Source organism: Salvelinus namaycush, chromosome 9 (genome assembly GCF_016432855.1).
Source record: "Salvelinus namaycush isolate Seneca chromosome 9, SaNama_1.0, whole genome shotgun sequence".
Classification (NCBI taxonomy): Eukaryota; Metazoa; Chordata; class Actinopteri; order Salmoniformes; family Salmonidae; genus Salvelinus; species Salvelinus namaycush.
In genome coordinates this window covers 15,309,009-15,419,249 of record NC_052315.1, presented here as the reverse complement: position 1 = coordinate 15,419,249, position 110,241 = coordinate 15,309,009, and the positions used below count along the sequence as shown (strand labels likewise).

The following is a 110,241-nucleotide window of genomic DNA, read 5'->3' as shown; positions in this document are numbered from 1 at the left end:
CCCTGCTTGTGCCATCAAACCCCTGCAACTTATCCAGAATGCTGCAGCCTGCCTGGTGTTCAACCTTTGCCAGTTCTCCCATGTCACTCCGCTCCTCAGCACACTCCATTGGCTTCCAGTCGCAACTCACTACAAGATAATGGTATTTGCCTACAGAGCAGCAACAGGAACTACCCCTCTCTACCTTCAGGCTACGTTCAAACCATACACCCCAACCTGAGCACGCCATTCTGCCACCTTTGGTCTCTTGGCCCTCCCACCCCTACGGAAGGGCAGCTCCCGCTCAGCCCAGTCCAAGCTCTTCTCTGTCCTGGCACCCCAATGTTGGAACAAGCTTCTCTCTGAAGCTAGGACAGCAGAGTCCCTGCCCATCTTCTGAAAACATCTGAAACACTTTACTTTTTTCCCCCTTGCTAGCTCTGACTTTGCTGATAGCTACTTTATTTAGGAAAAATGTACTTACTGTGATATGTGGTTATCCCACCTAGCTATCTTAAGATGAATGCACCTTAGCAGTTAAAATGCAAATATCTCTGAGAGCTGCAAATCAATGGATATCTGATAAAAATATATATTTTTTTTAAATGAGAAGATGCTCGGATGGGGATGCTTGCCTTGGGGACAAAGTGGTAAAAAGATCAAATTGAAGAGCAGTGCTGACCCAAAGTCAGGAATTGATTGGGTGTTTCCACCCATCCTTTAAACCATAACACAGCTCTATGTTATCCTTAGCCATTTATTGGAATAATAATTGGCTATGACTTTTATCATTCTCTGAGAGAGCTTTTCCCCCCAGGGTCTAGCTGGCGAGGACAGACTCCTTCATACGTTTCAGTGAAAATTGTTTAATAGAACAACCATTGTTGTGTTGCTACAGGAGCATGATTACTATGCAACTGTGTTATATACAAAAACTGTACTTCTGATAACTGAAATTAAGTAAAGCAGATGAAACAGATATCTGTCAATCCCACAGTATTCTCTGTAACATCTTCTATTGTCATTAAACTGGCCTCCTCTGACTCCTCAACAGATTGAAGATAATGGTATAGCTGTGAATATAAGAAGCACTTGGATATAAGCAGCACTATATAATGCAAGCATGTAGCTAAATTCATTAATGCTTTGTCGTTATGAAGATTTCACATATCAAGGTGTAGGCACTCTTGAGACATTATGATGACAAGCTTCTAAATAGAGTCACTTCCAGCACCAAACCTCAGTGTTAATGCGCACAATGGCAGAGCTAAGAATTCCTGCACATATCAATCCCCTACTCTGTGTCGTCTCAGAGTGATCAACCTTTAAACTAAAAGCTTTAAGTAGAGTGAAGATGATCCCACTTCTTATAAAAGTACAGAGTACCCTGGGTAATTGATGAGACAATCTAGAAGAAAAAGAAACGCACACCTATTAAGGCGAGGTGCTGGCTAGAGGAGTAGAAAACTTGAAAATAAAGGAGCCGCACACTCTAGGAGCTCAGATGCAAAAATGTAATTACCAACGTTTCGACAGCCAAGCTGTCTTCATCAGGGTATAATACAGTCAAGCTTTCGAAACGTTGGTAATTACATAATTGATGAGACAACCTGATAGAAAACGAAATTCTACATGAAAATCAAAAAAAATATGGTTGAAATGTGTCATGAGAGAAACAAACACTCAAACCAGGAAATACATTTGTATAATATGTGGCTATGACAGAAACATATAGCAGTTAAATACAATGTTATTGTTTCACAGCAATCTGGCGGACACCTGAGAAAAACCTGCACATATTCTAAAGCCCAATGAGCATTAAGAATTCCTGTTGACTTCTACTAGAAAAAAATGCAAGACAAAACCTGTGTCTGAGCAATTAATAGAAAATTTCAGCAAAGATTGATTTGTTTCCGACTGCATCATGCAAACGTAAAAGAGGAATTCTATAACATGAGGTCACAATGGTACTTTGTTATACCCTGAAGAAATAACATACTTTAAAGCTTTTCTACTTAAAATACAAGAAATGTAAAATGTTCTGCTTTATAGAATCCTAAATATATATTTTTTGCAATGAGTATATTGTTAGTGATGATGATGATAATAATAATAACAATGAGGAGAATGATAATGTTACAAACAACTTATTTTTCCTCTTGAGAAGAAGCTTCATTGTCAGTCAGTAGCTGTGTTAAATGTTTAAACAGTGCATTACCCTTCCAATGTATTCTTTTTCTTTTGTTCTCAGATAATCTGTACATTTATGTAGAAATAAATTATTCATAGGCTGTGCAAATATCTATCATATACTGGCTCCTTGTTGGGTTATTCAAACTTATTTAGGCTAAAGAACAAAAGAGGGAAGAATATATGAGAGGACCTGAGAGTGTACTTCAAGTGGTCTGAGTTTCAGTTTGTCTTGCCATATATATGTATTTTTTTGGCATAGGCTAAGTAGAAAACGAGGTTTATTTTTGGCTTTAGTTAGCATCAAAGATAGGTGGATGAGGTAGGTGTGTAGGGGAGCCACTAGGATCCACCGTGCCCACCAGGGGCTTTGCTGTTACTTGATGATCCAGAGGGGCCTGACGAGGCTGACCCTGCTGCCTGAGCAAAAAGCACACCTGCAAGGGAACAGAAAACAGAAACACCAGTGTAAGACTTCTGTCATTGCAAAAATAAAAGATAGCAAGTTGGTCCGAGTAACCTGACCTACATAAGTCAAATGTTGACAAACAATGTTGTGAATTCATGAATGATAGTTGTAGTAACACATACAGTACCAGTCAAAAGTTTGGACACACCTACTCATTCAAGGGGTTTTTGTTATTTTTACTATTTTCTACATTGTAGAATAATAGTGAAGACTTCAAAACTATGAAATAACTCATATGGAATCATGTAGTAACCAAAAAAGTGTTAAACAAATCAAAATATAAGTAGCCACCCTTGATGACAGCTTTGCACACTCTTGGCATTCTCAAAACCAAGGAGTTCCCACATCTGCTGAGTATTTGTTGGCTGTTTTCCTTCACTCTGCGGTCCAACTCATCCCAAACCATCTCATTTGGGTTGAGGTCGGGTGATTGTGGAGGCCAGGTCATCTGATGCAGCACCATTTACATTTACATTTAAGTCATTTAGCAGACGCTCTTATCCAGAGCGACTTACAAATTGGAAAGTTCATACATATTCATCCTGGTCCCCCCGTGGGAATTGAACCCTGGTCCCCCCGTGGGAATTGAACCCACAACCCTGGCGTTGCAAGCGCCATGCTCTACCAACTGAGCCACACGGGACCACACCATCACTCTCCTTGGTCAAATAGCCCTTACACAGCCTGGAGGTGTGTTTTCGGTCATTGTCCTGTTGAAAAACAAATGATAGTCCCACTAAGTGCAGACCAGATGGGACGGTGTATTGTTGCAGAATGCTTTGTTAGCCATGCTGGTTAAGTGTGCCTTGAATTCTAAATAAATCACAGACATTGTCACCAGCAAAGCACCCCCACACCATCACACCTCCTCCTTCATGCTTCACGGTGGGTACCACACATGCAGAGATCATCCGTTCACCTACTCTGCATCTCACAAAGACACAGTGGTTGGAACCAAAAATCTCAAATATGGACTCATCAGACCATATGACAGATTTCCACCGGTCTAATGTCCATTGCTTGTGTTTTTTGGCCCAAGAAAGTCTCTTCTTCTTATTGGTGTCCTTTAGTAGTAGTTTCTTTGCAATTCGACCATGAAGGCCTGATTCACGCAGTCTCCTCTGAACAGTTGATGTTGAGATGTGTCTGTTACTTGAACTCTGTGAAGCATTTATTTGGGCTGCAATCTGAGGTGCAGTCAACTCTAATGAACTTATCCTCTGCTGCAGAGGTAACTCTGGGTCTTCCTTTCCTGTGGCGGTCCTCATGAGAGCCAGTTTCATCATAGCTCTTGATGGTTTTTGCGACTGCATTTGAAGAAATGTTCAAAGTTCTTGAAGTTTTCCATATTGACTGACCTTCATGTCTTAAAGTAATGATGGGCTGTCAATTCTCTTTGCTTATTTGAGCTGTTCTAGCCATAATATGGACTTGGTCTTTTACCAAATAAGGATATCTTCTGTATACCACCCCTACCTTGTCACAACACAACTGATTGGCTCAAACGCATTATAATAGGGAAAGAAATTCCACAAATGTACTTTTAACAAGGCAATCTTTTAATTGAAATGCATTCCAGGTGACTACCGGGTTGAGAGAATGCCAAGAGTGTGCAAAGCTGTCATCAAGGCAAAGGGTGGCTACTTTGAAGAATCTCAAATATAAAATATATTTTCATTTGTTTAACACTTTTATGGTCACTACATGATTCCATATGCGTTATTTCATCATTTTGATGTCTTCACTATTATTCTACAATGTAGAAAATGTAGAAAAGAAAAACCCTTGAATGAGTAGGTGTGTCCAAACTTTTGACAGGTACTGTATGGTAACACAAGACCGTGTTGTTGATTCTGTGACTGGTGACTCACCGGTGTACATGACTCCATTGAGTTCCACTGACATACTGATGCTGCTCATGCCATTAGTTGTGAGATTGAGAGCTGAGTCCTGTCGGCCATCTGAGAAAACACACACAGCATGTAATGTACACAACACTCATAGGTGATGTTTAACAGCAGATATAAGCATCAACATCTCAGGAAAATGTGTAAATATGAACAACCTCACTACACAAACATATGGGGCGGCAGGTAGCCTAGAGTTTCGAGAAGCGAGCCAGCAACTGGAGGGTTGCCAGTTCAAATCCTGGGTCTAAGCAAGTCACTTAACACCCCCCACAATAACTGCACCAGTGTGGCAGCCCCCTGCTCTAACCTCTCCAACCTGTATATGTATGTTTGTCTTTCAGAGGAGTTGGTCACATTTCGGTCGGACCTTGTGTACAATTGATGAATAAAAGGATCTTAAACTAACTGCACAAACAAACGTATAAATAAATTAATTGAACAATCTAATAACCTGTAATAAGGAATATCTGAATAAACGAACTAACTTCTGGAATAACCTAACAAACAAATGGAACCCACCCCGCTCACTTGGATACATTATATCAATTCATGAGATAGTTTACCAACGTATCCAAGTGAGTGGACACCTAAGGCAATTGGTTCATGAATGGTTCCCACCTGATGTCCTCAGTTGCCCTTTGTGCCCGCTCCCATACCCTATCATTCTGTATTTCTTTATGACTGTAACTTGTATACAGGTAGACCAGAGAAGCCATATCCCTGACTGGCAGATGAGTGACAACTAACTTAAACATTGTGAAAATTCTGTGCAACTTCCAGCACGCGTTTACTGTGAACACTGAGGCTGTAACCGCTTTCAGTTAGTTTTAACAGGGGCCAAGTAGGCTACTGTGGCTATTTGATCATAATGTAGGCCTACCAGTGGCCTACCATGAGAGAAAATGCATCCCATAACATTTTAACATGGAAATAGCTGTTCTATCATTCAGCCTACAGTAGCAGCCAATGTGTGGTGTACAATGTAGGCCTACATTCCATGAGACTTTTGGGAAAAAACATGCATGGCTTGACATGAACCTGTTTATCCACTTGTCCTTCAGACAAGGACGTGACTGAACATGTTGTGTTGTTTGATGCAAGAAACCACTTGACAAAATAAAATGCATTATTATTCCCATACCATTATTACAGAGAATCAGACAAATTATGCTAGCTACCCTCTGCCTATTGGCTATTTAGTTTATTCAAGCCTGTCTCAAAATACAACACTGCCCCTTTAAGACAATAAAAAAGCTCTGTACCTGACTCGCTTTCAAAAATGTTTAGAAATGAACACGTTTTGTGCTCTTGTAGTAAGCAATCACACCCCTATTGGTGACTACAAATGATCTATAACTGGGCTAATAACTCACTAACTAGCAAAGGATAGGAACAAAATGTGCACATGTGACTACATGCACCTCTTGCTTTGATCTCAAAACAAGCGCATCTACTCACTACCACAGCTGTAAACACAGTAGAGTTAAAATTAAATGACACAGATCCATATATGGCAATGGTCTATTTGCATATAGGCCTTCTGCAGCTCTGATTGGTTATGCACCGGTCTGTGTAGAGTATGTAGAGTCAGTGCGCAAAATAATCATACTCTGATGCTTTGTGCCTACAACAAAATCTCTTGCATAATTCGTTTTGTTTTTCGGTATGTTGCATTGAATGTGGCTAATATTGCGTTGATTCGATCACAATGAAGTTCAATATTGTGCTTCTCTCAGTGGGCTGATATTTCTTCTGTGCTCGGGGCTACTGCGCACCCACGCATGCGTGCAGTTTAGAGGGAACATTGGTGGCAAACCTGATTAACAGCACCTTCTGCTCATCGGTTGCTCACCTGTGTTCCCTACAAATGCTGTTTTGAATGAAAAAGCTTTGTACCTACACACTGAAGAAGGCTGAAAAGCTGAAACGTCTGTGTATGCTAATCCCTGATGAAGTGAAAATAATAAAATAAAATAGAAAAATGAATTAAGCTGTATGCAACATCTTTTTGAGTGCGAACCCATCACACCTTTTTATTTATTAACTATACTAAGAAATCATTTATTTTACTGCAGGGAAGCAATGGTGGACCAATCTTGGTACTTTCAAATCAAATTTAACATTATTTAAAGTGCATTTAAAAATGGCAACAGGCTCTACCTTGGTTGTTGATGCGGATGTTCATGGGCATCTGGGCAGTCCTGGCCAGCAGATTGTGCTGCAGCGCTCTCTGCAGCAGCCGCTGGTGCTTCTCAGCAGGTAGGGCAATCTTCTTCTCCGGGGGCTCGCCTGCCTCCAGTCTGTCCCTCAGCTGCTCTAGAGCCGCTAACTGGGCCGCTGCTGCCTGCACCGCCGCCGCCGAATTGCCAACCAGAGGGTGCCTGGACATGAAGCCCAAGCCGGACACAGGCTGGCCACCCTCCTCTTCTACAGGGGAGAGGGGAGACGGAGAAGTTTAGAGCAGGGTAGTTTTGGTCCAGGATGTGGTAGCTTTTCAAATTAAGTATCTGTTGTCTGATGTTATGTGTTACTGTTCACTTCAACCGTTCTGTGATAAGTATGAACCCTCCCAACCCTCGTGTTCACATTCACTTCAATCGTTGGCTTTATTCATGTCTGTGATATGAATGAACCACCTTTTTTTTATTTATTAAAAAATACAAATACATTTCCTCATCTCAATGCAGAATAATTGTCCTTTAAAGATATCTGAGTATAGCAAAACACCTTTCTATCCATCAACACTATGATGTTCATCATTGGCTAGACGAATGCATACAAAGTTCAAAACCCCAACCCTTCCTTTTATGTACCTTTCTTGATTTTTTGGATGGGAGTGAGAGAGTGGCCTCCGTTGGTGGCCACGTTCATCCCCATGTTCTGCATGGAAATCTTGGGGGAGGACAGCATGGTGGGGGTCCCATTGGGGGAGTAGGTGAAGAGTGAGCTGCCGAAGCTCTGCCGGCGGCCCTCCCGTCGGTTACAGTCGATAGCTGCCTGGAGCTCGTTGGGGTTGCTGAGGCTCCTCTTGTCACATTCGTATGGATACAGGTACTTCATGTACCTGTGAAAAAGACATTTCAGTTGGAATTGGGATAATTTTATGAAATATGAAACTATTTGAAAAACACAGTATTACAATGGATAAGTATACCTTGAAACAAGTTTACAAATGATATGGGGGAATGTGTGTGTGTGTGTTCGGTGTGCATAAGTGTGTGCTCGCGCATGTGTGTGTGTGTGTGTGTGTGTACTCACTGTGTCCTGAGAGTAAAGGCTGCACTGGTAATTGAGGTAGGCAGGTTGAGTCCTTTAGTGATCTCTCTCCACAGCTTCTTGTTGATGACCTCCACCAGGCCTCCCTTCTCTGTCACCAGCTGGTACAGCATGTACAGGTCTAGGACCTGCTTGGCCATGATGGGGATCCTGTTCACAGGGGTTCCTGGAGACGAGGAAAAGACAACTCACTGCCTGTCGCTAACACCATACTCTTTTGCTAGGTTTCCCTTTTGATAAGTTGCCATGGAACTGACTGTGAACTGAGAAAACTTTCTAGTGGTCTGAAACATTTTAATGCTTCAGGAGTACAAAAATATATTCAGAAATGTCATGTTCTATATTCTGGGTTGGACAGTAACTGATTAAATGTAATCAGTTACATGTAATCGGATTACCAAAAAACAAACTGTAATCAGCTACATTACAAGCAATAAAAAAAAATCATATTAAAAATACTTTTGAAAAACCAGATGCTTACTTCTTGGATTACTTTTAAATTCAGAAAGGATGTTTGATAAAAAAAAAATACATGACACCTTGTTTTCTCATTGACATTCAATTCAGCACTGACAAAAAGGCGCAAGTTTATGCTTGTTACACCTGAGCGATCACTATGATGACACACCAAATGCATTTGATGGATCCTTTTTGTCTTCTTCTAATGCCTCTTATTTTTTTATTTTATTTTATTTCACCTTTATTTAACTAGGCAAGCCAGTTAAGAACAAATTCTTATTTACAATTACAGCCTACCCCCGGCCAAACCCTAACCCGGACCATGCTGGTCCAATCACGACTGGTTGTGATACAGCCTGGAATCAAACCAGGGTCTGTAGTGACGCCTCTAGCACTGAGATTCAGTGCCTTAGACCACTGTGCCACTCGGGAGTAATAATAAAGTAAGGGGAAAGTAATCATAAAGTAACTGAAAGTAATCAAATTATGTTACTGAGTTTGTGTAATCCAAAAGTTACATTACTGATTACAATTTGACAGGTAAGTAGTAACTGTAACATATTACATTTAGAAAGTAACCTACCCAACCCTGGTTCTAGGTATTGTTTTCCTACGGAGAGTATCACACCTTTTCTTAGCACACAATACTTCAATACATAATCAATTGTCAATGCCATGTCTGTTTTGTTCTTGTTATGGTATTGGGTCTTATTGTGCTTTAAAAAACAAGATTTTTTTTATAATTCTGAAAGAAAGCTATGGGGGAAAAAAACTGGAAAATGTTCTCCTCTCAGTCTCTTTTCAGTTCCCTATATTGTACCTAGAGGGCAGTGTCTAATTCTTTGAGCAACTAGGCACGCAGACCAGCCCATACATTTGTTTGAGGGCACAGTGTATAGTGTAAACATACCCTAAACACCCAATACTGGATTTTCCCACTGACTATCTTAACATAATAATATTTATTGCTATTACCTTCAACATGTTGGTCTTATATTTCCAAAGTAGAACTAGTTTGTGAATCAAAATTATACAATGTGCTGTGCTGTTTGCCTGAGGGCACACACTTAACGTGTTGTGAAATATGTTGTGAAATGTAATGTAATGTTTTTAATTGTATATATCTGCCTTAATTTTGCATGACCCCAGGAAGAGTAGCTCTAATGGGCAACCAGAATAAATACAAATAGAGTCTGACGAAGTGACGATCATTAATAAAAGATGCAAATGCTGAACCAAACAAACACCATAACTTAACGGAGCTACATAAAACCTCCGGCGCCTAAACATATACCTAAATACATTCCTAAGTTGATACATGCAGTCTCATGTACGCTTTAGTTTTAGACGAGCTGGGAACAGTGAAGGCTTGGCCGACCATAAAGCAATCATCTGCAAATGAATAAAGATCCACCCACGGAGGTGAAAGCTGAGAGTGGTGTTTCCTATGTCAGTGAAGGGGGAGGGGCGGGGGCAGGTGGCTAGAGAACACAACAGGGCCTCTCTACTAACCCACCAAGGCAAACAGTGAAATCGCTATCGAGTCATGTATTTTATTTGTATTAATGTGTCTCTGCTGCATGAGATACTGGGACAGAAAGGTACAGTACTGTCTTGCATATACGCCACTCCTTTTACAATACTCGCTCACCTCTCTTTTGCATGAAGCTGAATAGGTCATCCAGAAACTCTTTTCTCTTTGGGTCTCCATCTAGTTCGTAGAGCTGGAGAGGAGAGGAGAAGAGGGGGAGAGATAAAAACAGGTTACAGCTGGGAGTAGATTACCAAGGGGGGTTGAGAACTATTATTGCCCCAAAATGGAGGATGGAGCCTCAGCTTTAGAATGCCATTAAGTCGAGAGAGGACGTCTAGTATGATGAAAACCTGATGTGGCCCAGCTGCTATGGCCGAGAGCTCCGGAAAGTTCAGTGAAAATGAACAGTAACAATGAAGCACATGGCTCATGGGAATACAGTGGGCTATTGTGGTAACTTAAATTGCGGTATGAAGATTGTTCACAACAAAGATTGATTCACACTCGCTGGTGTGGAGAGTATCTTTTGACTGACTAACGTGTCAAACAAAAGTGTAGTTTACAAATCAAAACAATAATGTATAGCTGAGGCGGAATAATACATTTTGTTTCATCATTGGGTTTTAATTCTCTCTGAAAGGACACATACCAAACTAAAATATAAATGCAACATGTAAAGTGTTGGTCCCATGTTTCATGAGCTGAAATAAAAGATCCCAGAAATACACACAAAATGCTTTAATTCTCTCAAATTTTGTGCACAAATTTTTGTTAGTGAGCATTTTTCCTTTGCCAGGATAATCCATCCACCTGACAGGTGTGGCATATCAAGAGGCTCCTGCGTGGGCTCCCGAGTGGCGCAGCGGTTTAAGGCACTGCATCTCAGTGCTAGAGGCATCACTACAGACACCCTGGTTCAAATCCAGGCTGTATCATAACTGGCTGTGATTGGGAGTTCCGGTAGGCTGTCATTGTAAATAAGAATTTGTTCTTAACTGATTTGCCTAGTTATATAAAGCTCAAATTATTATATATATATAATTTTTTTATTTGAATAAATCTGATTAAACAGCATGATCATTACACAGGTGCACCTTGTGCTGGGGACAATAAAATGTGCAGTTGTCGTCACACAACACAATGCCACAGATGTCTCAAGTTTTGAGGGAGTGTGCAACTGGCATGCTGACTGTAGGAATGTCCACCAGCGCTGTTGCCAGAGAATTGAATCTTAATTTCTCTACCATAAGCCGCCTCCAACTCTGTTTTAGAGAATTTGGCAGTACGTCCAACCGGCCTCACAACCACAGACCATGTGTAACCTACTCCAGCCCAGGACCTCCACATCCGGCTTCTTCACCTGCGGGATCGTCTGAGACGAGCCACCCGGACAGCTGATGAAACTGTGGGTTTGCGCAACCGAATAATTTCTGCACAAACTGTCAGAAACCGTCTCAGGGAAGCTCATCTGCATGCTTGTCGTCCTCTCCAGGGTCTTGACCTGACTGCAGTTCGGCGTCGTAACAGACTTCAGTGGGCAAATGCTCAGCATTCGATGGCCACTGGCATGATGGAGAAGTGTGCTCTTCACGGATGAATCCCGGTTTCAACTTTCCCGGGTAGATGGCAGACAGCGTAGCGTGTATGGCATTGTGTGGCCGAGCGGTTTGCTGATGTCAACGTTGTGAACAGAGTGCCCCATGGTGGCAGTGGGGTTATGGTATAGGCAGGCATAAGCTACGGACAACGAACACAATTGCATTTTATCGATGGCAATTTGAATGCACAGAGATACCGTGACGAGATCCTGAGGCCCATTGTCGTGCCATTCATCACCTCATGTTTCAGCATGATAATGCATGATATTGCAAGGATCTGTACACAATTCCTGGAAGCTGAAAATGTCCCAGTTTTTCCATGGCCTGCATACTCACCAGACATGTCACACATTGAGCACGTTTGGGATGCTCTGGATCAACGTGTACAACAGCATGTTCCAGTTCCCGACAATATCCAGCAACTTTGCACAGCCATTGAATAGGAGTGGGACAACATTCCACAGGCAACAATCAACTGCCTGATCAACTCTATGTCTCTATGTGAAGGAGATTTGTTGCGCTGCATGAGGCAAATGGTGGTCACACCAGATACTCACTGGTTTTCTGATCAACGCCCCTACTTCTTTTTGTAAGGTACAGTATCTGTGACCAACAGATGCATATCTGTATTCCCAGTCATGTGAAATCCATAGATTAGGGCATAATTTATTTATTTCAATTGACTGATTTCCTTACATGAATTGTAACTCAGTAAAGACTTTGAAATTGTTGCATTATGCGTATATATTTTTGTTAAGTGCACAAGATGCTTCATCAATGCAACAGTTCGGCCAGAGCACACAATGCAGAACTCTAGTCTTGTTCTGGACTTGGGAGTACTTTTTGCAGGCTCTTGTTGTGTAATCACAAACAGGCCATTCTCTTTGTGGCGTTTAGTTAGATCTTATTATCAGAAGGATGGGGGGCTGGATGACGAGGCGGGGGAGGGGCGGTAATAAATGTAGGGCTGGAGGCAAGGCCAGTCTTAATTACAGGATGCATGCATTTCTAGGAGTGCCGAGCCATAAATCGTCAAAATGCTCTCTCTCACTCATAAAAGTTCTAAAAGAATAAAGACATTTCAAATGTCATATTATGTCTATATACAGTGTTGTAACGATGTGCAAATACTTAAAATACTAAATGGAAAACATCTTACTGCTGTGATGGCACACTGTGGTATTTCACCGAATAGATTTTTTCAATATTTTATTTAACTAGGCAAGTCAGTTAAGAAAAAAATTATTTGTGGGTCTGTGTAATCTGAGGTAAATATGTGTCTCTAATATGGTCATACATTTGGCAAGTTAGTAAGCACAGCTCAGTTTCCACCTCATTATGTGAGGCCTCTCTCAATAGCAAGGCTATAGTCTCTCTCTCTCTCTCTCTCTCTCTCTCTCTCTCTCTCTCTCTCTCTCTCTCTCTCTCTCTCTCTCTCTCTCTCTCTCTCTCTCTCTCTCTCTCTCTCTCTCTCTCTCTCTCTCTCTCTCTCTCTCTCTCTCTCTCTCTCTCTCTCTCTCTCTCTCTCTCTCTCTCTGTAACTCTCTCTCTGTAACTCTGTAACTCTGTAACTCTGTGTTGTCGTACTGCTTTGCTTTATCTTGGCCAGGTCGCGTGCTAGAGAACTTGTTCTCAACTGGCCTACCTGGTTAAATAAAAAAATAATATCAGTATTTTAATTTGGTAACATTGCACAGTGTGACATGTAATATTCGTAAAATACTGAATCCGACATATAGTTTGGGAAGACCTTCAACCAGGGGTCAACAAGATTAGTGATACCCTCCCTGACAAGCAGTATCAATCTACTTAGGTAAAGCCAGAGAGCTATAAATGGTTGACGTTCCTGACACAAGGTAGGAGAGGAACCCACCAATCAGGTTCCCTTCCCCACCTCGCTCTCCTATCAACCACCAGTTCCTTTAGTTGGCCCCTTCTCTCTTGTAGTACTGGATACAGCTGCATCCTTTTCACGTGAACCTCTTAGAGACCCCCGCCACACACCCCTCTAACCCCCTCATTCTAACTCCTACCTGCACACCCCACCCCCCCCCCCCCCCCCCCCCCCCCCCCCCCCCCCCCCCCCCCGACATCACTATGGCAGAACACATCTGTTTATCTGGGACGGGTGGGGTTTGGGGCTACAGGTTTTCACATCAACTTAAATCTATAGTACACACACTGATAGGGCGTCGACCGTCTCCTTGTGTGCGACTGTCTCACAAAGAGCTGTGTCAATGAACAAAACGTTGGCAGTGAGCATAAACCTCGTTACATACATGCCACTACTGAGGAGTTTTACGTGTTCTGAGTGATAGAAAAGCAGGCAGGCGTTTTAGAGTGAACTTTAAGAAGCAGGGAGTTTCAGTGTGAGCAGGTTTCCTGCCAGCACAGATTTCATTAGATCCACCCAGAATGTTACAATGTGAAAAGGCCAACAGATAGTCAAAGAGACTACTTCAATGCATTGCCTGTGTGAGCTGCATAAAACGTTTGAGCAAGCTTTGTTCAGGCTGCTGTTTATGACTTCATGTTTTTTTGTTCGTGTCTCGTGGATCATTGATACAAGATCAGCAACGTATTCATTTCTGAATGCTTTAACTATGCAGGTCAAGCTTGTTGTTTTCCTGTTGGGTGAAACACACACAAAAATCTGTTTTATGTCAAACATCATGAATAATTCCAGCACAAGTAGTCACGGTTACTCAGAGGTTGCGAAAAACAACAGCTATCAGAGTCCCATGCGAGTCATCCAGGCACCTCGCAACAAGTGTCACGTAGCACATAATTGGGCCTAGCTATTGAGCCCTGTCCCCACATGGACATTGAGAGGGGATCGCATGGAGCTAGTGTGTCACACGAGCTGTTGCCTATGAAACACACCCATCCTTTCACACCTGCCAGGGCTGACACACACACACACACACACACACACACACACACACACACACACACACACACACACACACACACACACACACACACACACACACACACACACACACACACACACACACACACACACACACACACACACACACACACAGGAGGGCAGTGGGGGAGGGGAGAGAGAGGCCAGGAGGGGGATGGGAGGAAGCGAGCATGCAGCTTGACTTCACCGGTGTGAGGGGGTGCTGTATATGGATTGTGAACCTGGGCACATGATCTCTCTTATTGAAATAGTGTATAGTTCCTAGCTGTGTCTCTCCCATGCTAGTTTGCTGCGTTTTCACACGCTTATCAAGTGAACAAGGACAATTCAACAACAAAATGTGGCGCAGACTGCTCCCTTTGACTCATTATCACACTCATACTTTGATTTCCAACTCAAAGAGATATAAAACCACAGCTCCACCTAAGAAACCACAGTAATGGCAAAGCATCGCAGTGAGGAGAGGTATCTAGCTCCTGCTATGCTGGCTGACTTTGCTAGCTTACTAAATATGTATTGAATTAAAGGAGCAACTGTTCAGAATTGTTCATTTGTGATTAGTGTGTAGAAACAGATAAGCCATGATTTGTGTCGAGCATTATACCACGCGGTTACCATATATGTTTCACAACCAACAGCCTACATTTCTTTATTAGAAGAAATTGCTCATAATGCTAATTAGGTCCACATTATCGGAATTGGCTAGATTTATCGCAGCAAGCAATTTCACTGCTTGCCTTCTTGAGAAGATTTCCACTCAAGAGGAAAATAATGTTAAACTTTCAATAAGCTGTAGGAACAGGAACTGGAGACTACATAATACACTGAACAAGCTCAAGAAGAGGGAACCAGCAAAGTACACTGTAGTTTTTTAAAAGTAAAGTTTAAAGTATGTAGTATGTAAATAAAATAAACCCCAACCTCTACTTTTTTTTGTAAATGGTTGTTTCCCTTTTGTAGTGTGAAGACATTAGCACAGTAAGAAAGAACACGGTTCACACCTGTGGATGGTCAATGAATGAATAGCAAGAGCAGTTCCACTCTCTGTTTGAATGAGCCTGAAACTAGTCTGACAAAAAAATGTTATATTTTTGTCTTCCCTGTCTGTCTCTACCCTCTTTCTTCACCCCATACATCATACTGTTGTAACACATTACCAACCTTCACACCACAACCAGTTAGCTATTCGACATTTAAAATAACGAAGAAAATGTTCTGAATTTTTATTTGAGATTTATCTGTTTCTACACACCAATCACTTAAATCCACAACACGCCTCATTTTAATGAGAATACATAAACCTCCTCACAGACATTTTGTATTGTTTACAAACATGAAAACAAATTCAGCCTTTCTCCATTTACATTTTAGCAGACACACTTTTCCAGAGCAACTAGGGTTAAGTGCCTTGCTCAGGGGCACACAGCTTAACCACTAGGCTACCTGAGCACTATACCTAGAGACAGAACCACTGTTGAACATGGCACAACACATTTAAAAAAGGTGCACTATGTAGAAATCGCTCCCCCATTTCCTGGTTGCTAAAATTCAAATATTTCACGTAATTTTAGTTTATGTGACAAACAAGCAAAACAAGTATAGTGTAGAGAATCATTGTACCATCTAAACAGCTGTGAAATATCTTTTCAACAACCAAAAATATTGTAATTTCAGCTGGTGTACAAAACCGAAAGTAAAAGAATCAAAACTAAACGTAAGAATGGGAAGCTTCATAGACTTGCTTTCAGAATGACAGATCTATAACTCACATTTCTATGTGAATTTGGTTGGGTCGCCCACAAAGTTACACATCCTGACTGAATTCCTGACTTCATAATCCAAGATTCACCTAATGGATAGTGGGTTGGGACAGTATCAAAGGATTTAGACGCAAACAAATACTCAGAGAAGCAAAAACAAAGCTGTTCCTCCCAGTGAGTATTGCAGCATTTTCTAAGAACTGAAGAGAGATTGGAGAGGATTGTAAAAAAAATAACAACGAACTGCTATGCTTGGATTAAGAGTAATATGGTGATACACAATGCAAAGGGTAGCATAGCAAGTGTAATATGTTTGAATTCTGTCAATTAATGGAGTCAATGAAGGAATCCTGCATAGGGCCAACGTCAAAGTAATAATCATGTCTTTCATTGGATATATTTACAGTTGATGTGAAAATAGAGTGAACACCACTTGACGATACATGACATGGAAATAGAATGAACACTATTCAATGACACATGTATCCCGTTCCCACTAACCTCAGCTGTTCTTACAGTACATACAGCCTGTATAGACTTTAATAAGAATGTGGAACAGTTGGCAGCTTGTGAGAGCGTCTAGATTGCTAACTGTATGACGATGTATTAAGGGCCTAACCTAACTACACAGTCTAATGAATAGTATCAAGTTTATAAATGCCAAAGAAGGTAGGGCGGAACTTTGAGCAAGCTGCAGTTTCACATGTGAGCAATGTGAGTGGATGGGGAAATGTTTGATTGGCACGAACAAGAACAGACTCTAAGAAGACAACATCACCTAACCAAACAAACTGGTCCCAGTGCCTGCGTTACCAAACAGGACCGGCAGACAATCTGAAGGGAACAGAAGACATGTCTGGCGAGAAAGGCTCTGGTTGTTAGCAGAGTGTCAATCAGAATGATTGATGACCTTGGCTATGAGGGTGATGGATAACGACAGTCCAGGTCACGCCACCCTCAGCAGCACTTTCCATGTGGCTCTTTAGGGAAGGAGATGTCCTGGTCAGTTGTCACTAGTTACCACAGCCACAAAGTCAAAATTGGCTATATCGCATAAATTCATGAAATGGTCTTCATTTAATGTTATGGTTAGGCATATGGTTAGCAGTGTGGTTAAGGTTAAGTTTAAAACCAGATTTTAATTAAGATAATTGTCAAAATAGGTGGGGTTTAGCCATCATTTTGTGGCTGTGGTAACTAGTGACATCTGCCCTGGTCGTGTTGGCCGGGCCATCCAGATCAATAGGTTGGATGGGTAAAACGTTTAACCTCTGCTGACACTTGATCATAGGGCGCGAACAATTGGTCCAGCCAGCGTCGTAAGGGTTTGGCCGGTGTAGGCCGTCATTGTAAATAAGAATTTGTTCTTAACTGACTTGCCTAGTTAAATAATGGTTAAATATATATATTTTTAAAATAAAATTAAACTGTCCTCTCCTTGTCAGCTGCCATGTTGTGGGACCTACCTGAATTTGTCGAATAGAAACACATTTTTTCATTGCAAAACATTTTCAGTTTGCAGTAAATGTTTTGCAACAGAATCAGCGTAATGAATACACCCCAGGGGGGAGTCATGACAATGCCCACTGTTGTGACTTGAATCCTAACCATCTTTCAGAAGTGGATGGGATCAAAACAAGGTGTGGCTGGTTAATCTCACACATCATTCTTTGTATGACGGTCAAGATTATAATGGCTATTGAATTGTACATTTACATTTTCCCCAACTGACATTTTCCCCAATCTATTTCAAATAAGGTGGATTCAGAAATACCAGGTAGTGTGAAACATATCTGTGTCTGATCTATTTCCCATTGATTTCTTAAAGAATGCAACCTTTTAATGCCCAAGGCGGATGGAGCACTGTTTCAAGGTATTTCAAGGCGACAGAGCACAAACATGATCTTTGTAAGGATATGGATGTTTCTATAGATTACTTATTTCAAAGACGTCATAACTTTGTTTGTTGACACTTCAAACGTAACCATTCAATATTAATCGCATTTTTACCAGAGTATTTTGGCACAAGGTTACATTCTAGTCTTTCATACCGTAAGAAGCTTGAGCCTTGTATAGAAATGTACAGATTAGACACGACAAACGACGCAGGTCATCCACAAAGAAAGATATATGGTTTGAGAGGCTGGACTCATAAAGCAAATGCATGTAGTATAATCTCAATCCACTCCCTGACAATGTATTAGTTGACAAGTCACGGTTAAATCAAATCACTTTCTGAATAAATACAAAGCTAGGTTTTCCCAGATAACTAAAGACACTGTGTAGATGCCTTGAAACTATACAAAAAAGGCCAAATGCCGAAATGGGAACACAGAAAAAGAAATGCTGACCTTTATGCAATCATTGTTTACATTCCTGCTACTAGCTACCCCCCTTCAAAACCATATTGAGTGCCTGCCAATTTCCAGAATCCCCTTGGCTGCACAGTTCTTACATCAGCTGCAAAGCAACTAGATACTGGACACTTTAAAACACTCCACTTCACAGCCAAAAGCCAGTATTCACTACACTTGTACTGCTTGGCTGCTGTTCAAACTGCTCTCTCCCTCGCTCCCCCCCACACCCTTTAGTTACATCCCTCTGTTTCTCCTTGACTCAACAGGAAGACTTTAATAGGTCTTCCAATGCCATTGTTTGTTTTGTTTAAGCCGTTGTTTTTATGGAATGCCTAGTTCCATTAACCCTGTTCTTTCTTTGTGTTAAAACAAAGTCTGTCACACACCCAAAGGTTCCCCAGGGCACTTCATGGCCGATAGTTTGACGACAGAATTTTTCAACAGGCCTTCAGCATATCCTCTAATGGTCTGCCGTGCACTGCACACAAATGATTGGGTCACACAAATAAATGTTGTGAGAACTGGATGCAATACATCACTGACTTTGCTTAAGTCTGGATTTTATTAATTTACAGTGTCCTCCGTAATTATTGTGACAGTGAAGCATTTTTTATTATTTTGGCTCTATACTTCAAAAGTTGGGATTTTAAATCGAACAAAAATCAAAAAAGCATTCAGAACTTTTACTCAGTACTTTGTTGAAGAACCGTTGACAGTCTTCTTGGGTATGCCATGATTGTTTTTTATTTTTATTGCAAACATTTAAAAAATACAGTTTTTGCTTTGTCATTATGGGTTATTATGTGTAGATTGATGAGGGAAAAAACTATTTAATCAATTTTAGAATTAGGCTGTAAGGTAACAAAATGTGGAAAAAGTCAAGGGGTCTGAAAACTTTCAGAATCCACTGTATAGGTTACAAATTTCAGGAGTGAACATCAAGGAATGCCATCGATATAGGAGTAGTATCAGCAGAATCACGCTGGCGAGCAATCCCAATAAGTGTCACTTTGTGGCATTGGCTCCAATTCATCCTTAATTTCCTGGAGTCACCGCCCTTCCCCCATTCCGTGTGTTGGTGCGTGCAAACCAATATTTAATGCCAACTCCCTGATAATAATGAGTGCAATACATTTTAAACATATACTCTATTTACTGTCCATCTGTGTTACATCTGCCCTTCTGTTTGTATTTAAAAAACAGGACAGGGTACATCAAAGTCTTTTCTGCTTTTGGAGTTTTATAGCCGGAGGATGAATGTGTAATGAAAGGAGAAGGGGTAGGCAATGGACAGTGGGGAGGTCAACACTCTCTGCCTCGTTTGTGGATGAGCAACAGATTCCCCTTCAACAAAATGACTGTTGTGGTTAGTCAACTTCAGGAAAGAGGAACATGGTAATTGTCATCCTAAAAGGCCCAAAATTGGAGGTTTTGTCTGGAATTGTGCTATAAAAGTAGGGGCCTGGTGGATTGTCAATTAAGATGCAATTTTTTTACTGGAGTATTTCTCTGTATTTAAAAACAGCTTGCAATTTATTTTCTCACATTTTTGGAGTTGGGCATGTTTGTTACAGAGGTCTGAATGCACGGCATGCTGTGATAATAATTAGTACATGTTTCAAGGTGTTAAAACAAAATACAAGAGGTGAATATGTAAGTCTACACGCTAGCTGCATGGTTAATGAGCTGCAGGGGGTAAAGCCAGTTCTGAACACAACAAACAAGACTGTAAGTTAAACATGGGAGGTAAAACATAGAGTTTACCCCCTGGTGATTGAGCACCAAGCTGCTTCTGAAATGGCACCGTATTCCCTACACAGTGCACTACTTTCTGGCCAAAAGTAGTACACTATATTTTTATTTAACCTTTATTTTGACAGGGAAGACATATTGAGACCTAGGTCTCTTTTCCAAATGCGCCCTGTATAACAAAATATAAAATACACATTAAACTAACACCCCCCCCAAAAAAATATACCAACAAGGTGCATTCAGAAAGTATTCAGACCCCTTGACTTTTTCCACATTTTGTTACGTTGCAGGCAAGAACCTGATGGTCACTCTGACAGACCTCCAGATTTCCTCTGTGGAGATGGGAGAACCTTCCAGAAGGACAACCATCTCTGCAACACTCCACCAATCAGGCCTTTATGGTAGAGGGGCCAGACGGAAGCCACTCCTCAGTAAAAGGCACATGACAGCCCACTTGGAGTTTGCCATAAGGCACCTAAAGACTCTCAGACCATAAGAAACAAGATTCTCTGATTTGATGAAACCAAGATTGAACTCTTTGGCCTGAATGCCAAGAGTCACGTCTGGAGGAAGCCTGGCACCATCCCTACGGTGAAGAATGGTGGTGGCAGCATCATGCTGTGGGGATGCTTTTCAGTGGCAGGGACTGGGAGACTAGTCAGGATCGAGGGAAAGATGAACGGAGCGAAGTACAGAGAGATCCTTGATGAAAACCTGCTCATGAGCGCTTAGGACCTCAGACTGGGGCGAACATATACCTTCCAACAGGATAACGCAGAAGTGGTTTCAGGACAAGTCTCTGAATGTCCTTTTCATACATTTGCAAAAAGGTATAAAAACCTGTTTTTGCTTTGACATTATGGGGTATATTATTGTGTTTAGATTACTGAGGAAAAAAACTATTTAATCCATTTTAGAATAAGGCTTTAACGTAACAAAATGTGGAAAAAGTCAAGGGGTCTAATTACTTTCCGAATGTACTGTATACACACACACACACACACACACACACACACACACACACACACACACACACACACACACACACACACACACACACACACACACAAATAAAACATCACAAATAGGAAATAGGGTGACATTTTGGACAGTGGAAGTAGGCTAGCCCAGAAAGCACCAGATTCTCGTGCCATGTTATTGTGATAACGAACAGGTATGATGACCTCTGCCTTATCAGATGTTGAACTGTAACAGATACATGTAGGCCTACAGGTTGGGAGAGAAAAAAGAAAAAGATCCTCCCTCATGTGTTTGATGGAGTAAACAACAGTGAATGGAAAGAGGTCCGGGTAGTAATAAAAGAAGTGCTGCCATAACAAAATATCAGGGGGCAGGTGTATGTACAGGCGCCAGGGGGTAGGGATGGGTGTCACTAAAATAACACAGCTCAAATGGCACTCTACTAGGGGCAAATCAGTTTCGTTGGCAAAAAAGTATCCACTGCTGGTATAATTTGATATCCACCCAACGAATCCTTTTTGTAATTCAGCTGCCTCCTTATGCCGGCGGCAGATATCTTCTATCAGAGGCTACTGGCAACCTGCCTCGCCTCAAAATTTTGATTAATTGATGACCACATTTTTAATCAGACCTCCGTCCCCACCACATGGGGGCTAATTTAGTCTGACCTTTCCACAGCCAAGATGATACACTCCTAGGCTGCATGGCCAGGTTTGGCTAAAGGCAGCTATACACTGGCTGTCATCTAGCACTTACCTGAATGTCTAGTTTTTAATGCAGGGCTAACATTTCTGTTTGGAATGGTTCCAACTGACAGACTGATAGAGACATGCAACATTTCTGAGAGGGTCTGGGTCCTGAATGGCCAGATTAGCACTCTCCCTCAGGCACATTCCAACTGCCTCCACCCACCTGCCCAAAATAAATGGTACGGTCTTAACCCCTTCCTCCCCATGGAGAAGCACACGCCAGACCATCACAGCACTTCTACTCAGCTACTATCAACAAGAAAACACATTTAACATGTGTTTGTATAACATAAAAATGAAGGTGGAAAATACATAAAGTTTGAGTTCATGTTCCTTACAGAGTTCCGTGTGGGGGGGAATTATGCAGAGAAATAAACTGAATTCCGCAGTGAGTCATTAACATTGGATTGCGTAACATTATCTGAATGGACAAGGTACTAGTACAGGAACTATTTTTAATTTATTTTTCCTTTATTTAACTAGGCAAGTCAGTTAAGAACAAATTCTTATTTTCAATGACAGCCTAGGAACAGTGGGTTAACTGCCTTGTTCAGAGCCAGAATTACAGAATTTTACCTTGACAGCTCAGGGATTTGATCTTGCAACATTTCAGTTACTAGTCCAACGCTCTAACCACTAGGCTACCTGCTGCCCAGTTATTGATTATATAACTGTCAACAATATAATATAGATTCTGGGGTAACCATGATATAACTCAGATTGTTACGGCAACGCTGACATGTCATGATAACATGTGGTAGAACATTCTAGAACTGTCACGGCCGTTAGCAGAAGAAGAGGACCAAGGTGCAGCGTGGTGTACGTACATTTTTCCTTTTATTTATAAAAATGACGCAGAACAAAAAAATAAACACTACAAAAACAAACCGTGAAGCTTAAGGCTATGTGCCATCAAACAAAGTTACCTTCCCACAAACACAGGTGAGAAAAAGGGCAGCCTAAGTATGGTTCTCAATCAGAGACAACGACAGACAGCTGCCTCTGATTGAGAACCACACCCGGCCAAACACAAAGAAATAGAAAACATAGAACATAGAATACCCACCCCAACTCATGCCCTGACCAAACCAAAATAGAGATATAAAAAGGATCTCTAAGGTCAGGACGTGACAGTACCCCCCCCCCCCCCCCCCCCCCAAAGGTGTGGACTCCGACCACAAAACCTAAACCTATAGGGGAGGGTCTGGGTGGGCATCTATCCGCGGTGGCAGCTCAGATGCGGGACGCAGACCCCGCTCCATCACTGGCTCACCCCACCTTGGTGGCACCTCTGGTGCGGGGACCCTCGTCGTCGACCCCGGACTGGGGACCCTCGTAGCGGGCTCCGGACTGGAGACCATCGCTGGAGGCTCCGGACTGGAGGCCGTCGCTGGACGCTCCGGACTTGAGGCCTGAAGGCCATGGAGGCCATGGAGGCCATGACTCTTCACTGGAGGCTTCTTGCCATGGATCATCACTGGAGGGAGGAGACGTATGGGCAGTCTGGTACGTTGAGCTGTCACAGAGCTCACCAGGCTGGGGAGACATACAGGAGGATTAGTTCTAGGCGCAGGCACAGGACTCACCAGGCTGGAGAGACATACAGGAGGCCCTGTCCTTCTGGGGACAGGCACAGGATACACTGGGCCGTGGAGGCGCACTGGAGGTCTTGAGCGTAGAGCCTGCACAACCCGTCCTGGCTGGATGGTTATTTTCGCCATGCAGATGCGAGGTGCTGGCACAGGACGCACTGGGCTGTGCAGACGCACCGGAGACACAGTGCGCAGAGCCGGCGCATGATATCCTGGGCCGTAGAGAGGTACTGGCGGCCAGATGTGCTGAGCCGGCACTCTCCGACCTGGCTGGATGCCCACTCTAGCCCTGCCAATTCGGGGAGCTGGAAGGTAGCACACCGGGCTGTGCACGCGCACTGGAGACACCGTGCGCTCCACCGCATAACACGGTGCCTGACCAGTACGACGCTCGCCACGGTAAGCATGGGGAGTTGGCTCAGGTCTCCAACCTGACTCAGCCACTGGAGGCTTCTTGCCATGGATCATTACTGGAGTCTTCGTGCCATGGATCATCACTGGAGGCTTCTTGCCATGGATCATCACTGGAGGCTTCGTGCCATGGATCAACACTGGAGGCTTTGTGCCATGGATCGTGCCATGGATCAAAATTGTGCCCCCCCCCCCCAATTTTTTTTGGAGCTGCCTCTCGGGCTTCCTTGCTAGCCGTGTTCCTTCGTAACGCTGCCGCTCTGCTCTTGCTGCCTCCAGTTCCTCCCGTGGACGGCGATACTCCCCAGCCTGCCTCCAGGGTCCCTTACCGTCCAGGATCTCCTCCCAAGTCCATGAATCCTGGACACGCTGCTCCTCCTTACCACGCTGCTTGGTCCGTTGTTGGTGGGAAGTTCTGTCACGGCCGTTAAGAGAAGAAGAGAACCAAGGTGCAGCGTGGTGAGCGTACATTTTTCCTTTTATTTATAAAAATGACGCCGAACAAAACAATAAACACTACAAAAACAAACCGTGAAGCTTAAGGCTATGTGCCATTAAACAAAGTTAACTTCCCACAAACACAGGTGGGAAAAAGGGGAGCCTAAGTATGGTTCTCAGAGACAACGACAGACAGCTGCCTCTGATTGAGAACCACACCCGGCCAAACACAAAGAAATAGAAAACATAGAACATAGAATACCCACCCCAACTCACGCCCTGACCAAACCAAAATAGAGACATAAAAAGGATCTCTAAGGTCAGGGCGTGACAAGAACATGCCCAATTCCATACATTTTGCCTTGGATCTCTTAACACAGAGACCCATGTATTAAATTATTTCACCAAATACGCAAGTACCGAAATTATATTGTCATTATTACATAACTTCCGAAGTCTGTGTAAAAATGACAATATGTGTAGAAAACATTTAACTTGCATTTCCCTATTTTTCAAAAATACCCTGCGGCAGCATTTTACAGAGGCTGGCTTATGTAAAATGTGCATATAGCAGCTAGGTATATTTTATGGTTGGTTGAACTTTGTTTTCACACAAGAGATATTATAATTTATGTTTAAATAATGCAATTCACATGTTTAACCTATACTTTTTCCACTTCTACCCTTTATCAATAGCTAACCTAACCTTTAGCATTAGCTACAATGGAAACATACATGTATGCAGTGTATTATGTTCTCTTCTTTCTGGTCCACCTCGACATAGCCCTATCGCTATGCTCGAACACAGCTTCTCACAACGGAAATACTTCACATAAAAACAATCCCACTGTATCTATACAACAATTTCAACAGGGTCTCCAAACCATATCAAAACCAATGCAGTGTTTACAGTAAATATGAGCCTGCTAAGGACGGTTAAAAGTAGACTCAGCAATATGACATCATACACAGCTAGGCGACTTCCTGCTTACATCAACAGCATTCAAATTTCCTAAGACCCTTTCCAATGTGAGCATGCCTCAAGGGAGGGAGGTTTCAAATTGGAGAGCCGAACTGAAGAGCTAATAGTGGCATTCTTGGCAAATATTGTCTTCCGTTGATGTCTGGAAGCAGGAAGTCAACCCCGCTGTGGGTATACCTACCTACATGTACCTACCCACTATAACCCCCCCCCCCCAGGGTCCTACCTGTCTAAACTGCTCTTCGTAAGTCCAGTCTCCGTGGTCCTGGCCTCCCAGCTGGCTGTGGGATCCGTGTGGGGGGAGGATGGCCATTCTGGGCTCCTGGTCTGGGCAGGTCCCGGTGCGGGGCCGGGCCTGCTTCAGCAGCTGGGAGTGGGCGTGCAGCTGGCGGTGGGGCAGCAGCAGGGCCAGCGCCTCCCGGCCCGTGGGAAGCCCCTCGTCCACCAGCTCGTCCTCATAGTCCTCCTCCATCTCCCCCTCAAAGTCCTCCTCATCCCACTTCTGCTTTCTGCAGCCGAGAGAAAGAGCCATGCCAGCCACGTTACAACACCGTACACATACTGGTATATACCAATGTACTGGTGTTTGGGTGACTTGGAATGATCTCCAAAAGTCCTTAAAGGATTTGGTGCCTCTAGGGCAATTCAGGCATATGTTAGAGAGCCTTTTTACGAAAGAATGTGTTTGTTTCATATTATTGTGTTTTGATTTTCATGTTTTGCGTTTGCTTTCATGTAGTGTGTAATTGATGAGTATATAGATATGTATTGTGTAATTGATGAGTATATAGATATGTATTGTGTAATTGATGAGTATATAGATATGTATTGTGTAATTGATGAGTATATAGATATGTATTGTGTAATTGATGAGTATATAGATATATATTGTGTAATTGATGAGTATATAGATATGTATTGTGTAAATGATGAGTATATAGATATGTATTGTGTAATTGTTGTTTATTGATGTGTTGGACATGGTCGTCATTGTAAATAGGAATTTGTTCTTAATTGACTGACCTGTATAAATAAAAGGTAAAACATTTAAATAAAACTTGTGTAAGCACTCGTGTAATCACGAGGGCAATAATTATTTTGATCGAAAGCCAGCTAACACACGATTGAAACTTTAAAAAGGTGTTGCGTGACAGTATATAGGCTAGGCTAAATGGTAAAGATTGGGAACATTTTAATAAACTTACAAAGGTCAAACAAAACCCTAGACCAGAGCAAAGCACCCAGTCAGACATTCAAGGTTAGTCATTTAGCAGACACTCTTATCCAGAGTGATTTATTAGGGTTAAGTGCCTTGCTCAAGGCTTGGGGATTCAAACTAGCGACCTATCGGATACTGGCCCGGTATAAGCATGTATAAGCATGAGGCAGTCCTACTCACATCATCTCCTCTTCCTCAGAGCCCATCATATCTTTGTACTGTTCCCCTTCCTCCTCCTCATCATCATCCTCTTCTTCCTCGTCCTCTCCCCCGCTGCTGCGCTCTGACATGGGGCTGTCTGAGGCCCTCTGCAACCCGGCCGCCACCGCCCTCATGGCTGCCAGGGCCGCCATCTGGGCGTGCTCTGACTCCGGGGCGGGGCTTCCCATCAGCTGGTCCCCAACGCCAGCGGTGGTCCGGCCGTGACCCTGCGGAGCGCCGTCCTGCTGCAGCTGCTGTTGCTCCAGTTCCATCAGCAACTTGGCCCTCTGCTGCCTGTGCAGGTTCTCCATCACGGCTTGAAGCTTCATCTCAAGGGAAAGTGTTGCACCGGCCGGGGGTCTCCTTCCCCTCCTCCCCCTGAATAGCTCCAGTCACAGGGGCTGGTGGGGGCTGCCGCCTCGCTAAGTCCTGATGCTGAGGGCCTGGATGAAATGCCTGACCAGCTAACTCAGCGGCAGGAGCGTTCTCTTGACGGGTAGGTAAGTTAGGTCCTCGAAGAGCGGGAGGGGTTCTTAGAGCAATGAAACATTCACTCGGACACTGTCCACAGCCAGAAGTCTCTAGTACTGTTTCTCTGTGCAGGGAAGGGAAGGCCAGTGGAGAGTCCCTGTGAGCGCCGTACTTAGGCACTAGCGGCTGAAGTGGTGGAGATCTCTATGTGGACCACACCGTAATGGCTTTACCAGGGCCTGTGGGAAAGAGACGAACGTGAGAAAAAGATCTAGCCACTGCTTCAACATTGTTTCTCATGTTGGTTAGCCAATATGGTTGGTTGGTTGCAGACAGTCTACATGCTGGTTTCAGTTGATGTGTCAAATTCAAAAAGTATTCAAAGAGAAAGTAAAAATAGTAACAAGTGTGTTACATAGATAAACTATTTTCTATATTTCCCTCACTATATATTTCCCTTCAAAAAAAAAAAGGCTTCTAGCCAATCTATCTATGGGTAGCAGGGTTGACGAGTTATTTGTATTTATTATGGATCCCCATTAGCTAAGTGTGTGCCCACTAAGTATTATGCTCAACACACTCAGTTTTCCCAACAAAACACCAGAAAATAGCCAAAAAGAGTAGAACCAGCGAACTGCTTTCACACTATGATTTGACAATTAGATGTTCAATGTTTGTTCTGATTTAGATACATTTTTTAAGGAATAGTTTTACCATATTAAAATGTTACAGGGTTGACCTTAAACCTGAGGGACAAATGGGAATAATCATTAAATCACATTAAAAAAATATATACAAGGGCATTCATACCCCTTAACTTTTTTTTTTTACTCAAACCTTATTTCCTGCAATTCTATACATTATGCCATTGAGTGAAGGGAAAATGTTGAAGTTTTTAAGCTAATTTCCTGCAATTCTACAAATTTTCCATGTCTTATGTTTGTTCAATCCTGAACGTTTTCTGTTTTTGTTTTGTGTTTTATTGGGGGGGGGGGGGGGGGGGGGGGGGGGGGGGTCTGTCTTGGCCCTGTTCTGGTTCCGGATCCAAATGAGTATGGCTGAGTTAGAGCATAGATGTATATGATCCATTTAAAAAAAAAAAATGACCGTACATTTTTTTTTATTTTTACTGACTTGCCTAGTTAAATAAAGGTAAGAACAAATTCTTATTTTCAATGAAGGCCTAGGAACAGAACTGCCTTGTTCAGGGGCAAAACGACAGATTTGTACATTGTCAGCTTGGGGATTTGATATTGCAACCTTTCGTTTAGTAGTCCAACGCTCTAACCACTAGGCTACGCTGCCGCCCGTGTCTAAAGAATGTAAAACGCACCCTATTCGTGGAACGACCCATAAGTCAGACATCTTTTTTTTTTCAGTCAGAAATGCAAATATAAGGGGGAAATCTATGGCACTCATGACTGAACAGCCCTGGTTTACATGACTACTATGCAATTTGTAGAAAATGTTGCTCAGAGCATGTTCTAGGATGACCATGATCTTTTTGTACTATTCTCAAGTGACTCACACCACAGCAATTCATAAGAAGGCATGTCAAGCTTGGCATGACTGTAAGCTAGAAAGACCTAGCACATGCTATAAGGGGAAAGGTCTACATTTCGATTGAATAAGACCTGGGTCACATCTAGGTCAGAAAAAACATAAGCTTAACACAGTGTTCTCGAATAAATAGCACACACTGACAGGGATATGAAGACACCTTCTCCAAGCAGGTGTTGAACAGACTAGGTTGCCTCTGAAATGACACCCTAGCTAGCCTATAACTATAATGCACTACTTTTGACCCTAGGCCTATGACTCCAGCCATGATAGTGTTCATGATGCTTCTCTACTCACTGGCAAAAACGGCACTGGCAAAAGAAAAACGGCACTGGAAAAACTTGTCACTTCCATGGGCTTGTGTTTCAGAAGACGTGCAAGAAATAACCACAAGATGAGCAGTTTTATTAGTAGAAGTGAGTCATTCAATATCGACTCACTCAATATGATTTTCTGGCACAGAGAGCAACTATGTCACTCCAGTTGTTGGATCCAAAATAGTAGCAATATGACATCATATCATATTGTATCGGCTTTTATTGCACTATGGTAACAAGACTATTGTCTGTTCATTGCAACCATAAAACAAGACATTTACATTTCAGCATATTCTGGTCTGTAAGATTACAGGCTATGGACCAAAAATGCTATGTTGATTTACATTTAAAATAATATCAAGTTAAACAGACATGTTGAATCATCCAACAGTCGGATGCATTGCACATAATTATTTATCTTATGCCAATTTGCTGCACCCAATGTTTCACAATAAAATTTCATAAGCCAGGGATTAAGCTTCACGACAGTGGTTTTCAACAATGGTGCACAAAATGTGCTTCCCTATATTTGGAAATATTCCATGACAGACAGACCATGGCAGAACAGCAAACTGGTTTCCTGTTCCTGAACAAAATACATTTAGTTGGGGGAGGTGTTTGTGGTTCCTCTGCTTCAAATGCCTTTTTTGGTGTCCAACACCTGTGATTTCCCACAGAAATGGCAAGATACAGCAAGGAATGAGGACTATGTGTTAGGTCATCGATTAATCATTCTGATTGGGACTGTATGTGTTAGGTCATCCATTCATCATTCTGAATGTTAATAGGGAACATTGAAGCGTTGCATCATATGAATCACCATTATATCAACAACTTTGGGACTATGTTGTTTATGTCTATGATTCATGTGATGGTATAATTGCTGATGATGTCGTGACTAATTCAGTTTCTAACGCCAAGACTAACGGGCTGAAAAATAGGTTTCTAGCCATGGACAGAAAAAACAAGCCTGATCACATAGGAACTATATTTTCTCTGTGTTATGCAATACTGATGTGCAGTGTGGTAAGCATTGTAGAGCAAACAAGCTACTTTGCATCACAGGTAGACGCAACCCACTGGTGGTGAACGGCCAGGGTGAATTGAGTAACTTCACTACACTATACACAATGTGAACCACAACCTTAAGTCAATCACTTGATCATTGCAACCCGTTTACATTTCATATGACTTTCCTCTCAAATGTCTTTTGGCTTCAAACCAAAGCAATGGACACCCATAAGTGATCTGACCTTAGGGTTATTGGTGTAGGCTAGATGAAACTGGCTGAGGGGGAGCTGTCACGAAGCCAATCTAGTGGACAGACGGTTTAAATGAAGGATAAGGGACGAATGATATGTTATTGGGTTAATCCTTTACTTACCTACTGGCACAGAGACAGAGGGAGGGGTGAGGGTGGAAGATAGTGAGGTCTGAACAAACAGGACAAAGAGATAAGGAAAGCGCTAAGGGTCTAATTCCAAAGTGATAAAGGGTCTCTGCCACCTCACATAATGGGTGCTCCAATATTCAACTATAGTCTCCTAAAGAATAAACAAGACCAGTACAGAGCATTGAAATTGTGCTTTGGTAACGTTTGAAATGTGCAGTGTATATTTAACCGGCATGCCGGTAATGGACAGAAAAGAGCTAGTTGAGTTCGGAAGTGTGTAGCGATCTCTCCAACATATCTGCGACTACGGACCACTTCTTGACATCATTTCCATTTTTGCTCAGAATACAGTTGGACATTTGGGAGGCCTTTTTCAGACTGTACTGAACAAAAATATAAACGCAACATATAACAATTTCAAATGTTTTACTGTTACAGTTCATATAAGAAATCAGTCCATATTGTAACGGCTGATTTCCTCCTCTTCGTCACAAAACACACGTGAAACCCCGGCTGCCTTAGTATGATTCTCAATCAGGGACAACGATTGACAGCTGCCTCTGATTGATAATCATACCAGGCCGAACACAAAATCCCAACCTAGAAAATCACACATAGACAAACCCACCCAACTCACGCCCTGACCAACTAAATAAATACAAGACAAAGGAAAACAGGTCAGGAACGTGACAGAACCCCCCCCTTAAGGTGCGAACTCCGGGCGCACCACCATAAACTCTATGGGAGGGTCTGGGTGGGCGTCTGTCCACGGTGGCGGCTCTGGCGCTGGTCGTGGTCCCCACCCCACCATAGTCAATCCCCGCTTCCGTGGCCTCCTCCCAATGGCCACCCTCCATATAAACCCCATTGGATTAAAGGGCAGCACCGGACTAAGGGGCAGCTCCGGACTGAGGGGCAGCTCCGGACTGAGGGGCAGCCCCGGACTGAGGGGCAGCACCGGACTGAGGGGCAGCACCGGACTGAGGGGCAGCACCGGACTGACAGATGGTTCTGGCAGCTCCTGGCTGGCTGGCGGATCCTGGCTGGCTGGCTCTGGCGGATCCTGGCTGGCTGGCTCTGGCGGATCCTGGCTGGCTGGCGGCCCTGGCGGATCGTGGCTGGCTGGCGGCCCTGGCGGATCCTGGCTGGCTGGCGGCCCTGGCGGATCCTGGCTGGCTGGCGGCCCTGGCGGATCCTGGCTGGCTGGCCCTGGCGGATCCTGGCTGGCTGGCCCTGGCGGATCATGGCTGGCGGAAGGCTCTGGCTGCTCATGGCTGGCGGAAGGCTCTGGCTGCTCATGGCTGGCGGTAGGCTCTGGCTGCTCCTGTCTGGCGGTAGGCTCTAGCGGCTCCTTTCTGGCGGAAGGCTCTAGCGGCTCCTGTCTGGCGGAAGGCTCTAGCGGCTCCTGTCTGGCGGAAGGCTCTAGCGGCTCCTGTCTGGCGGACGGCTCTAGCGGCTCCTGTCTGGCGGACGGCTCTAGCGGCTCCTGTCTGGCGGACGGCTCTAGCGGCTCCTGTCTGGCGGACGGCTCTAGCGGCTCCTGTCTGGCGGACGGCTCTAGCGGCTCCTGTCTGGCGGACGGCTCTAGCGGCTCCTGTCTGGCGGACGGCTCTAGCGGCTCCTGTCTGGCGGACGGCTCTAGCGGCTCCTGTCTGGCGGACGGCTCTAGCGGCTCCTGACTGACGGACGGCTCTGAAGGCTCAGGACAGACGGGCGGCTTTGAAGGCTCAGGACAGACGGGCGGCTCTGAAGGCTCAGGACAGACGGGCGGCTTTGAAGGCTCAGGACAGACGGGCGGCTTTGAAGGCTCAGGACAGACGGGCGGCTTTGAAGGCTCAGGACAGACGGGCGGCTTTGAAGGCTCAGTACAGACGGGCAGCGCAGGCGGCGCTTGGCAGACAGACAGCTCAGACGGCGTTGGGCAGACGGGCAGTTCAGGCGCCGCTGGGCAGACGGCAGACTCTGGCCGGCTGAGGTGCACTGTAGGCCTGGTGCGTGGTGCCGGAACTGGAGGTACCGGGCTAAGGACACGCACCTTAAGGCTAGTGCGGGGAGCAACAACAGGACGCACAGGACTCTGGGGGCGCACAGGAGGCTTAGTGCGTGGTACCGGAACTGGAGGTACTGGGCTGGAGACACGCACCACAGGGCTAGTGCGTGGAGGAGGAACAGGGCTCTGGAGACGCACAGGAGGCTTGGTGCGTGGTGCCGGAACTGGTGGTACCGGGCTGAAGACACGCACCATAGGGCTAGTGCGTGGAGGAGGAACAGGGCTCTGGAGACGCACAGGAAGCCTGGTGCGTGGTGTAAGCACTGGTGGTACTGGGCTGGGGCGGGGAGGTGGCGCCGGATATACCGGACCATGCAGGCGTACTGGCTCCCTTGAGCACTGAGCCTGCCCAACCTTACCTGGTTGTATGCTCCCTGTAGCCCGACCAGTGCGGGGAGGTGGAATAACCCGCACTGGGCTGTGTAGGCGAACCGGGGACACCATGCGTAAGGCTGGTGCCATGTATGCCGGCCCGAGGAGACGCACTGGAGACCAGACGCGTTGAGCCGGCTTCATGGCACCTGGCTCAATACTCAATCTAGCCCTGCCAGTGCGGGGAGGTGGAATAACCCGCACCGGGCTATGCACACGTACAGGAGACACTGTGCGCTCTACCGCATAACACGGTGTCTGCCCGTACTCTCGCTCTCCACGGTAAGATCGGGAAGTTGGCGCAGGTTTCCTACCTGACTTCGCCACACTACCCTTTAGCCCCCCCCAAGAAATTTTTGGGCTTGACTAACAGGCTTCCTACCGCGTCGTCGTGCTGCCTCCATTCGCCGGTATCCCTCCTCACACTGCGCCAAAGAATCCCAGGCGGGCTCCGGCTTTCTCCCTGGGTCGATCGCCCACCTGTCGATCTCCTCCCACGTAGTGTAGTCCAGATTTTGCTCCTGTTTCCGTGCTGCCTCCTCATACCGCCGCCTCTCGGCTTTAGCTGCCTCCAGCTCTTCACGAGGGCGGCGATATTCTCCAGGTTGTGCCCATGGACCTTTACCATCCAGTATTTCCTCCCATGTCCAGGAATCCTGCGATCGCTGCTGCTGCTTTCCCCCACGCCGCTTGGTCCTTGGTTGGTGGGTGATTCTGTAACGGCTGATTTCCTCCTCTTCGTCTGAAGACGAACACGAAGTACACTTGAGAAATTACAAAACAAAACAATAAACGACGTAGACCGACCTGAACATGAGAACTACATATAAACGAAGAACGCACGAACAGGAACAGACTAGACAAACGATACAGTCCCGTGTGGTACAAAAATAACACGGAAGACAAACACCCACAAAACACACGTGAAACCCCGGCTGCCTTAGTATGATTCTCAATCAGGGACAACGATTGACAGCTGCCTCTGATTGAGAATCATACCAGGCCGAACACAAAATCCCAACCTAGAAAATCACACATAGACAAACCCACCCAACTCACGCCCTGACCAACTAAATAAATACAAGACAAAGGAAAACAGGTCAGGAACGTGACACATATAGTCAATGCCATATAGTCAAGGCCAACGACATTGACCAGCTTTCTATAAGAGGGCTATTACGGTGGTTATCTAAACTGAACAAAAATATAAACGCAACATGTAAAGTGTTGGTCTCATGTTTCATGAGCTGAAATAAAAAATCCCAGAAATGTTCCATATGCACAAAAAGCTTCTTTCTCTCAAATTTTGTGCACAAATTTGTTTACATAATTGTTAGTGAGCATTTCTTATTTGCTTAGTTGGGCAGGATATTATTTGCCACGCTAATCCATCCACCTGGCAGGTGTGGCATATCGTTGTTTTAGAGGGTCTGAATACTTTCCGAATGCACTGTATATTTACTATAATTTGTTCATGTGTTTCACCTAACCTCATGACCAAAAACACACATTGCTCAAAACGTCATAACCCTCTGAAGTCTTCAGTGGTGTTATGTGGACTGTGTCAATGTGCATTCCATGGGAAGTGCACCCCTATTGATAAAACTAACACAAATGTATGGTTGTATTGGACATGTGAGGCATGCACTTCTATGTTTCCGTTTCACTCTCTGGATGATTCCGACTGTGTATCTCTCTTAGTTGGGCAGGATATCAACCCTGATAACATGGTCTTTAACCCATTAGATATTAATGAAGCCAACAATAGATATAATGATTGATTCAAACTTCCTGAAATTGACCAGAAATAAGTCTATCACTTGCGATTAATATAATGTTAAGAAATTTAACAACCTTTATAGCAGATGATTTAATTCCAAGAAATGCTTATTTCCTACCTTTATAATGCTGTTCACCAGTGTAGAATATCAAGAGTGGGAGGATGAGTGTCCATTTTTGTTCATAAACGTTTTCAATTCTTTGTAAGAGAGGACCTCACACTTACATCTGAAAACAAAGTATAAGAACAAATTTACTCACCTACTTTGGATATCCCCAAAAATATATTTGACTAACAAATTCCAAGAAACCTTAAATAATATAAAGTACTTGGAAAATCCTCAATCAACAGTTGAATAAGAAAAAAAGGCATCTACTACTATCCCATCTCAATTTATTTTTGGAAATAAGACCTATAGTGATCCTGATGTTATTTCATGTGAATTTAATAACTTTTTTGTGAATGTGGGTTCCTCTCTGTCAAAGAAAATTAGCAAAACTGATGGAAATGGGGCCTCCCGAGTGGCGCAGTGGTCTAAGGCACTGCATTGCAATGCTAGCTGTGCCACTAGAGATTCTGGGTTAGAGTCCAGGCTCTGTCGCACAATTGGCACAGCATTGTCCGGGTTAGGGGAGGGTTTGGCCGGCAGAGATGTCCTTGTCCCATCGCGCACTAGCGACTCCTGTTGCGGGCCGGGCGCAGTGCACACTGACACGGTCACCAGGTGTACTGTGTTTCCTCCGACACATTGCTGTGGCTGGCTTCCGGGTTAAGTGGACATTGTGTCAAGAAGCAGTGCAGCTTGGTTGGGTTTCGGAGGACGCACAGCTCTTGACCTTCGCCACTCTCGAATCCGTACGGGAGTTGCAGCGATGAGACAAGACTGTAACTACCAATTGGATACCACGAAATTGGGGAGAAAAAGGGGAGAAAAAATACAAAAATAAAAACAAAAATAAAATACTCATGGAAATCCCTTGGATTATATTAAGGGACATTTCCCTTCTCTGCTCAGTTTGACCCTCCTGAGGTGATGGAGGTAATTGGTAACTTAAAGATATCAGCAGCAGGTCATGATGAGAGTGGTGCCTCTTTGGTGAAATCAGTGTCTTCCTTGACTACTGAGCCTCTAATGTATATCTTCACCAAATCTATGGTATTGTTCCTAAAGATTTGAAAATTGCCAAAGTTATCCCCATCTATAAAACTGGGGATCCAAGATCTTTTACAAATTATCGGCCAATATCTGTACTACCGTGTTTTTCTAAAATCCAAGAAAAATTGGTGTATAAGAGAATGTTGAAACATTTAAATCAACACTGCATTCTATATGAGCACCAATATGGTTTTCGTAAAAACTACTCCACAGATATGGGTCTTTTGCAACTTGTGGATAAAATATTTACAGCCCTTAACAATCAATACGCTCTTGGCATCTCTTTACATGTATCCAAAGCGTTTGAAACGGTTGATCATGAAATATGACTTTCTAAATTGCATTATTACGTGTTTCATGATTATACATATAATTTATTATAGAGAACAATTTGTTTATGCAAACGGGTGTGCATCTACCAGGGCCAAGATATCCTGCGGCGTGCCACAGGGTTTGATAATTGGACCTTTGTTATTCCTAATCTATTTCAATGACCTTGCTGCTGTGCCTTCTACCGTACTTCCCATTCTCTTTGCTGAGGATACCAATTTGATTTTATCACACAAGAATTTTGATTCACTAATTAATGAAGGCAACTCAGGCATGGCCACATTTTCTGAATGGTTCCAGATAAACAAATAATCTTTAAATGTAAAAAAATCCTACTTTATTGTATTCACTAGTAAGAAATATTGTAAATATATTGTGTTAAGTGTTTCCTCCAAATAGCTTAACTCTTACACACTCACACACACACATTTAAACAAAACAAATACTTTTTTCCCCTCGTGATTACTGATCATACATTTATAATTAGTAGGTTTTATTATCTGTTTTAACAAAGCTTTTGTATTTATGTATTGTATATTGGGCTTCCAACCACACTGTTTAAAAAAAATGCATTTGTTTTTATCTGTATTGTTGTTTATCACTTGTTTTCTTTGGCAAATAAATTAAACTTCTCCACATTTAATTTTCCCCATAGGGGATTTTAGAAATACTTAGGGGTGGCAGGTAGCCTAGTGGTTAGAGCGTTGGGCCAGTAACCGGAAGGTTGTTAGATCGAATCCCCGAGCTGACAAGGTAAAAATCTGTCATTCTACCCCCGAACAAGGCAGTTAACCCACTCTTCCTAGGCCTTCATTGTAAAAAATTGGCCCAGCATCGTTTGGCTGGGGTAGGACATCATTGTAAATAAGAATTTGTTCTTAACTGACTCGCCAAGTTATATTTTAAAAATAATGGCTCTGTTTCGTGGTGTTATGTTCTGATAACCATGTAAATCTTTCTAGGACAAGGTGACTTTTATAAATATATTCACCCCCCCCAAAATGAAATGCAAATGAGGTGCTAATGTGGCTATCATAAAGAACTACAAATGACACGATGATCTGGACGAGACTGCCAAATCGAGGCAAAGGTAAGAATCTCTGGATTAACAATCTAATGTTAGATAAATGTAGTAATGAATAAATTGGCTACATTTGTTTAAATTGACAATTCTGTGAACTGTCTTGTGCAAGTTTAAATGTATGCAATACCTGTTAGCAATGGTGGCAACTGGAGATGACTGGCACGGTTTTGAGTTTTGCATGATGTCTTCATCAATTAGCATTGACTGCTAGATTTTATGGGTATTATGACATCTCCACTGTGGGGCTCTATGACAAGCGCGAATAAACTCCTTGATGGACACCTACACATGTGAAGCTGTGTTGTTATCCAGGCAGAGACATGCAAGGATAGCCTGGATGACTGGCACTCTGACTTGCAATTCAACTGAAATGGCAGTTGTCCACACAAAATATATGTCAATGTTCTCATAATTTGTAGAAAAAGCTGTTGCGCAGCAACTCACTGCCTTCCTGAAGACAAGCAATGTATACGAAATGCTTCAGTCTGGTTTTTGACCCCATCATAGCACTGAGACTGCACTTGTGAAGGTGGTAAATGACCTTTTAATGGCGTCAGACCGAGGCTCTGCATCTGTCCTCGTGCTCCTAGACCTTAGTGCTGCTTTTGATATCATCGATCACCACATTCTTTTGGAGAGATTGGAAACCCAAATTGGTCTACACGGACAAGTTCTGGCCTGGTTTAGATCTTATCTGTCGGAAAGATATCAGTTTATCTCTGTGGATGTTTTGTCCTCTGACAAATCAACTGTAAATGTCGGTGTTCCTCAAGGATCCGTTTTAGGACCACTATTGTTTTCACTATATATTTTACCTCTTGGGGATGTTATTCGAAAACATAATGTTAACTTTCACTGCTATGCGGATGACACACAGCTGTACATTTCAATGAAACATGGTGAAGCCCCAAAATTGCCCTCGCTGGAAGCCTGTGTTACAGACATAAGGAAGTGGATGGCTGCAAACTTTCTACTTTTAAACTCAGACAAAACAGAGATGCTTGTTTTAGGTCCCAAGAAACAAAGAGATCTTCTGTTGAATCTGACAATTAATCTTGATGGATGTACAGTCGTCTCAAATAAAACTGTGAAGGACCTCGGCGTTACTCTGGACCCTGATCTCTCTTTTAACGAACATATCAAGACTGTTTCAAGGACAGCTTTTTTCCATCTACGTAACATTGCAAAAATCTGAAATTTTCTGTCCAAAAATGATGCTGAAAAATGTATCCATACTTTTGCTACTTCTAGGTTAGACTACTGCAATGCTATACTTTCCGGCTACCCAAATAAAGCACAAAATAAACTTCAGTTAGTGCTAAATACGGCTGCTAGAATTCTGACTAGAACCAAAAAATGTGATCATATTACTCCAGTTCTAGCCTCCCTACACTGGCTTCCTGTTAAGGCAAGGGCTGATTTCAAGGTTTTACTGCTAACCTACAAAGCATTACATGGGCTTGCTCCTACCCATCTTTCCGATTTGGTCTACACGTACATTACGGTCACAAGACACAGGCCTCCTAATTGTCCCTAGTATTTCTAAGCAAACAGCTGAAGGCATGGCTTTCTCCTAAAGAGCTCCATTTTTATGGAATGGTCTGCCTACCCATGTGACTCGGTCTCAACCTTTAGGTCTATATTGAAGACTCATCTCTTCAGTAGGTCCTATGATTGAGTGTAGTCTGGCCCAGGAGTGTGAAGGTGAACGCAAAGGCACTGGAGCAACGAACCGCCCTTGCTGTCTCTGCCTGGCCGGTTCCCCTCTTTCCACTGGGATTCTCTGCCTCTAACCCTATTACAGGGGCTGAGTCACTGGCTTACTGGTGCTCTTCCATGCACCCCTCCTAGGGACGGCATCACTTGAGTGGGTTGAGTCACTGACGTGGTCTTCCTGTCTGGGTTGGCGCCCCCCTTCTTGGGTTGTGCCATGGCGGAGATCTTTGTGGGCTATACTCTGCCTTGTCTCAGGATGGTAAGTTGGTGGTTGAAGATATCCCTCTCGTAGTGTGGGGGCTGTGCTTTGGCAAAGTGGGTGGGGTTATATCCTGCCTGTTTGGCCCTGTCCGGGGGTATCATTGGATGGGGCCACAGTGTCTCCTGACCCTTCCTGTCTCAGCCTCCAGTATTTATGCTGCAGTAGTTTATGTGTCGGGGGCTAGGGTCAGTCTGTTATATCTGGAGTATTTCTCCTGTCTTATCCGGTGTCCTGTGTGAATTTAAGTACACTCTCTCTAATTTTCTCTTTCTTTCTTTCTCTCACTCGGAGGACCTGAGCCCTAGGACCATGCCTCAGGACTACCTGGCATGATGACTCCTTGCGGTCCCCAGTCCACCTGGCCGTGCTGCTGCTCCAGTTTCAACTGTTCTGCCTGCGGCTATGGAACCCTGACCTGTTCACCGGACGTGCTACCTGTCCCAGGCCTGCTGTTTTCAACTCTCTAGAGACAGCAGGAGCGGTAGAGATACTCTCAATGATGGCTATGAATAGCCAACTGACATTTACTCCTGAGGTGCTGACCTGTTGCACCCTCGACAACTACTGTGATTATTATTATTTGACCATGCTGGTCATTTCTGAACATTTGAACATCTTGACCATGTTCTGTTATAATCTCCACCCGGCACAGCCAGAAGAGGACTGGCCACCCCTCATAGCCTGGTTCCTCTCTAGGTTTCTTCCTAGGTTTTGGCCTTTCTAGGGAGTTTTTCCTAGCCACCGTACTTCTACACCTGCATTGCTTGCTGTTTGGGGTTTTAGGCTGGGTTTCTGTACAGCACTTTGAGATATCAGCTGATCTAAGAAGGGCTGTATAAATACATTTTATTTTATTTGATGTTATTGGTGGACAAATGACATGGCTCTTCCCACAGTAAGGGTTTCCACTAGTTACCACAGCCACAGTTAAAATTGGCTATATTGTACTAATTCATAAAAACAAAAATGAGCTTTTTAGTCTTTATTTAAGATTAGTCATAAGGTTAGCAGTGTGGTTAAGGTTAGGTTTAAAATCATATTAAGAAGAGAAATTGTAAAAATAGGCGGGGTTTATTACTTTGTGGCTGTGGTAACTAGTGACGACCCACAGTAAGATCCTGACCAAGGCTCCATTCCACCTACAGTATGTCACTATCAGCCGGCCGAGATTCCCTCATGTCTCAGACTAAAAGAGTGATGTAGTGATTTTCTTATTTTTTTGGCAGGAGAAACAGAAAATGCTTCCGTGCCAGGAAGACACTTAGGAATGTGGGTTTTGGCAAAGCAACAGCTGAAAACGAGCAAACTCACAACACTTCCCCCTTAAAATGTCAAGGAAACTACAGGAGTGAAGTTTAGAGGCAGGCAGGTGGGAACCAGACACACACAATAGTAATAGAAGATGACATACGATATTAAAACGTATAGAAGACAACAGGAGCCCGCATGTCCATTTAAAGTTTATAGTAGCAAATCTGAGCAACAAGATTATGACAGTATGATCACTACAAATAAAGCTCTCAGTTCAAGCCTAGAATATTTGACAGAATCTTCTTTTAAAACAAATACTTATTTCATTGGCCTTGTGGTTACCGTTACCTCTTGACATAACTCTGAGCAGGCTTATTCAAATTGGTTACTTCGGGGGGGGGGGTTAAAGTATTAGGCCAGTAACCGAAAGGTTGTTGGATCGAATCCCCTGAGCTGACAAGGTAAAAATCTGTTGTTCTGCCCCTGAACAAGGCAGTTAACCCACTGTTCCCTGGTAGGCCGCCATTGTAAATAAGAATTTGTTCTTAACTGTTAAATTAAAAAAATACTTATCTGCTATGAATGTTTTGCAAATATCATGGGATGTAATTCAGCAAAGTTAAGTGGATTTAGATAGGACTGTCAACCTTTGTGATATGAGAAACCAATTACACTTTTGCACAGCAAAAGCCCCAGCATCAATCTTCGACATACGGTACTTCTTCTTCTTCTTTTTTAGCACGCTACTCGGCCTACACCGTTTAAGCTAGAAACGCCGTTCAAACATTATAATGTGCGGAATGGTCTCACTCGAGTTGCTTGTATACAACCTTTGATATCTTTTATACTTTTTACGTTATTCTTTTTTTTTGTTGTCCTCCATCCGCTTGTTATGGCATTTCCTCAAAATTCGAAAGCTCCCTATTGTGACATCATCACTTCCAACTGACATTCTCTGTAAATGCAATAATACAACTTTTGACACAAATCAGCTACTTTGACCACTTTGCAACAACTTAGAAAAAAGTTTGAGCGTTTACATCATCGTCTACTTCTCTGCTACTCAAATCTGCCGTTTGAACCAAAAAATATATATTTGTTTTCATAAATGTTTTTCAAGAGCACATAATGAACATGTACCATAAATACACAACATATCTTTGCTGTATTTTACAAAAAATATTTCAAGAGTCTAAATAAAAATACAAGTTGGATAAAGCCACAGAAAAATAACAGAAAAAAATGACAGAATAAGACCTGTACGATATGTTAGGAACTCTGACCAGACACCTTCATACCTATGCTGTCTATGTTGCAAGATTGATGTAATTCTCTCCACGTCAGCAAGTTCCCCGCATAGACCTAACCGCATATCTTTCGAGGGTGCATGTTTATTTTTCCAGCATTTTGTTACACATTTATTTCCTTTCAGCTACTGAAAGATAATCTATCAATTTAAATGGAGAGGATTGGAGTATATCCACAGGAACAATACCAAGAAGGAGATGACATGGGTCTAGTTGAATAATAATACCTGTGATGTCCTGAATAACATGGAGAATTTCAGACCAAAAATACCAAAAATTATATTCTGATAAAAGTTACAGCTGTTTTAGTAACCGCATCAATATTTTCTGTAACTTTTTTGCAAACAACTGCCGTTTTGACCACTACCCCAACAATTTAGACAAAAAGTTAGAGGGTATGAAATCTTACCCTACTTCTCTGCTATTCATATCTGTTTGCGGAACCAAAACATTCACTACAGATCTTACGGTACAGCTGTAATCGAACCCACAAATGCTGATGCGCCAGATACACAACTAGTCTAAAGAAGGCCAGTTTAATTGCTTCTTAAATCAGAACAACAGTTTTCAGCTGTGCTAACATAATTGCAAAAGGGTTGTCTAATCATCAATTAGCCTTTTAAAATGACAAACTTGGACTAGCTAACAACGTGCCATTGGAACACAGGAGTGATGGTTGCTGACAATGGGCCTCTGTACGCCTATGTAGATATTCCCTTAAAAATCTCCAGTTTCCAGCTACAATAGTCATTTACAACATTAACAATGTCTACACTGTATTTCTGATCAATTTTATGTTATTTTAATGGACAAAAAAAATAAAAAATAAAAAACAAGGAAATTTGTAAGTGACCTCAAACTTTTGAACAGTAGTGTACATCACGTTTTGAAGTTCACTTTCCTTGCTTTGTCTAACAACACTATCATGAATCTAGCAAATTAGTTTTGTGGGTCAGAGTGCAGTATTTAGTTCATATAAAAGCACAAATTTACTGTATGTTAGCATGTTTCCTCACACTTGCTTAAGCCAAAAGAGAGCAGTGTTGTCAAGGCTACTGTTGCCTAGCAATGCTTGACTGCTGGAATGAATGTTTTTCATAGCTCTTCAAATTCCCATGATTTGTCAATCTGTTTCAGAACAAACAAGCTAGCGTTAAGATTAAGAATACTTTCCCGGTCTGGACAACCTGGAACGATAAAGAGAACATTTCTAATGCTTACTTGCTTCATCCTCCTTTTCCAGGATCATGCTCCATGCTCTAAATAACTCAACTGGCTAGTTCAAGTTAGCTTTATTGTTCCAATTGAGAAATTTGTTCTGCAGTCAGGGTTAAAAAAAACAAAAAAACATTAAAAACAGTGACGACCATACAACTGATATACACATAACATGAAACAAAGAGATGGATAAAAAGGAGCAATCATCGTGCAAAAGTGCAGAAATAAATAGACATTTCATTTCGTGTGCAGATTCAGAAAGTTTATGGTCTGTGGGATAAAAGAGTAATTGTATCTGTTGCAATTGAGTTTGGGAAGTCTAAAACGATGACCTCAGGGGAGAAGCTCAAAATGGTCAAGGAGGGGGTGATCAGGACAGTCTAGGATACTGTCAGCTCTCCTCACCACCTGCGTTCTGATTGTCACTGAGTGCTGTGCCTGTTGCACAACGATGATCTTGCTGGCCACCTTAACCACCCTGTCCAAACTATTTTTGTTGCAAACATTAAGATTGCCAAACAACGCCACCATCGAGAACATCAATACAGATTCAATAAAACTCCTGTAAAACAGTTTGCTTGTCTCTAAAGAGAAGAATGGGCTGTACCCCTCCGATTGGATAAAGCAGATTAGGAATAGCTCTAACCAATAAAAAGTTACAGCTGTTTGTCGGAGTTTAGAGTGACAAAAAGTTGCTAGCTGACGTCTACTAACCGGTCTCTGTGTCATCACTGAGCAGCCTAAACGAAGCCGTTGCTATGGATACTCAGACACAGAGGGCAAAAATGATTCCTTCCAGTTCTCTGCTGCCAATGACTGGAACGAATTGCAAAAATCACTGAAGCTCGAGACCCATATCTCCCTCACTAACTTTAAGCTCCAGCTGTCAGAGCAGCTCACAGATACCTGCACATGTACATAGCCCATCTGTAAATAGCCCATCCAACTACCTCATCCCCATACTGTTATTTATTTTTTTGCTCCTTTGCACCCCAGTATCTCTACTTGCACATTCATCTTCTGCACATCTATCACTCCAGTGTTTAATTGCTAAATTGTAATTATTTCGCCACTATGGCCTATTTATTGACTTTACCTCCCTTATCTTACCTCATTTGCACACACTGTATATAGACTTTTTTTCTCTATTGTGTTATTGACTGTATGTTTGTTTATTCCATGTGTAACTCTGTGTTGTGTGGCACTGCTTTGCTTTATCTTGGTCAGGTCGCAGTTGTAAATGAGAACTTGTTCTCAACTGGCCTACCTGGTTAAATAAAGGTGAAATAAATCCAATAAATAAAAATGACGAAGGTGAAGAGAGTGACCACAGTTACTGACCACAACCACACAAATATTGACCACACAACAACTAAATCACACAACTACAGACCACAACCACACAACTTCTGACTAGGGGTGTTGCGGTGACCGTATTACAGCCACACCGGCGGTCACGAATCATGAAGGCAGTCAAATTCCACATGACCGTTTAGTCACGCTAATTAGGCTTCTCCAAGCTCTGATGCTGCTGCTGGTCATTAGTAGCCTACCAAACTTGATAACTGTTGCTACGCAGCACTCTATTGTCCCTCTAACCACTCTGACATCAATGCAAATGTATTTGAAAATCTAATTAAACACTTCATGAGGGCCCATGAGCTCATGTTGAGCAACATTTCTATAGGCTATGCAACTGCTGGAGAAACCAGAGTGATGGCCGCTGACAAAAAGACGAGGATCCCATCAGCTTTCTATAGGCTAGGCCTACTATATTTATTTCTCAACTTTCCTAATATTAAGCACATTGCTTCTCTTTACAACAGGAGTATAGCCTACCTGGCTGGCATGAAAATAAACCATGGTGAAAAGCGTCTTCCATTCACTATTTAAGTGCTTGTGAATTATATATTATCACTTGTGAATTATGTCCAGCGTAAGAAACAATGCCTTTTTTAGCGACTTTTTCTAATCATAATCGCACACCTCATGTAGCCTTGCCCATATGCCTATATGTTTTAATTAGTTTGTATCACAACTAAAGTGGCCAAATAACTTCTTAGAATTAAGCACATTAAACCGCTTTACAAGGGGTGTAGAGCCTAACTGGCATACATAAGCAGCGTGTGAATTTCAAGTTTGGTGAAGATCATTTTCACCATAAAAATGCACCCTTATAATAAAAGCATTACATGCATAATTGCATTTGCGGTCACTTTTGATAATGGTGTTTTCCGCTAATGGAACATTTGTGCTTATAGCCTACTACCATGTGTGCATTGCTGCACTTAAAATGTGAAGAAATAGCCTAATAGTTTATCAACATTTTAAGCTAAACGTTCTGATCTGTTGCGTCAGCTACATTGCATAAAAAAGTTTTTGGGATGCTAGTGGTTGTATTCACTTGGGATCTATCGCATCCCACAACTGTCACAGACTATGTTTGGAATATTTATTTCTAGGACAGAATAGGTCGACTTTTGTACTTTGGGGGATAGTAGATTGACATAGGCTAGTGGTGTTGCTGTTCATTAGGCCTACTCATCTTGTTGGCTGACAAAAAGTAAATGTGGACAGTTCTTCCAATACCTTCAATATGCACCTCAGAATTGGATAAGGACACGTGCAGTTGCGTCCCTGATGTGTCTGTCTTCACTTGTAGCCTGCAAGAAAGACCCGATCACGTGACAGAGAGCCATGTGAGTGAGAGTCGCTTCGGAATGCGCGGCACTCAGGCCCGCAAAAGGCATGGAATTTTTTAGGGTGCATTACGGCCAGAAAGGCGATACCGCCGTGAAATTCAAGGCATATTAAGTGCTTGTCAAATTATGAATGAGAGACTATTGAAGTGTGTACAGCCTGCGCAAAAAAACAAAGCAGAGCTCATGCCTTTTAAGCGACTTTTTTCAAATCATCATTCGAGTCTCATCATTCAGCCTTACAATGTATTAAAAATCAAAACATATAGCCCAACGTTTGTAGAACAACTAAAGTTCCATGCTGACTAAACCGGACACGTGCGTGCGCCTGTGTGCGCCATCGCGGGCATGTTGATTTTGTACCCCAAAACCAGACACGATTAGGACACGCAGGTTGAAATATCAAAACAAACTCTGAACCAATTATATTAATTTGGAGACAGGTTGAAAAGCATTAAACAATTATGGCAATTTAGCTAGCTAGCTTGCTGTTGCTAGCTAATTTGTACTGGGATATAGACATTGAGTTGTTATTTTACCTGAAATGCACAAGGTCCTCTACTCCGACAATTAATCCACAGATGAGAAAGGAATTCGGTTTACCGTTTTGTCATCTCTCCTCCTTCCTCAGGCTTCTTTTTTACTTCTTTGAACCCTTTATATGGCGGTTGGCAACCAAATTTACGGTGCATTACTACAAAGGACTGGAGTGTGGATGTCAGTTCACCTTTCAATCACCCATGTGGGTATATGCTCCTAAAGACCAACGAGGAGATGGGAGAGGCCGGACTTGCAGAGTGTTTAGCGTCACAAATAGAACCTATTTCTATTTTAGTGCCTGGCCACGCAAACGCTCGCTGAGGCGCCCATTGTGATCAGCATTTTACATTAGGAACTCGAAATTAAGCATATACGAGTACCTATTTCTTTGTTAATCGCTCAACACAGAATAGCTTTGTTCAATTGTATTCTTTATACTATAAAATAATGGCACTGAATTATAAGCAAATCTTGTTTGCTTAATGAACTACTGTATCCCACAGCCATTTGGCATAGCCACATCAGGACCTAACATAAGGACAACGCAGAGTATGCTACTCATTTCTTCTGAAATAGACTACATTTTCTTCATATTATGTGTAACGATAGTCTATATCGTCCTCCTCATCGGACGAGGAGAGGCGAGAAGGATCGGACCAATATGCAGAGTGGTTGGTTTCCATGGTAATTTAATAACACGAAAACAAATATGTGATACAAAAATAACAAAATTAAACTACCGTGACAGTCCCGTGTGGCGAAACACTAACAAGGAACAAACACCCACAAAACACACGTGAAACCCCGGCTGCCTAAGTATGATTCTCAATCAGGGACAACGAATGACAGCTGCCTCTGATTGAGAATCATACCAGGCCGAACACACAAAACCCCAACATAGAAAACAACACATAGACAACCCACCCAACTCACGCCCTGACCATTTAAAATAAATACAAAACAAGGGAAAACAGGACAGGAACGTGACATCATGGTTCTTTAGACCCGTCGAAAATAAATAATGGATTTATTGTGATGGTGTAGGCTATATTACATGGATTTATTAGACATGGATTTATGTGTGGAAGCCAGGAGATGCTTAATTAACGGTCAATTACCGTGAGACCGACAGTTATTTGCTTGACAATCACCGGCTGATGAAATGTCGTGACCACCACAGCCCTACTTCTGACCACAACCACACAACTGCTGACCACAACCACACAACTACAGACCACATCTAGTGACCACAACCACACACCTGCTGACCACAAACACACAACTACAGACCACAATTACCAACCACAACTTCTGACCACAACCACACAACTGCTTACCACATCTAGTGACCACAACCACACAACTTCTGACCACAACCACACAGCTTCTGTACACAACCACACAGCTGCTTACCACATCTAGTGACCACAACCACATAACTTTCGACCACACAACTTTTGACCACAACCTCTGACCAGATCTGGTGACCACAACTACACAACTACTGACAACACAACAGAACTTCTGACAACAACCAAACAACTGCTTACCACATCTAGTGACCACAACCACACAACAACTGACCACAACATCTGACCACAACCACAGAACTTCTGACCACACAACTACTGACCACAACCACACAACTGCTGACCACATTGAGTGAACACAACCACACATCTACTGACCACAACCACACAACTTCTGACCACATAGAGTGGCCACAACAACTTATGATCAAAACCACACAACTTCTGAACACAACCACACAACTTCTGACCACATCGAGTGACCACAACAACTTATGACCATAACCACACAACTACTGACCCCAACTATTGATCACTAAATACCACAAATACTGACCACAACTACTGAACAAGCAACAGACACCATACCAACTTGCACATGTTCAGGCTATCCTAACTTAATAATTTTGGGGTGGGTGTTTGGAGGAAGAAGAAGGATGAGTACAACCCCAAGAACACCATCCCAACCGTAAAGCATGGATGTGGAAACATCATTCTTTGGGGATGCTTTTCTGCAAAGGGGACAGGACGACTGCACCGTATTGAGGGGAGGATGGATGGGGCCATGTATCGCGAGATCTTGGCCAACAACCTCCTTCCCTCAGTAAGAACATTGAAGATGGGTCGTGGCTGGGTCTTCCAGCATGACAACGACCCGAAACACACAGCCAGGGCAACTAAGAAGTGGCGCCGTAAGAAGCATCTCAAGGTCCTGGAGTGGCCTAGCCAGTCTCCAGACCTGAACCCAATAGAAAATCTTTGGAGGGAGCTGAAAGTCCGTATTGCCCAGCGACAGCCCCGAAACCTGAAGGATCTGGAGAAGGTCTGTATGGAGGAGTGGGCCAAAATCCCTGCTGCAGTGTGTGCAAACCTGGTCAAGAACTACAGGAAACGTATGATCTCTGTAATTGCAAACAAAGGTTTCTGTACCAAATATTAAGTTCTGCTTTTCTGATGTATCAAATACTTATGTCATGCAATAAAATGCAAATTAATTACTTAAAAATCATACAATGTAATTTTCTGGATTTTTGTTTTCGATTCCGTCTCTCACAGTTGAAGTGTACCTATGATAAAAATTACAGACCTCTACATGCTTTGTAAGTAGGAAAACCTGCAAAATTGGCAGTGTATCCAATACTTGTTCTCCCCACTGTATATCCACAGTAAAACGAGTCCTATATCGACATAATCTGAAAGGCTGCTCAGCAAGAAAGAAGCCACTGCTCAAAAACCGCCATAAAAAAAACAGACTACGGTTTGCAACTGCACATGGGGACAAAGATTGTACTTTTTGGAGAAATGTCCTCTGGTCTGATGAAACAAAAATAGAACTGTTTGGCCATAATGACCATCGTTATGTTTGGAGGAAAAAGGGGGAGGCTTGCGAGCGAAGAACACCTTGCCAACCGTGAAGCACGGGGGTGGCAGCATCATGTGTGGGGGTGCTTTGCTGCGGGAGGGACTGGTGCACTTCACAAAATAGATGGCATCATGAGGAAGAACAATGTATCCACATAATTTAAGAAATATCTCGTGACATCAATCAGGAAATTAAAGCTCGGTCACAAATGGGTCTTCCAAATGGACAATGACCTCAAGCATACATCCAAAGTTGTGGCAAAATGGCTTAAGGACAACACAGTCAAGGCATTGGAGTGGCCATCACAAAGCCCTGACCTCAATCCTATAGAACATTTGTGGGCAGAACTGAAAAAGTGTGTGCGAGCAAGGAGGCCTGCAAACCTGACTCAGTTACACCAACTCTGTCAGGAGGAATGGGCCAAAATTCACCCAACTTATTGTGGGAAGCTTGTGGAAGGCTACCCAAAATGTTTGACCCAAGTTAAACAATTTAAAGGCAATGCTACCAAATACTAATTGAGTGTATGTAAACACAAGCTGAAATAAATACATTTTCTCTACTATTATTCTGACATTTCACATTCTTAAAATAAAGTGGTGATCCAGCTTACCTAAGACTGGGAATTTTTAATTGGATTAAATGTCAGGAATTGTGAAAAACTGAGTTTAAATGTATTTGGCTAAGGTGCATGTAAACTTCCGACTTCAACTGTATATTGAGCATTCAAGACACAATGTGCAGAAATAAAGGGAGGAGCTAGGAATATTTTCCACAATGGAAAGATCAGCTGACTTCTCGGCTTTCTAGAAAAAGCCATTATCTCTAAACTACACTATGTACAAATCATAAACTCAGGAAAAAAAGAAACATCCCTTTTTCAGGACCCTGTCTTTCAAAGATAATTCGTAAAAATCCAAATAACTTCACAGATCCTCATTGTAAAAGGTTTAAACACGGTTTCCCATGCTTGTTCAATGAACCATAAACAATTAATGAACATGCACCTGTGGAACGGTCGTTAAGACACTAACAGCTTACAGACGGTAGGCAATTAAGGTCACAGGTATGAAAATGGAGTCCTTACAACGGACTCTGAAAAACGCCAAAAGAAAGATGCCCAGGGTCCCTGCTCATCTGCGTGAATGTGCCTTAGGCATGCTGAAAGGAGGCATGGGGACTGCAGATGTGGCCAGGGCAATAAATTGCAATGTCCGTACAGAGGCCTGTACTCTGGAGCGGGATCGATTTTGGAGGTGGAGGGTCCGTCATGGTCTGGGGCGGCATCATCGGACTGAGCTTGTGGTCATTGCAGGCAATCTCAACGCTGTGCGTTACAGGGAAGACATCCTCCTCCCTCATGTGGTACCCTTCCTGCAGGCTCATCCTGACATGACCCTACAGCATGACAATGCCACCAGCCATACTGCTCGTTCTGTGCGTGATTTCCTGCAAGACAGGAATGTCAGTGTTCTGCCATGGCCAGTGAAGAGCCCGGATCTCAATCCCATTGAGCACATCTGGGACCTGTTGGATCGGAGGGTGAGGGCTAGGGTCATTCCCCCCAGAAATGTCCGGGAACTTGCAGGTGCCTTGGTGGAAAAGTGGGGTAACATCTCACAGCAAGAATTGGCAAATCTGGTGCAGTCCATGAGGAGGAGATGCACTGCAGTACTTAATGCAGCTGGTGGCCACACCAGATACTGACTGTTACTTTTGATTTTGACCCCTTCTTTGTTCAGGGACACATTATTAAATTTCTGTTAGTCACATGTATGTGGAATTTGTTCAGTTTATGTCTCAGTTGTTGAATCTTGTTATGGTCATACAAATATTTACACATGTTAAGTTTGCTGAAAATAAACGCAGTTGACAGTGAGGACGTTTCTTTTTTTGCTGAGTTTATAATAAATGGCACATGTAAAACCATCAGTACCTGCTTGTTTCCTACTCACAATTTCAGTTACACTACAAAAGCGCTCCCTTGGTGAGCCTAGCTTGGACTCTGAGCACATTCCAAACATCATTTCCTGTATACAACAACAGTGGCCAGCAGTAACGTAAACTCTGCCTTAACAAGGCATGTTATTCATTAGACTGCATTCATTATGCAAAGACATCGGGGTTTTAAGACCTGAACCTGATCGCCTACCATACGTTTATAATCCACAGAGGTCCAATCACTGAGCAAATCCCCCTTTTCTTAAAGAGGCCTCATTGCAGGCAAATAAGGAAAATGGCCCTCCATTGGAAAAGGGATGTGTATGGGATGCTGAGTTACAGTAGGCTATAAATCAGTGGAGGTCAGAGCCGTTTAAGATGAGGGAGAACGATTTTGTGTTTTTCATGAGCATGGCCTTATTTCTATTACAGCATATTAAATGACTGCCATTCATATTCTATTCACCCAGTTCAATGTAACATAAATAGGTTTAGGCTACTACATGATAGTAGAATTTTCCCATCATGTGATTTCTACAACCTAGTCTACGAATTAAATTTTCCAACGTAGGTGCACACAGGTCAAGAGGAGAAATGTAGGTGACAGACAGTGACACATGGACAGAGAGTGACACATTCAATACCGCCTTGCACACTCTTGCCTGCATCTAGCTGATCAAGGGTGTGATCATTAGTCCAACATAAACGTTTTTCAACATAATCGGCAGAATGACTTACACCTCTAATCAGGCGTAAAAACAGTTCACATTCATAGCAGCTACGTTGTATTCCTTCTATGCGCTCTCCTCCTCTCACCTTGTCCCTTCGTTTGTGGACTTCAATGCACAACACATCAGCTGCTGCAAAATGAATTGCCTCTCTGAGCACATTAAAATTCTCTGAAAACCTTTCCAAGCCGAACAATATCATAACCGCTACACACAGCCTACATTGTTGTCACTATATTAGCTAAAGTAACATCATAGTCAACAGAACTAACGTGTTAGTAAACCCACTACAATCATGCAGTAACTTTACAGTGTAGTCAGTAAGCAGTTTATATTGCTTCTTCTTCATTTTTGAAGAAATGAATTTGTTCAAAACTGTTCAACTATTGTCTTTCTCTTTGAGTCAACTACTCACCACATTTTATGCACTGCAGTGCTAGCTAACTGTAGCTTATGCATTCAGTACACATGATCGTTCTCTACTCCTTTGATTGGGTGGACAACATGTCAGTTCATGCTGCAACTTCCTCCGGAAGTTGTCATAATTACTGTGAAAGTCTATGGAAGGCATGAGCCTCCTAGGTTTTGGACTGACGTCAATGTACCCAGAGGAGGACGGAAGCTAGCTGTCCTCCGGCTACACCATGGTGCTACCCTACAGAGTGTGGTTGAGGCTACGGTAGACCTTCATTGCAAAACAGTGTTTTAATCAATTATTTGGTGATGTGATTATATTTAGTATAGTTTTATCTAAAAAGGAGAACTTTCTAAATGTTTAAAATTGTAAATTCACTGAGGAGGATGGTCCTGCCCTTGTTCCTCTGAGGAGCCTCCACTGCAATATGGACAGGCACAAAGTGATCCACTATGGTTTCATCAGTCTCTTATGGCCCCAGGCAGATATCATTAACATGGCAAATGGGTAGAATTGCAGGAAATAAGCTGTAAAACTTTTTTTTCTCTCTCTGCCCCATGGCAAAATAAGTAGTTGCATGAAATGTGTCATAAAATTGCACTAAAATATAAAATAATTTGCCATGCTGTCCAAAACTTTCAAGTAGAGATACTGCCTTGGAGGCTGGGTATGATAGGGAGAGAAAAGCCTGTTTTGGATTGATATTTGTCTGGTTAATATGAAATTAAGACATATTAATAATCAGTTATTCAAATCAGCTACGTACCGCATCGACGTGTGCCGCCCAAATGTTGTAAAATGGGCTCCATATAGCTCCGCATTGACATGATTGGTTGACGACAGGTTGGGGGCGGGAGGTCCAGTATAAACACAAACTCCCCTTCTTGAAAACTTATACACAACACCTCTGTTCAGCAAAGCCCAAGAAGTATAAATGCCCTGACTTCTGCAGAGCCACTATCGCAGTAAACGCTGTATGGCAACTGCAGATATCAAATTGACCATGCAAAGCCTTTTACGTGACGCTCCTCCTATCCCCTTGCAACTTTTATATATATACAAAAAGTCAATTCAAAGACTATTCTGAAAAGGACCAATTCATTCTATGCAATCCATCTAATGTAATTCACATGATAAATATAATAGGTATATCGTTTTTTATGTTTATAACTTTCATGAAACGAATATATGCCCACATATAGAATGATCATCATATGCGTTTCAAGAAATGAGCAACTAAAATTATGTATTTATCAGTCGAGTTGTGGCTACTTTGTAGCCTACTTAAATGACTCACTAAACAAATAGGCTATATTGTCTTAAATGTGGTGGAAAACATCAACACAAAAAGCAGGTCAATTGAACGCTTGACAGTTCTATTTAATTTGACTTTAGGAAATGTAAATACCGTTTCCAGAATCTTTTGGCAACTTCCCAATTCCTACAGCCAATGTGAGCAACAGGTAGCCTAACATAGCACACTAAGCTACGATACAACATATAATAGCTTTTTATATATTAGAAAGTATATGAGTGATGTACTTTACTATTTGCAAATGCAAAATCAACCCAAATTCTAAACGATCATTTAATTACTTGGAACATCGCCACATATGCAGTGTGAGGTGTTGCAGAGGCTCCCCTGGTAGTGGGCTTTTTAGGACTGCTACTGGGAGTGGTGTTCTTACTGGCGCTTTTACAGCCGCCAAAGCGTCACCCAGGTGGACGATCCAGCCTACCTACAGAGGAGGAGCTGTGAACATCGAAAACGAGGTTCCGGATGGAGAACTCCGTGGCCTGTCTGTCAGATGTCTCTAACTCCCTGCGTACTGTACTATCAATGCTCCATCCGCTCAAGATTCTACCTTTACGCACTGCCCATCATCTAAAACTGTGGAAGACCATCGACCAAGAACTGCCAGATCCTCCTACTTTTGTTTTGTTAAATTGTTTTCTGCTTGTTTTGTTTTTAAAGCGACTTTGAGATTCAACGTGTAATGAAAAGCGATATATAAATAAACATATTCTTAAATATCAAAAGGGGCATGTACACATTGGGCTGTATCCGATTAGTCAAGTTGAATCAGACATGATATCGTATCTTAATTATCCCAGGAACATATACAACATCATTAGGCAGGATAAGACTCCTGCTTGTATAATGAATTCCATACCGAGCGTGCGAGTCGCAATAAGAGAAAAAAAATACTTACCAAATCAGCTTCCGTTTTATTTTTGCATTCTTGGGAACCGGAAGAAATATTCCTGATTTCCTCCTGAATCTAAGGCGTTCTGGTGGTTAACGATTGTATATTTCATATATAGTAGTAAACTGATATCAATTGATTGTGGTATTTCTATTCCGTTACACACATCTAATCCGATTTCAATGTATGGCTTGATTCACAGGTTACATTGTATCTTGACTAATTTAAGGCGTGCTCACGGTCGTAGAGTCAAATCATTGGTTGACAAACAGCAATCAGATGCAAATTACCTCTGAATCATTGGGGGCCAACCTATACATGCAAAGGGAATGTCGGCAAATGTAAATATATGTGCAGTCAATGTGGGGGAAAATAATGGCATTGTATTATAATAGCTTCTAAGCTTCATGTTGGTGAAATATGTATGAGATGTTGAAACGTGTGTGTTCTATACCTCGAGGAAGAGGGAAACTATTTCCTCCCTAAGCACATCTCGACGTATGAAACTTGGCAGATTGTCCCTTGACATTATAATGAAAGACTACCTACCCCATTTGAGCTTTTGGCGACGTTCCCTTAGGTAGTGAGCGATCTCTTTTCACCCTACAGCAGGTGGGTGGTGCCAATATTCTGCTGCTGGGGTCTGCAACTGGCGGCCCAAACTGGCCCCACAAGCAATTTATTTTGTTTTGTAGATTTTTTGTTGTAAAATATATATATATAAAAAAGACTAAAATCACCAGGAATTCAGCTAAAAATTATGTTTAATTTAGGAAATGTGTTGCCAAGTATTCCCACGAATAAAAAAAGAGATGTGATCGTGTCTCAATTTTCAAATACAATTTCTTTCTGGGCTTAGTTGTGGTCAACTTGCAATGTTCAAATTATTATAATTTTGTTCTAGCCCTCGACCATCAGCTCTGACTAAAATTGGCCTGCGGCTGAATCTAGTTTCCTACTCTGCCCTACTGACTACTGTATGCTCGTAGGACACAAAATAAACAAACTGAATGAAGATGATGAGACCACGCGTCCTAATTATCGCTTATAAATTTCGCTAACTCCTTTGCTTTTTCCCCTCATCAAAATTCCCATGTAATAAATGTTATGGTGGAATTTCCTTGGGAAATAAAATTATGTCATTATTATGACATAATTCATCATTATTAGTACCATCATTAATGCGTAACAGTTTATAAGCCGAAACCTTGCGTTTCTGCATCAGTTACTTGTATCAAGGGGTAGTCTACGCATTTTAATCACACAGCAAAGGTCAGCAACAATGCAGCTATATGTTATTATAAACACCAATTAATAAACATAATCTAATTGATGTCTAATTTAATTCTAAACAGTATCAACACTTTACCTATTACATATTTGGCTGCATTTAATAAATAAATAAAACACAAATCATTTATTGTAGTTTACTAGTTCCTTATAAAATATTAACAGACGCATTACTAAGATTAGGCTGCCATCTAGTGGATAGATGCATGAATCATGCCGGCTCTCAAAATAGAATACTCTACTGTATCTTGCAAACAATTTAGTTAGCTATTGCAATGATCACCATCATAAAATATTATAAATGTTTATTTCACACTTCAAAACAGGAGTAATTACTGCAAGTAATTGCCCAACTGTCACAGGTGTGACTGTGCACCTAGGCTCCTGGCTAAAACATACTATGTTTAAGTGAACATTTAGTTAAACATACACCCTGAGTTTGTACTTTTGTCATTATTTATAAACTTGACACAATGTAAAGATATACTGTAAAAGCCCACTTTCACGTTTGGATGTTGCAGCAGATCATTTTATTTTGATCCAAGATCTATTGACTAATTGCTCAGTTTTAGTTGAGTTCAGGTTTGTAATTGGTAAAAAAAAGTTTAGTCTTTCACATTGTGGTACCCAACTCAGAGAAATGTTTTGTCAGAGGTATTGCATTCTTGTGGCATATTATGTGTACATTTCCTCACATTTGAAGCTCAATTACATTCCACATTTCCTGTTATGCAATACATTCTTTAAAGATCCCGTGCAATAACTTTTTTTATTACATATTAAGTGTCCATCAAGCAGTAACATTAAATGTAAAAATTGTCAGGGAGTCACACTGCGTCATCATACTGCTACCATTTGTCCATTTAACGTTCCAAATGCAAAATTAAGGGATATACATTTTAAGATGTTCATGAAATACTGTCTGAATCGATGATTAAATAATCAAGTCATTTAAGAGTCATTGAACACTTGAGTTCACATTTATTAAAATGTGTCTATTCAGACATGGTTTTCGGCACTTTCAGTAAGGATTACACAACCAACTACCTAGACAATAGGAGAAACGTTTACAAACTAAACTACTATATTATCATTTGTTGACTGATATAATTATGTACTGACATTACTTAAGATATACACTCTTGCATCAAACAATCATTGAAGGAAACATCCATTCATATCACTGTAAAAAGCTTTAAGTTAAGAGAATACTACGCAGAAACAGAACTTTTCCTATCCTGTGTTGTTGGCACACATTGAACATGAGTTCAATTAATTAATGTTGGGGCTTAATATTTACAGCACTACTAGTAATAAACAAGCGACAAAGTTGACAAAAAAAATTGCACCACTACATACAGTAGAGGGTTGTTGGTTGTAATATTCAAAAGAAGTTAAGCTTCTCGTATGCATACATTACTTGTGAAATCACAAAAGACATTCATAGTGAGTGGTTGAAAGCCTGAGAAACTAAATGTACGGGCACAACAAACTTTGGTTATCGACACAGATGCACCGGCAGGTCAAGTTTCTTCATACCATTTTTGATAGTACAAATAAAGTTATGGATATTTTAAATAACCTGGATGGATGCTTTCAAAAAGTCATTAGTATAAATGTATAAATACATACACAAATACACAGAAATAGGGTTGCCAGAATTCCTGGAACTTTCAATAAATTCTCTGTTTTTCCCAAAATCCCAGTTGGAGGATTCCCGGAATCAGGAGGGAATAAGCAGGAAATCCGAATCCATTCAGCCAGGATTTCTGGAAAAGCAGGGAATTTATTGAAAGTTCCAGGAATGCATTCGTAAGGCAAAAGTGCTAGTCCAGGGGTGGTTTATGATAGAAAAGAGTGCCTGAGAGGCAAAGCACAGAGCAGGTTTGCTGTCCAGTAAGAAGGTTGTGTTATATTAACTCATTAGTACTGCACATTATCGGTACAGTACTTTTGATTAGACATTCCAAACCAAATAGCTGTTGAAAAAGTCTATGAAGAAGCTGTATATACATTTTTTGAAGTTGACCTGTTTCATTGTCAGATGGTAAACTTACATAATTTTCTAAATAATGTAAAGAATGGGAGAAAAACAATGTACCTGCATTCAGTACAGTAGAACACAAGGTCTATGCATGCAAGTATAAAAAGCTGCCAAATGGTATACATCTTTGACAAAACAATTGAAAAGTTTTCTCCCCCAAATAAAACACAATCATGCAAAGTCAAATCGGAAAGTGCCCGATATCTTTTTGGATAGACTTATATTTTTGCAAGAATGTGAATATTGTGCCAAGAGAGTTTGCAAGTATTTTTTTTTTTACCAGTACAGGTAACAAAAACCATAGATATACCTCCAAAGCCGTATACATTGATAAATGATCATAGTGATGAGTTCTGTGCTATAGAATAGTTCCCGATCACGCTATTTCTGCACTCTCAAGTTGCATGAAAAGGTCCAAGGGTTTTTAAGCCTGGTCCTACCACTAAAGCTGTTTTTTTCCCCAATTCAAAGTGGCTAATTAAATAATCAGTACAAATACAGTAGGTGAACTGCATACTTCCCTCTCTGGCCCAGTTTTATTCTGATCTCTGCCCCCTTACCCTGGTGGTTATCAATTTTAAGTTCACAGATAGATGAAGATTGGATTGGATAGTTAAGAGCAATATGACATCCACAAAGCACTTGAGTGGACTAGGTAGTCAACACAACTTACTTAAATGTGGACATCCATGTTAGCAACACTGCTGATTTTCATTCTAACAAATCATGGACAGATTCAGATTTTTGACACCAGTTGAGTGGAATCTCTGGCTAATCAGTGACATCAAACCAGCAGTACTCTGGACTTCCAGAATCGTATTTGAGTACTCCTATATACACACTAACTTATGCCTATCTGTACCTTTCAAGTCTGCACTTATGGGGCTAGGGAGTGAAATGGAACCAGGCCCATCTGTCCAGCGGTGTGACCGTCTCTCAGCTCATGTGCTCCAGGTAGGCAGAGAGCATGGGGCTGGGAGGCTGGAACAAGCCCTCCTGTTTGTTCATGACATCAGTCTGACGAGCACCGTTGCAGTCTGAGCCTGCAGCACAAAGACAACATAAAACGTTTCTCAATACATACCTCATTATAGAGTAACACAGTATGAGTCATAATACCCATAAAACCTAGCGGTCAAACAGGGAAATAGTTCCAATCGTTTTTACACCATACATTTTTCCTGTTGGCGATTTTAGAAACACTTATAATAAGGGCTGTGTATTGTGTAGGCTTACCCTGGCATGACGTTTTGATAACCGTGTAAATCTCTCTAGGACAAGGTTTTATGAGTATTATGACACCTCCACTGTGGGGCTCTATTTTCATGTTACTAACCACATTTCCATCCACAGTTTTTATACGAGTAAAGTCATAAAGTAAATTTTTTTTAATTAGCTGTTGGTACAATTTCATAAATGTCGACAATTTGTTTGTTCAATATGGTGGGATCTTTTGTGTCTGTAAAATGAATTATGCTACAAATTTCGGTGGAAACAATTTCTTGGGTAATTGTTGATAGAATAACCATCATGTCGAGGTAAATTTGCAGTCACGCTATGCTTTGTTGTGTGGTCTTCCAACTACAACTTGACAAAGCATGCACATTAGGCTACAGATGAAATAGATTGAAATGAACTTCACAAGGTGGTGAAAGTGCACGTGATGAGCTTGTTGCTTCTTTCCAATAAATATTTAGGGGTTTTATTTGTATACTAGTGACATTATGATCGGTGCTTAGCTGCCAATTAAGAAATAAAAATGATCTTGCTCTTATCCATCTCATCATATAACGTAACATGCCCATTATATCAGCGAACTATTGTCTAAAGAGCATGCGCAAAAAACGAGTGGGCAAGTTTGACATTTATCACAACAGTGTGTGTACCAAAACCATCGATAGAGTGGAAAATGCAATGGAAATTGAGCTTATGTTTTTTTATTCGGCACATGAGAACTTTAGTGCAAAAGTTTTTTTTAATGTGCACTACGTCAACACACACAGTCTTTAAACTGCAACAAGTCAGTTTGATGGAAACAAACCTCTGGTGGGAAAATGTGCATATTTTTTTAAATATTCGCACTCAAAATATTGGAGAAATATGCTATTTTCCACAAGAGTAGGTTAGGTGCCAGTGTCACTTTAAAAGTCATAAATAACTATAGAAATCACATATTGCGGCCTCCTGAGTGGCACAGCGGTCCAAGGCACTGCATCGCAGTGCTTGAGGCATCACTATAAACCGGGTTTGATACCAGGCTGTGTTGCAGCCGGCCGTGACCGGGAGTACCATGAGGCGGCGCACAATTGGCCGAGCATCGTCAGGGTTAGGGGAGGGTTTGGCCCGCCAGGATTTCCTTGTCCGATCACGCTCTAGCGACTCCCTGTGGCGGGCCGGGCACCTGCAAGCTGACTTTGGTCGCCAGCTGTACATGTTTCACACATTGGTGCAGATGGCTTCCGGGTTAAGAGAGCAGTGTGTCAAGAAGCAGTGCGGCTTGACAGGGTACGTGTTTCGGAGGACACACGGCTCTCAACCTTCGCCTCTCCCGAGTCCGTAGGGGAGTTGCAGTGATGGGACAAGACTGTAACTTCCAATTGAATATCATGAAATTAGGGAGAAAAAAAGGGGTAAAAGTACACCAAAAAAAAGTTTTTTAAAATTAAACATATCTCATGGTCATTCTACTACTCACTTGCTGAAACAAGGTCCATGTACTGGCAGACGGCATGAAGCAGTAGCCTCTCAAAGCTAGTAAACAAAACACAAAATCAGTAACATCCAATTAATTCATAATTGGTATCTATACAAGTCCAAATATTAGCCCAGAAGAGCTTCTCAAATGTGTAAAGAACACTTCTGATAATTATGTTTGGGGAACATTTTCAGAGGGAAAAAAGTACCTGCTTCCAAGGTTGGTGGTGTAAACAGAGTGAGGTTGAGCACCAAAGAAACTGAGAAGGTTCTCTTCAAGTACCTCAAGTGTCCCCTAAACCAATCAGAGGGGAGAATGGCAATGAGACAGAGAGAAGTTAAAGTGTGTAATTAAGTGTTGATGAGGACAGGTGTCACTAGCACGGATAACAGTGTCTTTACTTTAGGTTAAACCATGATATGGTTGACAAGCATTTCTCAAAATCTCATAATGATGAATGTTGATGCTTACAATGGGAATTTGTTTGCGTTTCAGCGTAGCACGCAGCCTTCGATCAATCCTCTGGAAGTAGTCTTGAGCAGTGAAGGCTGGATTCACGGCAGAGTAGAAAAATGTGATCAGTTCATATCAAATATCCCCAAATCCTGACAATGAGCATGTTTAAACCAATGATGCACTCATTTTCATCATTTACACATTTTATTTCCTGGCAAACATCGTTGTTCACTGACCTGTAGTAATAAAACACATCAACCGAAACATACGCTTGGTAATGAACTTTCAACAGCATAACGCTACAAGCTTTGTATATAGGGCAGCGCATGGCAGGCATTTATCCTGGGCTCTCACCCTCTCTCTGGTCCTTGGGGAGCTTGTTGGTGTTGCTCCTCTTGGCCTCCTCTTCCAGAAGGGCCAGAAGCTTCTCCTGCTCCTCTCCAGAGCGATTCATGAAGTCATTCCATTGCTGGGAGACAAACAAGGAGACAATGAGCTACAGTTTAGGGGAAAACATTTAGTTGGGGGTAGTGGTGGTAAAACGTTCAGCGAGTCTCACTTGCAACAAGCGAGGCCTGATTGAAGATAAATTGTTGGGACCAGTAGAATCCTACCTCCACGTAGTTGCCATTGGTGCAGGCCTCAGTAAAGATAGAAGGGAGGGCAGGGTCACTGCATACCTCTGCCTCGTCTTTGGAGCACTCATCTTTTTCAAGTAGATTTGCAAGGTAGCGACCTTTTTTGGGGGGAGATAAAAAACGAATAGGCAGCATCGTTAAATCATGTTGATAAAATACTGTTTGGCTAATGGCTATGACTATTGAACACGTTCAGACCAGCTGCTATCAAGCTAGTGGGTAGTAAGAATATGTGCTGAACAGGTGTCTTCCATCTACAGCGGAGTGAAATATTCCCACTGACAGACATGAGAACTTACTGTTCTCCTGCCGCCTTTGGCTCTTTTTGCCTTTGGCTCTTGGTGTGAGGTCAGAGTTGCGTATGGCCTGGTTGATGAAGAACTGTTTCTTCTTGGTTGGAGACACACGTTTGGCTGGGGAGTTGGGCAGAGAGGTGCATTTGCGCTCCTCTATCAGGCTGAGAGAAATAGAGAGCAAGAATTAGTGTGTTGACTTATGTGTTCGGGAGGTGACCTCTTCACAAAATATGTATTTGTTCATGTGTGGCTAGTAGCTAATATTGCATGGCCTTACTAATAGAATAATCTCGCTACCGCTATACTGACCACAGAATAGTAGGCTAGATGTAGGTTACATGACACCCCACCTTAAAAAGTGGGTCAGTGGGTTTAGATTTCAAAGCCACGCCCCATTAAGATTCTCGAGCTCTGAATGGTCGATTTTCACTGTTACCACTTTTAGACCAGACGGCAACATTGTAGTTAACGTCCTATCATAGTCATTGCATCATACTGACAGAAGTGCACAAACCAACAAATTGCTCATGCAAATGTTAGTAACATTGATGATCTGTCATGAAGAAGTACATTATTGGTTACATTAGTAACAGCTATAGTTAGGTGTGTGTAGAAGAGGTCTCGTCAGAGAATATAACGATTGGCTACAAATATTTTTGCATGAGTAGAACGAGAGCAGCAGAGGTGTTAACAAACGACACAAGCAAAAAAAACATCCTGTTAACCAGTTTTACATCTTACTAACTAGGGTCAGCCACTTGAAATTGCGTAAATGTAACATCTACACAAGCCAGTTGTAATAAACTTAGTTCACCTTCATCAACGGAAGCCGGCAAACCTACACACATATTTTCGACGTGTACCACCACCAGCTTGCAAGCTTAGCTTGCTAACATTAGCTACCCATAGTGTAGCGTTAAGCCCAAGCATATTAATATAGCATTCATTTACACAAATGTGCCTGGTATCTAAACGGGCAAAATCTACGATACAGACTAAGTTAGCTATCAAATATTCAATGTTTGAAAACAATGACTAAAATGTGCTTGTCGATTACTGCTAGCTAACGTTAGCTCTCAAGTTCCCACTTTAGTTAGACTTTTTCACTCACATAATATCCTGTTCCTCATTATTATTTGTCAAAACAACCATCTTACGCAAAGAACAACAAACGAGGGGTGAGAACAAAAACAGTAGCTACGATACACACAGAACTAGCGTAGGCGTTCAGTTAGCCACTTGCTAGCTTGGCGCTGTCAGAAAAGGTACACAGACAACAGCAAAGCTTATCCCCGCCCTTCACAAAACCGAAAACGAGGCACGAGCTCTAGGTCATTAGAATCTTGATCGTCCACATCAAACCAAGTTTTGACGTTTGCTACAAAATAACGATTTTTCGCCTTAACGTTTCTTTTTTTATTAGTAGTTAGCTACGCGAAAAATACATGCAGGCTCTATTTCAATGACATCTGAACATGTCTCGTAAAGTTCAGGTTGTAGACGTTTCCATAACAGCAATGTTTAACTGTGCCCTTCCAGAGGCAAGAGAGACAATTTACAAGCCAGAGTCCCAGACAGTCCCATCCGGCTAGACAGTCAGTAGCCTACTGTTCTTGTTGTTCCTTGTTTGGGGATAGAATTGGGAAAAGGCTACTTTTATCTTTTGGATATCTTTCTCAAGTATGTCCTGGTGTTTTCCTTTGTAGATGAATACTTATACTAGTATCAAATGTTTTAGAAAAGCAGCTTTTGCTTACATAATATTAGAGCATCATGTTTACAGTGTGAACTTTTATTTAAGGCCAAATTGTAGACAAGTAGACATAGGAATGGGCCGGAGGAACAAACCAAGGGCAACAAGACCAGAAATAGGTGATAAACGGGTAACACCTGACCCTCTTCCAATGGTTGTGGGAGCAGTGAAATGTGTACTACCCAGGAAGACTGCCTTAAAGTTAATTAAGGCTTGTGAAGTAACCACAAACATAGGAAGTTCTGTCTCCAATACGTATGAGAGATTAGACAATAGAGTGGTGAAAATCTGTGTCAATCTATGGCCTGTCCTGGCTTCAGCCAAAGAGCCTGTAGAGGAAAGCAGTGATTCGCTGGATGAAGAGGAACCTGGGACCAGCACAGATACAAGGACCTTCAACACATCAAAGTCTGGTGAGCAGCGTCCGAGAGACCAAGAAAGGAGACCCCACGTTAGACAAGAATTGGACAGGGCTAAAGCAAGCCGTCTAGTGAAGCCTATTTTACTACCACCCATAAGTAAACTATCCCCTACAACACGACTAGCACATTCAGAGTACATGGGAATGCCAGTGTCACACACATCTCTGCCACAGATATGTGTATCAGACCAAGATGCCTTGGTCAAATCCTCCAAGGGGACAAAAGCCAATGAGAATAAGGCACCATTTCCCATGATCCTATTGCAGAAGACCAGCACTTTGATGGACAGCACCATTATCTCCCAATGTGTAAGGATCAGCTGCATTTTCACCACCTTTCAAGTATTACACAATTACTTAATTGGTAAACAGAGCATCAAACCTTGTCAAAATCCACTATAAATGTACTTTAATTTATTCCACAAATGATCTAAGGGAAATAAAAAAGTAATCCATTGTGTATCAAATACTGAATGAGCAATTACATCCACCATTGAAGCAGTTACATCTAAATCTTCATATTGTCTCTATTCAGAGGTCTGCCCAGGTTCACCTCCCTGAGATCTCAGTGTCCAGTATAGAAGGCCTGCTTCAGAGAGTTGCAGAGCGAGTGGGAAGGAGAGAGAGAAAGAGGGATGAGACATCGGGACTGAACAATCCTGATCATCTTCTCATGGCTGGCGCACTGCGAAACCTGAGAGAGAAGAGGCTCCAGCATCGGGGAGACTATAGCTCAGAGTACTGTACCATCAATAGTGCTTACAATGGGAAGGTTATCCTTTAACAATTTTACATTTTAGTCATTTAGCAGACACTTATCCAGAGCGACTTACAGGAGCAATTAGGGTTAAGTGCCTTGCTCAAGGGCACATCAGATTTTTCACCTTTCTGGTTCTTGGCCCAACGCTCTTAGCCTACTAGCCATCCCAACAATGATCACAGAGACCCATCATAATTCATGATCATTGTTGTTCTATTGTGGCAATTGATTGAGATGAAGCCCCTTTTAATGGCTAACTAATTTATTTTAACCTTTCCCAGGGGAGCGGTAAGATGTCCAGAGGTCAAGCCAATCGGTGGGCAGAAAGGGACCACTCTAGTAACAGAGAATGGTATGCAGAACCCTGCCTCCCTCTGCAATAAAACCAAACTGCCTGTCATCCTTAGTATGACCAAAGGCAGCCTTTGAACATGGATGAATCACCATCAACAATAGATAAATTGTACTTGTTAATAAAGTTGTTAGAACAAAATACCCAAGATAGACGTATCCCCATTTAAAGGTTTATTACTATATGTTCTGTATACATCTAGTTGTATGTACACATAAATAATCATACACACAATCAAGTATGAATGTTCAAGCATAATATAGTACATCATAAGACCATACATTCAATTGTATGTATAGATATTCTACACATGCCTATCAGTTATTGTATCTCTCCAATACGTCAGACTGCAGTACAGCTCAGTAGTAAACTGCTTTGGATTTACAGCTACATATTATTTTTTTTCAAGTTCCATACAGTATAACATGAGCCCAATTAAAAACAGATAAAAAAAACTATATAAAAACAACAGTTTACCTAATGAAGGCAGTGTTTGGAGTCTGGTATGCAGTCTGGTAACTGTACATCTCAATGTTGTGCCAGTGCAAATAAACCATGTTTTTAGCATCAAATAATAAACGTGACTGGACATCAGAAAAATATATATTTTTCTCTCTGTGCAAAACATGAGACCAATGTGAAAAGATATTGATGATTTTGTTGCCCTGAACATCTTCAGTGATAATGTAATAATCATTTTGTGCAGCATTTCTCAGTTAAAGTGCTTTAGGCAAAATGCAAATGCTAAGATATTGAAAGACTCGATGATTGACCCATGAGGAATACCACTATTCCATCATTCATTTTCAAAACATTTGGAAATTGAAATGACAAATAAAAAGTAAATAATAAGCAAAAGACCTGACCAATGAAAGTGCATGTATGTAATTGGAGGTAAATACAATTCGTTTGGATGTATTGGAGCACTACAGTATAGCTGTGATGGAGAATGAACAAGGCACCACACCCAGAAATTAGAGGAGCTATCCGGTAGTACTTTCCCCCCTCTCCTAGAGGGCACAGCGCTCCCGGTCTGTCCATTAAGGGGGCTGTTCCCCAATAACTTTACACACTGCTGTCTTGTGTGCTGCTACCCACTAGGAACAGACTGGTCGGATCCTTATTGCCTGAAGTCTCCCTTGTGCCCTTGGATCCGTTGGCGGACGATTCTTTGCTTGACCTCCGACTACTCAACTCTCTCCTGCTCTCTCCCCTGCTCGACTGGGGCCTCTCCTGTGGCCTGCTTATCATCGCCATGCCACTGTCCGTGACCCCGTTTGGCTTGGTCTCTCTGGGTCTGCCGTCTGAGGACTTGACAGACTGGGGAGGCTTGGTTGTTTGAGCTGGTTTGGCTGTCTGCCCTGGTTGGGTGGGCTGGGCCGCTCTTCTGGGTTGAGGTGCTGGTGTCCCACCGTTGACTGTCACTTCCCTCAGCAGGTCGTCATCGCTCTGCTCTTTGGCAAAGTTGACAAACACCTGCAGGGTGGGGGAGAGGAGGTAATGCACATACATCGAAGGGTTAACACGGGCATGGTTTAAGATGAGATGCAAATGGAAGTAGGTGCTTGGAGGGAGGAAGAAGTGCCCTGTTCAAGTGCCTCACAGTGAATAAGTAGAAAATGAATTCTGAAGTGTTATATAGGTAACTACCAAAATAAAGGAAACACTTGAGTAAATAAGGGATACAAAGTTTATTGAAGGCAGATGCTTCCACACAGGTGTGGTTCCTGAGTTAATTAAGTAATTAACATCCCATCATGCTTAGGGTCACGTATAAAAATGCCCAGTTGTCCATTATTTTGGCTACCATGGCAGAGAGGAAGTGAGAGGTTTTAATCTCTCATAAATCTGTCTAAAATACATTTCTATGGGATTATTTTGGACCTAAGCTTGTCACCTGCCATCCCACCTTTGGGACAACGACTCCCATTGTTAGGGAGGAGACATGAGCATCTCTGACCATGGCTGGAAGAAGCGATCTCAGTGACTTTGAAAGATGGATCTTAAAGGAGCATAGGGGGTTTAAAGGGTGTGTGTCTCAGTCACCAGATTTGAACCCAATTGAACACTTATGGGAGAGAGTGGTGCCTGAGACAGCTTTTTCCACCACCATCAACAAAACACCAAATTATGTAATTTCTCGTGGAAAGATGGTGTCGCATCCCTCCAATAGAGTTCCAGACACTTGTAGAATCTATGCCAAGGAGCATTGAAGCTGTTCAGGCGGCTTGTGGTGGCCCAATGGGCTATTAAGATGCTTTATGTCAGTGTTTCACTTACTTTGGCAAACAACTGCTAGCCTCTTCAGTGTAATCTGACATTTTATAATCTACTTCTTCCCTCCCTTCTCTCCCCACATTGGAGTCTTTGCTACTGATTCTATGAAGGAAATCCCCCAGCCTCAACCTTTAATCATCCCACGTGACTGACACCTGAATGACCTCTACCTGATCCAGGGTGGTCTGTGACACTGAGTAGTCGGCGATGCCCAGCTCCTCATGGTTGTTGGAAAGCACATCGAAGACCCGCGCCAAGGAGCAGGAGTGGGAGGGCAGCTGGTACTGCAGCACGTTCTGGTGCCTCTCCTTTAGCTCGATGCCCGGGAAGGAGCCCTTGATGTAGGTGTCCACCGGGCACGGATCCTCGGGAGGCTTGGTCCCCAACAGGCGCAGGACGATCGTGTAGCCGTCCCCGAACCTGTGGAAAAGATGACAGTGGAAATAGGGAGAGGGATTTGAAAGTCTTAAAAGAGTGCCGGTTTAGATACTGTATTAAATGTGTATGGAGATTTGTATTGTGTGTTAAATTGTATAATGGGTTAGGTCTGTATCATAATGATATTGGCGAGTGAAGGCCTATAAAAATGACAGTATCACTGAGTTTAGGCCAATTTGAAGTGTGATCATATCTATACATTGACAGTGATCATGTATGTTACACTAAGATACCTTATAAAGAGAGTCAAATCAGCAGTAAACTTGTACCTGTTCTTAAGGTGCTGAACGGAGCCCAGACACTGGAACCTTCCGTTCACCATGATGGCCATTCGTGTGCAGAGAGCTTCGCATTCCTCCATACTGCTCACACACACATACAGCAAAACACCCCATTATTAGCCAATGTTCATACCGTACAAGTGTTAAGACTTCAATTAAATAGACCAAGTTTGAGGCCTAGGAGGGTGCGCTGTTGGCATGAATAGCACCACTTACCTGTGGGAGGTGAGAACAACGGCCCTTCCCTCCTTGATGACGCTCAGGATGCAGTTCCACAGGAATCTCTTGGCCTTGGGGTCCATGCCAGTGGTGGGCTCATCCTATAAACAACAGGAGTGCAGACGTAACTGTAGGTTAGAGGAGATATGAGAAAAGGAAAGCATCATCTTATTTTAGAAATCCACTCACTCCTTTCTCTCATACCTACCAGGAATATAACAGGAGGAGCTCCGATCAGGGAGATAGCAGTGGAGAGTTTGCGTTTGTTGCCTCCACTGTAGCCTCCGGCCTCTCGCTCTGCGTACTGGGTCAGCCCCAGCTTCTTCACTCCCCATTGAGCCACCTTAGAGGGACACAAGTTACATTTGTCAGGACATTTTCTAAGACAAATGCTATGGGTGAATTGCTACCCTATTCACTTGGTGTGTAGCTAGGTCGTGTGTGTGTGTGTGTTTTTGTGTGCGTGGGTTTTAAGCACCTTGGCCACAGACTCCTCTGGCACCCCTCGGAGCCTAGCGTAGAACTCCAGGTGCTCCCTGCCAGTCAGCAGGTCGCAGATGGCATCAAACTGGGGGCAGTAGCCCATCAGCTGGTGGACCCGCTCCATCTCCGTCAGCACACTACATATCACATAGTACAGGTAAAATGTAGGGTTAGTGCGGTAGGAATTATCATTATGGATACAATGAATGTGGGAACAGCATTTCTAGACTCACTTTCACTCCCTCTTATGTCATTGAGAGTAATTTTATTTCTTCCATGATAAATTATTTATATTACTTTCTTTTTCACAGCTACTCAGCATATGAATAATGTCATAAAATAGCAGGAAGGAAAGCGCAAACATATTTGGTATATCTACAGAGTAAATGGTGACCGCTTAATCAAACTGGTCTTACTTACCTGTGATGACTGAGAAATGCTTCTCCATAGGTGATCGCAGTGTCTCCAGTCAGCATGCGAAACGTGGAGGTCTTCCCAGCCCCATTTACCCCCAGCAGGCCAAAGCACTGACAGGGAGAGGCAGAGAAAATGCAACACTCACAGTCACACCTATCTAAAACATGTATAGTGTGCTACTCAATGCCCTCGCTAAGTGCTCTATAGAGTCAACAGTAGATTTGTGGGTGACAGAAACACAGCTCTATTTCTCACCTCTCCACGAGGAATACCCAGACACAGACGATCTACTGCTGGCTTCTTGCCAGCTTTGTACACCTGCATAAACACAGGGTAATCCGTTTAAACCCCTTAGAGATTATATCCCATGCATTTAAACCTAAAATACAGTAGATGACCCAACTTTTTCATCTACAAGTCCAAAGTTGGTTTTACTTGCCTTACTCAGGTCCATCATGGTGAGTATATCGGCTTGGGCTTTCCCACTCTTCACTCTCTCTCTCTCCCTGGCGATGTCCTCGTCCTCCGGGCCAAGAGGCGGCAACTCAGGCTCAGAGCAGGGCCTGGAAGAATAGACTTATGAGTAAGATGACCTGAGAAGTACTGAGCCCATAAAAATGTTATGATTTCACTGATCTGACACTATGGAGAAGAGGTAAAGATTTCACCTATAATGATAGCAATACTATAGTAATGTGTTTATGTCGTTTTCTTCACTAGGTCTTAAAGTGCTTTTGCATTGTGTCGGAGTGCCTCACTCAATATACCTAATCACATTGTGATCAGGAATAATTTTGAGCAAAGAATTAGGAAAGATGCATTTGACAAGCACAGTATTTGAAAAGGGATCTATGAATGAGATTACATTTTACCAACTGAAATACCAGCAGCAGAGGTCACAGTACCTACCTGCAGTTGACAAAGAATTTGTACTGTAGCAGTATTGTGAAGAGAAAGAACACAACACCCTCCACAGCCATGGCAAACAAGTTCTTCCCCACAAAGTCCCATTCCAGGGGGTCCAGGGTCTGCTTTGCGCCTGTGGACATGGGTACCCACATGGAAACAATGAATTCACTTCAAACCAGATGATGTCGTTGGCACTGATTTGATGTTGACAATTTAGATGAGTATTATCATTAAGAACTCCTCTTCTCTCAACAGAGAAAGCCACATTTTACTAAACTATATGGAATTCTTTTAAGAAGGTCATACCAAGGATCATTTAGCTATATGATTTAGAATTTTAAGACCCCTTCAGGTATTAAAAAAAGATCAATAAAAAGGTTTTTTTATGAAAATTGTAATTTGGCCTTAAATTTGCTATTAGCCCATACAAAGTCATTGATTTACAGATTCACTACAATGAACGATAGATACTCCTCCCCAAATATCTAAAGGAAGTTTGTTCTGAAGTGTCGGTTTTATATCTGAGAGATGTTAGTAAGATCAGAAAACATGTTTTTATTTTACCCCTTATTTCTGGCACTATCCCTATATACAGTACCTATCAAAAGGTACCTACTCATACCAGGGATTTTCTTTATTTGTACTATTTTCTACATTGTAGAATAATAGTGAAGACATCAAAACTATGAAATAACACATATGGAATCATGTAGTAACCAAAAAAGTGTTAAACAAATGAAAATATATTTTACATTTGAGATTCTTCAAAGGAGCCACCCTTTGCCTTGATGACAGCTTTAGTGTATAGCCCAAAGTGTTCAAACGCTGCAGATTGACTGTACTGACTTCAGACGAGTCCCAAGACGCTTCTTGTAGAGCAAAATGGAGAACACCATCGAGTTTGTGAGAGTCTCATCATTCCATAGAGGGGTCACAGTAGTTTGTAGGCCAAACCGTTCGGACGCTACAGGCGATTTTGTGAGAATACCGATTTTCGGGATGTCTCATGGTCTGACAAACACTGCTCAAGCCCTGTCACCTTTCACTGCAGATACGGAAGTGCAACATCAGTGGATGCGGTGGATTGAGATGTATCCAATGCAAAAAAAACAAATCTCTTTTTTTATAGGGATTTTTTATTATTATGCTAATTAGATTTCAACGGGGCCACAAAATCGACTCTATGGGGTTTTAAAGTCACCATTAGTCTCAAGGTAAAATCCCTGAGAGGTTTCCGTCCTCTCCTTTAACTGAGTTAGGAATGACACCTGGGTGACACTGAGTTAGGGACTGGGTGTATTGGTACACCATCCAAAGAGTAATTAATAACTTGACCATGCTCACAGGGAAATTCAATGTCTGTTTTTGTTTACCCATCTACAAATTTTGGGGCGGCAGGTAGCCTAGTGGTTAGTGTTGGGCCAGTAACCGAAAGTTTGCTGGATCGAATCCCCGAGCTGACAAGGTAAAAATCTGTCGTTCTGTGTTCCTAGGCCTTCATTGTAAATAAGAATTTGTTCTTAACTGACTTGCCTGGTTAAATAAAGTAAAAAAAATTGGTGTCCTTTGCGAGTCATTGGAAAACCTCCCTGGTCTTTGTGGTTGAATCTGTTTTTGAAATTCACTGCCCTGAGGGACCTTACAGATAATGTGTGGGGTACAGAGATAAGGTAGTAATTAAAAATCATGTTAAACACTATTATTGCAAACAGAGTGAGTCCATGAAACTTGTTAAGCACATTTTTACTCCTGAACTTATTTAGGCTTGCCATAACAAAGGGGTAGAATACTTATTGACTCAAGACATTTCAGCTTTTCCTTTTTAATTAACTTGTAATTTAAAAAAAATTATATTATGGAGTATTGTGTGTAAGCCAATGACACAAAATCTGAATTTGATCCATTTTAAATTCAGGCTGTAACAACAAAATGTGTATAAAGTCAAGGGGTGTGAATACTTTCTGAAGGCACTGGATATGCCAATCCCTCAGCCAGGAAATATCTGCTCTGCTCCGTTCAGAATCACTAGAAGCAGCAGACAAGGCAATCCAATTTCACCTTTGCTACTCTTATTATCCATGGAACCCCTGGCCCAGGCAAATTCATCAATCGAATGAAATAACACCAATTTCCCTCAAATCTACTGATCACTTCTCATTAAAAACAGACAATATTTTATTATATCTAGACCAGGTATTCCCCCAGGGGTACACGCAATGCCATCGGGAATACGCAAGATAAAAATGTGATTCACAATTATTTTATATATATAATATATAAAACCTCACATATATTTCATATTTAAATTTTTTAAACGTTGTTTTTCCTTCACATTTTCAAACAGTCCATTTATATTTTTCAACAGGGCTATACATTTGGGTGAGGTTTTTTTCTCACCCGATTAGCCTCGTTTCACTGTCAAAAATAAAATTAAACCATCTAGTGTTCAGCGAAATAACAATGTCAAATACAGGTAGTGTCACGTTCCTGACCTTATTTCCTTTGTTTAGTCTTGTTTAGTTGGTCAGGACGTGAGCTGGGTGGGCATTCTATGTTATGTGTTTCTATGTTTGGTTTAGGGTTGTCAACTAGCCTGATATGGTTCTCAATCAGGGGCAGGTGTTTTACGTTTCCTCTGATTGGGAACCATATTTAGGTAGGCTGTTCTCACTGTTTGTTTGTGGGTGATTGTTCCTGTTCATTGCGTTCTTCGTTGTCTGTATGTTCACATGTTCAGGTCTGTAGCGTCGTTAGTTTCATTTCCGTTTATTGTTTTGTTCGTTTTGTCAAGTGTTCCAATAAATATGGAAACGTACCACGCTGCAATTTGGTCCTCCTCTCTTCCACCTAACGACGAGCGTTACAGGTAGCCTAGTCAAATAATTAACATCCAATCACATTAACCGTTACTCTCTCACGGGAATTCCACTAACAGTCTGTATGTAGCCAAACGTTGCTGCTGCTCATGTTGGTATCTGTACTGATGGCGCAAAAGCCATGACAGGGAGACATAGTGGAGTGGTAACACGCATGCAAGCAGTTGCTCCTGACGCCACTTGGGTACACTGCAGGATCCACCGAGTGGCTCTTGCTGCCAAGGGAATGCCTGACAGCTTGAAAGACGTTTTGGACACAACAGTGAAAATAGTTAACTTTGTTAAAGCAAGGCCCCTGAACTCTCGTGTATTTTCTGCACTATGCAATGATATGGGCAGTGACCATGTAAAGCTTTTACACATACAGAAGTACGCTGGTTATCAAGGGGCAAAATATTGACACGTGTTTTTGAATTGAGAGATGAGCTTAAAGTTTTCTTTACTGACCATAAATTTCACTTGTCTGACCGCTTGCATGATGACGAGTTTCTCACATGACTGGCCTATCTGGGTGATGTTTTTTCTCGCCTGAATGATCTGAATCTAGGATTACAGGGACTCTCCACAATTATATTCAATGTGCGGGTCAAAATTGAGGCTATGATTAAGATGTTGGAGCTTTTCTCTGTCTGCATTAACAAGGACAACACACAGGTATTTTTTTGTGTGCAAATGAACTCAAGCTTACGGACAATGTCAAATGTGATATAGCGAAGCACCTGAGTGAGTTGGGTGCGCAATTACGCAGGTACTTTCCCGAAACAGATGACAAACAACTGAATTCGTTATCCCTTTCATGCCCTGCCTCCAGTCCACTTACCGATATCTGAACAAGAGAGCCTCATAGAAATTGCAACAAGCGGTTCTGTGAAAATTGAATTTAATCAGAAGCCACTGCAAAATTTCTGGATTGGGCTGCGCTCAAAGTATCCTGGCTTGGCAAATTGCGCTGTTAAGACACTGATGCCCTTTGTAACCACGTACCTATGTGAGAGTGGATTCTCGGCCCTCACTACCATGACAACTAAATACAGGCACAGATTGTGTGTGGAAAATGATTTAAGACTGAGACTCTCTCCAATACAACCCAACATTTCAGAGTTATGTGCATCCTTTCAAGCACACCCTTCTCATTAACCCGTGGGGAGTTATTCACAATTCTTGATGAACAAATAAGGTTTTATATGTAAGATGGTTAAATAAAGAGCAAAAGGATTGATTATTATATTATTATTTGTGCCCTGGTCCTATAAGAGCTCTTTGTCACATCCCACGAGCCGGGTTGTGACAAAAACCTCACACTCATTCTTATGTTTAATAAATGTATCGTATAGTGTGGCAGGCTTACAATGATGGCAAAAAAACAACATTTGAGAGTGCGCTGACCCTGGTGCTAGAGGGGGTACGCAGCTAGAGGTTGAATGCTTTAAGGGGTACAGGACTATAAAAAGTTTGGGAACCACTGATCTAGACAATGTATCTCAATCACTCCCAAACACATTGAAGATTACAGATTATTTTATAACTTGAAAAAAGCTGAATTTAACTAAATCAGCCCTACTGAATCTCAAGACCCCGATGGAGGACTCCATCTCTAATTATGAAATCCCAATTGTTTCCCATTTAAAATATTTAGGAGTATATATAAATAAAAATAGAAAAACCCTTGAATGAGTAGTTGTGTCCGAACTTTTGACTGGTAATGTATTTCCTTCTTTAGATAAAACCATTGCCAAAAACTTTAACAGAACGCTCAATTCAATTCAACTTCAGTAGATAGAATAATATTCCAGTTGCTTTAACCGGCAGAATATCTATTGTCAAAATGAATATATTGCCACGGCTGAATTTCTGTTGTTCAATGCTTCCCATGGCTCCCCCCTTCTGGCTATTTGGATCAAATTCATAGTGCGGTCTCAACATTTATAGTGCCTTCAGAAAGTATTCAGCCACCTTGACTTTTTCCACATTTTGTTAGGTTACAGCCTTATTCTAAAATTAATAAATAAATAAAATTCCTCTCAAACTACACACAATACCCCATAATGACAAAACAAAACAGGTTTTTAGTACAGGTTTTTATACTTGGGGGAGTTTCTCCGATTCTTCTCTGCAGATCCTCAAGCTCTGTCAGGTTGGATGGGGAGCGTTGCTGCACAGCTATTTTCAGGTCTCTCCAAGAGATGTTAGATCGGGTTCAAGTCCGGGCTCTGGCTGGGCCATTCAAGGACTTCTCCTGAAGCCACTCCTGCGTTGTCTTGGCTGTGTGCTTAGGGTCGTTGTCCTGTTGGAAGGTGAACCTTTGCCCCAGTCTGAGGTCCTGAGCAGGTTTTCATCAAGGATTTCTCTGTACTTTGCCTCGATCCTGACTAGTCTCCCAGTCCCTGTCACTGAAAAACATCCCCATAGCATGATGCTGCCACCACCATGCTTCACTGTAATGATGGTGCCAGGTTTCCTCCAGACTTGACATTTGTCATTCTGGGCAAAGAGTTCAATCTTGGTTTCATCATACCAGAGAATCTTCTTCTTTAGGTGCCTTTTGGCAAACTCCAAGCGGGCGTGCATGTGCCTTTTACTGAGGAGTGGCTTCCGTCTGGCCACTCTACCATAAAGACCTGATTGGTGGAGTGCTGCAGAGATGGTTGTCATTCTGGAAGGTTCTACCATCTCCACAGAGGAACTCTAGAGCTCTGTCAGAGTGACCATCAGGTTTTTGATCACCTCCCTAACCAAGGCCCTTCTCCCCCGATTGCTCAGTTTGGCCAGGTGGCTAGCTCCAAGAAGAGTCTTGGTGGTTCCAAACTTCTTCCATTTAAGAATGATGGAGGCCACTGTGTTCTTGGGGACATTCAATGCTGCAGACATTTTTTGGTAGACTTCCCCAGATTTGTGCCTCGACAGAATGCTGTCTCGGAGCGCTACAGACAATTCCTTCGATCTCATGGCTTCGTTTTTGCTGACATGTACTGTCAACTGTGGTACCTTATATAGACATGTGTGTGCCTTTACAAATCATGTCCGATCAATTGAATTTACCACAGGTGGACTCCAATCAAGTTGTTGAAACATCTCAAGGATGATCAATGGAAAAAGGATGCACCTGAGCTTAATTTTGAGACTCTGTTGTTTTTTATTTGTAATAAATTTGCAAACATTTCTAAAACCTGTTTTCGCTTTGTCATTATGGGGTATTTTTTTATTTAATCAATTTTAGAATAAGGATGTGCCGTGCTGCTGGCCTCAGGACTACCTGGCCTGATGACTCCTTGCTGTCCCCAGTCCACCTGGCCGTGCTGCTGCTCCAGTTTCAACTGTTCTGCCTGCGGCTATGGAACCCTGACCTGTTCACTGGACGTGCTACCTGTCTCAGACCTGCTGTTTTCGAGCGGTAGCGATACTCTGAATTATTGGCTATGAAAAGCCAACTGACATTTACTCCTGAGGTGCTGATCTGTTGCACCCTCGACAACCACTGTGATTATTATTATTTCACCCTGCTGGTCATCTATGAACATCTTGGCCATGTTCTGTTATAATCTCCACCCGGCACAGCCAGAAGAGGACTGGCCACCCCTCATAGCCTGGTTCCTCTCTAGGTTTCTCCCTAGGTTCTGGCCTTTCTAAGGAGTTTTTCCTAGGCACCGTGCTTCTACACCTGCATTGCTTGCTGTTTGGGGTTTTAGGCTGGGTTTCTGTACAGCACTTTGTGACATCAGCTGATGAATTTGATTGATACCGTATCAAAATGTGGAAAAAGTCAAGGGGTCTGAATACTTTCCGAAGGCACTGTATATGGCAAGTTAAACAATCTTGGAAAAAGGGAAGGACGTAGGAGGACTATCCGTACCAAACTTTAAATGGTATTTCCAGCTATGATGGCCTATGGAGTCCCTTGCAAAACCCAACTACCGAACCATCCAATGATGTGATTTATAAATAAATTATCCTGAAAGAACTGATCTCTATAATATATAAACAACTTTTGGAACGCTCATATTATGAGATAGCCATTAAAAAAGTATGGTCCACAGATCTAATTGAATCTGAACAACCCTGTAACTGGAACAGAATATGGAAAAATATTTCCTTGGCATCCCTTAATCCGAACCACCAATTTATACATTTTAAGTTTGTTCACAGACTATTTAACACCAAGGAAACATTTTACGATGAAATGGAGAATGCGGACTGTTTTTTTTGTACCTGTAAGCCCTCCCTCTGGGAAAAAAATACTAAACTAAATAAAAAGTTGGTCACAATAAAAAATGGTATTATTATACCCAGTCTCTGGAAAGCGTCCGACATAGCCTGGTTCTTAGCCATGTCGATGAGGCCTCGACCCAGACAGAAGTGGGGGAAGATCAGGAAGACTTTCTTTAGGATCTTGTTGATATCGTTCAAGTGCTGAAAAGCAGACAGACGAGTTCATGTCTGAATACCATAGTAAAATAACATTCAAATCTGATTTGTTAATCTGCAGCCATGTTTGCTTCCAGTAACAGTGGCAAACATTTTGCAATTGTAGTGGTGCAAGCAAGTTGAAAAAACAACAACATTTAAAGTAGTACACTGTTGTACCATGTAACCAGACAGCCTCAGCTGACCGAGTGTTGGTTGTAAATCTAAATATCAGCAGAGCCCTGAGACTAATCAGTAGCCCTGATATAATATCATAGTCAAGTGCATGACCCACCTGATCTACGAACAGCTCCAAGACAAAGGTGGCTATGCTGCCGTTGATGCCGATGAAGAGGTTGATTGAGGTGAGGACAACATAAGCAGTGCTGGGGACACTGAACAGGAAGGAGGCTGGATACATGAGAGGAGTGATAGACCAGCTGAAATGGAGGATAGATAAATTCTAATCAGTAAGAAGGAATTTGTTGCGTAATGCACCATGAACTTTGCTAAGAACAACTCTATGTAACATTCTTTAAAGGAGACCTCAGCTATTGAAATAAAATAAACATTGATATGACCACTCAAGCAAACATACTGTCGTAGTGATGTTTGAAAAGATAATTCAGAATTTTTATAATTGTTTATTACTGAATGTAATAAAGTGCACATACAACATCATTAGTTATGAGTGCAATGATAACAAAGCCACCAGTGTCCATGGCCCTTACCCATAAAGCAAGAGCAACAGGACCAGAGCAGGGAGGTTGGTTTCAGACACATAGGACTGCTGCTGGAAGCAAATGAAGATCAGGACCACCATAGTGGCCGGGACTGTATAGTTCAGCTGGGAGAAAGTAGAAGGCCAGTTAAGTACAATTCAATAGAGATGAGACTTATCCCCTGGGTCCAGTTTTTCAAAAGTTATCTATCAGGGATTTCACCTATCGGATATGGTTAAATGCATAGAAATATAATAAATAGAACAAAGGCAAGTCAATGATTCGGCCATTCTATTTCTATGCATTTAATTTGATCCGATAGGCGAAATCCAGATCGATAACATTAAAAAAATTGTGCCCTGCAGTTACAGTACATGCCACTGATTGATAGAGAGACACAAGGATTGAAAGGAGACGTTTTACTGTCAACATTATCAGGCTTCTGAAACATAGACAATACATGCCTACTTTCATTCCCCTTGTCTCTTTTTCATCAGTTATATTATTCATAAATTATTTATCTTGCATGTATTGTTTTCTATTGTTAGGTATTACTGCACTGTTGGAGCTAGAAACACAAGCATTTCGCTACACCTGCGATAACATCTGCAAAATGTGTACACAACCAATAAAATTGTATTTGATATGATTTGATATAAAGTTGATATTTGAGCCAAAACTCAAGGTAACTAGTGAATAAGGCCCTGGAGTGCACCTTTAATATTAGTGCTAACAAAACAGGTATCAGTTAAGCCTATCAGGATGGTGGGAGACTAACCATGTCCCAGGTGAAGTTAGCCAGCCAGTAGAGAATGGGCCGGACTCCGCTGACAAACTGAAGGTGCTTGGCTTTGCTGACCCTCTCCTCGATGAGAAACAGCACAAAGCTGGCCGGCACAAAGGACATGGAGAAGATCACACAGATGGACACCAGAACATCTACTGAGGTGGTCATCCTGAAAACAGAGAGGCAATGAGTATGGTAAGCACAATTTATTCTGTATTTTGATGGCAGAAATGATTAGTCACTTTTAAGGCCAGTGGGGTATCATGTTTTCCTACCTATCACATTTTCATACTAAGAGTACTCAACCTGCTCTGTACAGTACAATTATTGTCTAATAGTGCTTACAACAAGCAATTCCAAAAAGAGGGATTTGATTCGCTCCGACACACTAAGCTTAGGCTTAATCAACAATGGGACTTATTGGTGTGAATTGAATAGGAAACTAGAGAGACAGAGAGCTTACATGGCAATTTCAGTGAGCTGTTCCTTGGTGAGGTTGAGAGGGTGGTTGTAGACGGTTATGCCATACTTCATTCGCTCTGGCCCTGGGGGCAGGCTGGCACGGAGCAGGCCATTGTTCATGACATTGACAAACGATGCCATGGCGTGCCAACCCTTGTTGTTATACCACACCTAGCAGGGGTGAGGTAGAGCTTAGGTAACGGTGAAACAAAACACAGATGCACATGCATACACACACCCACAGTTGCTCACACACACTCATCCTTTGACCTCTCACCTTAACATTGTTCTGACTATTCAGTCCACCCAGAAACTCTGGTAGGCGACCCAGGAGCTGATCCAATGAGCTATTCTGTGAGAAAGAAAGAACCAGACATTAAATAGAGACAACAAAGAAACTAAGAGGAAACTTGACGTTGAGGGTGTAAAAGATTTCAACTCCTACCTGTGCCACTTTGTAACGTGATCGTATAGACATGACTGAGTCCTCCATTTGGTAGGCCTGTGGGACAGCCTGAGTACCTCTGCCCCCCAGAGAGAAGCCCCCATATCTATAACAGAAACAGACATCACATTTACATCAGAGTAGATGGACTGCAATGTATTAGTAATCTCTCTTGGACAGCATCTGACCAAATTATGCAAGATTTTAGTTCTGGGTTAACCGAGATTAGGGCTGTAGATAAGTGATGTCTATGATTTTACATGGTGAGTAAGTATCCCACTCCACTTACCTGAATTCATTGATCCACTTCTTAGTGGCTGAAGTTAGGCTGAAACCGTAAGATTGTAAGAATAAATTAATTTGTAAGCTGGAAAAAAACAGATTTAATCACAGTAATACTTTCCAACAAAGAAAACAATCAAGTGAGAGGTATAAGAGACCTTTTCTTCATTATCTGAGGGTAAGTCTTGACCAGGTAGTCCGAGATATTGCGGCCGGTCATATTCTGCAGGATATCCCCTGTCAATCTCTGGACCTGTGGAACATAGAAACAAGTTCCAGTACACACAACAGTATGTGGACATTTAGGTATTGGATATTTATTTAGGCAGGTAGCTAAGTCATTGAGAACAAATTCTCATATTTTAATGAAAGTCTGTCATAGGAGATTAGTTACAGTACCATTATTTATGCAATGTTTAACCACTGAGAACAAAGTAACAGTATATATAATGCAATGTTTAACTATAAGAAGAATAAAGTAAAAGTGTTTATTATGAGGTATTGACCTGTGGAGGGGGGATGCCTCCGGCTCCTTCGGGGCATTCTGGTAGCATCCTGCGGACCTCCTCAGAGCTGCACTCACAGCCAGGAGATGGCTTGTCTGCAGTCCAGTTGCCCCTGTTGAAGAGCTGCCAGGTGGAGTAGAGAATCTGGGGCCTCATGAACATGCCTTCCTCCTCCTGCAAACACTGAGGATCCCTGCAGGGGACACATCCTAGCGTGAACATGCAAAATACGCCACGACACCCAATCGAGGAAACATAGGCCCAACTTAAATCTCTTATGTTCATGCTAATATGCACTGTCCCTCCAGCAGTGTCCTTGGGAAAAGTCAATAGCACTAAGTCACAAGTCATGTGGGGAACCTGGTGAATGACAGGTCCATAATAGAATGAACCCTCTTTCTCATAAAAACACACCTTTACGTGCAAACGAACTGAGAAAACATTGAGACAACAGAAAAAACCTAGTTGGTAATGCCGATAATGAAGATAGTGGTTTACACTTTAAAATAACACATAAGTGTCTGCTTTCCTTTGTGGTTGCAACTGGACTAGCCAGGTAACACAGTGTTGTGTTTCTACAGTACGTGTTGCTTTAGTAGAGGAGAGAACCGAGGAGAAGGCCTTACGTGCTGTTTTCCATGCACTTGGTTCCAAATCCAGGCCGGTCCAGAAGGGCATCCAGCAGATTCTGAATGGCAGGATCCCCAGGGGCATCGTTGCTGGAAAGAGGACACCACACAGATAAGGTTCAATACAAACAAAGGAAAAATAGGAAGACAAAGCAGAATCTGGCAACATGGGAACAACTGACTCCTTGAAGCTCCAGTCCAAACATTTATTAGAATGTTAATCTAATAATTGCCATTCAAGACTACAGATGTAGGATCTTAATCTGATCACCCTGTTGGAGGAGAACTAAAACTTGTAGTATATTTGAGGTTTAAAAAGGCTTCTGTAGTTTGTCATTTTCGGACTTGATTTTCCCTTACGAAAAATGTATTAACCCCTACAAAAATGTCCATTAATTATAATCCACATAATAATCCACATTTCCTGTTGCTGCAGGATTATTTTCCTGCTGTAGAAAACTGGCTCATATTAAGATCCTACATCTGTACTTGAAATCAATAGATGTAGGTCTTTACCTGAAGAAGGTGTACTGTTCCCCGTACATCCAGGGCTGTAGCTGGAGCGAGGGGTACTTTCCGAACGGAGGGACGATGAGGCTGAAAAGGAGAGCGATCAACACAAACACAGCAGGCAGCACGATCTGAAACACAAGGACATGGTGTCACAATAGCCTGTCATTGGTCTCTCTTCATTGCATCACATGCTTGTATTTTAGTTCATATCAGACCTTTTATTTGATAAGGTCAACTGATTGAGAATAAAGTCAAGTTTATGAGTCTGCACCTGAGCGAAAAAGCCCCTGCGACTGCGGAGGGCATACAGCCACCTCTTGATGAAGAGCGCACGCAACTGCTGCCACGTCAAACCCCAACCGGTTAGAGGGACACCGCCATGGCCATCCCCACTCAGCAGGTCTGTCTCCTGGGGCTCTGAGTGCAGGAAAGGCCCAAGCATGGTGGAGAGAAAGAAACACATTGTTCATTGAGCCAAACGACTCTTATTCCAACTGCTGCAGTTAGTGTTAGGGTTAGAGAGCTGAGCTTCTGAAAAAAGGAAGTTAAAGGCCCACTACTGTAGGTACCTTGCTTGCGAAGCCGTTTTCTTCCTGGCAGCAGTGCAAAGAAAGAGTCAGAAAGGAGGACAGACCATGTTAAATAACAACACAGGAAGACTGTGTTTCTAGGCGTGTTTCTATGTGTGTGTGTGTGATTATGTTTCCCCTTGTGTTTACCTGGATCCTCAGATGGCTCTCCAGACAAGCCCTGTCCTTGACCCTGCCCATGGGGTGTGTCGGCTTGTCCTGGGCTGTCCTCTGGGTCCACGTCCACCCCTGTCTCCTCAGCCACTCTCAGAAAGATCTACAGGAACAGATGACATTTTAAAACATCTTCTGCCTTGTGTGTTGGAATCAAGTAGATAAATGTCATGTTTCCATTAAGCAATAAGGCCCGAGGGGGTGTGGTATATGGCCAATATACTACGGCTAAGGGCTGTTCTTATGAACGACGCAACGTTTTTTGGCCATATACCACAAACCCAGAGGTGCCTTATTGCTATTATAAACTGGTGACCAATGTAATTAGAGCAGTAAAAATAAATGTTTTGTCATACCCGTGGTATACAGTCTGATACACCACGGCTGTCAACCAATCATCATTCAGGGCTCACAGTTTATAATAACTAATAGAGAACTCAGAACTCTAACACAAAAATGCAAAACTCTGGGGAGAGAAAGGATCTGCTTGGAGCCAACCTATTGACTTATCAAACGGGATCTTTTCTGGTAATCGTGGTAAGCTGGCAGCCTAAGCACATTACCGTGACAGTAACTCCACAAATGTACTATTCCGGGTAAACCCTGCTTAATCTAGTTAAAGCTGAGTTTTAACTGTCCACAAGAGGTTCAATGGATGGCTAGTAAATACAGGTCAGTTTAGTGCAGTCATGACTATATTTAGGATGAGCTTCATGTAACTTTGGCCTGTTACACGCTAGTGTCTACGTAATATAGTGCTTAGAACAACTTCTGACGCAAAGCCTCTTTAAGCCCTAAATGTGTGTGAGAGAGACTGTGTGTATGCCAATGTGTGTGTTATGTGTGTGCTAATGCCTGTGTGTGTGTGTGTGTGTATGTGAGAGAGAGAGTGTAGCCCATTACGAGCAAGAATGCTGACCTCATGGCCAGCATGAGCTCCGGTCCAGCCCCCCCCCCCCAGATGTGTCTTTGTAGTGTGTGTGTGTGTGTGTGTGTGTGTGTGTGTGTGTGTGTGTGTGTGTGTGTGTATACAGTGCATTCGGAAAGTATTGACTTTTTAATTCCGTTACAGCCTTATTCTAAAATGGATTAAATAATATTTTTCACACAATACATTTTTGCAAATGTATTAAAATTAAAAACAGAAATACCTTATTTACATAAGTATACAGACCCTTCACTATGAGACTCGAAATTGAGCTCAGGTGCATCCTGTTTCAATTGATCATCCTTGAGATGTTTCTACAACTTGATTGGAGTCCACCTGTAGTAAAATCAATTGATTGGATTTGGAAAGACCCACACACCTGTCTATATAAGGTCCCACAGTTGACAGTACATGTCAGAGCAAAAACAAGCCATGAGGTCGAAGGAATTGTCAATAGAGCTCCAAGACAGGATTGTGTCGAGGCACAGATCTGGGAAAGGTGCCAAAAAATATCTGCAGCATTTAAGGTCCCCAAGAACACAGTGACCTCCATCATTCTTAAATGGAAGAAGTTTTGAACCACCAAGACTCTTCCTAGAGCTAGCAGCCCGGCCAATTTGAGCAATCGGGGGAGAAGGGCCTTGGTCAGGGAGGTGACCAAGAACACGATGGTCACTCTGACAAGAGCTCTAGAGTTGTTCTGTGGAGATGGGAGAACCTTCCAGAAGGACAACCATCTCTGCAGTATGCCACCAATCAGGTCTTTATGGTAGAATGGCATACGGAAGCTACTCCTCAGTAAAAGGCACAAGATTGAACTCTTTGGCCTGAACGAATGGCGTTGGCAGCATCATGCTGTGGTGATGTTTTTCAGCGGCAGGGACTGGGAGACTAGTCAGGATCGACTTGATGAAAACCTGTTCCAGAGCGCTCAGGACCTCAGACTGGGGCGAATGTTCACCTTCCAACAGGACAAGGACCCTAAGCACACAGCCAAGACAACGCAGGAAAGGCTTCGGGACAAGTCTCTGAATGTCCTTGAGTGGCCCAGCCAGAGCTCGGACTTGAACCTGATCTAACATCTCTGGAGAGACCTGAAAATAGCAGTGCAGCAACGCTCCCCATCCAACCTGACAGAGCTTGAGAGGATCTACAGAGAAGAATTAGAGAAACTCCCCAAATATAGGTGTGCCAAACTTGTAGCATCATACCCAAGAAGACTCAAGGCTGTAATAACTGCCAAAGGTGCTTCAACAAAGTACTGAGTAAAGGGTCTGAATACTTATGTAAATGTGATATTTCAGTTATTTTTTAAAGATTTCTATGCTTTGTCATTATGGGGTATTGTGTGTAGATTGATAAGGGAAAAAAACAATTTAATCAATTTTAGAGTAAGGCTGTAATGTAACAAAATGTGGAAAAAGTCAAGGGGTCTGAATACTTTCCGAATGCACTGTATATGTGTATGTGTGTCTCCTTTTCCTCACCTCCTCCAGGGTGGTGTCAGACAGGCCGTAGCTGGTGATGCCCAGATCAGCCTGCCTCCTGTCAAGCTCTGTGAGGAAGATGGCCAGACTGCTGTCCTCTGCCGACTTCTGGGGCAGGTTGATGACCGCCTCACGCCCCACGTCCTCCACCAGCCGCGCCCCGGGGATGTGACGCTGTGCCAGGGTCAACAGGGCAGCCAGGTCTGCAGGGGAGAGGGAGCGGGAAGGAGAAAGAATAACTATCAGAGGAGGTTTGAAACTTCACTGTCCAGAAACATGCCCTAACCCCACACTAGATACTTGTGTAGACCGATCTGATCCCCTCAGATCAGTCTGTAGGGGGGGTAGAGGCTCGCCATTGGGTTAGCTATGGACGAACAGAACAGCCAAGCAAATGGTTGTTTTTTCAGGTGTCTACAATAATGGCGAGCTGTCAACACACAGCTAGCAGGATGTCACTAAGTGACTTTGGGTTGGAGACCCTACCTGAGCCGCTAACATCACTGCCCAGACCTGTGTCGTCACTCATGGAGGAGTCGCTGTCCTGAAATACAGAGGGAGAGCCAATCAGCAAAGGGGTCATAGTTCAGTGATAAAAGTAATAACCTTTAGAATCCCACAGTATACATAGCCCTATTGCGATAGTCTACAATAACCTCCTCATCTCCTCTCTGAAGTAAATGAGACAAGGAGAGCCACTTTTGACTATTAAGATGCACTGGTAAAATGGTCTTCAGGGCCCATATTCACAAAGTGTCTCAGCGTTAGAGTGCTGATGTAGAATTAGTTTGGTCTTTTAGATCTTAATTATGAGGACAGGGGGACCTGTTCCTAGATCAGAAATCCTATTCTGAGACGCTTTGTGAATAAGCACAATGTATTCCTGAGAAAATTTCATTTGCAGGGGTATACACAATCTCTCACTCACCTTTGTGGCAGGGGGCAGTTTGGTAGCGCTGGCACTACTGGGGGTTCGAGTATCCAGTCCCTCCTTCTTGACGACGGTGAGGTAGTAGCCCATCCCCAGCTTGGCCTTGAGGAAGAGGGGGGAGCCGCAGCAGCACAGCTTCCCCTGGGAGATGATGGCTATGCGGTCTCCGAGAAGGTCAGCCTCATCCATGTAGTGGGTGGAGAGGATGATGGTGCAATCTGATGGAGAGAGAAGGAAAAGGAGAAAAAGAGAGTGAAAAGATCTAGTAGATTAAATAGTATTCAATTTAATTATATTTCACCTGAATTGACATGAAATGATAAACTCCGCCACCAAGTTAGACCAGGGATTTCTGGAAATCCTGGGAATTTTGGCAAAGTTCACAGAAAATGTTGCAACCCTTGACACAGTTCAGGGCTAACCTTTGCGGTACTTGAGCAGCAGGTCCCAAATGCCTCGACGGGAGTAGGGGTCCACCCCAGCTGTGGGCTCATCCAGGACCACCACCTTCGAACCCCCCACAAATGCTATGGCCACCGACAGCTTCCTCTGCATACCACCTGAGAGTAGAGGCAGAGACAGGGGGCGAGCGAGAAAGACAGACACAGAGAGACAGAGAGTATGGTATTATATATGTAGTGGCTGTTGAAGGATATATTATATTGTAAAGTATACAGCTGAAGGCCATATTTGTAATGGATGTTGAGTAGTAGAGGGAGGGAGCCATACCAGACAGGTTCCTGGTCTGTTCGTGGCGTTTGTGCAGCAGGCCCACATCCTCCAGGAGAGTGTCCAACTCCTTCCTCACCTCATCGCCTGATAGGCCCTTCAGACGACCATAGAACCACACATGCTCCTCTACGGTCAGACTATACAAGAATAACAAGGTTAAAGTCAGAGGGCTGATTAAGTAACATCAAACTCTTTTACATGTACAGTGGGTAAATGTTTTAAGATGGAGCCTGAGGGGCAAGAGATTAAGTGAATGGGGCCTTTCGTTATCTTGATTCCCTCTAGTGATTATTCATCTTTGTCATTGTTATATCAGTTATATAAAGGTGCAATATGCAGAAATTGCCTGATTTCCAAATATCTGATTTCCTGATTTCTAAAATTCGAATAGTCCGCCCTAATTTCAATTTATGTGACAAAACAATAATCACTGGACCATCTAAACCGCTGTGAAATATATTTTCAATATCCCAAAATATTGTATTTTCAGCTGGTGTACAAAACTAAACGCAAAAGACGCAAAAACGAAACTTAAGAACGGGAAGCATAGAAATAGCACACATAGAACAGATCTACTGATTCTTAGACTTTCTTTCAATGAGAAGGACAGATATATAAACTCACATTACTCAACATGTCCAAAAAGTTAAATATTGCAGCTTTAACATTACCAAGGAATTCATCTATGTCGGAAGATAGAAAACAAGCACCACAGATAAATGGAGTCAACATGGTATGCACTACAATATAATGAAATAGGATAAATTACTTAATGACATGTATTCAAGAGATATAGAGTAGAAATATTAGGGAAAGGGGGATAACTAGTCAGTTGTACAACTGAATGCCTTCAACTGAAATGTGTCTTCCACATTTAACCCAACCCCTCTGAATCAGAGAGGTGCGGGGGGCTGCCTTAATCGACATCCACGTCTTCAGCGCCCGGGGAACAGTGGGTTAACTGCCTTGCTCAGGGGCAGAACGACAGATTTTTAACTTGTCAGCTCGGGGATTCGATCCAGCAACCTTTCGGTTACTGGCCCAACGCTCTAACCACTAGGCTACCTGCAGCAGGGGCTTACATGTCAAAAAGGACATTGTGCTGAGGACACACTCCCAGGGTCTTCCTGATGATGTCCATGTCAGTGCGGATGTCCATGCCCTTAATGTACACAGTCCCAGCCGTGGGGGGAAACAGACCCGTCAGGATAGACCTGTCAATGGAAATGAACTGCGTATTATGCATTATAACCAGTGGAGGGTAAAAGCATGTAAATAAAACTTACCCACCTTTTGCTGAGAAATGCATCGAAAGTATAGAAATTACTTTACTCACCACGAACGGCAGAGTTTACCCATTTGTTCTTTAACTACTACATGTCACGTTCCTGACCTGTTTTCTGTTATTTTTGTATGTGTTTAGTTGGTCAGGGCGTGAATTGGGGTGGGCATTCTATGTTTTCTGTTTCTATGTTTAGGTCAGGTGTAATTAGCCTTATATGGTTCTCAATCAGGGACAGGTGTTTGACGTTTCCTCTGATTGAGAACCATATAAAGGTAGGCTGTTCACACTGTTTGTTTGTGGGTGATTGTCTCCTGTGTCCGTATCTGTGCACCACACGGGACTGTTTCGGTTTGTTCGTTCGTTTGTTTGTAGTCTGTACCTGTTCGTGCGTTCTTCGTTATATGTAAGTTCACATGTTTTAGGTCAGTCTACGTAGTTTGTTATTTTGTTTATTATCAAGTGTCATTTCGTGTTTCGTCGTTTTGTTTAAATAAATCATTATGTCCAATTATCACGCTGCGCTTTGGTCCAATCCCTACTCCTCCTCTTCTTCCGAAGAGGAGGAGGACACCCGTTACACTACATCACCGATTATAAGTTAGAACCCTACATTAGAGCTTCAAAGCACATTCATAAGCAACTCATAACACCTACATAAGCACCACAAGTACAAGGGCCCTAGATTAGACCTGTCAATGGAAATGAACTGTGTATTTTAGCATGATAACCCTAAATTAGAGGTTCATAGAACATTCATAAGCAATACATAAGCAGTACAATGGCCCTCAATTAGCGCGACGGTATGTACCACATTCATAAGCAATACAAAACACCTACTGTACATAAGCACCACATTCATTTCTATGTGTCTGTAATGTAGGTGCAGGTTTACATGGTGGTGTTGGCTGTTGTACTTCATTTTAAAACATTCTATATTGATTCAATGGTTCTTAAAGCACAGCCTTTACATGGTGGTTGTTTTGCCAGCACCGTTGTGCCCCAGGAAAGAGGTGATCTGCCCTTCATAGAACTTGAGATTGAGGTGGTTGACCGCCAGCTTGGCACCTTGCTTGTAGATTTTGACCAGGTTGCGGATGGCCACACCCAGTATGAGGTGAGAGGGGTCGGCTTCGATGCGATCTGAGACAGGTACAGAGAGGGAACCTCAGGACCATAAAATGGTGGCAGTTTTTTTTTACATCATGTGTTTTTGTGTGTGTTTTTCTTACCTCCTCCCTGTCCCCTGGGAGCCGGAGGGATGGGCATGCCGGCCTCTAGAGGAATTCCTCCCCAATAGTTCAAACTGAACACGAAGTTCCATGGCCTGGGGACCCCATATTCACCTGGACAAAAGATCCCAACAACATGTGTTTAGTCAAACCAGTATAAGTGCAGTTTTACTATCTGCAAAGGTGCACTGGCATTGCAGTTATATGTTCATTATAATATGTATTTTAATATGCACTTCTATGCAAAATTCCATGAAACCATAGAGCAGTTAGAAAAAAATAACTTAAACCATTAATTTCCTTACCTGGGAAAACAGCTTTAATGTACCTTACCTGGGAAAACAGCTTCAACGTACCATACCTGGGAAAACAGCTTTAATGTACCTTACCTGGGAAAACAGCTTTAATGTACCTTACCTGGGAAAACAGCTTCAATGTACCATACCTGGGAAAACAGCTTTAATGTACCTTACCTGGGAAAACAGCTTCAATGTACCAGGTGGCCAGAGCGTAGATACATGCATCGATATGCAGCATGATTATGGAAGTGGTGAAATTGTAGGTGTCTCCCTCCATTGGGCTGGAGTGCAGGTTGAACCACTGTATGCCCACTCCTTGTTCCTCGTACTGGGAGAAATACTCACAGCCAAAGCCAAAGGCCACAGGAGAAAACAGACTCTGTTGGGAGAGATGAGAATCTTAATGGATACTGCAGTATTACCAGATTGGATGGGTTCATTTCATATATTTATACAGGTGTTTCCATTGAGATTCCAAACCTCATTTAAAAGAGCGACTTATCAGCAGCAAGTAATGGGTTTAATACAGTACCATAATCATTCTTCCTTATAAACAAAAAACGACTTGTGCAAACCTTAACAAAACACAACAAAGAGAATGTGTAACATGATTACTCACTGCTAGGACACGGTGTGTGGTGGTGAGAATGTGTATTATAAGGACTCACTGCTAGGACACGGTGTGTGGTGGTGAGAATGTGTGTCACGCCCTGGCCTTAGTATTCTTTGTTTTCTTAATTATTTTAGTTAGGTCAGGGTGTGACATGGGGAATGTATGTGTTTTTTGTAGTATCTAGGGTGGTTGTAAGGTTTAGGGGGTTTATTAGAGTAGTTGGGTTTATGTTTAGTATAGTAGTCTAGCTGTGTCTATGGTTGAGTGTAGGTTTCTAGGAAAGTCTATGGTTGCCTGAATTGGGTCTCAATTAGAGACAGCTGGTTATTGTTGTCTCTGATTGGGAGCCATATTTAAGGCAACCATAGGCTTTAGCTGTTTGTGGGGAATTGTCTATGTTAGTGTGTAATGGTCAGTGTCAGCACCATTTTGTATTTATAGCTTCACGGTCGTCTGTTTGTTGTTTTGTTTTGTTTGTTCCTTCTTTAAATAAAAAAGAAGATGTACTTTCCACGCGCTGCGCCTTGGTCCAATCTCTCACCCAAAGACGATCGTGACAGAATTCCCCACCAGAATCGGATCAAGCAGCGTGTGAAACAACAACAGGACCCACCTACACAGGACTATTGGAATTGGGAGGAAATTCTGGACCGCGAAGTACCAGGAGAATATAACCGCCCCAAAGCTGAGCTGGAGGCAGCGAAAGCAGAGAGACGGAGATATGAGGAGGCAGCACGGAAACAAGGCTGGAAGCCCGTAAGTCAAACCCAAAAATTTCTTGGGGGGGGGGCTCTCGGGTAGTTTAGTTGGGTCAGTCGGGAGACGTGAGCCAACTCCTCCTGTTTACCGTAAGGAGCCGGTGAGGGCGGATTTGGAGGAGAGTGACGCAGAGACAGTAAAGGAGTTAATGGAGAAATTGGAGGAGAGAGTTATGAGGGATGTATTGGTTTGGTGCATGAGGCACGGCATCCGTCCGAATGAACGTGTTGGTGACTTAATGTCACCGGGAACAGTTCTCCAGACTCGTCCTGAAGAGCGTGCTAGCCGTCTGGTTAAGACAGTGCCTACAGCACGCACAAAGCCTCCTGTGCGTCTCCAGAGTCCTGTGCGTACTGTTACTGCTCCTCGCACTAGCCCTGTGGTGCGTGTTCCCAGCCCAGTACCACCAGTGCTGACACCACGCACCAAGCTTCCTGTGTGTCAACAGAGCCCTGTTCCTCCTCCACGCACTAACCCTGTGGTGCGTGTCTCCAGCCCATTACCACCAGTACCTACACCACGCACCAGGCTTCCAGTGTGTCTCCAGAGCCCTGTTCCTCCTCCACGCACTCGTCCTATGGTGCGTGTCTCCAGCCCGGTACCACCAGTTCCGGCACCACGCACCAAGCCTCCTGTGCGTCTCCAGAGCCCTGTGCGCACTGTTCCTTCTCCCCGCACTCGCCCTGAGGGGCGTGCCCTCAGCCCGGTACCTCCAGTTCCGGTACCACGCACCAGGCCTATAGTGCGCATCGAGAGTCCAGTGTGCCCTGTTGTTGTTCCCCGCACTAGCCTGAAGGTGCGTGTCCTTAGCCCGGTACCTCCAGTTCCGGTACCACGCACCAGGCCTACAGTGCGTCTCAGCCGGCCAGAGTCTGCCGTCTGCCCAACGGCGCCTGAACTGTCCGTCTGCCAAGCGCCGCATGAACTGCCCGTCTGTACAGAGCCTTCCGCCAGACAGGAGCCGCTAGAGCCTTCCGCCAGACAGGAGCCGCCAGAGCCTTCCGCCAGACAGGAGCAGCCAAAGCCTTCCGCCAGACAGGATCAGTCTGAGCCATCCGTCTCCGCAGCGCCATCTGAGCCATCCGTCTCCTCAGCGCCATCTGAGCCATCCGTCTCCCCAGCGCCGTCTGAGCCATCCGTCTCCTCAGCGCCGTCTGAGCCATCCGTCTCCCCAGCGCCGTCTGAGCCATCCGTCTGTCCCGAGCCATTAGAGCCGCCCGTCTGTCCCAAGCCGTCAGAGCCGTTAGTCAGTCAGGAGCCGCTAGAGCCATTCGTCAGTCAGGATCTGCCAGAGCCGCCAACCAGACAGGATCTGCCAGAGCCGCCAACCAGACAGGATCTGCCAGAGCCGCCAACCAGACAGGATCTGCCAGAGCCGCCAACCAGACAGGATCTGCCAGAGCCGCCAACCAGACAGGATCTGCCAGAGCCGTCAGCCAGCCATGAGCGTCCAGAGCCGTCAGCCAGCCATGAGCTACCCCTCAGCCCAGAGCTGCCATTAATCCTGAACTGCCCCTCAGTCCAGAGCTGTCTCTCTGTCCGGAGCTGCCCTTCAGTCCGGAGTTGCCCCTCTATCCTGAGCTATCTCTCTATCCTGACCTACCTCTCTGTCCTGAGCTATCTCTCTGTCCTGAGCTACCTTATCCTGGTGCTGCCCCTTAGTCCGGTGCTGCCCCTTAGTCCGGTGCTGCCCCTTAGTCCGGTGCTGCCCCTTAGTCCGGTGCTGCCCCTTAGTCCGGTGCTGCCCCTTAATCCAGTGGGGTTAATGTGGAGGGTGGCCATTTGGAGGAGGCTACGTAAGCGGGTAGTGACTATGGTGGGGTGGGGACCTCGCCCAGAGCCTGAGCCACCACCGTGGTCAGATGCCCACCCTGACCCTCCCCTAGACTTTGTGCTGGTGCGCCCGGAGTTCGCACCTTAAGGGGGGGGTTATGTCACGCCCTGGCCTTAGTATTCTTTGTTTTCTTAATTATTTTAGTTAGGTCAGGGTGTGACATGGGGAATGTATGTGTTTTTTGTAGTATCTAGGGTGGTTGTAAGGTTTAGGGGGTTTATTAGAGTAGTTGGGTTTATGTTTAGTATAGTAGTCTAGCTGTGTCTATGGTTGAGTGTAGGTTTCTAGGAAAGTCTATGGTTGCCTGAATTGGGTCTCAATTAGAGACAGCTGGTTATTGTTGTCTCTGATTGGGAGCCATATTTAAGGCAACCATAGGCTTTAGCTGTTTGTGGGGAATTGTCTATGTTAGTGTGTAATGGTCAGTGTCAGCACCATTTTGTATTTATAGCTTCACGGTCGTCTGTTTGTTGTTTTGTTTTGTTTGTTCCTTCTTTAAATAAAAAAGATGTACTTTCCACGCGCTGCGCCTTGGTCCAATCTCTCACCCAAAGACGATCGTGACAATGTGTATTATAAGGACTCACTGCTAGGACACGGTGTGTGGTGGTGAGAATGTGTATTATAAGGACTCACTGCTAGGACACGGTGTGTGGTGGTGAGAATGTGTATTATAAGGACTCACTGCTAGGACACGGTGTGTGGTGGTGAGAATGTGTATTATAAGGACTCACTGCTAGGACACGGTGTGTGGTGGTGAGAATGTGTATTATAAGGACTCACTGCTAGGACACGGTGTGTGGTGGTGAGAATGTGTATTATAAGGACTCACTGCTAGGACACGGTGTGTGGTGGTGAGAATGTGTATTATAAGGACTCACTGCTAGGACACGGTGTGTGGTGGTGAGAATGTGTATTATAAGGACTCACTGCTAGGACACGGTGTGTGGTGGTGAGAATGTGTATTATAAGGACTCACTGCTAGGACACGGTGTGTGGTGGTGAGAATGTGTATTATAAGGACTCACTGCTAGGACACGGTGTGTGGTGGTGAGAATGTGTATTATAAGGACTCACTGCTAGGACACGGTGTGTGGTGGTGAGAATGTGTATTATAAGGACTCACTGCTAGGACACGGTGTGTGGTGGTGAGAATGTGTATTATAAGGACTCACTGCTAGGACACGGTGTGTGGTGGTGAGAATGTGTATTATAAGGACTCACTGCTAGGACACGGTGTGTGGTGGTGAGAATGTGTATTATAAGGACTCACTGCTAGGACACGGTGTGTGGTGGTGAGAATGTGTATTATAAGGACTCACTGCTAGGACACGGTGTGTGGTGGTGAGGTGGTCTCTCCAGGCCACACACAGCACATATGGCAGGTAGAGGGCGAAGTAGATGAGGCCTCCGCAGGCGGCTGCCAGGTTGGCCCGGGAGAAGAAGGTGCTGATGAGGAAACACTGCATGATGGTGGCCGTAGCGAAGGCCGTCAGGAAGAAGAACACCACAGCCGGGTTGCTGTAGGGCAGGATGTCCCCCCACTGGAGGAAGAGAACAACACAATACAGGAAGAGATGAGGGTGAGACGACAGTGATACACCTCTGTGATGTTTCATTGTCTTAGTACTATATCTTAGTGTGTCCCTAATGCAATGCCTTAAAACTATACAGAGTGCTGTAATGAACCCAGTCATTAATCCAGGGCATTATTCTAGGACAACTGCATAGTTGTGATGTGAATACTTTTCAGTCCTGCCAAAAGACAGCAAATACAAAATGGCTTGATAATTGGCTTGATAACATCTAAAGCAAATAAACAAGCTGTGCATGGTCCCGGGCAAAATAAACAAGTGACTAAATTATCAACACAAGGCTATCGCTGTTTGAAAACTGTTTTCTGCCCCTCCCAAAATATAGAATTTGTAGATAATTGGCCCTCTTTCTGGGACTCACCCACAAAACAGGACCAAGCCTGGCCTGTTGAGGAGTGACGGACTCCATCCTAGCTGGAGGGGTGCTCTCATCGTATCTACGAACACAGACAGGGCTCGAACTCCTCTAGCTCCACAATGAGATAGCCTGCTGCCTGGCCTGCACCCTGTTAGCCAGTCTGCCAGCTTTGTGGAGTCTGCCACTAGCACAGTCAGTGTAGTCAGCTCAGCTATCCCCATTGAGACCATGTCTATGCCTCGATCTAGGTTGGGCAAAACTAAACATGGTGGTGTTCGCCTTAGCAATCTCACTAGAATAAAGACCTCCTCCATTCCTGCCATTATTGAAAGAGATTGTGATACCTCACATCTCAAAATAGGGCTACTTAATGTTAGATCCCTCACTTCCAAGGCAGTTATAGTCAATGAACTAATCACTGATCATAATCTTGATGTGATTGGCCTGAAACATGGCTTAAGCCTGATGAATTTACTGTGTTAAATGAGGCCTCACCTCCTGGTTACACTAGTGACCATATCCCCCGCGCATCCCGCAAAGGCGGGGGTGTTGCTAACATTTAAGATAGCAAATTTCAGTTTACCAAAAAAAACGACGTTTTCGTCTTTTGACCTTCTAGTCATGAAATCTATGCAGCCTACTCAATCACTTTTTATAGCTACTGTTTACAGCCCTCCTGGGCCATATACAGCGTTCCTCACTGAGTTCCCTGAATTCCTATCGGACCTTGTAGTCATGGCAGATAATATAAAACATTTTGGTGACTTTAATATTCACATGGAAAAGTCCACAGACCCACTCCAAAAGGCTTTCGGAGCCATCATCGACTCAGTGGGTTTTGTCCAACATGTCTCCGGACCTACTCACTGCCACAGTCATACTCTGGACCTAGTTTTGTCCCGTTAAATAAATGTTGTGGGTTTTAATGTTTTTCCTCATAATCCTGGACTATCGGACCACCATTTTATTATGTTTGCAATTGCAACAAATAATCTGCTCAGACACCAACCAAGGATCATCAAAAGCCGTGCTATAAATTCTTGGACAACCCAAAGATTCCTAGATGCCCTTTCAGACTCCCTCCACCTACCCAAGGACATCAGAGTACAACAATCAGTTAACCACCTAACTGAGGAACTCAATTTAACCTTGCGCAATACCCTAGATGCAGTCGCACCCCTAAAAACAAAAAACATTTATCATAAGAAACTAGCTCCCTGGTATACAGAAAATACCCGAGCTCTGAAGCAAGCTTCCAGAAAATTGGAACGGAAATTGCGCTACGCAAAACTGGAAGTCTTCCGACTAGCTTGGAAAGACAGTACCGTGCAGTATCGAAGAGCCCTCACTGCTGCTCGATTATCCTATTTTTCCAACTTAATTGAGGAAAATAAGAACAATCCCCCCAAAAATGTTGATACTGTCGTAAAGCTAACTAAAACGCAGCATTCCCCAAGAGTGGATGGCTTTCACTTTAGCAGTGATAAATGCATGAACTTCTTTGACGAAAAGATCATGATCATTAGAAAGCAAATTACGGACTCCTCTTTAAATCTGCGTATTCCTCCAAAGCTCAGTTGTCCTGAGTCTGCACAACTCTGCCAGGACCTAGGATCAAGGAAGACACTCAAGTTTTTTAATTCTATATCTCTTGACACAATGATGAAAATAATCATGGCCTCTAAACCTTCAAGCTGCATACTGGATCCTAATCCTACTAAACTACTGAAAGAGCTGCTTCCTGTGCTTGGCCCTCCTATGTTGAACATAATGAACGGCTCTCTATCCACCGGATGTGTACCAAACTCACTAAAAGTGGCAGTAATAAAGCCTCTCTTGAAAAAGCAAAACCTTGACCCAGAAAATATAAAAAACTATCGGCCTATATCGAATCTCCCATTCCTCTCAAAGATGTTAGAAAAGGCTGTTGCGCAGCAACTCACTGCCTTCCTGAAAACAAACAATGCATACGAAACGCTTCAGTCTGGTTTTAGACCCCATCATAGCACTGAGACTGCACTTGTGAAGGTGGTAAATTACCTTTTAAAACTTCTTATGGCTGGGTGGCAGTATTGAGTAGCTTGGATGAAAAGATGCCCAGAGTAAACTGCCTGCTACTCAGGCTCAGAGGCTAAGATATGCATATTATTAGTATATCTGGATAGAAAACACTCAGAAGTTTCTAAAACTGTTTGAATGATGTCTGTGAGTATAACAGAACTCATAAGGCAGGCAAAAACCTGAGAAAAAATCCAACCAGGAAGTGGGAAATCTGAGGTTTGTAGGTTTGCCTATCCAATATACAGTGAGATATTGGTCATTTTGCACTTCCTAAGGCTTCCACTAGATGTCAACAGTCTTTAAAACATTGTTTGATGCTTCTACTGTGAAGAATGAGGGAAGGAGAGCTCTTTGAGTCAGGTGTCTGGCACGAGCTGAACATGCGCAGTCACGTGAGAGCGACCTGTTTCCATCGCATTTCTGAAGAAAAAGGAATTCTCCGGTTGAAACATTATTGAAGATTTATGTTCAAAACATCCTAAAGATTGATTCTATACATCGTTTGACAATTTTCTACGAACTGTAATGGAATTGTTTGACTTTTCGTCTGAACTGCGCATCATGAATGTGGATTACTGGACTGAACGCGCAAACAAAATGAAGGTATTTGGACAAAATGATAGACTATATCGAACAAAACAAACATTTATTGTGGAACTGGGATTCCTGGGAGTGCATTCTGATGAAGATCATCAAAGGTAAGTGAATATTTATGATACTATTTCTGACTTCTGTTGACTCCAAAAAATGGCGGATATCTTTATGGCTTATTTGGGCTCTGTACTCAGATTATAGCATGGTGTGCTTTTTCCGTAAAGTTTTTTTGAAATCTGACACAGCGGTTGCATTAAGGAGAAGTTTATCTAAAGTTCCATGTTTAATACTTGTATCTTTTATCAATGTTTATTATGAGTATTTCTGTAAATTGATGTGGCTCTCTGCAAAATCACCGGATGTTTTGGAGGCAAAACATTACTGAACATAATGCGCCAATGTAAACTGAGATTTTTGGATATAAATATGAACTTTATCGAACAAAACATACATGTATTGTGTAACATGAAGTCCTATGAGTGTCATCTGATAAAGATCATCAAAGGTTAGTGATTCAATCTATCTCTATTTCTGATTTTTGTGACTCCTCTCTTTGGCTGGAAAAATGGCTGTGTTTTTCTGTGAATAGGTGCTGACCTAACATAATCGTTTGTGGTGCTTTCACCGAAAAGCCTATTTGAAATCGGACACTGTGGTGGGATTAACAAGAAGTGTATCTTTAAAATGGTGTAAAATACTTGTATGTCTGAGGAATTATAATTATGAGATTTCTGTTGTTTTTTGAATTTGGCGCCCTGCACTTTCACTGGCTGTTGTCATATCGATCCCGTTAACGGGATCTCAGCCGTAAGAAGTTAATGGCGTCAGACCGAGGCTCTGCATCTGTCCTCGTGCTCCTAGACCTTAGTGCTGCTTTTGATCCTATCGATCACCACATTCTTTTGGAGAGATTGGAAACCCAAATTTGTCTACACGGACAAGTGCTGGCCTGGTTTAGATCTTATCTGTCGGAAAGATAACAGTTTATCTCTGTGGATGGTTTGTCCTCTGACAAATCAACTGTAAATTTCGGTGTTCCTATCTGGAGTCTATCTAGAGTATTTATCCTGTCTTATCCAGTGTCCTGTGTGAATGCAAGTATGCTCTCTCTTTCTCTCTCTCGGAGGACCTGAGCCCTAGGGCCCTGCCTCAGGACTACCTGGCCTGATGACTCCTTGCTGTCCCCAGTCCACCTGGCCGTGCTGCTGCTCCAGTTTCAAATGTTCTGCCTGCGGCTATGGAACCCTGACCTGTTCACCGGACATGCTACCTGTCTCAGACCTGCTGTTTTCAACTCTCTAGAGACAGCAGGAGCGGTAGAGATACTCTCAATGATCGGCTATGAAAAGCCAACTGACATTTACTCCTGAGGTGCTGACCTATTGCACCCTCGACAACCACTGTGATTATTATTATTTGACCCTGCTGGTCATCTATGAACATTTGAACATCTTGGCCATGTTCTGTTATAATCTCCATCCGGCACAGCCAGAAGAGGACTGGCCACCCCTCATAGCCTGGTTCCTCTAGGTTTCTTCCTAGGTTCTGGCCTTTCTAGGGAGTTTTTCCTAGCCACCGTGCTTCTACACCTGCTTTGCTTGCTGTTTGGGGTTTTAGGCTGGGTTTCTGTACAGCACTTTGTGACATCGGGTGATGTAAGAAGGTTTTTATAAATAAATTTGATTGATTGATTGATATTAGACCACATGCCTTGAGCAGAGCAATGAGGAGGCCGGCGCTGACCAGGAAGGGCACCAGGCTGCTGATGAACCAGCTGACCCACAGCTGGCCTGTACCAAGCCCCATGATCCTCATGGTCTCCTTGAGCCGCGCCTCCTTTTCGTACACCACGCCCTTGATGATCATGGCCACCGAGTAGATCCACGCCAGCGTCATGAATAGGGGCAGCGAGCGGTTCAGCACGCGTAGGAAACTGGAGGAGGGATAGAAGAAAAGAGAAGGTAAGGAGGGAAGAGAGGTATGAGGTAGTATGGGTGAGTAATAGATAGTATGTGAAAACGTTTCATAGAGCATGAAAAAAAGGAAAAGTTAAGAGCGAGAGGAGGATGGGTGGGGAAAAAAGTTGATAAGGAGGTTGGGGAGGTTTGAGTCCTACTCACACGTCATCCACGTAGCAGGGGTAGGGCATCTGCTGGATGTAGAGGCCAGTGTACAGCTCCACACCACTCAGCACACGGGCCACAGCTCTCTCCACCAGGTCCTGTACGTACACAAAGCCCCCCCAGATGTAGCGCATGTCACTGAAGGGGTCCGCTGCTGGGCCCGGGTCCCAGAACCTGGGGGGGGGAAACATTCCCATGAACATTATATTGGTATTGTAATGCAGCAGCACCATGGTTGTATCTAAAGCAATAGTGGAAGTCTATCAGGGGATAATGTACCCACAATTATTTTAGGCAGGGGGCAACAGAGCTAGCCAGGGTTACCAGCCCTCATTCTTTGTATCAGCAACTCAACTGATACCTCGACTAACCGGTGCCCCGACACATTGACTCTGTACCGGTAGCCCCTGTATACACCCTCGCTACTGTTATTTTACTGCTGTTCTTTAATTATTTGTTACTTTTATTTTTTACTTAACACTTATTGGTTAAGGGCTTGTAAGTAAGCATTTCACTGTAATGTCACCTGTTGTATTCGGCACGTGACTTCTCACCACGGTCGGTCGGATGGTCCAGCTGTCGCGCTTGTACGAGCGTTGCCACACTCCCAGAATCCAACAGAATGTGGCTGTTATGACCGTTGACTTTCAACGGGACCATGGGTGCTGGTGGTTCGCTGTGGGCCCAACAGGAGGTGACGTAGTTTATTGCATGGCCCGCTGATGACATCGACTCCTCTCGAACCGGAAATTCCATGCGAGGTGTTCCCGGGCGCCACACTCAAACACCTCCTTTAGTCTTCATCCACCTGGGGTTGTCGGCGGAGGGTCGACTCTCCAACCGGCTGTCTCTCCGCGGGTCTGCAGTCCTTTAGCCTGGCTGACTGTCGGATTGGGGAGTACAGTGGTGGGGTCCCCTTCGACGGTTCCCGGCCTCGGCCTGCATCCCCTTCAGCAGGGCCTCAGTATTCTGGTGCGTCTCCACGGCTCCCAAGAGGTCCAAGGTCTGGGGCGTGCGTAGACTCACCGCCCTCTTCATGTCGTAAGGTAGCACCCGAAAGAAGGGATCCATGACCACTTTGTCGATAACGGGGAGGGTGGCTATGTCGGTTAGGAGTCATGCTCTGGTGATGTGCAGTAGGTCGCTCATCTGGGCTCGGGGGGAAGCTTCGGTCACGAACCTCCAGTTGTGGACCAGTTGGGCCTGACGTGCCAGGCTGTACCCGTAGCGGCTGAGTACCTCACTCGAGACAGTCATAGTTTGCCGCCTGTTCGGTGTTGAGGTCATAATACGCCTTTTGGGCGTCTCCGGACAGGAACGGGGCCTTGGGCCATCCATCCCGGAGTGTCTGTTCGAACGTGCAGAGGTAGATCTCGATGTCGCCATCCTCCGCTTGACTAAGAACTGATTAGGATGAGATTCGGTCTGTGTTTCTCCTCACAGCTTCCTGACTTCCTCCAGCAGGCACTCCAGCAGGCACTACAGAGGGTAGTGCGTACAGCCCAGTACATCACTGGGGCCAAGGTTCCTGCCATCCAGGACCTCTATACCAGGCGGTGTTAGAGGAAGGCCCTACAAATTGTCAGACTCCAGCCACCCTAGTCATAGACTGTTCTCTCTGCTACCGCACAGCAAATGGTACAGAAGCGCCAAGTCTAGGTCCATAAGACTCCTGAACAGCTAATCAAATGGCTACTCAGACTACTTGCATTCCCCCTCTTTTAAACTGCTGCAACTCTGTTTATTATCTATGCATAGTCACTTCAACTCTACCTACATGTACATATTACCATAATTACCTCGACTAACCGGTGCCCCCGCACATTGACTCTGTACCGGTAGCCCCTGTATACAGCCTCGCTACTGTTATTTTACTGCTGTTCTTTAATTATTTGTTACTTTTATTTTTTACTTAACACTTATTGGTTAAGGGCTTGTAAGTAAGCATTTCACTGTAAGGTCTACACCTGTTGTATTCGGCACATGACAAACCTAGTTTGATGACCCAAAATACAACCAATAGCATTGTTCATATCAAACATTCCCCTCAGTGAGTTTACCTGTCCTTGATCTTGTTGGTGCGTGCGACATCGTCGATGTCCATGCGGATCTTGTAGGTGACATGAGGGGGCAGACCGGGTAAAGACGTGTTGGGAAGGAGGAACACTATCCCAGCCCAGAACTCTCTCTCTTCCAGCAGCTCCAAGGCCCTGTCAATCATCTGTCCCTCTGTGGCAGCACCCTCCAGCTTGTTCAGGGAGAAACACTGAAGGATAACAAGGACATGAGTAATGTTACAGTACAAAACAATGTACAAGATAAACATGTCACTCAATGTGAGGGAATGGGTGAAGTTATACACGCTGTAATAACTACATACACAATGGCTGAAACCACAACTGTAGACTAGTGAAGCTAACTCAGACACAATGCCAATGAGGACTTCTAATTCAGTGGTAGAACAACTAAACTAATTAGACTAATTAACGGTTAAGTAAAAGTTACACTAATCATGGCCTTGACAAGCTCTTCAGAACCAGGGTTGGTGATCACTGATCTACAATACGCAGCATAGATGGTTGAGTAGGAGGAGGGGTAGCTACCTGGGTAACTTGAGCCAGAGTGGTGATGGTGTTGTTCAGGTCGGAGTACACGTCCAGCCAGGTAGGGGGCGCTCCTTCTTTCCTGGGTTCATTGGGCGTGGACAAGAAGCGGGCAATGCGCTTGGCTGTCCAGGAAGTGTTCTCCAGCTGCAGATTAACCAACACGGCCACCTCCGGCCGCCTCAGCAGATCCTGTCACACAGAGGAAGTGACACGGTTGGCCAAAGCTGCCAAATGAGGAGGATTTCAATGGCGAAGGCCAGACTAGAAATAGTACCACTCTCACGAGGGAGGCTCTAATTTCTAGAAGTTCTGGCTTGCTGGGTCCTATGGCTCTTCATATACACAACATACAATAATAATAGTGACCATGCACTTTGGTTGCGACGTCATAGCTACAGACACACAGTATTCACGATGACATTTTCTTAATCAAGACATCTCCAGGTTTGTTGGCATTTTTAATGTGTGCAGTACCTGCAGCAGCTGTATCTCCACACTACTCTCCATGTAGGTCTTGATACCAGGTGCCACCTCCATCCAGGCACCATTCAGCTCCTCTAGGATCTGCAGGTCCTGGAAGGTCTTGTTCACCTACGAGTGAAGACAGGGATCATAGAATAAAACCGAAAATATTTCATGATTTTTTTTTTTTTATTACAAACATAGAGCTAAGAGAAAATTGTATAACACCAATAAATACAGAGCGAATGGTATGAGTGTGAAAAGACAACAGAGGCTTGATGTACCTCTTTCATGACATCGCGTACGGCAGGGGTGTCTGGTGTGTACAGCAGTTTGCCAATAAACAGGGGCTTGATCCCTCGCCACACGATGCGAGACAGTGGGTTGGACTCCAGGCTCTGGATCAAGCTTTTACAGTACGGGGCTGGGAGAACCAACACAACACCCATGTTAGGTAGGTTGTCGGCTCATCAGCTCACCACTTATTGTAAACAATACACCTTTTGAACGTACATCAATTCATCCACCATCCAAAAAGAAGAAAACACATGTCAATCTAATTATCAAATCCCCTTTCATCCAAGATGATCTACAGTTATGCTAGTTTTGATTTTCATTAGTATTAGCTAATGCTATCACACATAAACCCTATAGATATCTAGTGAACTTTGAAATCTTTCTCTCACTGGTGACGTTGTCCTTGTCCATGTCGTTGTCCTCGGTGCCGTTCTTGCCCAGGAAGGACTTGATGTCGTTGTCCTCGTACCAGTTGAGTGAAGGGATCCTCTCGCCGCCCACCTCAGGGTGGCCACACATAATCCTGGAGAAGGCCCTGAAGCTCTCCCGTGGCAGGGTCGAACGGTTCTCTGGCGAGAGCAGACGCAGCTCCGAGTTCAACTCCCTAAAGCTAGCGAGAGAGGACAGCTAGCGGGAAAAAAAGAGCGAGTAAGAGAGAAAAGAGGAAAAAGAAAGGAGAGAGCGAAGAAAGGCGAAGGGGAGATGCAACATTAATGGATTTTCCTGCAGGCGGGTGTGAAGCATTGTTTTGCTAATACTGAGTGAGAATGTGTTTTAGGCAGTGTCACAAAGCTATCAAGGCAGGTATTCAAGTTGAACGGCTAATTATCTCATTCTCATTTACCTAAGAAATATAAGAAAGAATAGAAGATGGTATTCTTACGTCATCCATGAGTACTGCCAACTCCTTGGACACGGAGGTGACCGCTTGACTGATGACCCGGAGGTCACCGGCGTTGGCCCTCAGTCTGTCTCTCTGAGGGAGGAAAGTAGAGCCAGGATTAACCTTAGGATTTAGCTCGATCTGTTATCCACATCTAGAGACTGAAGATTGGAGATTCTATTGTGTGCAATGATATTCAATGTTAGTATTAAGAGTATAATGCTACATTAGCACAAATGCTATAGTAAATTAGCTTTCTAAAAACCTTCAAACAGTTGAATTCCCCAATAGAAATTAATTGAGCTCACCTAAACATTTCTAATTAAAACCACATAATTGCAGAGGGTCCGCTCATATAATAATCTAATCCAAAAGTAAATGGCCAAACTGAACAAGCAATTTACTCCACATTTCTTATAAAATTCCGTGGATTATATAGGACAGACTATTATTTTCCACTGCTACTGTGAATTAAGTGCATATTTAGAAAGCGCTTTAATGTAGTCCCTGTAACTAAAGTCTTTTGGAAGGTGGATGATAGACAGATGCTCTTAGCTTGTTCACAGCTAAGAACATGACACAGCAGTTGATTCATTAACTTCATGCATACAGTACTTGATTCTTGGAAGACAATAAAAAGCACCTGTTGTCAGGTAGAATTAATCTATAAAAGAACAAGCAGACATACTATGTGACCCATTGTTATAGCATAGAAAAATATATTTTCCTCAGAGAGTGGCTGAATATTTTTGTACATCAAGTTAATTTACATGCACTTCGATAGGAAAACAGCAATATATTTTTCCTTTCACAACAACATGAACAGCCACAGACAGAGAGTGTGCGACCTCAACTGACCGTAAAGAACTTGCTGAAGTCCAGCTGGGAGAGGAAGAGCTGCTCTGCTTGCTGCAGGGTGTCGGCTGGGATGGCACAGAGCTGGCTCTGCAGCTCCGCCATAGAATCCTCTTGATCTACAGTGAGGAACTGGCTCAGCACAGTGGCATTGCACACAATGTCCTTCAGCATCACCCCAGTGCCTGCCAGAGACACCTACAAATCAAATCAAATTGTATTGGTCACATACACATATTTAGCAGATGTTAATGCGGGTGTAGCGAAATGCTGTGTTCCTAGCTCCAAGAGTGCAGTAATATATATCTAATATAATATCTAACAGTTCACAAAAATACACACAAATCTAAAAGAAAAATAATGGAATTAAGAAATATATAAATATTAGAACGAGCAATGTCGGAGAGGCATTGACTAAAATACAGTAGATACATATGAAATGAGTAAATATGTAAACATTATTAATGTGACTAGTGTTCCATTATTAAAGTGGCCAGTGATTCCATGTCTACATAGGGTAGCAGCCTCTAACGTGGGAGGTTTAGTAACCAGGTGGTAGCCGGCTAGTGATGGCTATTTAACAGTCTGATGGCCTTGAGATAGAAGCTGTTTTTCAGTCTCTCGGTCCCAGCTTTGATTCACCTGTACTGACCTCGCCTTCTGGATTATAGCGGGGTGAACAGGCAGTGGCTCTGGTGGTTGATGTCCTTGATGATCTTTTTGGCCTTCCTGTGACATCGGGTGCTGTAGGTGTCCTGGAGGGCAGGCAGCGTGCCCCTGGTGATGCGTTGGGCAGACCGCACCACCCTCTGGAGTGCTCTGCGGTTGCGGGCGGTGCAGTTGCCGTACCAGGCGGTGATACAGCCCGACAGGATGCTCTCAATTGTGCATATGTAAAAGTTTGTGAGGGTCTTCGCGGCCAAGACAAATTTCTTCAGTATCCTGAGGTTGAAGAGGCGCTGTTGCGCCTTCTTCACCACACTGTCTGTGTGGGTGGACCATTTCAGATCGTCAGTGATGTGTACGCCGAGGAACTTGAAGCTTTCTACCTTATCCACTGCGGTCCCGTCGATGTAGATAGGGGTGTGCTCCCTCTGCGTTTTCCTGAAGTCCAAGAACAGCTCCTTCGTTTTGTTGACGTTGAGGGAGAGGTTATTTTCCTGGCACCACTCCACCAGGGCCCTCACCTCCTCCCCGTAGGCTGTCTCGTCATTGTTGGTAATCAGGCCTACTATGGTTGTGTCATCTGAAAATGTTATGATTGCGTTGGAGGCGTGTGGCCACGCAGTCATGGGTGAACAGGGAGTACAGGAGGGGGTTGAGTATGCACCCTTGTGGGGCCCCTGTGTTGAGGATCAGCGAAGTGGAGGTTTTGTTTCCTACCTTCACCACCTGGGGGCGGCCCATCAGGAAGTCTAGGACCAAGTTGCACAGGGCGGGGTTCAGACCCAGGTCCCCGAGCTTGATGATGAGCTTGGAGGGTACTATGGTGTTGAAGGCTGAGCTATAGTCAATGAACAGCATTCTTACATACTGTAGGTATTTCTCTTGTCCAGAGAGATACATGTGGTCAAGAAGATACCCAAAGACACAGATGTAAAACAAGTGGTCCCGTGTGGCTCAGTTGGTTGAGAATGGTGCTTGCAACTTCAGGGTTGTAGGTTTGATTTCCACGAGGGACCATTATGAAATTGTATACACTCACTACTGTAAGTTGCTCTGGACTGTCTGCTAAATAATGTAAGTAGGCGTGTATATAGTCAGGTTTATGTTCACCGCTGATTCAATTCGTTTTTTTTTCTGTGCATACTACCTTGGTTGAACTCATGAGATACTTTTAGCCTGACTGGGAGTTAACATGTGGTTTAATGCAGTGCTTACCACCTGAAAGTTCAGGCGAGCCCTGAACAGCTGGTCTAGGGCAGAGGGAGACAGGCTGCCATTGGTCAGGAGAAAGTTGGAGAAGGTCTGATTGGCTCGCAGGTATTCTCCCACAGGAAGATCTATAACGCAAACAAAAAACATGAATCAGGACATAACAGGACAACAAAACAGCACAGACAGACAGACACTTGACACTTCATTGTATTCTCCTGTTTGAGACAATCCACAAAGAGAATTTGCGGACTGCAATGCTCTGATCCGTATTCACTGTCTCAAGACAGCCACATACTTGGCCAGGCGCCTGGCCTCTCTCCAAGTCTCCGTATAGTATCTAGAAGGTCCTGAAAGCCAGAGAAGGCTGTCTGGTTGCCACTGTAGGACAGGATTGTCTGCGAGTCCACTAAGAGTCGAGAGAGTCTGCAGGAGGAAAAAAAACACTTGGGGTGAGATGGAGAGATAAAACAGATTTATGGATTGGTTGTTATACAATTAAAGCTTCATATCAAACAACTCAGTGGCATGCAGTAGGGTTGGAAGTCAACTCCAATTCAGTTTAAATAAAAAATAAACATGTTGAAATGTTCTGATTCCAACACATGCCCTAAATCATTTACCGGTACTTTAATTGTATCACATAATCTGGCTTAGAACACTTTTATCAGAAAACATTGAAACAGAACTGGCCCAAATCCCTGATGTTCAACAACCACCAATTAAGTACTTTGGCCACACACAAATACACTGCAGTTCACCCACATGGAGTTGTCAAAGTTGCCCACCCGCCCTGGGGTCTCCCCCTGAGTGGGGTTGTGGAAGCAGGGGTTGTTGATGTTGCAGATGATCCCCTGAACCCATGGCAGGGTGCCTGCTGAGGGAAGTGCCTTGTTGGGGAAATGACCTGGAATTACACACACACACACACACACACACACACACACACACACACACACACACACACACACACACACACACACACACACACACACACACACACACACACACACACACACACACACACACACAGATGTGGGATTGACCTGAGACATGCAAAACACTGTTGAACTGTTGCCCAGTTCCTGTGATAGATTTTGATGTGTGTAATAATCACACTCCTTTCAACACAGTAAGATTGGCCTAGTCTCTGAGATGTCTGTCAGAACATTGTTAATCCAATGAGTCCCACCTTCAAACCCCTTTTAAACATTGTGTGTTTGAACTACAGACAATCAGAATCGCACATAGCTGCTGTCACATACACCACACAATTGTCACTGACTAGTTGGATATTCATTTCCCACTGAGAAAACAATTTCTGTACTTACAGCATTCATATACATTCATTTTTATCAGGTTTTTGCTTTGGCTAATCTTATTTTTATTGACATTTGTCAATAAAGCTCATGAATGCATGTCTATGTCAAATTGTGTTGTGTTCTACTTGTTGCCCTGGTTGTCCTGAAAAGAAAAGGGTAAACCACTTCATTGTGAGGCTAAATATAAGGTCTGGACATGCAGATACATTTATTTGCTATTTTATTAGGATCCCCATTAGCTGTTGCAAAAGCAGCAGCTACTCTTCCTGGGGTCCACACAAAACATAATAGACAAGAACAGCTCAAAGACAGAACTAAATAAAAAAAACGATTTAAAAAAAGTCACACGCAGTCTACATATCAATACATACACAAACTATCTAGGTCAAATAGATAAATTTAAAGCTCATTTTTGCTGGGGTCTCGAGACTGATAGGATTCATGTGAGAGGAAACCAGTCATGATGTGAACCATGGACAAATGTAAACACTGAGATTGAGCTAAAATACATACAATGTTACGACTGTGAAATTGACCCACTGCATGACAAGAGTCCAAAAATAAGCAAGATGACGATCAAGAGCAGAACAGGCTGGAAAAAGTCTGGCGGCACCCAGAATCACTCTCACCTAGCTAATCAGCTTATGTGGTTGGCTGGAAATTTCTGAGGCAGGGAGGGAGAGCTTAACCTGTGTGTTACAGCAGAGCTGGTAGGCAGTTGACACGAGAGCAACACTGTCAACACAAGAGTAGAATGACTGATGGGCACTCACATTGGCTCTGTTTGTAGGGAGGATGAGAGTGACGCACTGAGATGAGGATGAGGAAGAGGAACAGAGGCCAGACCAGCTCGATAATCAACTGGACCTGGAGGGAGGGAGGGATTACATCATCACACACATTAGGCTAATAGTGGCTAGTAGCTACCACTGCCTTTGATGCCTGCCTTATGTTAGGAGTCTTAAGACAACAGATTGCACCTGTAGCTTAATGGTCAAAAAGGCCTAATTAATTTGTTAGGTTACATCATGGATATCAATTTCATTCATGATTAAAAAGGGGACATGGTCAATAGGAACGTTAGAATCAGAAGTGGTACATAGAGACATGTTGGCTTTACATAAGTGGTACACACATACATGTTTGCTCTTTATAAATTGTGGTACATTGAGACATGTTGGCTCTTAATATCCTAATCTCATCTGTTAATGTGATGTAGGGCCAACTACTGAACACGTGCCAGTTCAGTTCCCACCTTGTTCCTCCTGCGGTAAGTGATGTTCTTCCAGAGCAGTAGCAAGAGCTGAGTCCCGATCCCCATGTTGTGCTGCAAGGTGCTACCAAGCCATAGTGCAGCACTATAGGAACAAAACATGAGGGAGAGCAGTTGGACACCTGTGTCTTGACTAAAAAAGTATTTTCTGACCAAAGAAAATGAACTAAACAACAGCAGTGTGAGCACCTCCACTTGGAAATTTAAAATTAGCCAAAAAATTGGGATATTTGCCACAGTACATAGCTAATTCAGGTGCAGACGGGAGCACACTGTCCTGTAAGTCCCACATCCTCACAGGGAGTCTGAAGACACTGATAGATCCCGACAGGCCAGCTTAATCCAGACAATAAACATTCTCTTTTAACAAACATCTGTACTTCACAGATGCAGTGTAGCTTCAGTTGGAAAACTTTGAGTAATGTCATCTAATGCGGGATAAATATTTAACAAAAACAATGAAATAGCATGAAGATGAGGGTACTATGCTATTATGTCACAGAGGAGAAAACATTAATCTGCTCAGGACTCCTCCTAGGTTGATCCTGCAATCCTCATTATCCCAATTGGTTTACGTGATTCTGAGATTTCTAAATTAACTTTTGCTCAACAAATGCTTCCACGTCGTATCATTTGTTGATAAACAGCATTATGTCATCTAAATTAATTCACCAGCAAACAAGTGTGATTTCACTTGCAAATTCACCTCCCTCATTTTTCATAGGCCTATCCCTAGTGCCAAGCTATGTGTGCATTCATCTGTGTACAACGATGCACTTTATCCGCAGTAAACCTTTATAACATGCTCATTATCATAATGTGCAAATAAATGAATACATGCTCAATAAGTTCCTTTTCTTTAAACATCTCCACAACAACCAGATCAAAATGGTAAGGCTGATGTCAGACATGGAATTGACTATATGAAACACAATTCAATTGAGAACCCAGATGGGGCCTGGATGAATGACACTAGTAGAGATAGAGCAGTAGAGATACTCTGAATGACCGGCTATGAAAAGCCAACTGACATTTACTCCTGAGGTGCTGACCTGTTGCACCCTCGACAACCACTGTGATTATTATTATTTGACCCTGCTGGTCATCTATGAACATTAAAACATCTTGGCCATGTTCTGTTATAATCTCCACCCGGCACAGCCAGGAGAGGACTGGCCACCCCATAGCCTGGTTCCTCTCTAGGTTTCTTCCTAGGTTCTGGCCTTTCTAGGGAGTTTTTCCTAGCCACCGTACATTGCTTGCTGTT

At 43.1% G+C, this 110,241-nt stretch overlaps 4 protein-coding genes across 5 annotated transcripts; 1 reads left to right on the top strand and 3 right to left on the bottom strand.

The window, feature by feature from the left end:
- Window positions 1-1,667: 1,667 nt before the first annotated feature.
- arid3a (AT rich interactive domain 3A (BRIGHT-like)) lies at window positions 1,668-54,698 on the bottom strand. Of its 2 annotated transcripts, XM_039000938.1 has the most exons (10): window positions 54,485-54,698; window positions 34,851-34,959; window positions 26,769-27,499; window positions 25,596-25,878; window positions 9,935-10,007; window positions 7,807-7,990; window positions 7,362-7,612; window positions 6,709-6,975; window positions 4,510-4,599; window positions 1,668-2,606 (listed from the first exon to the last, which is right to left on the bottom strand). In XM_039000938.1, exons 3-10 carry the CDS (start codon window positions 27,116-27,118, stop codon window positions 2,512-2,514), a joined length of 1,593 nt encoding a protein of 530 aa, XP_038856866.1. In that variant the 5' UTR covers window positions 27,119-27,499; window positions 34,851-34,959; window positions 54,485-54,698; the 3' UTR covers window positions 1,668-2,511. The 2 variants fall into 2 exon arrangements, with proteins under 2 accessions (XP_038856866.1, XP_038856865.1); XM_039000937.1 differs by lacking the exon at window positions 34,851-34,959.
- Window positions 54,699-56,273: 1,575 nt separating this feature from the next.
- On the bottom strand, window positions 56,274-63,429 carry r3hdm4 (R3H domain containing 4). Its single transcript, XM_039000936.1, has 8 exons — window positions 63,009-63,429; window positions 61,901-62,058; window positions 61,578-61,699; window positions 61,318-61,432; window positions 60,979-61,055; window positions 60,716-60,801; window positions 60,508-60,563; window positions 56,274-58,855 (listed from the first exon to the last, which is right to left on the bottom strand). The coding sequence occupies exons 1-8, from the start codon at window positions 63,047-63,049 to the stop codon at window positions 58,749-58,751; spliced, it is 762 nt and encodes a 253-aa protein (XP_038856864.1). The 5' UTR covers window positions 63,050-63,429; the 3' UTR covers window positions 56,274-58,748.
- On the top strand, window positions 63,225-65,966 carry LOC120053727. Its single transcript, XM_039000934.1, has 3 exons — window positions 63,225-64,380; window positions 64,607-64,809; window positions 65,113-65,966. The coding sequence occupies exons 1-3, from the start codon at window positions 63,604-63,606 to the stop codon at window positions 65,258-65,260; spliced, it is 1,128 nt and encodes a 375-aa protein (XP_038856862.1). The 5' UTR covers window positions 63,225-63,603; the 3' UTR covers window positions 65,261-65,966.
- A 282-nt stretch (window positions 65,967-66,248) lies between these two features.
- On the bottom strand, window positions 66,249-109,022 carry abca7 (ATP-binding cassette, sub-family A (ABC1), member 7). Its single transcript, XM_039001391.1, has 48 exons — window positions 108,957-109,022; window positions 108,475-108,568; window positions 107,145-107,286; window positions 106,678-106,805; window positions 106,386-106,507; window positions 104,508-104,702; window positions 103,650-103,742; window positions 103,156-103,393; window positions 102,754-102,893; window positions 102,482-102,598; window positions 102,005-102,196; window positions 101,462-101,667; window positions 99,399-99,575; window positions 98,989-99,211; window positions 93,993-94,214; window positions 89,639-89,843; window positions 89,166-89,279; window positions 88,905-89,076; window positions 87,734-87,865; window positions 86,649-86,788; window positions 86,342-86,479; window positions 85,917-86,137; window positions 85,475-85,532; window positions 84,989-85,191; window positions 82,550-82,676; window positions 82,102-82,247; window positions 81,834-81,958; window positions 81,315-81,407; window positions 80,689-80,881; window positions 80,341-80,435; window positions 80,190-80,228; window positions 79,901-80,006; window positions 79,733-79,807; window positions 79,457-79,626; window positions 78,985-79,162; window positions 78,216-78,331; window positions 77,780-77,924; window positions 77,367-77,490; window positions 70,208-70,337; window positions 69,738-69,861; window positions 69,554-69,616; window positions 69,302-69,408; window positions 68,877-69,018; window positions 68,607-68,741; window positions 68,396-68,499; window positions 68,168-68,260; window positions 67,631-67,880; window positions 66,249-66,659 (listed from the first exon to the last, which is right to left on the bottom strand). Exons 1-48 carry the CDS (start codon window positions 109,020-109,022, stop codon window positions 66,249-66,251), a joined length of 7,029 nt encoding a protein of 2,342 aa, XP_038857319.1.
- Window positions 109,023-110,241: the final 1,219 nt, after the last annotated feature.

What these genes read in the sequence shown, in the direction of transcription:
- arid3a (XM_039000938.1), bottom strand. Translation starts at nt 27,118, where the DNA reads ATGAAGCTTCAAGCCGTGATGGAGAACCTGCACAGGCAGCAGAGGGCC. An exon ending in GCCTTTACTCTCAGGACACA is followed by an intron (nt 7,613 to 7,806) that starts GTGAGTACACAC and finishes TCTTTTTCACAG; the next exon opens with GTACATGAAGTACCTGTATC. An exon ending in CATCCGCATCAACAACCAAG is followed by an intron (nt 4,600 to 6,708) that starts GTAGAGCCTGTT and finishes GTGTTTTCTCAG; the next exon opens with ATGGCCGACAGGACTCAGCT.
- r3hdm4 (XM_039000936.1), bottom strand. Translation starts at nt 63,049, where the DNA reads ATGGTTGTTTTGACAAATAATAATGAGGAACAGGATATTAT. An exon ending in CCAAAGGCGGCAGGAGAACA is followed by an intron (nt 61,700 to 61,900) that starts GTAAGTTCTCAT and finishes CCCCCAAAAAAG; the next exon opens with GTCGCTACCTTGCAAATCTA. An exon ending in ACCACCAACCTTGGAAGCAG is followed by an intron (nt 60,564 to 60,715) that starts GTACTTTTTTCC and finishes TTTGTTTACTAG; the next exon opens with CTTTGAGAGGCTACTGCTTC.
- LOC120053727 (XM_039000934.1), top strand. Translation starts at nt 63,604, where the DNA reads ATGAATACTTATACTAGTATCAAATGTTTTAGAAAAGCAGCTTTTGCT. An exon ending in GCACCATTATCTCCCAATGT is followed by an intron (nt 64,381 to 64,606) that starts GTAAGGATCAGC and finishes GTCTCTATTCAG; the next exon opens with AGGTCTGCCCAGGTTCACCT. An exon ending in CGGGGAGACTATAGCTCAGA is followed by an intron (nt 64,810 to 65,112) that starts GTACTGTACCAT and finishes AACCTTTCCCAG; the next exon opens with GGGAGCGGTAAGATGTCCAG.
- abca7 (XM_039001391.1), bottom strand. Translation starts at nt 109,022, where the DNA reads ATGGGGATCGGGACTCAGCTCTTGCTACTGCTCTGGAAGAACATCACT. An exon ending in ATAGTCAGAACAATGTTAAG is followed by an intron (nt 79,627 to 79,732) that starts GTGAGAGGTCAA and finishes CACCCCTGCTAG; the next exon opens with GTGTGGTATAACAACAAGGG. An exon ending in GTTGTTCTCACCTCCCACAG is followed by an intron (nt 68,261 to 68,395) that starts GTAAGTGGTGCT and finishes GTGTGTGAGCAG; the next exon opens with TATGGAGGAATGCGAAGCTC.